This window comes from Dendrobium catenatum, unplaced genomic scaffold, assembly GCF_001605985.2.
Source record: "Dendrobium catenatum unplaced genomic scaffold, ASM160598v2 fragScaff_scaffold_772, whole genome shotgun sequence".
NCBI lineage: Eukaryota > Viridiplantae > Streptophyta > Magnoliopsida > Asparagales > Orchidaceae > Dendrobium > Dendrobium catenatum.
In genome coordinates this window covers 1,485,134-1,629,312 of record NW_021319234.1, presented here as the reverse complement: position 1 = coordinate 1,629,312, position 144,179 = coordinate 1,485,134, and the positions used below count along the sequence as shown (strand labels likewise).

Here is a 144,179-nt window from a genome sequence, read left to right as displayed (position 1 = left end):
GTCCTCGTAGGGTGAGTACTTCTCTAAGTGAAGGCATGGGGAGGCGAGTTCTTTGATTGAACTCACTCAAAACATACACATCCTCAGTTAGCTCTTATAGCATGAGCTTCATCTAGGCGAGAATGCCTTCCTAAACATGACCTTGACCCGATGAACGCTCCTCTAGGGAAAGCACATTTTGTGCAAGTGCACCTCTAGATTGAGCTCATCAAGTGCATGCTTTTGGTAACTACATGTTACTTATATTGGCATGTATGGACATACATTTAATCCCCAATTCAATTGCTCCCACTATGAGTGACTAGTTAAAAGGATATGAATGTTAAGAAGGAAAGCATTGAATATTTCAATCAAAATGATAGAGATACTGTAAATGGAGTTTTACAACCATACTTTTACTATATTATCTAAAGAAGGTGTCGGCACTCCATCATGTCATGCCCACGATCATGGTGGAATTCAAAAAATTTGAAAGTGTCCCTAGCATGAGCGCCTCTGTCTTCATCGGCATTGGGCGCTTAAAGAGTTCCTTATTCTGAATGGCCTCCACCAACTCGGCCATAGATATCAGCAGGGGAGTGCGGTGTGCTTGTTTGTCTTTGTATTGGGAGGCTGCGCATAGTGCTTCTTCCATTCACAGGGCTAGCAGGACAACGATCCTCAGCTGTCTCATAACCAGGGGTGCTCTTTGCTAGCTGGGGTGATGATGTTCCTGTAGCATGTGTTGCGTTCTTTCTACCCTGTGGGCCTTTGGCAGTTCCTATCATGCTCGCGATATTGGGGATTGATCCGATCTTTGGAAGCTCCCTAGGGTAAGCCATCAAAGAAGAATTAACCACACTATTTTATTCTTCAGCGTTCATGTGGCTACTTGTGAGTTCCAATAACTTGGCCAATGTTCGCGACTGCTGCAGGCCGCATGCCTGAATGGCCTTCCTATAGGCCTTGAGTCAAAGTAGCCTGTGCGATTATTAGCTCCAGATCCTTCTAACATCTAACTCAGGAATCTGATGATGAAGCTCCTCATCGATTTTCCTAGCTCTGGCCTCATCCTCAAGACAACGTACAACCTCTTGAGAGTGATCTCTGAGCACTTACAACTTTTGTGAGGAATATCCTCTTAAATTAGAAGACAAATGTAATGACACATAATAGTAGACAGGAAACCGACCAAAGGGCAGTTTCCTTAAAGGCGGTAAGGAACAACCAAAACTTCAGCATGTCATTGGCGTCCATAAGAGAGGTTTTCTACTCAATGCATGCATGCAACCTAGTCGGAGAGGTCAGATCTTCCTTTGTAAGATTCCAACTTGGTGGGCAAGTTTGCCTTTACAATCTCCTTGAAAAAAATTATTACCACAATTATATTTCTAGCTCTCTCCTCACTCGCATAAGTGGAGTATTATTCATCACTAGTATTATTTATCACTCTTGAAGTCAACGCTATAGGCTAGTCGTCTTTAGCAGGATGGCGAGTTAGAGGATCCCTTAGGGCAACCCCTCACTCGAGTGCCTTTTTAATCATTCCCACGAGTCTCTCTTCCATATCCATTAAATCACGATGGATTGAAGTTCTAATTCTCCATATTCACGGACGACTCATGATTTTATTGCTCTTCACATAATGCTTGCCTTCTGATCATTGACATTAATCCACGCTGATCGAACTTTCAATGATGTTGAATCCAAACCTTAATAGCAAGTCCGCCTAGATGGAGATAGTGAATATGAGTGAAAATGAGTATGGAGATTAGCTAGGAAGTCTGATAAACCTTATGAATAATAAAAATGGCATAAAGTCCCAAATATGACTCTTAACTCCTTAATTATAGGATTAAATGGGCTGCAGGGAAACCTACACCTTAAAAAAATAGAGAAATGATACATGATTGCACAAGTACATATTAATACAAATATATGGACTAGATTGAAATGTAAGCACATGGCCACCCAAATTTAATGTGGCTCGGGATGCCTCTAGCAAGTGTCCTATGCAGGTGGTGAATTCTTGTGGACGAGTGCTTTGGGTGAGTTCTTTAAGTTGAGTGCCTTGAAAGAGTCCTTCAAGTTGGGCAAGTCCTTGAAATCGAGTGCCTTGGATGAGTAGCAAGACCCTCTAGGCGAGTGACAAGCCCCCTAAGAGAGTGTGGCTATGAACAAGGGGTGAATACAGTTGACAAAGCCACCATGACTATGGGCTATGTAGTTGTGTACAAAAAATGACCTGAGTATGACTTTCTCTCTCCTCTCTCCTCTCTCCTCTCTCCTCCCTCCTCCCTCCTCCCTCTCTCTTCCTTATCTCCCCCTTCTCTTCTATTCCTAGACCAAATCTTGCAAAATGAGTTGAGGGGTATGAGTTACAGGTAAAAAAATGAGTTAGTGGATTTAGATATTTCAAATATATATTTTCAATGATCTAGCGCCGCAGCTCTCTAGACCCCAATGCCACAACGCTATCCCCATTCACTGTATAATAGAGAGGTTGGCGCTGCTGCATCCAAATCCAACACCTTCATGCTCACCTACCAAAACCCCCTTAAATAGAGAAGATAAACTTACAGCGCTCCAGAACCTAGAACCGCAATGCTCTCAACCATATTTCTATAAATCTAAGGTTTTCTAATCGGTTTCAAATCAGGTAATTAACAGTTCATTAATCAAGTGAAAATTATGTCATTATAGTACATCTCGTAGCTTGAACAGAGATATCAATAGAAGGCAGATCGCCTTGGTGAGGGAGAACTGCTCAAAGAGGCGATTCTTCATAGGGTGAGTGCTTCTCCGTGTGAAGGCATGCGAAGATGAGTTCTTTGCTTGAACTCATTCAAAACATATGCATCCTCAATAGGGAACCTCGGGGGCTAGCTCCTATAATGTGAGCTTTCCCATCCCTGACCTTCCATCGAATGCTTCTTTGGGAAAAGATAACTTTGAGCAAGTGCAACCCTTAATTGAGCACCTATATTGACATGTATGTACATACAGTTAAAGCCACTAATACATCCTGTTCTGCATTGCCAACTTTCTAATCCTTTGTTTCTTGTCGTGCCATTGCTGCTGTCATTGTTTTGCATAGCTGCCAGTGTTCTCCATTTGCTGCCACTGGTTTTTTCTCAACTGCTGCTGCTGCTGCTGCTTATTTCAGAATTTACAAGCAACCAGCTGCTTTCTAGACTTTGCTACAGGGAGAAATCAAATTTTTATTTGCCGTCCTGCACTTGGGAAGGCAAAAACAAAGATTCTTCTAATTGTCCAGTGCAAGGAAACCTAATTTAAAACAACTTAGTTTAATTGCTGTCCGCTGCAAGGAAGAGTACAAATAAAAGAGGCAAAGTCATTTGCAGCATGAAACAACGCCTAGATATATCATTTTTTTTATGCTAGATATATTTTTGATTGATAGATAGATAAATAAAGAACTTCTACAAAAAGTACCTAAAATTTTTCTGGTCATTCCAACTTCTCAATATGTGCTTGCAAAATAATTTTAGAAGGTTGGCTATGGATCAATGATAGCTTTTAAATTTCAACTAATCTCAACGGCTAAGTATTGCGTTGATGTTGCGGCACAAAGACAGAATTCTCAAGAAACCAAAATCATAAAGTGATCACTACTGTGATATTCCATTGGTGTAACAGAATGGATGCTGACATGTTATTTGCATTGCCAAGTCAGTTAAATATATTGAACAACTTATTGATACGATAATGCTCATTTTCAAAGTACATTAGTTAAGTTAATCAAACAATTAGGAAAAAAAGGCACGTTCTAAGCATACCATTATTAATCTAATTGGTCGCGGTCTCGCAGAAGTAGATCCCAATGCTGAAAATTACTAAAAAGTACCATAAACTGAAAAGGCTAATGTCTAATGAGCTTTTTCGAGTGGCAAAAGCAGCAATATAATGAGAGCATGCAATTCTCAAGCAAATTAAGTAGTGCCATGCATTCAGAAACTAATTTTCCATATTATTATGGAAATCAAAAGATTCATCAGATTAAAGAATACTGCATTGCACTTTCTGCTGATTGAATTTACGAACCAATATATTAATCAAACCAAGATTACTAATCCAATGCCAGCCAGCATAAGAACTGTCAAGTTATTAAAATTAAGAATCATGCATTGTTTCATTGTTAAAATTAATACATCTTCATTCTGAGTTGGATCTAATTCCATGGATTGCCACTTTACCTTTATTATATCACATGTTTCCTTGCCTAGTTGACTTGCACTTAATTGCACTGTCATTTACCCAGGATTGAAAGCCCTTTGCTTTTAGTATATAAGATGGCACTCTTAATTAAGCGGTCGTGTTGGTGGTCGGCATGCCGGAATGTCGTCATTTGGTACGGGTTATTGTAAGGGAAAGATGACTTGAGGCAAAAATAGAGAGAAAACATAATTAGCACCCGAGCCAAGGAGCTAACATGTGGGATGCATGGACCATACTTCACCCTATTATTAATATGACAAAAGAACTTTGCAGGCTTTAGATGTATCAAATTCTATATTAAATTTCGTGTAACCTACTCATAGGTCACTCTTCTATGCATTTATTTGTATTTGATTTCAAACAAGGGTAAAGAGGCCTTAGAGCAGAGTTTGGTCTGATGCAAGGCCCTTCTTGAGAGGTAGTGAGATATAATTATGGATTACAGATATTTTCTTTGCAATCATGATTACACTATGTTTTAATGATATATATGGAAAATGATCATGATTCTATAAATATATTATTTTAAATTATAAATAGTGCAATCATGATTCTAATGGTTTAGTGGCCCTCCATGCATTGGACTAGAATTATAATCATTGTCCAAATTGATTATGGCCTTTTGAAGGGAGCATTATTGGAAACTATGAACTTGTCACATTGATAGATTGAATAAATGTTCTCAACATCTCATATAATGCAAAATGTGATGTATTTCATATCATGCAAAATGTTGAGTCCTTGTACCGCAAAATTGATAAAAATTAAACGAGAAGCAAAATAAGCGGCGACAAATGTGATGTAATATCATGAAATCACCTTTCCCAATGCTATGCGAGTATACAGTCGTTGACGCTGATATCTATTTTGAAGGAGCATAGCAATACCTTGCATGATAGCCCATACCAAAAATAGTTGCACCCCTTTCTGTAGAAAGCTTGAAGCATTACATCTTTTCTCACGTATAAAATGGTTAAATTTTAAGCAGTCAATTACCTGCTTATTGGCACAATCAGGTTTCCCTTTTATCTCCCATGTGAGACTAACAAGAGCCATCAAAATGGCACAATAGTGATGATATACCCACCTACATAAGTCAGGACAGCAGAAATGCAGCCAGAAGTAACATCAACAAAAAATCAAATCACAAATTACCAGAGTAAAAACTAAATATAGCCCCTGACCATCCATATGTGGCCAATTCGGTTTCAAAATATCATATTTCTCCAATTTAGTCCCTTGATTATAAAATTGATCTCAAATGACCCCTCATGAGCAAAATTAGGATCTATTTTATATACTTGGGGGACTAAATTTGGATCAATTTTATATCCCAATTTTTAATCAATTTCTACCCAATGGATCACTTAGGATCTATTTTTTATAGTCAAGTGACTAAATTGGATAAATGTGATACTTTGGGACTAATTAGCCACATATGAATATTCGGGGAATTATTTCGATTTTTTTTTCTCTCTTTTACTACTGACAAAAGCTTAATAAGGAATGCATGTGCTAGCGAATGCACAATAAAGTTTATCTTTTTGAGGAATGAGAGAACCGCATCACGAATTTTCAAGAAGTGTGATACCCAACTAATAATATTTTAATAAAGAGAACATGAGCTGGTGACAATAGCAACCATTCTACAAAAAGAATGGTTAACATGTAATAAACATTCTACAACGTCCTCACATTGCCAAACACATATTCACCAATAATTAAGATTATATATATCAGCAAGTAAGAGGACATACCCCTTTAAGTACACCAAGCTATTTTAAGTTTACAATCATTGAATAACTGTTATATCAGCACAGGGCTTTTTGTTTGCAACTTTATTCCATCTATTTTAAATTATCGAAACAAGAATGAGCTCTGCCAAATCTCACAAGGTGCCTGATTGGATTTTACTTTAAGTTTGTTAGCAGATCTAATTTCAGCCTCAATAGCCACTTGATTGGGGGTGCATAACTGGAACAATCTTTTCTCCTGATCACAACCTGACTTTTACAAGATGGATTACATGTATATCAAGTCTAACTTTATCATATGAAATCCCAAATCATTCTATTTATGCATAAATTTAAAACTATTCTTTTCATTTTTGGTTTAACAAAAAACTTTGGACTCCAACATCTCTCCCCTCTTTTGCCACAGATTCCATTATTGTTTTATTATTCATTATTCAACCACTCAACTACCCTCCCAACCACCATCTAACTGTAACCACCTATTTACTTTTTTAGTATGTCTGCCATCACAAAAAATTCCAGAGGTGGTGGAGGGCCTCCCTTGATCACCTACAACCCATCTAACATCTCTCCTCTTCTTCTTGATCGCTTCGACTCTTGATGCTCTATTCTAATCTCTCTACTATACCGAGATCAATCTCCTCCCCACACTTCCAGGGCAATGATCTCATCCCATATGCTCCACTATTGCAACCAACAAAATTCTCATTCGAGATATATAGAATGCACATTTGAAACACTCATAGTGCACCTGCCTCTTCCTTCATGTAGAAAATCAGCCAATAAGGAAAGAATCAAAGAATTTAGATATAACATTATCAAAGTTTTCAAAGCTTCCAGGTCTAAGTTAAAAAAATGTAGGATGCTCTACATTAAATCTTCTGCAATAAGTCTTAAGGTTCTTGTAGGCAAGAACTTTAATGACTAAAAAGACGAGAAAAGAAATGCCAGCACATATGAGCTTAATATATAGAATCACACGTCCTACTGGAGTATGCAAGCATAATGTTCCTTTAAGAAAACACAGAATAAAGGCTACCAAAGGCAGGAAAATAGCTGATCTAGCCAAATATATGAAAAAGAGTAATTTACACTTGCAAAACCTGGTTTTGCTTTGCAAAACCAATTTTTCAAATGCATAATTTTCTGCATGTTGGTCATGACCTAGGTTAACAACCAAAATATCAATCACCAAATTCCAGATCAAGTTTAATGAGGATCAATGACCTTACCAGGGACGAATGTCACTTCCATTAACTCTCAGTATATTTTCCCGCAAAGCCAGACTAGTGTAGAGAAATAAGAGCCAAGCCTGAGGGAAAATGGCGATGAAAATAATCAAATTCAGTAAAATAAATAATTCATTCAAACAAGAAAAGTTCTTGTTTGCAATCTGAAATACCAATTATGGCAATTTTATACCTGATATAGCTGAACAGGCAATGCTGGAAAGCATCCATCCCATATCCAGGACCTTAGGAAAAGCAGCATAGATGGAAACAGAAGAAACAGGAATGCTGTTCTATCCTGCCAAATCAGAAAGTTCAAAAATAATTCAATTCTACAGTTACAAACGAAATCTTGCCTTAGTAACATAGGGCACAATATTTACAAGAGGAATTGAGAAGGAAGACAAAAAAGCTTCTCTTCTGTATGTATTTGGGTATAATCCATGCATGCATGAAAATCACAGCCACCCACCAAACAAGGAAGGCAGATTAAACAGAATCCTTTCACGGTCTGCTCACTTGCCATTCAGAAAATCACCGAACACTCAAATGATTCACCGTCCACAATATAAGTTGAAGATTGATCAAGAGCTCTTACCCTGTAGCTGTTGTACTCCTCTTTAACCTTCAGCCGCACCTCCTTCCGAGTCGCCCGAACATTTATAGGCCCAAGGAACATGTTCAAAAACCGACCTGATAACAAAACTAGCGAAATCAAATCGCCTGAAACAAATCCCAATTCCCATAACCAAAAAGCGTATTCACCAACCATGATCCTTGCTAGGTAAGAGCGACGCCACATCGCCATCGCTAAGCAGGCATTTCGCCCTGTAGATCTCCTCTTCTATCTGCATCGAATCCGAAATGTTGCAATTGATATCTCCATGCATGACAAACATAAAAGGGGGGGGAGAGTTGGAGTAAACGACAAACCTTTTCCGTTAATTTGCTGTCAAATGAAGGCGATTTGGAGGCGGAGCACAGAGAGGATTGGAGGCGCCGGATGTCTGAATCAAGGGCAAGGGCGCGCTGGCGGAGGGATTGCTCCTCCTTCCAGGTACGGGATATGAGGTCAGAAGCCGAATCCTGGAGCTCGCGAGCGACATCTGAAACCCGCGATGCCTCGTAGATAAGAAGTAGCTGATCGGAGTTCTGGGCGTGGTCGGCTCCGCCGCCGCCGTCGGCGTTGTCACTCATCGCCCTCGTGTTCTCTACCGCGCGTGGAGGATGAGACCTGGATATGAGAGATTATTACGTCCGGGTACGGCAACATATGTCACGTGCGATTACACGTGCGGTCTATGAAGATATCCACTTACCATTACTAATTTTGTGATAACCTACTGCGAACACTCCAAATTACCATAAATTTAACACTGAAATTGTGTAATTTATATAATATAACATTATGTTATTTTTTAGTGATATTCTAGATGATAGAAAGGAAGTCATGGGATCATAACAGAGAAGTAGAGAAGATAAAGAAGTTATGACACAATTTCGATAGGAATGCTGATACATGGTACTAGAGTCTAAAAGGAGACTGATTATTCTGTGCGGACACAGGACGGAAAGAATCGTCCAAATTTGCTGCGTTTTTATTGTTCTTTTGCTGCGCTTTTGCAAAAGGACAGCAAAAATGCATTCATAATTGAATATTTGTTGTCTTTTTTACTATCATTTTGCAAAAGCACAACAACTCCAAATGATTCTTTCCGTCTAGCATTCGCATAGAATAATTTCTCCTAAAAGGGAATCTATAAAACCAACTATATATGAAGAGGGAGAATGTGTAAAAAAAATAGACGAAATTATTACATGCGGTCACTGGATGCTATCCGAAGGCCTATCTGGACACACCTCATCAGCAATACGTTGTGTACCTCTACTGTGTACCGCTGTGTATCGGATGACGTGGAACATCCTGATTGGCCCACAGGCGACCCAGTGACTGCACGTAATAACCTCTCAAAAATTGATGATTACACTTCATTGGTAAAGGCGATGGCGTGTAAAAGATGAAGAGTTCTATGACAGAATTTAACAAAGAGGGTGAATATGATGTTAATTTTTTATGCTATTTAAACATTTGAGTATTATGAGAGTAAATACTAAGTTTAAGTGTTAAATATATAAATAAGAATATCATAAAATTATATATTCACTCAAATTTTTCTAAGACCCTCCATAGTAGCAAGTCACTCATTGGGATAAAGGAATTTGGTGACCTTGCTCGTCAGGCCAACTCAATAGACTTGTCCATCAAAACTCTCAGTAAGCCTATTTATTAGGTTCAGTATTAGACCTGCTTGACGAACCTACTCCTAAACCCTAAAGAACATACATCCCACGAGATTTTGATGTATTGGCTAATCGTACCTATAATTTTGATCGTCCATACGATTATAGATCATACGCACATACGACTTGACCTAACTTTACAATTGGGTACCAATTGTTCTATAACTATTGTATTTTTAGGAAAAGAGATTCTTCGTTAATTGTTTATTGTTCATGCAATTATTACGATAATAAATCATTCATGTGCAATTGTAGTTAGTAAGCAGGTGCTTCAAATAACTTATTATGTGAAAAATAATAAATCATGCATATAAATGTTAAAACATTCGCAATAATTCATATCATATGTAGTTATTCGCATCTAAAAATGTCTCGCCAAAATCATTAATGATATAATCAGTCCCCTGAAAAATAGCAGAACAAAAGGAAGATGTTCACCAAACTAATACAGCCCATTGACTTCTCGATATAATCATCTTTCTGTAAGCCCGTAATCCTAACTAACCAATATTACCGTTAAAAAATGTAATTAATATTAATATCGTAGGGGTACATAACTATATCTCCAATGTTCTAATCATTTTTTTATATTTACTTTAAAATTAGTGCAATATAATTTTTTATATATAACACTAATTTTAAAGCAAATATAATATCACATAATTTGTTAATCTTGATTATCTAACAAATAAAGCCGTACGTTTGTATGACAAATTTTAAGGCAAGTGGGTCAACCGGCAACCAACCCTTCATAATTTTTCAGAGCAGTGAAATGTGGCTTGTTGAACAGTGATTTTAGGTGTGGAATTATTGATAAATTAATAGAGATGATGCAATAATTATTTTGATTAATTTTTCAACTTTCGTTATATTTAATGGAAATTATAAATATTAAAAAATATTTTAATATTTTATGTAAATAAATTTGGATTATATTTGATAAATTTATTAAATTAAGTTATATATTATAAGCACAGAATGAATCATTTTAATAAATTTATTTTGAATGAATAGATGTGATGGAGTAATTTAAATTATTATATATTTTATTATTTTGATGACATGCATAATAAAGATGAAGTGATTTAAATATAATTATTTTGAATTCATAAATAAAATGTGAACTTTTATATAATACATATTTTTATTTTTACATTATTTTATTTAAATAGCATAAACTATATCAAAATAGACTTAAAAATTATCAAATTTATTTTAAAATTAATATTATATGTAATTTTTTTGCATTATACTAATCTTTAAATAAAAAAAATATTTAAACCCATCTCACAAGATATTCTAATTCAAAATTTCTCAATAAAAAAAACCTCATCTAATATTATCCATATTAATGATAAAAGAAACCCTAACCTTAAACCCACATCTTCCTATTAGAGTGAGAAAATAAAAAAAAAACAAAAAAAGAGAGAAAATAAGTTTAGGCTGGTCCAATGTAGGGGTGTATGTGAACCAGCTCAAGCTCGACTCAGTAATGAGCTCAGTTGAGCTTGAAGCCACAAGCTCTAGCTCGAACTTAAATTCAAACTCATATATTATACGATCTTGCGCTCGACGTAGGCTCCGCTCATCAACTTTTTTTCTCCCTCTCCATCTAATAACTAATTTCTTAATAAACATCATAAAAGACATGCAGAACAAATCCTTTTTTTTAGGGAATGGGGTATCCACCATTGTCACCCCCGAAAGGGCGCTTGGCGGCATGATTAATCATCAACTGACCTAGAAGAGGCACCCACCCCAAAAACCTCCTGGCCCCCACTTGATTGGACCGAGTCGCTGTCGTTCGAGCGAAATCAAGCACAGGTTGAAGGGTTCCCAATCGTACTCGTCAACCAACCAAACTAAACACCGGTGGGTGCAGAACAAATCATATTACCCATAGCTGATACTCTGAGAATAAATGGGAAGGCATATGACGCACATATCTACATTAAAAAAAATGTATATATACATAGAATACAAAAGCAGTATGGTCTCAGCTGACAGAATAAAGTTTATAGTTACATATTTAGATAATAAAATTGCATAAAAATCAAATTTTGTAGAGCTGAATGAGAAGCTTAGCAATGATACAGATCTATCTGGAATAATGAATGAAAGACAGTTTGTTTGATCCTAACCAGCAGAACTTGATTGAGTGGTAATGGGGAAAAAATCTGCATGAATGAAGAAAACAGACAAAATGTGATGAGTTATGGTTAAGAAAAACATTAAATAATAGAATGATGCAGTTAAATTTATAAGATTAAAAAAAAAACAACAACAAAACGATAAGCTCTCTAAAGACATCATTGCCTCTTCCAGTTTGGGAAATTTGAGTTTTTAATCGCTTTAAGTTTCATTTGGGACGTCTTTTTTGCAGCTTTCTAATTCAAAATTTTCTTGAACTAAAAATGTTTGTACTAAAAAGCTAATTTAGAAAGCAGTCTCAAACAAAGCCTTAATGTGCATTTTTTTTTAAAGGAATAGATAAAATTTAGGCTTCATTTGGGACGGCTTTCTTACTGCTTTTTAAAACGGCATTCTACAAAAAATTTAATTTTTGTGCTAATAAATTGTTTTAAGAAGCAGTAAGAAAACGGTCCCAAACGAGTCTTAATTATATTTGACATTTCAAAATGTTTCAATAATATTATCAAATGTACATGTTTTTATCAAATCATCATTTTGATCAAGTTTTTGAGGTTTAGAACACAAAAATAATGAACCTTTAAAGAGGTAAACTTGCAACGAATGTGAAATCTGCTTTGTCAAAAGAGATCAAAGAAGCATTATATGAGCTCCACTATTGTATCCTATAAACCAATTTGAAATGATCCTTTAAGGAGGTAACCTTGCAACGAATGTGAAATATACTTGGTCAAAATATATAGAATGAGCTACTTTTTTTTAACCAATTTTGTTATGTTAATTATATCAAAGGAGCTACATATATGCACCCCATAAGCCAATTTGAAGAGAGATTATTAGGTGCGAAGTGCGGACGGGGAGAATCATCCGCACAAGCATTGGGTACCGGGTACCTAGCAGTACCCGCACTCGGTACTGCTGGGTATCACTAGATACCCAGTGCTTGTGCGGACGGTGCGTACTCCGCACCTAATAATTTTTCCAATTTGAAAGGCATAGCCTTGAAAACGATATTAGAAAATCAAGATATTAAGCAGCACCCACGCGGTAGTGCCCAAAAATTTCAGATAAAGAAATATAAATTTTCTTCATTCATGAAGAGGTTAATTGAGAGAAACTTCTGTGTGAGAAATGCCACTGTGAGAGATCAGTAGCGTTGAGGAGAATCGTTTTTTGGTGGAGTAAGAAGCAGAACACTTCTGTTGCCGTGAGTGAAGTGTGACAAATTCAGTGAAAAAGAGAAAGGAAGAGAAGGAAATTGAGGAAAGAAGAATCTGAGGTAAAGCAAATTTTGTTGTTTTAAAGTGGCTGATAAATTTGCAAAGGTTAGTATAAGTTTCTAAAGAAGTTTACATAAATTTTATATTAGGATTCATCGAATTTATGCATAAGGGAGGTTATGAGGTAAATAGTTATGTTAGTATGAATTTATTTTATGCAGTTTATTTGATTTAGAAATTGAAGAAATCATAGAATTGAAGAGGTGATTGTAGATAACGTACAAACGAAGAAGAGTACGAGGTGGAGGATTTGAGAAGATAACTCGTCAAAGAGGTAAGTTACACAATTCTAAATTACAAAAGCAAATATTATCAATTATAGATACATACAATGTCACTTGATTCATTTGAAGATATTATTGCATTAAGATGATTTTAAATTAGTAAATATGAGCATACTGATGAGGACATCGAAGATCAACGGCTACGATCTTGAGTTATTTATTTATATGTTTATGTACTAGCTTATTTATATTGTTATTTTTCCCTTTATACCCTTACGGGTGCTATGTAGTATTGTAGCACGAAGGGCATTTTAGTCTTTTATTTCTTTTCTCTTCTTGAGCCTATTTATAGGCTAGTTGTTTTGTATTATAGAATGATGATGAATATGAAATTTTCAACTTGTGCTTATGGATCTCTTTGTGAGTCTCTTTGTGAGTTCTAAGTTTTCTCTCTTGAGATGATCTCTTAGTGAGTTCGTGAGAGGAGAGGCCCAAGTGGGGCAAAAGCAATACCCGTCAATCTTGATGGATTCCAAGGTTTGTGGTTCTCTTATCTTTTTTTTTTTCTCTCTTTTATTGTTCTTCTTGCATCGAATTCCCTCCCCACCCGTCTACTTCCATAGTTTCCACCACCGGCCATCCTCTCCCCCAAATTCTCTCCCAAATTCCACCACCTTAAGCCCCTGTTTCCCCCAACCCGTCGGCTGCCTTGGCCTACCAGCCGTCAGCCACCCCTCCCAAAGCCACCATCTCCACCATGGCCTGTCCCCATCTCCACCCACATGTCGCCAGCCGGCCCAGCCCTCCTCCACTAGATCCCAACCCGCCGGCCTCCCCATCTCCCTCCCCTTAAATTTCTCATAAATACTTTCCTAATTTGGCTCCCCTAATTTAGGAATAGAATTAAGTTCTGAAATTAATTCCATATTTAACTATTCAATCCTCTTAATTACTTGGGCCCACTTCCTTAATACACAACCCCTCTCCCTTCCTCTCTCCTTGGCCAGCCCCCTAACCTTCCCCTTTTAATTAATTACATCCCATGAATTAGGGATTTAATTAACACAATTCATTCCTCAAATTAATCCTCCAATCAATTCCCTAATCCACCTCAGCCCTAGCCGCCCTCTCCCAGCCCCTCTTCTCTCTGATTTTTCTTTCCCTAGAGATTCCTGCAAGCTGTTCACAAAATTCCAACAAAAGGCCTTGCTTTCCAGCACCCTTGGGAGTCACGATTTGCTGTCTTGAAGCTCCTTACACCCTATAGCAGTTGTCCAAGGCTTCTCTAAGCCTTATAATTTGCTGTCCAGATTTCTGGACGGATTCTATAATCTGTCCAGAACTTTTTCATTGTCAACACTGTTACCCAAAACTCCAGAGATTGGGAAAACTGCTGTCCTGAATATTTCCGACGAGACGAGCTGCTGTCCTGCTCTCCAGGAATCCATGTTTGATGTCCTGAAAAGTCACAGCTGTTGTTCCAAGATTCTAGCAGTTTTCTAGTGCTGATTCACAATCCGTAAGGCTCTCATTGGTTGCCCAGAAGATCCCACACGGCTGTCCACGCGCAGGACTTCTTCAAGTTCAGCCACCGGACTCCGGATCTTCTCCCTCACCCTCAAATCAGATCTAAGAATTTGACAACGATGAACTCTTCCCCAAATCTCCTATCTTCCTAGTCACTCTCAATTATGGTTTAGTTGATTCACATAGATAATGTTAATTCTCATCCGCTATAACCTAGTGAATTAGATAATTGAGGGAGTGGATTCTTATAGTAACTAAACTCATTGTTAGTTTAGAGATTATTGTTGAAAATCAATAATGTATGCAACGTTAGATTAACTTGAATGTTTTATGATCTTAACTTTTACGTGCGTGATTCAGCCTAAGTTTGTATTTTACTGCTCTTATTGTTTTCTTTTGTCATTAGAAAATTCATTGTGAAGATATGATTATTGTGGCTTCTAATACTTAAACGTGTAAACTCTTCAAGTAATTCAACTTTGCATGATCATTCCACATCACATACCTCCTAGTATTCATATACAATCAACTACATATCCATATGAATGATTTGAAAGTTGAAATAAGATCAAGCACGGTTGTTTAAAACTTTTATTGGTTGGTAATATTTTGGAAAATAATTATTATTTTTAAATATTGTCTACATATTTCTTATGCAAATAGCATAAGATATGTTATTATGAAAGTATGCAATCATATAAAACAAACATGAACTATAAATATTTGAAATTTGCTGAATATCAAATTAGCAAAAGTTGTGTATGAAATGATATGATACCTACATAACAGGTGGGACAAAAGGGGCCCAAAATGTGATACTTACATAACAGGCAGTGCAAAAGAGACCTCTAAAGAGACAAAAGAAAGCTCTATGTAATTCAATGATGATAATGTTGGGTTTATCTAAGCTCTAATGAATATTATTATCAAAGTTAACTATATTAAAATGATAGTCAAATCCTTAGAAAAATAATTATGATATTATGTTCAGACTTCAAATGAATAAAAGAATGTTTCTAATATGTTTTTAGGTTGTTTTGTAAATAATAGTAAGTTTGATTCAGTTATGATTCCAATATTGTTATTTCGATAATCTTATATTTAAATTGTTATTTAATTTGTATGACTTTATGAGCCTCATAGCTCATCAGTTTTTTTTTATATATTGGCTGTTGTTACAATAAAAGGAAAGGAGAAAGTTGAGACTAATTAGCCAAGTGTTGGAATGTTTAGGTTCTATTTATAAGTGTTTATGATGTCTTCATGTGAGGTATGTACACTATTTAAATGTAATGATGTATTCTGATTTTCTTAATGGCTTTGTAAGTACTTGTGTGATGAAATTTGGACTATTTAGATGCTTCGGTTTGTTCAATAAATGCATTTGTCAGTGAATGTTTTTATATAAGTATGCAAATGATGAGAAATATTAAATGAAAAGGATGAAAATTATGTTCAGTTATGTGGCACTCTACGTTATTAGTAAGGGGTATCATGGGGCATATGCATATATTTACTCCCATTATGTATGTACCATAGCTTCATCGTGGTCGCTTCCACATGCAAATCTGCAGCAAACTGCAAAGGCACACTTCCCTCATGCACTTCAGCACGTGTTGCTACACGCATTTTCATGCTTGTTCGCATGTTTGCCCCATACATACATAACATGTAATCAACTTTAATTTAATACAACTCAAATTAAGTTTAGTTATGGCTTATTTGTCCTATTTTTCCTTGAATAATTAAATAAATCTAATTAGCTTGCATTCTAATAAGGAAACATAACCAAATAGCTAATGCACATATTAATTTTATTCATAAGAAATTTATGAAAAGCTATATTGATGTAGTTCAATCGATATATATATATATATATATACACACACACAAACATTAGATTCCAACTATTAGAGCTGCAATATCACTTTTAGGAACATAAAGAAATTAAAGATCCAAGTTATTGAAAAATAAATCTAAACAAAATTTGTCTCTAAAGAATTGAAAACGATCATCTATAACTTGAAAATTTTCCTTGGAAATTAGATATAACATGCGTTGGCTGGTAAACACTCCATGATTATCAGTACAAGAAAATCATTGAATACTAATATGTAAACCTCACTAAATTGTTGTACAACTGACTATACTAAAAGTGGGATGTTCCCCCTTCCTTTACTCAGATCCTCTCCAAACTTTGTAGCCACACCAGAAATTCTCCTCCCATCTCTTGCATGGCCATTGCCATAATTTTCAATGACACCATGGCTTTGGAGAGCCCGACATCTCCCTTAATCACCATCCTTCTCCCTTCCACCCTCATCTCCATTGCCAGTGTCCCCCAATTCACCTTAGTATCCCCCAAGGTCTGCAATCATCTCATCCCTAGGATGACATTGATACTCCCCACCTCCAATGGGAGAAAATCCTCCCTCACTTGGATCCCTTATATGGTCAAAACCACTCCCCTACACACCCCTTTACATATCTCCATCTTCTCAGTCTCCATCATTACCCTATAGCACCATACATCCACCAATTTTAGCCCCAATTGATCTACAATCTAGTTGGAGATTAAATTGTGGGTAGCCCACTGTCTATTAGCACCACTACCTCCTTGTCTGCTATTTCTCCTCTCACATTCATGGTGTGATTTGGAGTGAATCCCAACACTGAGTTCAAGGACACTCCAGTCATATCTAAATGTAACTTTTCGTCTTTTACCGATGCCTCACTCCCACATCCCTCCCCAGCTTCCTCGTCATCACAGATGGTGAGAACCTGAAGAGTTTGGTCCTTAACCTATGCCACGGCCTGTAGTTCTCATCACATCTAAAACATAATCCTTTTGTCCGATTATCTTGCACCTCCGCTTATGTGCGTCGCTTGAAGTTGCCCCTATAACAAACTCCCCCACTCTTCTCTCTGAAAGGATATTGACTGGGTTCTGGGTGCTAGAGTTGTAGGGGTACTCCGATAGGCCCCTCCCATGATGTTACTTTTGTTGCCCTTCTCTCGCTCTTATATTTTTCCTCCACCCTCTGAGTAAGCTCCATCGTCTCCCTCGGACCCCTAGGCCTCAATACCTTTGCCCATATGTCCTCCCTAAGCTCCTTCATGAAATTTCCCTCAATTCCTTCCTTAGAGATTACCCTAATCTCACCGACAGCAGCTCAAACTTCTCCCGGTACTCCATAAATGTCCCCTCCTAAGTTAGGGCATAGAATTTCTCGTAGAGGTCTCCTTCCTGAATGGCTCGGAAATGTTCCAACAAGCACTCCTTGAATTCTCCCCATGAGTAGATTAGATACCTAGCCTCCCTCCATTGGAACAAGGCTAAGACTTTCCCTTCCAAACATAGATCAGCCGTCATGAGTTTTTCCCCTTCAATCAGCCCATTGATGGCAAAGTAATGTTCTACCCGTTACACCCAACCCTGAGCATCCTCCCCTTCAAAGACCAACATCTTTAGGTTCCTTGCCCTCGCATCCATACCCCAATGGTTTCTTCCCTCATTGGTTCCTCAAGTATAATGGTGACGTGATTTCCTTCCTTCCTCCCTTAGTTGATTTTAACCCAATGGCTCCCCCCAACCAAGACCTTCTCCATTCCACCTCTCCCCATACTCGGGTAGTCACCCAAAGGGGTCAGCTTCCCTCCTCCTCGTTGTCCTCTCTTTGGAATACCCCGATCCGCCCACTAACAGGGCCCCACGTGGCTGTCCTTGATGGAAAACACTCTCCAATTCATCGTCGTCTTCCTGGATCTCCTTTACTTGTGGTTCCACCCTACGAATCGCTGGCGATGCTTTTGATTGTATCTAAAGCAACTTTTTCATTATCTCTTCAAAGTGCCCAAAGCGGTTCTCAATGGCTGAGAGTCTTCCCTCCATCCCAAAATATTTTTCCTTTACTCCGCCTGAGTTGTTCCATTTCTCCCTCCAATGCCTCCATCTTCTTTGTTACCATTAATTGGATCTAGGCTCCGATCGCAAAAACAATGAAGATAACTTGTTGTTCCACCCAAGAAAGCACACTGATAACAATTTGATAAGAAATACTTACTAAAATTGAAAGAATTTTGGCTAAAATTTGGAATTTCAACAAGATAAAATAGAAATCGAGAGAAATTTGGTGGCAAAACACTAGGGGAACATGATAATTGATGAAAGAGATAAGAAAACAAACAAAATACTATGGATCTTCAATTCGAGAGGAAGTTTCGGCTCTCCTATTCCCTAGCCGGCAGCTAGAGCCCAAGCAAATTCTAAGAGAAATACAAATTCAGCCAAACATCACATAACCCTAACCCTATGATGAGAATAACTATTAAAAGCAAACAATACAAAGTAAAAAAGTCCAAACAGCCCCTCCAATTCAATTTTCCCACTCACTTGCCCCTCTCTCTCTCTCTCTTCCTTAATGCGTAGACCCCACCCCAAGGGAGCGGGATAGGCATAGTCGGAACCAGGCTTCCGCCTAGTATAGAGGAGGGACTGGCCGGACCAACCCCTCCTAGACCGGTCTAACATATAGTTACAATATATTATTTAGGTGTAAATAATCAAGAATCTTATGCTAAGTATCAATTACGATTGTGAAAAGAGTTCATTATCTTCTCTAAAGAATCAAAAACAATCATAGATAGGTCAGAGTAGTATAATGCCATCATTTGTTTAGACAATGGTATCCAATAAACTTATTGCTAGTTTTTTTGGAAAATATGAAATATGCATCACATCATGCACGTTTCTACATCAACAATTACATATTCAATAATGTTAGCAACCGCTTTAAGCAGTCCACCAAGCTATCAAAGGTTTCAATTATGGCTTTGTTTAGGATGGATTTCTTAATGCTTTTAAAAGTAGCTTTCTAGTACAAAATTTAAATTTTTGTACTAAAAAACAATTTTAAGAAGTTGTAAGAAAGTCATCCCAAACGAGCCTAAGTCCTCTTTAACCCTACCACGATCCACTTCTAACTTGCTATTTTATGGTCTGAAGGACCATCACTAAGTCCTTCGTTATGCTTCTAATGGAAAAACATGAGATTTCTTTTCATGCTTCAAGAATCTAATAAATGCTATGTTTAGAGATCTTTGGCATACTAAAAAATATTTACTGAAAAAAAAAAAAACCTAATGTTATTCTCGTGCTTGAAGTTTTTTGTGTTGCTTTTATAAATTATTGCAAAATAATCATACGGGTCTAGCATCCAAGAAACTAATTAGTAGGTTTGGCCATGCATCAAGGGTTCATAGTGATGCTCCATGGAGACGTGATGGGAGCCTACCTCTTGGGGCTTCAAGTGGGTTCTTCTACTTTTGTCCGTGTGGACAGGTGGCTCAGGTTTGGACATTTTTAGGCTGATTTGAGGCCTATTCCAAGCTAAAAACTTCATTTTGATAGGTTTTTTGGCCCTTTTAGGCTCAAATAAAGCTTGTTCTATTTCCCATTTGGTCCACACAAGTCTTGTTTTATATTATATATATAAATATATTTGAAATCTATTTATTATTTTAAATTATTGGCCTGGACCCCAAATTCCTTCAAAACAATCAATGAATGTTATACTCTTATAATACAAATGAACAAAAGTAAAAAGCATTGGAAACTTATCGTTGAGTGGACCAAAAAAAAAAGAACAAAAGAAAGAGTATATCTGCAATAATAATGTGCAGTCTAATCATTCTATGACCAAAAGAACTTGTGTTAAGAAGTTTATAGGAAAAGAACAAATAATTTCATAAAACACCCCGTAAATCATTCACATCAAACTGATAGAGCAAAGAGGTTCTGCCCCACATAATGGGAATAATACATCAGTAGCATCCAATGAAAGAAGGCAAAAAAAATGGGAATACAAATTTCAAGAAAAACTGAAGATTCAGAAAAACGGAGGGCCAGTAGGATTTCGCCATCCTTCTCCCAAATACCCTCTTATCATAGGCAAAATAAGAAAGAGGGGCCATGGTCAAAGATTGGAACAAGGCTCACCAGGAACACTAGCAGAAAACTGAATTCATCTTGTAGAATAAGAATGGAGAAATGGAGAATATAGCCAACAGTTTTAAAAGAGCAATTAGCAAAAAAAAAATCTCTTAAAGACGACTATTATAAATAGAGGAAAGGCTTCAACTGTTCACGGTATAGAAATTTGTCAAGAAACATTAACTGAAATTAAGATTGAGCCAAAGTAAACAAAGGACCAAAAAGAAAACTATTTTACCATTTATCCAAATTTGTTTCACCATTTGTACTGTGAAGACTACCATTGACATTTTCTGACGTGGAAACTGAGAGATCCTGGCTTCCATGGTGAATCAGTTGAGAGAAACCTTGTCCTATAGATTTCCACAATCTAGTTGGCAACGAGGATTGCAGATTGGAAGGATTTTCTTCGGAAGGGGGTTCATAAAGAGAAGCTGAATCTGGATTAAGTTCCGAGAACCTGACAGCTCCAAGAATTTTTTCAGGTAGCTCTAACTCAGATTGGCTTTCAATGAGAAATGCTAAGTCAACTGTTAATGTTCTGATGTAGCTGAAAGCTAAGTGAACGATTGCATTGGCAACCACTGAAGCTCCAATGTCCACATCAACTTCAATAAAATTTGGTCCAACAAAGTACTTGCAAGAAACAGCTCGCCCTAGAATGCAAATTGCCTGATCACCAACAGCCGTTTTAACAATCCAAGGTCCCTTGACAACATTTGCAATCAATTTCAGCCTAGAATTTCGAATAGTATCATCACCTTTAACAAATAGGTCCATCAAAGATCCATCTTGGATAGGTTCGGTGGCAACAAAGTATGCAATAGCACTGTAGTTATCCTTGCTTGGGAGTTGCAAATTGAAGGCCCAAACAAAAGGATTACTGCCACTAGCAATTGCCTTGTCGATAGCTTTCCTCACTCTGTGGTGTGAATGATTCAAGACCTCACCAATTTTCTTGGGACCTTTGATCCAATCAAATCCAAGAGGTTTTAAAAGAAATTCACCCCCAGGAATTTTCACTTTGTCTCGGAGATAATCGGGACCTCTTACATTGAATTTATCCCCAGGAGGAGTAGCCCAACCATTTGGGCAGTTTTCTGGCTCTAAAAGAGGAATAGAACCACCAAGTTTAAGTTCATCTATCCAGGCATCTTCCTCACCATTACCCATCTGGACAACAAGACACTATGATGCCTGTATAATGAGAACCAAATAAGTAATCACCATAGTACAACTGTACCCACGAGTTTTTATTTTGAAGTGCCACAAGAAAGGGACTAAGATCTACACAGGCAAACCAATGGGACCAAAACTAAGAACCTTTGCCCCTCAAATTGAAAAGGAAAGAAGATAAATTGGTTTAGACCATAAGCAGATAATATGATAAACAAATAACAGTATACCTTAGAATTAATAAATAGACAGCAATTTGGCAGAGACAGATGTCCCAAAAAGTAAGACGTGGTTAAATTAAAAAAGTAAGAAAGACGCATGGTGCTAAAGCCTTTGCAAGTAAAAAAAATACCAAATTCCTAAAAAACACTCGAGAGAGATTAATAGCACACAACGACATATACCATCTTACTGAAGGCCAGTTGATTGGGATCCGTAAGCTGTATAATATAGGATATTTTTATTTAATTTGTTAAGCTTGTTTTATTTACTTTCTTAGGTGGATTCCTGGGGCTGATTGCCTTTTGGGGATTCTATCCTTGCATCTCCTACAGGTATGTTCTGCTCTCAATCTATATTTACCCACTCATGTCTAAAACACTAGCATAATCCACTCCAGCTTCTTTTTTGCCAGTCTCAGATCCCCTAAGAATTATTATTATCGGTTATCTTGATTCTCTGGCTAACCTATTTTGGCACTGTGCCTTGATTTTTCTGGCCGGGATGCTGTGTTCTTGAATGCCCACTAGCTTTTCACGAGGCTGCTCCCGATTGATACTCAACATTTTATCATTTAAGGAGCTTTTTTCCTTAGCTGATTCATTCATGTTTGGATGAAGTTGTGCCTTCTGGATATATTCTTCAGCTATTGTGTTATGGATATGTGTACCTTATCTTCCTTTTTTTTTTGTTCAATTACCAACGTGCTCTCTTTCTGGTTCACACTCCTGCATGCACTTATCTTTTGGATATTTTGGTGTACACGTATTTTGTTATTTTGGTACTTTCTGTAACAGCCCAAATTCTTAACTATCAAGATACTGTCCGCTTTGACCTAAGAGCCTCATGGTTTTGTCATGTTGGTGTAACTTCCCAGTAGGTTACCCATCCCATAATTGCTCTGGGATGAGCACGCTTAACTGCAGAGTTTCTTACGGAAATTCCATCCATTACACCAAAAATCGCCTCAATGTTTAAGAATTAGCTTTCTTTTACTTAAGGGGTTTCACACTTTCAACACAAGTTATCTTAATGGAATAAATGGACCACTCTGGCTTCAGTTCACCAATATAAAGTTTGGGAACCGATCCAAATGTTTGAGACACTTCCACCCATGCATTTTTAAAGTTTGAGACATAGGATGTTAGTTGCACCTTTCAATTTTACCTGAATTCATTAAAGAATTTCATAAATGTACACATTATTCTCAAAAACCCGAGATACCAAAATGAATGGAACTACAAAAGGTCTAACCAATCCAAATGTTTGACAAAGTATTCCACCACCACTATCAATCCTGCTACAAAAGTAATGAGTTTTGTAGGCCCTGCAGATTCTTACAAGAGGTTTGCTAAAGGGTTTTCTCATATTATTTTGCATTATCAAGATGAACTCAAAAGGCACTGAACTTCAAATGGAATAACCATTATGATGAAATTTTTCATTGACTGAAGACTTGTTTAATGATTGTTTCAATATTAACTATTCCTTCGAGTATAGAAGAATTTCAGATATACATTAAGTCTTCGTTGAAAAGATTAGAAAGTGTATTTGATGTGAAACCAATAGGAATTGCATTAGAGATTATAAAGAAATTGATTTAAGCTTAACAATATAAACTAATGTTTCACAAGATTAGATGCTTAGACTTAAGGCCATCAATAATGTAAAGGCAATCAATTACAAGATAGAATAACAATCACTTGAGCATGATCTCAATCATAAAGATAAACTTAAATATTGTAAACAAGAGATCCCACACTTAACAATTAGAAAAGTCACATTGAGTTTCCCTCACTTAAGCTCGTCTAGTAAGGGTTAGCGGGAAAGAACCTTAGCAAACCAAGCGATGCCACCAAAGTTGAGAAGACACCTAGAGTAGCAGTCCAAAGAAAGTTCGACAAAGAGGGAGAAGACGTGGGTGGGTACCAAATGTTCCGCCAACTTCCGGATCGTAGATGCTCTTCAATTGATGATGCCAACGTGAATAAGGTGTGATTGATGTGATCTTCTACGGAATTGTCCACTTATTGATCGAGGTCGAAGAGGATGGATTGATGAATATTCACTAAACTTTGATTGTCGTAGAGGAATCCACAATCACGATCTGGATCGGCCATGCACTAATCAAGGGGATTGTCGATGGAGAGAGACCTTCTTTCTTGGAGTGGAGCTCATGAGGTAAGAGGGTTTCCAAGAGGTGGGAAGGAAGAAGGGACGGCTAAGGGAAGAGGGGTTTGCTTTTGGTGGACTTAGGGTTTGGTTTTGGAGAGAGGAAATAATACAAAATCTGAAATTAGTTTCAGATTTTAGTAAAATAGGAAAATGGATTTAAGAATTTGAAATTTAAAAATCAAATTCAAGTGGAGGGAGATTAATGAGGAGAGAGGAGGGAGATCCCATGGAGGGGCCGGCGACATGCATGGGGTTGGGAGGGATTTGTAATCTTCAATTTGAAATTCAAATTAATTCCAATAAGGGTGGCTTGATTGGGCGGCAGCCAATGAAGGTTTAATGAGAATTTAATGAGGGTCTAGGTGGCAAAATTGGAGAGAGAAAGGGCTAGAGAGGGGCCGACCACATGAGGGGAAATTTGAGGTGTTTGCATTTAGTATGTGGGCCCGGAAAGGATTTAATTGAGGATTGCCATTAAATCTAAAATTGATTTTAGATTTTAATGGATTTAGGAGTTCTCTTAATATACGTTATTAATAGGAAAAGTTTTAGAATTCAAATTTGAATTTGAATCTAAATGAAGCAACTTTCTAAATTAATGAGGACGCAATTAAGGAAAGTAATTATGGACGATTTTGAAATTTGAAATTCAAAATCCTTGGGATGTGTTGATGGTCGGCGACTTGTAGGGCTTGGGGAGGCCGGTGGTGACAGGTTGGTTGGGGTTGGTGGTGGACGGGTGAGGGGAGGCCGGCGGCACAAGGGTGAGGTGTTGGGTGGGGTTCGATTTTTGGGAGGAGGAAAGAGGATGGGTGGTTTGGAAGGCCGGCGGGTAGGGGCTAGGAGGGGAGATGAAAGTATAATGAAATTAGAAAAGAAAAAAATGGAGCTGCGAACCTTGGAATCCACCGAAGGTTAACGTGTATTGCTCTCACCCACCTAGGGTCTCTCCTCTCATGAACTCACTTAGAGATCAAGCAAAAAAAATAAAATTTCATTCAATATTCACCATCTCCTCTCATACAAGATGAGGATCTTATATATAGGCCACCAAACAATTAGAAAAGGAAGACAAGAATGCCCTCGGGGCTACAACTCAAACACAAACAGATAAATGGTACAATCGTCACAACTAATAAAAGAAACACAAATACAAAATAAAAATAAAGACTTTTGATCAGGTCGTTGCTCTGCGCTGCTTTCGATGATATACATTCCGGAATCTCCTACTGATGTCCTCATCATTATTAATATAAAATGAAAAAGTGGTGGCTTATGTTTCAAAGCAGTTAAAGAATCACAAAAGAAATTACATTACACATGATTTAAAATTAGCTAAAATTATATTTGCACTCAATATATGGAGATATTGCTTATATAGTCATGTGTAAATGTTTATGAATCACAAAAATTTGAAGTGCATATTTAATAAGAAGAAACTCAATTTAAGGAATAGATGATGGCTAGAGCTTATCAAAGATTATAACCTGGATATAGCATCATCATAAAAAAAAAAATTTTATCGTTGATGCGCTGAGTATAAAAATCCATGCAGTGCAGCTGTCAGTCAACATTAAATGATAGAATATATAATTTATTATCTTAAGATACTAATTTTTTGAAAAAAATTAAATAATATAAAAGCAAGTCATTTATGAAATTAAAGAAATGAACTTGTTGAAATATAAAGACAAAATATGTGTTTCAAATACTAACAAATTAAGGAAAAAAATTCTACATGAAGCACATTTTTCTGATTATGCAATCCATCCAAAAAGCAACAAAATGTATCAAGAGTTAAAAGATTGTTTTGATGGACATGAGTGAAAAGAAGTGTTGCAAGTACCATGTATTGATTTAATGGATGATGCTAAGTGTATTACACTACAATCTGCTAGTAGCATTATCCATGGCTAAGTGTACTGCATGTCAAATGATTAAAATCCAAAAGATTGATCTAGAGGAAACTCTATTATTAAATGCCATAACGCTCAAATTGAACTTGATCCTTTGCTAGCGGCCGAACAGAGTTTACAGATTTATGGTGACTCCACTGAGGAGGTTAAGGTGATGGTTTGCAAAGGGCTGGGGGAGGACTATGTGAGTGAGAAGAGCTAGATGAGTGGAGTTTGTGAGAGTGGGAGAGTTGAGTGATTATGTGATATAGGGATGAAGGAAGGGAAGTCGTGTAGAAGATGGGAGTGATGAGTGTGAAGGAGTAAGGGTTGTGTGAGAAATAGGAGAGAGAAGAGAGATGGGGGAGGGATTAGTAATGGGTTTAGGGGGGTTTTTTCCATCTATTGTGTTAAAGGGACAAGGTTGAGGCGTGCACCAAATTGTTGTGCAGAGATAAAGCTAGCTATGGTTAAATAGGATTAGTTAGAATTTTAAATAAAAATATATCTATTAAAATTTTTATTATATATTTTTTAAAAAAATGATGAAAGAGAGATGAGCTGACTCCTCGTATAATTTGTCATTTTATGTGCATTTCGAGAAGCATGCCTCGCCTCACGCTTGTGCTAATTTTGATGCTTGACTAGTGTGCCCCCTTTGATAGTATCTATTTATTTTAAAATATTTTTGGCATTCTGGACGCAACTATGAAGTCTGTTTCGTGAACTGACGTCATTTGGGTGACGTCGCACAATATCATGTCTGTGGCTATCATTTGCGACTACCTTTGCTCTAATTGTGTGCGAGAGGTATCTCCTTAGGTAAATTTGATGTCCCAGATGCAACGGTGCAGTCAATTTTGTGATCATACAATGTTTAGGCAATTTTGAGCCTGTCAACCGTTGTTTTTTCGACGATCCTTGATCGAGTTGCGCACAGGCAAGCCTTTCGATAAACTTGATCCCCTGAGCGCATCAGCGTGATATGTTTCACATTCGGATGACATTTGAGGTGGTTTAGCACACAATCTAGGCGCTTTGATTTCATTCCAAGCAAAGTGTTCGATAGTCATCTTGTTTGGTGCACTCAATTGATCATGACACACATGTGGAGGTCAACACAAGTGTGGACTTAGATCCAATTGCCTTAATTTGTTTCACATCAGTGTCAGCTAGTATAATTCAATTTTTAACCCTTCTTAGTGTTGTTATCGGTGTAAATGGATGTTGTTCTTGTCACAGAAAAACAAACATGTAATTTTTTATAGCAAACAGAGGGACTGTGAGGGTTGGCTGAAATAGAAATTTGAAGAATAAAATTGTAATTTCAAATTTTGATCCAATCCAAAACTAATTGATTGCAAATAGCTAATCCCTAATGTATAGAAGTAGATAAGTAATGTTAAAATTAAATCAAAACTTATTTCAATAATAATGTATATAAATAGCTCTTATGCCTAAATGCAAACCATTAATCCCAAATCGAATACATGAAATATGAAACTACCTTCCATATTTCAACGAAAACTAAATTATATAAAAATGAAAAGCAACAAAGTTTCCTATTTTAAGGGAATGACCATAACTTTTAGGAATTGATAAATATCTCTTAGACATAGGATAAAATTCAAATAATGATTTTTGCACACGATCTCTTAAGCGCTAAAATTTGTGGGTTGTTAGGCTGGTTCCCCATTCAAAAGCCTTTTCTATGCAACAAAATATGTGCCCAAGTCAAAAAGTGTCAGTCGTCCATATCTCTTTTGGCATCCTGGTTCATCTTTTGAGAAGGATGCCTAAAATCTTCTAAAGTATGCTAGAGATTTTCCCAGATGAAAACAGCCATGCACAATCCATGTTGCTATACCATGCAGAAGAAACAAAACTAATAACAGCTCAAAGCACAGCAACAATGTTACAGCCCGATAAGTTATATGGAACGGCCATCACCATTTCATAATGGCTATGCAGAACAAGGTTATTAAAGTTAAAAGAGGCAAACCTCTAACCTTCCGAAGACAACCTTCAAATAATGCAAGCGAATTAAAAACATACCATTCAACAGAATTCCTAACTTCACCCGACACCACAAGTTTCAATATTCCCCTAAATCCTCAAAGTACCAAGATCAACGCCTAACCATTAAAAACATCCATCTCGATGCCATTAAGGACACCAAACCTAACCAAGCAAATCCGATTATACAAGGAAAAGCTTCAGGATAATAAACAAAACAAACAAATTCTTACGGAGACCAATGAAACAACCTTTCTTCTTGTGAACCTGAATCCTTAGCTGGTATCCGTATCTCCGCTAGTTACGTCGCCAAGCAGAACCGGTGAAAGAAACAGATGCCAAGAAGAAGGCTTCCGCGGGAAGACGAAGAAAAGTAGACACGAAAGTTTTCAATCTGCTTCTCTGGGCGACTGAATTGTTCTTCACAATAAGCAGAGGAATTTATGAAGTCCGTCGCCGGCGATCTAAGCCTTCCTAGTGCCGGCGATCGAATACCAAGTAGGTAACGTATCCAGCTGAAAGTTCTGTCGGCCTGAAATTCCTCGTTCCTCGTTTTAAAAAGTTAAAAGTTCAACTACACCGGGCGGGTTTTCCGGGCCGGCGGGATCAGAGTGCTGACCCAACTTTGCTTTGGGCCGATTTGACCTCAAGGCAATAAATAATAAAATTGCAATGACATAAATTGCATATATATTGCTAAAATTGGAAATCAAGTGCTTGATTATTGTGGTTGTCAAGGTTCATTTTATAATAATATATTTTTGATTTTTTTTTATCACCCGCTTTATTAAAGTTATATGACATTCAAATCAGATCTGAATCTAAATTATACGCCCTAAAAACTTTCCTCTTTAATAGATTAAAGATTTTAATATTTTGTCCCACCTCTGCCTCAATAAATATATTTTCTCAGAATTTTAAGAAAAATTTTACTTTTTGTTTTTTACCCGAAAGCTAGCAATTTTTTGTTGAAAACGGGTCGTGTCAGGTTGTTCCGAAGCAGGTCGGGTTCAGTTCAGGAAAATTGACCCATTTTCAAAAACGGGTCAAGTTCAGGTTGACCCGAATAGTGCCAAAACAATTTCGGGTTCAACCCGAACCCGACCCGTGACCTGAAATTGACACCCCTACCTACCATAAAAAGGAAGCTAATTTCGCCGCTATATTCGATTAAAGTTGCTTTGCTTGGCCATATTTGATAGGTTATTTCAATTTAAACTCAGAGTTGTGGAGTCAATCACTAAATTGTAGATGAAATTTATGTATCATATTGACATTAAAGTCATGTGCACTAAATTTAGTGTCACGCCTAAATATCTAAATTGTAATGAATTGTATCTTTTATATTCTATCTATTGATCGAAATATTTGAGTTTAATAAAAAAAAAATCATATACACTAACCACTGAGTCATATAAATAGAACATATTGTCTAGACCGTCCGGTGACATGATTGTATATTTTATAAATTTTGTTTATGTTTATCTATTGGGCATGATTTCTTTCTCCATCTTTATATTTTCTTAAGAGCTGGAAAAAAAAAAGCCTCAAAATTTCATGAAATTATTACGTGCGGTCACCGGACACCGTTCAGACACGAATCAGAATGTGTCACATTACTTTTTGTTATGTACTGGGGTGATATGGCGTATTCATGATTCGCCTCTGGACCGTCCGGGGACAACACATAATAATTTCTCTAAAATTCTTGCATTTCAACAAACATAGTGCTTAATGAACCCAAAATAGTTAAAAATGGCAATAATAAATGAAGCAATAGTGTATTAAAAACATATGAAAATTAAGAAAATTACATCACAGTCAACACAAAATTACTATTTCAGCATCGTCCTTACAAAGATGCCCATGAAATCAGGCCAGAGTCTGCACCAAAAAGCTTCAGAGAAGAGGCCAATGGAGCCTTAGGTTCAAACAAATCAATCTGCTCCAGAAATCTACTAATCATAACTCCAGCTGCATACGAAAGCCCAGAGGCTGTGAGGCCAAGTCCAAGATAGTAAATAAAAGTTCTGAAATAAGATTTTGGTTCAGTTGTATGAGCCTTTCCTATTGAGAGTAGAGAAATGCACAGTAGTGAGGCTGCAGCAACTATGATGAGCTTTTCAGTGCTCTCTCTTGATGAGAAGCTATAGATTAATGGAGGAAGGAGACCAAAGAGGGTGTATGATAGTAAGGAAACTGTTACATGCAGGCTGAAATTTGTTCTTCTACCGAGGAGCTTCCAATAGAGGTCAGATTGTTCGTCATTTTGAGTAGTGGCTTCACTGCTTCTAATTTCGGAGAGCTGCAGGCGTCGATATATAACTATTAAGTATCACAAAATGCAGTATTTGATAAGTTTTAGATTTTCATTATAAAAGGATAGCCGTTCTTAAGGTTTCAATGTGCAAGAGAGATTAAATGGATTAAGAGAGTGTATGAGAAGATGAATTTCTATAGCAAAAATGTCATCATTGTCATCATGGTGCAAATTACAATGGCAGAAATAAAAAATAGTCATCATTAGAGCCATTTTGATTGCTCCAGGTTTCATTATAAATAGAGAGGATTTCAATATATTGTTAGACCGGTCCAACAGGTTCAGTGTGGACCGACTCAGGCAGATAGAGGAGGAACTCTTCAGCCTCCTTGTACGCGCCGACCGAACCGTAAATCCCATGGAGCGATTTAGGAAGGATTTTTGAGGGAGTTGGGAGGGAAATTTGAATGTATGGATTGTTTAGAGATTTCCTTTTGGATTGTATGTATTAAATAGTTTGTTTTATACGGTTAGGGCATCTTGATTTTGGCTGACATTTGAGATGTCTTAGTTTCTTTGGGCTCTAACGCGTCTAGAGATTTGGGAGAGAAAGATCCTCCTCTCGAATAGAGGATCAATTGTATCTTGGTATTTTCCGTTTCCCTTTCATCAAATAATACAAATTATCTACTGTTTCGTGGTTTTGTGTGGATTTTTTGTGGAGAATTTTCTCTGTTTTCCGAAGATTGATAGGAAATATTTGATAATTACACGTGTTTCCTATCACAATATATATATATATATATATATAATACAGATTAAAAGGAAAAAAAAATGTAGACAACGCGTGAGATTGTAGCTGCTCTTGTAAAAACTAAAAACTTAATTATCGCCATCATAGTAGAAACTGCAAGGGTAGAAATAGAAATAGTACTTCACTGGCCAAACTTTTAGAAAAGTACTTGATGTTTTTGTACTTTTTTTTTCTTCCATTTATGTTCTCGGAGTAACTCTCAGCAATACCCAATATTAATCAATTTCTAAGACATCAATTTGGTACAACTTGAGAAGTGAAAGGTGGCGGCTCATGCAAACAAAACAGAAGCTTTTAATGGATGATAGCAACAGACTGATGCCGGAAAAACAGATTAAAAAGGACAATCAAAAGTACTTACATCATGAAACATCACTAAGAAACCACCTATAAGATTTGCCAATCCCAGTGAGACAACATTCACTGCAAAACAAAAAACTTGATCATCTTTACTAAAGAATAAAGTAAAACCGAAGCTCTCGGAACATTAAAAAGCATTGTACCACAACTAATCCTCCTAATCCTCTGAGATTATTCTCAGAGATTCTCTCCACAATAATCTTAATTACTCTCCTTCATCAAATCTCCCCAAGCCCTCCTATGGCATCTCTAGGCAAGAAATATTGGTTACTACAAAAAGAGAATGAAATTTTATTACAGAAAATCATGATTATACTTGACAAAGTTGGGAGGAATCAGTGCCAACTTTGGCACTGATTTTGTGGACAGTTCTTCAAAAGCTACAGCTTACCTTATGACCCACCTCATTCTAGTACTCAATGAGATGTTGATGCAAGGTTCGAAGTCCACAACCATCAAAATAAACACAAACAGTAATGAATCATTATTTAACATATCTACTAATTTGTTTACGTTGAGTTTTATTGGAGAAAATTCAATGAACATTGTTATATAATGAACAACAAAATCCAATGAAAAATGTGGTAAGAACAAATTTATCATAGACTGCAAGATGATAGGCTCAGTCTTCCTTCATCAGGCTTAAACACTCGGTGCACCAAATACAATGTACAGTAAATTCCTGTCAACCGGGGCTCCATTCCACGAATAGCCCTTCTTTCAAAATTATAGAGGTATCCTACGAATTCTTTAGGTCTTAGTTTTATAATATAAGGGCCATCTTCTTTTCTTCAAGTTACCTGGATGATGCGTAAAGAGAACTAGTGGAATTGCGCCTACTGGATTTGATTTTTCTCTTTTTCTCAACCTAATATCTTCGTTGATCTCCTTGTGGTCTTGTTTGATTTATTCTTTGCACAGTCAAGCAATTGTTGATAATCAATGCAACATAAAAAATAGTATAATTTAATCTACAGGCTTAAAAATCTCCTAAAGTCTTAAAGTGAAGGGTTATGCCTTAAACCAAAGCTCAGATAGGGCTCTCCTAATTTATTAGAGCAATCATGCTAGAGAGGGTAAGGACCCAAGTCATAGCTCAAATAAGATTTTCCAAAATCTCTGGACTAATTATGATTAATGAGGGTACGACCCAAAATAATACCTTATCAAAGGATCTACATTTTGTCTCCCTTTTCATGCTAAAAACTTATCCAGAAGTCATTAGTTATGTAATCACACTAAAAAAATTGATACTTACATGTAGAGGTTTTGGCTCCAGTGGCTGATGAAACGACACCAAGACTGACGATTGATTCAATCAAGCCTCCGTAGACAATACTCTTTAGCACTTCCCATTCATTCTCTCTTCTAGTTTCCACAGAGATCCGATTACTGACATGAATTTGCACATCACCCTGGGGTATGATTACAGTAGTTGGTGGAGCTGAAACACCACTAATTTGGCCATTCTGAGAAATTATTTTAGAAGAGGATGGTTCAACTATGACCATAGGATTGTCGAAATGATCATCTGAATGCAGATTTTTTAAATATAAAGTGAGTGAATAAAAGCAAAGAGAAAATATGCCATAAATAAGAATATAATAAGGACATCATGAGAGAAAACAATGTGGCATAACTCCAATAACATGTTGACTGCTTTGTTTGATTCCTCCATATTTTACAAGCTAGTTGATGTCATCAACTTCGGAATAACAAAGTACTTCAACCGAGTGCATAAATAAAAGCATGACACATTCATTATTTGATGTAACTTTCACATAGAATTGATGATTTAATTTATAGAACCATAAATTTGCACTCTCAATTAAACATTTTCAGCTGTGCACAAACAAAATTGTTACTTATTTCGGTTAAACAACAAAATAAACTTTTCGGATGGTATAAAAACATAAACTAATTGGAACAGGATCCAAAACAATAATGCAACAGTAGAACCAAAAAAAATCAGAACATAGGCACGTGAGGAAAACATATAATTTGCATGTTTCGTGTGAAATGTAGTGCAAGGCCTTCATCTTAGATTTAAGTTCAGATTCTCCAAAAGATTCTAGTTCAGAATTAATTAGATTATGCTAGCCAATAATTTTATTTAATTGTATTTTGAGTTTAATAATAATTATAGCCATGAAAAGTAAAACTTAGGGTTATCATTTGTTTATTTAATAGGTAAGAGTTGTCAATTTCATTAAGATGGTCTTTTTTTTATTCTAACCATAAAATTTATAATTTTTTTATGGATTATATTGACAAAATTTAAATTAGTTTGAGTTATTCAAGTAACTTTATTTATGTAACATGAATAGAAAAGTCATGCATTTTATTATATCATGGAATGAAAATTGAAGCTATTTCTCATATTCAACCTAATTTCTCTCTCCTCACGGTACTCTCTCTCACACACACACACACAGTTTCCCCTCGCACAATAATTCATACCCCTATTCTCTTTCTTGCTCGGCCCAAAAGCTTAATTACTCTTCCCTCTATGAAGGTTGAACTCAAAAAGGGAGCACAAGAAATTCAAAGGTAATTTGAGAGAATGCCTAGGAGATCATCAGCAAAACCATCATTAATACATTACTAATTGCTCACAACAATCCACTTCAAACAATAAATATAAAGAGAAGTTTCTAATCAATTTCAAATATAGGAGAAAAAACAGACAATTCTTTCATGATTATAAACCATTTCTTTCTAATTTGCTTCACACATGCCGAACAAAAGCATCAATTTGAATTCCTATTTTAATTGTCAGGCCATTGCCAATCGAACCAATTGCCAGTATTTATTTTCTGATTGAGCTAAGGTAGAAGTGAGAATTAAAATCACATTCAAGTTTATTTAGTTAATTTTTTATTTACTTGAGATGCTTTAAAACCTTTTTGGCCAACACAAATGTATACCTAATTATTCATAAGAATTTCACATAATTCAAAAATTTTTGGGCATTCAAAATATTAATGAAATTATACAGTAAAGTTGAAGAAAATTATATAATGACTTGATTATTATTTTGCACATCATATTTATCTTTTAACTAGTTTAATTGCACATGCACTTAGTACACTTTGTTAGAATTTAAAATTTAAAAAGAGTGCTATAAAATAAAATAAAAATAGAAGTTATTGTAATATCATCACATTAAAAATTATATATTTATTTGTCATTTATTTTCAAAAGGGAATTTGAAGTTGAATTATTAGACATGTATACTTCTATTAATTTTGGACTTGTAAGCATATTAGTTTCTATAATTGTACAATCATGATGTTTTCTTATTTGGAATATAATAAAGATGTTAATTTATTCATTGTCAGTCGTATGCGCGATCCAATCTGCCCTCCCATCGACCCGTTCGTGTCGAGCGTAGAGGCCTACGATCGTTTTGTCCTACGGGATAGTGCGGCCGTACCCTCTGCATTCGAACCCCCGCGAGCGGTGCTCTTTCGGAGGTCCACAGAATATAATAAACATGTTAATTTATTCATTAAGAAATCAGAAACTACTTTTTGAAAGCAATATAGATAGCATATAAGATAAAAATGGGCTGTCGTAAATAACTATATACTCTAATTTTTTTTTCAAAGTTTTATTTTACTTCATCATATATAAAAATTCAAATAACCAATAATTATTGGCATTCTTATGAATTATCATTCCAAAAGAATCTCAAGGGTGTACATAAGAGATTTTTTGGTACTAAAATTCTAAATAAGGTACTATGATTAAAGTAATGAAAGGTTCACAATTTAAAATTGGGATTACCTTATTGGTATTCTCATTATTCTTTATATATTTCATGCATGCATATAACTTTATTGGTAGAATTATAATTTTAAAATTCTAATGTACAAGCAATTGAGGTTATTTTTTAAGAAAGTTTAGGATTTATGTCAAAAGAATCATAAGTCATTTAGATGAACTTCTGTAATTTAGACATAGTATTAATTTTATTAAATTATCTTTAAAATTTTAAAAAATTAGAACTTATTTTTTTACTCACTTTAAATGATCAGTGAAAATAAAATTATTAAATTTTAAACATAAGTTTCACCTATAAGAAATATATAAGAGACAAGATGAATCCTAAGAAAAATATATAATTTCAATTACAATAAATTCAATATTTCAAGCTACCCTAACATGAAATTAATCATAAGTCATGACCCATGCTTTTACGTTTATTTTAAAGAAAAATATATTCAAATACTAATTTTAGTTAGATAAAAGATATCTAAAGAAAATAAATTTATAGTAGAAAAAACATAGTGCAAGTAATTGCAAGAACTAAACAAGAATTTAGATAAACATATACATAACCTCATATATAAAAATAATTAGAAAAACAAAAAGATAAAAATTAGAAGCAATAGAATGACTAAAAATAAATAAATATTTCAGCTTAGTTTTTATGCTCGAATAGCTTGACCTATCATTTCAAAATGATCTCAAGTGTATATAAAAGTTCTATGAAAATTAGTAGACAAAATAAAACTCTAAATGAGGAATTATGATAAAATTATCCAAAAAAAAAAATTTGAAAATCATAATTAACTATTGATATTCTCATGATTCTTTATATATTTCTAGTCTTCCTTGACGATTATTTCAATATCTGCACCAAGCTCTAGAAATGGCAAAAAGACGCAAGGAAAATTCTAAATGGAAAGGCCCTGTTGATTTTTGCTGCAAACTGATAGGTTCATCATCACCAGCCACACCTTACGATGAGGTATAACCAACAGGAACTTTGCCAAAGACCACACATTAGTCTAGAAACAAAATGTTCTATTTCTTTTGATCTAAGTGCAGTATAATCAGAACTAATAAATTAAGTACCTGCGGAGTTGCAGCAGTAATCATCATTTAGCATAAGCTTCAACCTTGCAAATTTCATTCTCTAAATAAAGTAAGTCCCTCTTTTAAAAAAAATAAAATAAAGTTAAGTCCCTGTTATTGACGGCTATATACTTTATGGGGGATTTTCCTTATTGAACAGTAGGTTTACAAGTTGTTAATAAAAACTCAACAGTAAAATAGATAAACCAGAACAAAAAAAATAGATGATTTTGTAACCCAAAAATTGATTAAGCTTTCTAGAATAAATATTGCCTAACCTTCAAGCACTAGAAACAATAATGAAAGAATGACTTAGTAAATAACTAAATTATATGTGAATTATTTACCTAACTGTAAATTTTCTAATATATTCAATAATCTCATAATTGTTACAAACTAATTCCAAAGTTACAAGAATTGGACGGCCAAAATAAACTACGTTATTTTGGCAAAATGAATAACTGACCTTGACTTTGTGTTATTGTTCTGGATTCCATCGCCACTTGACAACTGGTTTGGTGTTTCTTATGAGGTTCTATGCCGGAGCCAAGTAATTGGTAGGTCCAGGAACAATGCCGACACTTCCATAATCCTTCAAGTAAATAAAATAAAATAAAATGAAAACAACGTATTTTTTTACCAGAAAAAAAATCCAAAATTGGAAAAAATTCAAACGTAAAATATAATTCCTATGAAGATTCAGATACTAATTCTTTAAAATAAATACTAAGAGGATAAACAATTTCAACGATTATAACTAGCTCCGTGTACTTCTTTAGAAAAAGGAGGGTATCTTTGGAAAATATGTGCCTCAAACCAAACTCCTTGCAAGTTCACCAACTTTGCATGAATTTATTGTGTTGTGTTGTATTGTGCAGTATTATGCTGCTGTCTACTGTGTCATTCAGTAAAGCAGGTTCTTTTCTGACAAAATTATATTAAAAATGCTTTCTAGAATGCTGAAAGAGCTGTGGCTACTTAGCAACAAATGATGCGGCGTAGCTGCGAGTTAATTGAATAACCGACATGGACATTATTATGAACTTCATACTATGATAATATCAAATTCAAATCGTAATTAGTATATAATTAAATAAACATGTAATTTACTAATTTACTAAATTAAGCGGCGATAATCAGCATAAGCACTTCTTGGGAAGCTGCATCCTTATTGTTCTAAGAATCTGTTTTTTAACTTTCATGTAACCAGACTTGTCCTCACAGGTATTGGGCCAAACACCTAAAAACACTTAAAACATTAGTACGCAATGCCAAACAGAGTGTAAACCAAGTATTTAACTAGTAAACTATGCCAAACAGAACCTTCACCAAACCTACATGAAACGCCAATCAAACACTAGGATGCTCTACTGTGAGCCCAAAACATTATTAGTTGGGTTGTAATTAGGTGTTCACCTTGTATTCTATAAATACCCCCATTTATAAAGGGTGAAGATGTGAAATGAATAATTTAATTTCCCCTTCTTGTGTTACTTTTTTTCCTAATTTATGAAGTTTTGAACAGCTTGAAATGCCCCATTAGGATTAAGGATCCTATTCATAATGCTTTCATTGCATCATTCAACGGTAGACTCTCTCCTTGTTGAGACATTATTTACATGCTTCTTCAAGAGATTAGTAACACTGTCCAAGCCCTCTGTTGGCACCAAGTAATGTCGGATCCCACACCTTTCACACTGCCATCCAAATTGCAGATTTCTCTGACGCAAACCACATCATCCTCTCAATCATGTCTACAGTTCTAAGGTCATCCACCAAGGATTTGTTGATCTACTGTAATCTAACAATGTAATTTGATCGCTCGCAGCTCTATGACGCAATTTCACGGCGAGCTCCCTCACCTACCATAGTTTTCTACCCTAATCCAAAACCTCAAATTCATTCCTTTAGTAGCACTCTAGTGATTCCTAACAATGCCTATAATATGATGTGAATCTCGTCAACAATTTCCCTATTCCATCTATTATTTACTGCAGCGCCAATATCCAACGATTTTGTGTCTTCCCTTCAGCTCAAAAATGGTTCTCCTCTCACATTCAAAAACTACCAGGTGCTCCAAACCCACATCGCACTTGTAAATACCTACAGGCTCCTTTACTAGAAGTTGAGGACTTATCAAAGGCTATCTTACCTCAACCACAGCCACTAAAATTTGCAGAAACTAATTGCATTAAAACCCTCTTATCTTTCTGCTTCTCAGAGAAAATAAAGATTTATTCCCGACATCATCATATTTTGACTCAACCACTCATCCAAGATCAACAAATTCAATTTTGCCATAGCCAAGGAGCAGCTGACATTGTGTTCTTGTATTTGTATACAAATACTTCTTCTTTTTTATAGAAGGTATAGATGTTTCGATAAAACATCAATCATGGAAGAAGTGATGAAAACTGCATCAAGAACAATAAATGATTGTATGAGGCAATTATCTAAAATAGATGAGCAAACATAATCTATCACAATGATTTTGAATGATATCTCACAACTAAAGGGATTAATTCAAGTTAGCGGGTCCAATTTGAGTCTAACCCAAAGTTGACCAAACATGAATATGCTTGACCTGAACCAAACTCATTTATTATACAAGTAAAAATGTTTGGCCCAAATCAAACTCAACCCGAACCCACCTAACCTAAACTCACCCATTTGACCTATTTGTTGTATGTATTTTGTATTTTTTTTAGATCATCACAACTCAATTATCTCAAATGCAAACCATTTAACATGAACATAACCCTTTTAAATCAAACATAATCTTTTAACCATAAATTGAATGATAATCAAGTCAATTTTCAGTCAATTTTGAATTTTTTAGTCAAAGTCAGTCTTGTTAGATTATTGAGTAGAGCAATTTATTGATACCCTACTCACAACATTTGATACAAATGAAGAGCAAACTATTCATTACAAATTAACATTTAATTCAAGCACTTTAGTTGATCATATTTCTTCTTTACTATTACCTCACTCTCATTCAAGAATTATTAAAATGGCCATTTCACATTTCAATGGGGTTAATCCACAAGAAAGGTTTTTAAAGGTTGTTCAATTATTTGCATATCATAATTTGTCAGATGAGCAATATTTTATAATTAAATTAGTACATATAGATGGTCATGCATTATATTACAGTAACAACTAAATGTATTTGAACAAATAATTAATTTCTTGGAATTATTTGAACAAATAATTGAGTTCTCATAAATGGTTTGGTCATATTGAAATCATCAAACCCACTCTTGGAAATCAACCTTTACATTCTGCGGGCCACAACAACGCAGGTTCATTTGCTAAATAGACTATAGATGAGTTAAATGTGCAAACGATTATTGCAATACAACCGGTGTATAATACTAATCAACTAGATTTATGGCTTGATAAATGGTAGCCACTTTCAAAATCATCAAGAGATGAACTTGAGGAGTTCCACAAGTGCCCATTAGGGGTGTCAATATTTGACACGACACGAAAACCAGGCACAAAAATTTCGGTTTGGATGCGACCCGTTTGAAAAACGGGTCGGGTTCGAGTTGACCCGACGGGTTGCCGGGTCAACTTGCCAAACTGTTTAAAATGAGATGCCCGCACTGCACCTGCTACCCACTAACCTGCCCGCGCACCGCCCGCAGCTGCCTGAGCCCTGCATGCTCAGCTGCCCGCGTGACAGCACCTGCCAGCCCGCCGCCCCCGAGCCCGCCAAGGCCGCCAGCGCCCACGCCTGAAGATGTGAACTAATTAATTTAATTTCCCCTTCTTGTGTCACCTTTTTTTCCTAATTTATGAAGTTTTGAACAGCTTGAAATGCCCCATTAGGATTAACCGTCTCTCCTTGTTGCGAGATTATTTACATGCTTCTTCAAGAGATTAGTAACACTGTCCAAGCCTCTGTTGGCAACAAGTAATGTCGGATCCCATGCCTTTCACACTGCCATCCAAATTGCAGATTTCTATGATGCAAACCTCATCATTCTCTCAATCATGTCTACAGTTCTAAGGTCATCATCCATCGAGGATTTGTTGATCTACTATAATCTAACAATGTAATTTGATCGCTCGCAGCTCTATGACGCAATTTCACGGCGAGTTCCATCACTTACCATAGTTTTGTTCCCTGATCCAAAGCCTCAAATTTATTCCCTTTAGTAGCACTCTAGTGATTCCTAACAATACCTATAAAATGCTGTGAATCTCGTCAACAATTTCCCTATTCCATCTATTATTGACTGCATCGCCAATATCCAACAATTTTGTGTCTTCCCTTCAACTCAAAAATGCTTCTCCTCTCACATTCAAAAACTACGCTCCAAACCCACATCTCACTCGTAAATACCTACAGGCTCCTTTACTAGAAGTTGAGTACTTATCAAAGGCTATCTTACCTCAACCATAGCCACTAAAATTTGCAAAAACTCATTGCATCAAAACCCTCTTATCTTTCTGCTTCTCAGAGGAAATGAAGATTTCTTCACGACATCAACATATTTTGATCCAACCACTCATCCAAGATCAAAAATTCAATTTTGCCACAACCAAGGGGCAGCTGACATTGTCTTCTTGTTTTTGTATACAAATACTTCTTCGTTTTTTATAGAAGGCATAGATGTTTCGATAAAACATAAATCATGGAAGAAGTGATGAAAACTGCATCAAGAACAATAAATGATAGTATGAGGCAATTATCTAAAATAGATGAGCAAACATCATCTATCACAATGATTTTGAATGACATCTCACAACTAAAGGTATTAATTCAAGTTGTTGGGTCCAATTTGAGTCTAACCCAAAGTTGACCAAACATGATAAGCTTGACTTGAATCAAACCCATTTATTATACAAGTCAAAATATTTGGCCCAAATCAGGCTCAACCCGAACCTACCTAACCTAAACTCACCCATTTGACCTATTTGTTGTACGGATCTTGCATTTTTTTTAGATCATCACAACTCAATTATCTCAAATTCAACCTGTTTAACATGACATGACCCTTTTAACTCAACCATAATTCTTTTAACCCGAAATTGAATGATAATTGAGTCAATTTTAAATCAATTTCGAATTTTTAAATCAACCTAAATTTGACCTAAAAATTAATCAGGGCAAAAATTTCAAACCCTAATAATAATAATAATATCAACTGAAACCCATATTTTTTGAGTCAGAGTAGAGTTTGGTTGGATTGTTAAGTCAAGCAATTTATTGATACCCTAGCAATTTATTGATGCAAATGAAGAGCAAATTGGATCAACAAATTCATTACAAATTAACATGTAATTCAAGCACTTTAGTTGATCATATTTCTTCTTTGCTATTACCTCACGCTCATTCAAGAATCATTAAAATGACAATTTCACATTTCAATGGGGTTAATCCAAAAGAAAGGTTTTTAAAGGTTGTTCAATTCTTTTCACATCATAATTTGTCTGATGAGCAATATTTTATAATTACATCAGTACATATAGATGGCATGCATTTTGTTACAGTAACAACAAAATGTATTTGAACAAATAATTGATTTCTTGAAATTATTTGAACAAATAATTGAGTTCTTGGAAATATTTTGGCCATCTTGAGATCACCGAACCCACTCTTGGAAATCAACCTTTACATTCACAACAACGCAGGTCCATTTGCTAAATAGACTATAGATGAGTTAAATGTGCAAATGATTATTGCAATACAATATAGAATTATGGCTTGATAAACAGTCAACACTTTCAAAATCATCAAGAGATGAACTTGAGGAGTTCCACAAGTGCCCATTAGCCAAAGTTTTAATTCCTAAACATAATTGTTCAAGAAATTTGTCACTTCTACCATCCCAGCAGTTGGCCAGGACAAGAAAAAGAACACTAGACCATCTCAACCAACCCAGCTCAGTGGATGCACAAGGTGCCAAACATACATATTAGAAATCCATAATTGTCAGGGGAAAGAGAAAGCAAAACAAGTAAAGGAATCAATAACATATTGGAAAGGAAAATGACTTTAAGATAAGTCACGCTCCAGGAGGATCTCCAACATCTAATTCAATCCAATTGAGCAGGCTCAACCATGCTAATTGATATTTCTCTAGCATGAGCATCAAGTTTAGCTATGAAAACTCAAATTAGGAAAGAAAGCCGTCTCAAATTAAAAGCTACAATGTTTGATTTATTTCAAATTAAAGGAATTATTTGCTGGAAATTAGGTGAAACTATAAGAGAAATTCTAAATAATTCGAGTATATCATCAAAAGGTACATAAGATTATATGATATTTAGTTGATTCAACGGTGATTTATTTTTTGGAGTTATTGCAGTAATTAAATTTTATCTACATTTTAGAGGGCAAATCCATAGGTGCTAACGTATTTAGAGGCTCTAATAGCGGAAAATATTATTGAAATCACATTTATAATTATTCAAATCAATTTCAAATTAATTCCAAATGAATGAACGAAAATTAACAATAGCAAGTTTTGCGGTGACCTCCCACGACAAAACAGTAACAAATAGAAGAGAATGGATCAAAATGAAAAGGAAAAAAAAAAAATCTAACATATGTCATTTTTATCTTCCCCTTTCACTGTCCAACTCAAGAGGAGGGGCCTCCAAGTAGTCAGCGAGCATTCGTACGCCCAACACGGGCCCAGCAAACGAGAAATTGCAAATCCGACGTTGCAATCCGCCTGTCAAATCCTCCCTTGCTTAATAATGGAACTAGATGTGGGAATAATGGAAGGGTTTCTTAAAGTTTTGGGTCCTGCAGTCCCGTCTACATCGAATAATTAGTGCGTTGGCACTAAACTTTCCCAAAAAGTTAAAAAATTACGGAAGGGTAAGAGGAGTCCCTACCTTGATCTTCTTCGAGGTAAACGATCCGGCTCCCTTCTCCTGCTCCGGCGATGGCAATGGAAGCGGCGGCGTCCTCAACCCCCATCGCAGGAGTCACTTTGCTAAGTTTGAAACCTCTCCAACCCTTCCTCTGTAGCCCGCAGGCGCCGTTGACATCCTCCGCATCATCCTTATCCTTCTCCTTCCACTTTCTCTCGGTGAACAAAACCGCCTCCATTGTATTCCGTCACCGTCTCCCTTGCTTCTCCCTACACTCCATGGATTTTTCTAGTTTTTTAAAGTCGCTGGCCATTCTCTCGTGAGCAGGATTTAATACTATTACGATTTGGCTGTAAATGGGCCAAGCTGGCTTATAAAAAGATGCGTCGATTTGCTAGCTCTTACGTAGTTATGTGGGCTTGTTAAAAAAATGTATTATAAAATATATTAAAAATATATTAGAATTCAATCGTTTAAATATAAGGACATTATAAATGTTTAAAAAATTATCTCATTTTTTATATCAAATTATTGTTATTATTATATATTTTTTTTAATTTAGCTTATTGACATGTCTTGTTATTGATAATTATCCTCTCGCACTTGTCAATATGCATAAGAGATATCGGAATTTTTATGTAAAAGAACGAAAAACTGCAAGAGCTTGCCAAGTTAAAAGCTGGTGTTTATCATTAATTACAAATGATGTCTTTCCTAGGGGATAGAATTGGCAAAATGTAGCAAATATACATTATATAAAGCACATTACATAGTTGAAGTTAAAAGAATCTAATGATAGGAGAGTTGATCTTAAGATATTGATTGCTTATTTCTTTGGTCAGCAGGATCATGGTTAAGCTACAGTGGTCAAAGAACCATACTCATGTGACTGAGGTTAGAGGGATTGAAGTCGGGCAATGATGGTGGAGGGTCTTAGTTGGGTAATGGAGGTATGAGGATAATAATAGGGAAACTACGGTCCGAGGACTATGGTCAGCAAGAGATTGAAATTAGAATGACCGTAGTCAGGCGACGAAGGTGATCGAGGTTTGGATGACCATAGTTGAGCGATGGGGTCAGAGGGTCCACAATCGAGCGAGAGAGGTCGGAGTGATCATATTTGAGTGATAGAGATTGAAAGGATCATAGTTGGAGGGATCGTAGCTAGGCAAGCGACGTCGCAGGGCCCACTTTCCATGCGACAGTGGGTCGAGGGACCGTAGTTGGCAGGTGACTATAATTAGTGGGATCATAGTCAGGCGACTAAGGTCAAAGGGTGATTGAGATTGAAAGGATCGTGATGGGGCAGCTATGGTCCAAGGACTGTGGTCGGAGTGCAACGGAGGTTGGCAACCAGGCAGAGGTTTGGCTGTAATAAAGCCCCAACAGTGGTTGGTTGTTGCAGGTCCAGCAACGGTGGCGAGGCGGATGTCCATCAATCAACAACTAGGCAAAGGTTAGGAAAAAGTCTAGCATCGATTATGGGACGAAGGTCTGACATCGTTCAGCCGGCGAGCAGAGATCCAACTAATGTTGGCAACTCGTTAGAGGTCCGATGGTTGTTGAGCGACCAAATGAAATATTGTCAGCGGTGGTGCTAGTTGGAGCCACGAGACTCTTCAAGCCTTTGAGCTCTTTTGATCTCTAGCCCAAGATCCAAGGCCCCCTTCATGCGAAGAGTGAGGACCTATTTATAGATTTTTCTCGTAAATTGGAGAAGATCTAGAGCAATTTCGGAGTGCTCCGTCATATGGCCCGTATTGATTACCCAATAATAGAGTGTCTCTTTAAGCATTTAAGTGCCTTAATGATATCAAAATTAAGTGATATTAGGCTCGTTGGATTTGTTTTGTCAAGTCACTCGGTTTAATTATAACTTATAAGCATTCTATATTTGAATAACATTTGATTATTTTCTATATACACTTCAAGCCCTTACTTTAGGCTAATTTCTGCTCAGATTGTACACGTTTTAGTATCGTTGGGTTCATCTCATCAGGACGTACAATTTGACCATAAGTTTGCTGAAATTGGAATTTGGATTTTCTCAAATTTAATTTCAAAAGTTTTCAAATCAAACATGACTCAAGATTCATGCTCCTTCAAAGGCATTTTTTGACGACACGTCAGTGTAATTTATTACTCTATGATATATATAGAATAAGAAATGAAATATAAGACTCGACCTAAAATGATGTAATTCTATAGGAAGCAAATACATCTCAAGTCCATTTGAGATCAGCAGATGTCCAATATAAGTTAATTAATTATTATTTATATTTAATTAATACAAATTTCAATTTTACCTAACCAACCCTGAGGCTTAAAATCATAACTAAGGCTTCGTTTTGGACAATTTTCTTACTACTTTAGGAAGCAACTTTCTAGTACAAATAGTTTAAATTAAAAAAAAAATGTATTAAGAAACTTCTTCCTAAAGCAGAAAGAAATCTGTCATAGATGAAGCCTAAGTTAAATATAAGATTTCATTTGAGACAACTTTCTTATTACTTTCTAATACAAAAATTTACAAGCCTGTTTTTATTTTACTACAAATCTGCTTTAAAAAACAGTACAAAAGTTATCCCAAACGAGTTTTCTTTAGTCAACTTTGAGGCTGAATGCCCTCATTTTAATGGCTTTTTTGAGTTTATCCTGACCACTTCAACTTGATGATTCCAAATGAAGCATTCTTAAAGCAATTTTTTAGAATAAAAATTAAAATTTTTATACCATAAAACTACTTTGAGAAGCAACAAAAGGCTTCGTTTGGGACAATTTTTTATTGCTTATTAAAGCGGCTTTTTAGTAAAAAACTAAATTTTTTATACTAAAAAGCTGCTTTAATAAGCAGTAAAAAAACTGTCCTTTGGGGCGGCTTTCTTACTGCTTCTTAAAGCAGCTTTTTAGGACAAAAATTAATTATTTTCTACCAAAAAACTGCTTTAAGAAGCAGAAAGAAAACCGTCCCAAACGAAGCCTTTAGTCTCACCTATCAGATAATTGTGGAATCAATATTTTGCGCTTTCAATAAGAATTCTGATAAGCAAGAGGTGGAGATAATAGTAATTGTTGGAAAACTATTAAGGCAAAAATAATAGTCATATTTTCAAGATCTCATATCAAATCATCGAGAAAATTGATCAAAATCATACCGTAATCAATTGAATCACACAGTTAGGATATTTGGCCTTCCACTTCTAAAGTGATGTCCTAATAGAGAGTTTTTTTTTTATTTAATATGAGATGTGAACAAAATAAGTATTTTCGGGTCAGGCTAAGCGGGTTGCATCACTTCGAGCCTTTGGCGGACACGACAAACTCACAAGCTGACGTCCGATCCGAGTTCCGACGACAAATGCAGATTTGGCAGACACGATGACAGACGCGACAATTGACGCTGCTAGATGTGATGGCTGATGCGACATCACTTCAGCAAACACAACGAGACGGACAAAGAGCGGGAAACGGTTGGTCCGAGTCAAATCAGGTTGATTTCGGGTTTCCAGGTCAACCCGATTCCAACCCATTTTTGCAAACATGTCAAAATTTCTAACCCGAACCCGACCCGATTCAGGCTCGGGTTTACCCGAACCCAAAGTTTTCTTGTTGGGAGTCAGATTTTCGAGTCGTGTTCAATATTGACACCCCTATAATAGGTTAACAAATATTTTAACTAATATTAAAATAATTATTTAACTTAGTCTCCCCACCAGCTCTCCTCTCTCTCTCTCTCTCTCTCTCTCTCTCTCTCTCTCTCTCCTCTGTCAGGTTTCTCCTTCTTTCTCTCTTCCCGCCGGCTCTCTCCTCTCGAACTTTTATCTTATCCAGTGAACGTACGCTCCTCTACGTTTGGTTTAGGAAAAAAAAAGCGCCTGTACCGAGTACCGAGTACCAAGTTGTACCGAGTTTTTTTGAAAAAATTCGGTACATGCGCTTTTTTGCCTAAACCGAACGTAGAGGAGCGTACGTTCACTGGATGTAATAAAAGTTCCTCTCGAACTAGTGGCCTCCTCTCCTCTCCCTCTCACTTTTTCTCTCTTTAGGCCAACACGTAAAATAATTTATTTGATGGCATATTCAAAATATGCCTCCACCAAATAATTTAGCGAATTTATTATTTTTAAAAATTTTTTAATAATCATATTTCTTTTATTTTATTAGATTTTTAACATTCTCCTTGACCTTCTCTAAATATATAACATATTGTCGCAAAAGTTTTAAATGATTTTATATTATAATATTTGATAAAAATTTGATAATTTGCTTTCCGAAATCATTAAAATATATTTGTAAGATTTATTTATATGGCGGATATTGAGAATACTGAAGCCAGCGAAAATGGAGATTGGTCTGCTCTTCCTTCTCTGGGTCTCGCTATGCGGAGCTATCTTCGTCTTCCTCTTCTCTTCCTTCACTACCCGAAAGCTCCCTCCCGGCCCGCCGGCAGCTCCTATTATCGGGAACCTATTATGGCTCCGCCGATCTTTGAAGATCCAAAATCTAGAATCCGTCCTCCACAATCTCCGAGCCCAGTACGGCCCCATCGTCACGCTTCGCATCGGCTCTGTTCCGGCGATCTTCATCACCGACGGTTCTCTCGCCCATAAGGCTCTCATCGAGCACGGTGCCACTTTCTCCGACCGTCCTCTTCCTTTCTCAGCCGCCCGCCACCTCTCAAGCAACCAACACATCATTTCCGCCGCTGCCTACGGTCCAATTTGGCGGCTTCTTCGCCGGAACCTTATTTCCGAGACCCTACATCCTTCCCGTGTCCGCCTCTTCGCCGATGGCCGCCGCTGGGCCTTCGATATCCTCGCCGATCGCCTTCGTGCCCAATCGGAAACTGACGACGGAATCGTTGTCCCTAGAGATATCTTCCAGTTCGCGATGTTCGGTCTTCTCGTGCTGATGTGCTTCGGGGAGAAGCTCGACGAGAAGGTTATCCGAGAAATTGAGATCGCCCAGAGAAATTTCCTTCTCCATGCCAGTAAGCTCACTTTTCTACCTTACCTCCCGGCGATCGCCGGCTATTTCTTTCGTAAAAAGCTAAGAACTGCTACAGAATTACGTCGGAAGCAGAAAGAAGTATTTTGCCCCTTGATTAAATCTCGTAAGGAGCGCAAGAAAGAAATTAATCCGGGGAGTGAGATGCCAATCTGTTCATACCTCGACTCTCTGCTGGAGATCCAATTACCGGAAGATGGTGGAAGGCTTCTAAACGAAGACGAATTGGTAGCGCTCTGCTCAGAGTTTCTGAACGCCGGAACCGATACAACATCCACTTCTCTACAGTGGATCATGGCGGAGTTAGTGAAGAATCAAGCAATTCAGTTTAAACTCTGGGAAGAGATCAAAAACCGGAAAGCAAATTCTGAGGATTTTGAGAAGATGTCTTACCTGAGAGCAGTGATCATGGAAGGGCTACGTCTTCATCCTCCAAGCCATTTTGTTCTTCCCCATTCTGTAACAGAAGATATCAAATTCGAAGGGTACTTGCTACCCAAGAACGCACCGATCAATTTCAGCGTTACGGAAATGGCTCTGGATGAGAAGATTTGGGAAGAAGCCGCGGAATTCAAGCCTGAGAGGTTTATGGAGGGAGGATCAGCAGAAAAAATGGATATAACTGGAAGCAGAGAGATCAAAATGATGCCTTTTGGAGCAGGGAGGAGGATCTGCCCCGGGCTCGGACTGGCCATTTTTCATCTGGAATACTTCGTGGCTAATCTTGTAAAGGAATTCGAATGGAAAAACGTGGAAGGAGAGGAGATTGATCTTTCTGAGAAGCTTGAATTCACTGTCGTCATGAAGAATTCTCTGCGAGCTCGATTGGCTCCTCGAAAGGAAATCAATAGTTTCAGAGCTGGAGAGGTATGAAGACTGAAGTGTTACAGAGAGTGGAAATTAGTTCCTGGTGCAAGCTTCTTCTTGATCGCTAAGGCGCTTTTTGGTTGGAATTTAAAGTGATTTAAATTATCTTAAATATGGGGGTTTTAAAAATTTTAGTATATTGTTGGAATATGAAGTTGTAAATATAGAATCATTTTAATTTTAGTTATTTTTTGGAGAAAATTTTTTAATTTTGTATTAAAACTCTGTTTTAGAATGTAATAAAAAAGCCGTCCCAATGGAAGCCTAAAACTCTGATTTAAAAAGCAATAAGAAAGTCATCTCAAATGAAGCCTTAGTAGAATAAACATTGAAACTATTTTATTTCACCTCCTCAATAATTATATTTGACGAACATTCTACATAATATAAATACATAAATAAATAATATTTAACCCTAAGTTTATGAACTCTTAAATCATATTTGTTCATTCTCAAAAGAGATGCTAGTCCTGCCTTTGTTTGATACCATAGTAGATTCTTATTTCATTTGCCTAACTTTTCATTATTTATATCACGAGCTCTTATAAATATTATGATTGATACATCGTTAAAAAAATTATTTTGATCGGGCACGAATCTCGATGCAGAATCAAGTTGGAAATTTCAAAAATTAATTCAGAGACCATCTGAACTCCGATTTTAGCAAACTTATAGTCGAACTAAGCGTCTCGGAAATACGAATCCAACGACTCCAAATTCGACTCAATCCGAGCCCAAATGAGTCCAAATCAATCACCCGAAGCGCTATTGGAAGCTTCGTAGCACTGTTTAAGTTATCAAACGGTGTCCGATTTTAATGAGCTTATACTCGAATCGAACGGCTCGATGAGACGAATCCAACAAGCCCAAGATCACCGAATTCCGACATCACTAAGGCCTCCGAATGCCTAACGAACGGCCCATGATCAAGGGGTTCAATATCGGCCTCCATCCAACCACTCCCCATTTACCCTTTATATCTCACCTATTTACGGGGCATGTGTGAGACCTCGTTCCTTTGCTGTTGTTGTAGCTGCTGAATGATCGATCAGATGAATCCTTTCACTACACGGATCTTGGGTCGTTATAGCATGCCACTCCAGAAAATTTATAAATAGACCCCTTATTTCTCTTGAGAGGGGACCCAAGCAAGAAGAGAAGAAGATAAGAGAAGGAAGAAGCTCCTCTTTGACCACCGCCGGAACATTGCCGGACCACCGCCGCTATATCGCCGGACCACCGCAGGAACCTCGCCGGACCACCTTAGGAACCTCACCAGACCACCGCCGAAGCCTCGCCGGACCACTGCCGGAGTTTCGTAGCACCACCACCTCAAGTCCCGAGTTCAGGCCCGACGTCTTGCTGAAGCCCCGACATTCAGGCCCGACGTTCTGCTGAAGGCCTGACGCTCTGCTCAAGGCCCGGTGTTCTGCTTAAGGCCAGACTACAAACTAACACCAAACTTCTATCAAATAGTTGTTGTTGAATCAGCCCTTTGTAATCGACTCAAATTCTAGTGGAATCATTTTCAACTGGGCTAGGCCTCATGGTTTTTCCCTTTCAAGGGTTTTCCACGTAAAAAAATCATGTTTTCTCTGTGTGTGTGCTGGATATCCGTGTAAAGCTAAGACGCATAGTTAGAACTCTATCGTCGCGTATATTCAAGCCCACAACAATGATAAAACTCTCTTTTTAATATAATAGTTTTAAGTCATTATAGTTATTATTCCTAAATATTCATTATTAGACTTTCTCATTTTTTAATTACACTCAAGGTGAATTGTTGGCCCTTTTGAAATTTTTTTTTTTAACAAAACAAATTAATGTCTCTTAAATAAAATGTTGATACACCTATAGAGTGATCAATGCTATAAACTAAGGCACTTAAAATATGATATATTATTGAAATGAATTATTTAAATTTTTTGTACTATTGATAAGGGATAATTTAATGAAACTAAAAAAAAAACATGTATTATTTTGTTGTGCTATTTATGAAATTATTATAAGAGATAATAGGGGTGTTTAATTAATGAATATATATTATTTATGTGCTAGTATGGTAGTGCAAATTAATTTAGAAAAAAAATAATAAAAGCTTGTGTAAAGTCCTTGAATACTTCAGGAGGATTGGTTTGGTTGATTTGAAGTAAAATAGGTATAAAAAATAAAATATTTCAAAGGCAAGTGCTTAATTTATTAAAGTAAAAGAAGTGCATAATAAATTTTTTGATGTATGTGGAATGAACTCTATAGTATAATTTTGATGTATTTAGAATTAGTAAACTTTGTATGATTTATAAATAAAATGTAAATTCTTTGTCATCGTTGTTGGTCGTCACCTACCACCACTTGTGGCTGTTACTGTAGACCATCATAACTGACGCTAGCTTCCACTCACCCCTACCGCATGTTATAATCTCACTACCACTAATTGCAGCTGTCAACCGCTAGCCGCCGCCATTCACTCTTGCCCACTGTTGACCATCACCATATTTTGATTTTTACATTGCATTCATTTTATTTCAAGTCAAAAAAAAAAAAAAAAAAAAAAAAAAAAAAAAAAAAAAAAAAAAAAAAAAAAAACAATCACGTGCATTTACTTTATACTCATCCAAACATCTCTAAATATTTCAAATATGTTGCCTTTCATTTTACTATACATTCTATTTTGCAGACAATGTGGACCGCACTCCGCCTCCTCAAGCTCTTCATATGCAAGCAAATGCGCAAAGCTCTCAAACTCTTTGTCTGCCTCGAGGCCATCGTCCCTTTTTTATTTAAATTATAGGTGGAATTTGAGTTGGCTCGTGAGCCGAGCATTGTCAAGCTCGAACTTGAGCTGGTTTTATATATGAGCTAGAGTTCTCCGACTCGTGAGCTCGATAAATTTGACTAGCCAGCTTATAAATGAGTCGAGCTCGAGCCAATTAGGTTCACTTACACCCTTAGTGTTAGATGATTTAACTTGAAAAAAAGTTCATGTGACTAAGGTAAAAAATAAAAAGGGCGGGGATTGTATTCTGAGCCTCGCCTAGCCGGCGGGTGGCAACCTCCGACACAGGAAGGCTTGTTAGAAATGGCTGTTGGATTTCGAAGGAAGGGGCAGTCGAAGCGGGCAAACTCGAAGCTTTCCTCTTCCATGGTTTCTCCTTCTTCTACTCGCTCAAAACCCATCACTTTTTCCCGGCTTAGAGGTTTCACAGGTAGCAGCGGGTCCCTTCGCAGTGTGCTGGTAGTTCTCTTCGTCATCTTCTTTGTATTCGTCACGTGGAAGCTCGCCTCTTCTCAAGGGCCGATCCCTCACTTTTATTCTTTTGATGTTGTCAATGAGTTTCCCCACGATCCAGAAGCATTCACCCAGGTTAATATCATTCTTGCTCGAGTTTTCCCCTCCGGAGTTGTCGACACTGGAAAATAGATATTGATTTGTCTGATTTTTGCGATGATTTCCTCCCTGATTCACTTTCTTAAGTGGAAATTCCATGCGAGAGGTCCTCAATGAAGCGTTATTATGTTCAGGTTTGAAGATTAAAGTCGTGCGGCTAAAATATTCTTCAGGGAGCTATTCCTATTTTTGCTTTCTGTGATGATGGAATTATTTTCCATGAATTTGTCCTGATTTCACAAAAAAAGTGAACTAAAATCGGTGAAGGCTTAGAACGAGGAAATCCTAATTAGTTTAAAGGACTGTTTGACAACTACTATCAATGAATGCAACTAGGAATTTGCGAATCCTGTGAATTTTGATTTTAAAAGACTCAAGAAGGTTAAATTCTAAAAAAATATTTAGGATGTCAACTGTTAATTTCTGCTAAGTTTCGATAAACTTGTTTAACCATTTGTTTCAGAATTTTTAGGATGTATCTGAGAATGAGGCTTAACCCACGGTTTCTTTTCCTCAATTGGGGATGGATTGGATAGTGGCTACAATGCTTCTGCATTTTGCAATCCTCAATTGACAATGGGTTGGGTAGTGGCTGCAATTGCAATGCATCCCAAGTTTGGGATGGGGAATGGGTGTTAAGACACAACACAGGGTAATATTTGTTGGCACTCCCCCATTGACTCGAGATTTTGGTTAAGAATATATTTGATCATTAGTGTATCCAGCCCAACCTTAACCCCTATTTGGTTCACACAACTATAGAAAGTGTTATTTGAGTTCGATTGTGATCAGGTAATTCATGTGAATTTTTGCTCCTATGTGTCATTGATTTGTTTAACCATGTCATGACAAGGTTCAAGTGTCCATCACCCTTAGAGAGGCTTTATTTGATTTAGTGGGCTCTTGATGCATGATAATCGATGATGTTGAAAAGATTTCATTTAAGGGTGAGTGACAGTTGATGTAGAGAGTTCATACAAAGGGGAGAGCGGGCTTCAAAAGAGCATTTATAAGGAATGAATATATTATTTCGAAAGATAAAAAAGAACTCCTAATTGGTTCAATGGACGTTATATAGGGTAAACATTTAAATAATTTCTCAGATATTTCCCTAGATTAAATAAGAAACTAAACAAGTTTATTTTATTGTGATTTTTGATCCCCATAAATTTATTCTAGTTAATTAAAATCCAAGTGTCATTTTTCTAAGAACACTCTCAATTAAGGTAATGACTAGTATTGATTTCAACGTTTGATTTCAAGGACTTGATATAGGATTTCAATTGGTGATTGACTCAACTTGATAACAAAATATTTGGATTCGAAGGGAAGAAATGTTTGGAGTATTCAACTTTGGTTAGTCAAGATGCCCAAAACCTTATTACTTTGTGTTATGCAAAGATAATTAATGTCTTATGTAAAATATTTATGTTCAATTTGGTTCAATTTTTAAAATGGGGGACTTACTCTTCCACAATAAAAATGAAATATTTTTGAGGGAATTACTTAAGTTGTTGGCCTACAACATCACAATTAATGATATTTTCCTTAAGTCTAATTCTATCTAGGCACTTATATCTCTATAATAACATGAGAGGTGCCTGAGGTAAGGACTTAAGGTAAGGACTTATGATATCTCTAGGATATAACTCTTCCAGAATCTAATACAATAATAAGGGTTATGTAAGTCTATTCTTATGTCCACATGGATAATGCTTAAGATATTACTTATACTTCTTAATCATTATGGGTTATTATGACATTTAAATATAATAAAAATAAAATTTTATACTAATTTCTAATTAAGTTTTTTTAGGCCTGCTTCTATCTTTCTTAACACAGGCCAAATCTAATACGTCTACTCTCCTAATTGGGTCATCAGAAGGCTTACTTTTTATGGAAACTCTCTTTAATCTTGTCTACCACTTGAGCTACTCCAACCTTTCCACTTATATAGCATAGTAATATTCATCATAAAATAATAATATCCATCACGACACATCATAGATTAAGGGATGCCTAAGGATGATTTTGATTGATAATCTAGTGTGAGTGCTAGTGTGAGTCCCATTTTAAGGGCCTATAAATATCTTATAGCCCTGTGACTCATCACATTATATTTTTATGTAATTTATGCCGTTTATTAAATTTTTGGGGAATTTCCATACGCACCACAAAATTCTTGTATTTATATATGTAACACCTAAACTTTGTTTTTTACTTATCTAGCACTTTAATGCTCTATTTTCATCAAAATATATTCATAAAGGTGTATTCCACTTCAGAAGAGTTCATATATTCATATTTTTGATGCGTTTTAAAGAATTGGTTGTTATGTAAATATCACAGTTTAAGTGTTAGGTATATAAATACATAGGAGTTGTGTGGTATGCATGAAAATTTTTTAAAAAGGTATTTATGTATTTAACAAATCTTATGTTTAAAAGAAATTTTGAGCTAATTCAAGATTTGATCCAATGTGAATTGTTTGAATTTAATAAAATTAATCACAAATTGGGTGGTCCTAATTTCCATTTTATATTAAAAAAATCAGTAAAATATCCTAATTTTGAAAAATTATTATGTAAGTTATTTTCTATGCAAGTTGCAATGCGTATGATATAAGGTGGTCAATTGAACCAAGGCTTGATGATTTAAGCTAAATTAAGATTCAATTTATAAGTTTTTTGAATTTTGCAAAATTTGTTATTGTTATCATTATTATTGGTAATTTGCGAAATAGGTGGCTTAACATAAAAAAATAATGCAAATGGGTTTAAACATGTAAATAAATTTAAAAAAATGTGGATGTTTAAAATTACATGTAAATTTTTTTTTATAGGGATTGGTACCGATTTCTTGGATCATTTTAAGCAAGGATTATAGGTCCAAGGCTTGATTAGAGGCCATTCTAGCCTAATCAAAAGGTGAAGGGGATTCAAGAGAGGTCCATGGTCATTTATCGAAGGTGTCTTGATCCATTGAAATGGCTTTGGTGAGATAATTGGATGAGGCTAGAGGTGTAAGTGAGCCGGCTCGAGCTCGAGAGCCGAGCTTATCGAGCCACGAGCTCAAACTCAAGAAACGAGCTTGAGCAGGCTTGGCTCGCGAGCTCACATGCTCGAAATTATTGAATTTTAATATTAAAAAAATAAAAATAATAATACCAGCCTTTAAATTCTTGCCCTCCCATGCCTGCATTTCAAAACTCAATCGCCTCTCTCTCTCTCTCTCTCTCTCTCTCTCTTCTTGAGTCACGGAATAATAAATGCTAACAGTTAAACCAAAAAATATGCTCAATACTCTCTCTCTCTCTCCCCCCTCTTAAAGGCCCGGACAACAAAACCAAAAAAATATTCTCAATACTCTCTCTCTGTTCCTCCCGCTAACATCAAACCCAAAAAGACCCGAATATATTTTTGAGGATCGCGCCGGAGGCTCAACAAGCGGCTCGAACTCGTTTAAGATGGAATAAGCCGAGCTCGATTTTTGAGCTCAACTCGAGTTTGAGCTCGAGCTCGATATTTGACAGTTGTGCTCGACTCGAACACCCCCAGACTCGAGCTCGACTAGACTCGTTTGCACCCCTAGATGTGGCTGTGGATCCTTGGTGCTAGCTGGGTCTAGACTCAAGAACTTTTTAAGTTAGGTGGACCAAGGGATGTGATGAGTCTTGAAGGCTGCCAAGGTGTCCTGCAGGAGAGCTCGGGTTAGGGTCCTAGTTTCTTGATTATTAGGATTAGGCTTGGATTAGACTAGTCATGGGTCTTGAGCTGGTCCATCAGATTAGACCAGCCATCTACTAAGATACATTAGGTGTACTTTGTGAATTGACTAGTCATTATAGTTGGCTAATGAAAACTATGTATGCTTAGCAACCTTTTCCATTCAATCAAATTTATCAGGTTTAATTTACCCCCGAAGCAGTGATTTTTTTGCCTTGTTTTTTCAATTTCCCCAGGTTGATTCATATTTGGGTCCAAACCCCTAATGATTATTATAGAACACTTAGTAATCTCTTTCCACGCATGCGTATTTTTGTTCACAATCAGTGCATTTTCACAATATTAATTGTAACTTTTTCTGTCTTTCTCTCATCACCAGGGCCTCCTATACGATGGAAATGGTACATTACTTGAGTCGACTGGTTTTTATGGGAAGGTAGGAAACTCGTATATGTCATGAGGTTTTCAGTTATTCAACACTTCTACTTCCAAATGCAACTGTAATACTCAAATCATGCACTCAGGTTATTCTCTGGAGGAGTTTTAACTACAATATCCGTTTCTTTTTTATTTGCTTTCCTCTTTACTAGGTTGGGCTTCTTAGACTACTGGATATGACACTGATGCAATAAAATCATTTATTTGTTTCAGGTTTTTGTTTTTTTTCTAATTTGCCTGAATAACATTTATTCATGCCAGTTCATTAGGAACGGACAACCCAAAGAATATAAGAATAGATACCTTTCTTCAGTGCATATATATTAGGGAGATCTAGAGTGGGAACTTAAGTAAAAAAATCATTTTATAATTCGATATATTGTTCACTTGCTTACATATTGCAGTACCATTCATGCTATATCACCCTCCTATGTTTTAGTTTTAGTACTTTATAAACCTTCAACCGTTCAAAGTAAGCATATTTTTTTAACGGCATCACCATTTTGACTCTCAGCAAAGTAGTTAATTTGATTGTAACCTGTTTAATTTAATACCCATTTTTTGCTTTTAAATATTTTCCAAATCACTTGTAATTTTTATATTACGTGATGGATTTCAAGAATTTTATTTTCTTTACATTTATGCTCCATGAGGAAAACACTGCTATTGCCAGGTCCCATACCCTGGATGAGAAAAGTGGAGGGTTGTGTTAGGTAGTCAACAACCAATGTAAAATTTATCGAATAATTATGACATGAATTATTTAATGCATTGTGGTAATGCAAGGGCATACCTTAGAATCGACATGTTGTATAGCTTGAATACAGAGTGGAAGTGTGCAAGGGCCGCTGTACCGACGCCTGATTGCAATGTTAAATAAGCAAGGGTTTCCACATCATGGATGTATGTGGGCAAATAAGTTAGTCCATGAAGTTATAATTAGGATATAAACTTGATATATATGTTCTCTTATAGAAAAATTAATATATATTATGATTCATAGGAAAATCAATATTCTATGTATTCGGGAAACTAAATGGGTTGGAGGGAAAGCTAAGGAGATTAATAGTTTATGACTTTATGATTTAAACTATGATATTCAGGTTGAAGTCATATTTGAAATGATGTATGTATGATTATTTATAAGTGTTTTAAGTATAATGTTGTAGAAATTAATAGAATTAGAGATAAAATTATAGCTTTAAAGATTGTTGTTGATGCTATGATTATTAATATTTTCAGTATTTATGCTTTTCAAGTAGATTTGAATATGTGTTCATAATTGAAATTTTGGAATGACTTAGAAGAATTAATATAAAAGATACTTCTTGAAGGAGCTATTTTTATTTGAGGAGATTTAAATTGACATGTTGATAAAGTGGTAGAAGATTTTAAAAATATTCATGATAGCTATGAATTTGGAGTGACTAATGAAGGTGATATGACCATATTAGATTTTATTTTAGCTTATGATTTTATAATTGCTACGGAAGCTATATTGCATTAATCTAATATTGTTGCTCAACACAATTGACTTGTTTGATTTCCACACTTTACATCCAGAGGGGCGGGGATCTGGTTTCCCCATAGCACTTTTGGTTTGTCCTGCCTAGGACGATTCCTAAGAATTCTTTTTAAAATATTTGTTCTTGCTCAACAGAACACTCTAATTTTATTTCTTTTTGAATCTAGATAATGCAGGATTAATCAACGAGAACTCATTCATAAAACTTTTATTCTAATCAACCATACCCAAGAAATTGAGATCCTTAGAAAATTTGATTGGAATAGGTCAATCAAAAATTGCTTTTACCTTTTTGAGAATCAACTTATATGCCCTTTCTATAAAAAATCTGCCCCAAAAATGCCTCATTCCTCAGCTAAAATTCAAAATTAGTAAATTAAAAAAAATGTTCTCTTACGTGTATCCAATACAATGCTAAAATGTTTAGCATGTTCTTCTTCACTCCTTAAATGCATCAATATGCCATTAATAAACATATTATGAATTGATCTGGATTCTGTTTATTAAATCAATGGAGGCTTCTAATGCATTTGTTTATTAATCAAAATGACACCAACAATAATTTATAGTGGCCATACCTGGTGCATATTACAATCTTTGCTATTATCTTCTCAATTGATGATACTTTGATCTCAAATAAATTTTGAAAGAATTAAAGCCTTTTTTAAGTGATAAAATATATCATCAATCTCTGATAAATGATATTTATTATTGATATTCACCTTGTTCAATTCTCAATAATCAATACATAATCTCATACTTCCATCTTTATTTTTCACAAATAGTTTTAGTTCTACTCAAGATAATAAACTTGGATTTTTTAAGCACTATGTATCAATTCTTGTAATTGTACTTTTCAGTTTTTGTGATTCCTTAATGACCATTTTGTGTAGCGTTCTTGATTTTGGCACATTTTCCATCAATATATCGGTAGATTCTATCGAGCTCTTGGGTGGCAACTTTGATAGATTATATGGAGCCTATTTATATGATAACTGACCACATAGACATCTTTTATCCTCTATACTTGTTTACTTTCATCCTTCATCTTAATAATACATGGTTACTACTTACTAGTCGTCATCTATTTTACCGTTCGCAGATAAGCGAATACTCCTTGACCAACTGGAAAATAAATATTCTTTTCACCAAATATGTCAAATTTAATCCTCGTCTTCATTTTATGTATAACTTGACCACATATGACGCATTGCCCAGTGTCCATCTAACATTTCTCAAAATATTTTCTTCTACGGGGGTACTCACCGCTACTTTTCCAGAATTTCTCCCCTTTTACTTAAAAGAGCTGAATCTTGATTTCTTGCCAATTCACCCTTTGAAGTCTCTATCACTCTTCTCTTTCCGAAAACCCATTGCTGTTAGACAATAATAAAATCATTCTCAGTTAATCTGGCCCTTTTAATTAACATTGTAAAATTCATATGAATTCTCTGATGCCACCCACACACAAGAATTTTAGGTTCCTAATTTTGTGATGAAAAGATCTCTTGTTAAACCCAGGTGTCAATAATGCTAATCTATATCGTGCAAATCAGATTTCTTTTAATTTCAAAATGTTTTTCACCCTTTGCATGATCTTCTCGAACATGTACTTTTACAACGTAATTCTTTTTTCTTTGACCGTTCAACTCTTTGTTTATTTTTCTCTTTTTAATTTCCTTCAATTAGATGGTCATGTGATATTTTATTTCTAATGTCAAATGCAGTCAACAGTAAGAAAGGTTGATCTCCAGTCTGGAAAGGTATATACACTCAAAACTTCAAATTTTCAATAATTTAGGTTCATTCTCTTATCCGCAAAATTTATTATCTTAGAAACAACAAAATTATTTCTTTGCTTTTGCAAATTTAATGGCATTTAGTGTAGTATTAATAAGTTTAAAATTCTGAATAAATGTTTTTGATGTAGGACTACAATGCTTGCAAAGGTTTTTTTAAGAGCTTGCACAACTTATAGATTAGAGAAATAACAAATAGAACTATTAGCGAATAAAACGATGAATCAAAACATAAGAGCGGTCACTTTCGTTTAGGGTAAGTTGCATATCAAGAGATTTGAAACATCAACATATCATAGGAAAACAATATCATGCAAAGTAGTAGCTTTCAACAAAAATCCCTAATCTACCAATAAGATTTAGAAAACAGTGAAGTGCACTCAATTCCCTACGTTTACTAAGCTTGACAGAATCGGACAAACGTGTCCTTCATGAGTACAATGAAATCACAAGAAAGGATTAGACGTTAAGAAATACGAGAAAGGAAATTAGAAAACCTTCGTTAAGGATCGATTGTAATCCTCCACTCGACGGTTCCAAGTTGTTCTTCTATAGCCTTGACCAAGGTATCCAGGATGCGCTCCACGTATTCTTCTATGGTGTGGTCGATGCGCGGGTTGACGTCGAAGAAGGTTGAATGCAAGATGCACACGAACCTTTGCTCGTCGTAGGAGAGGTCATAGTCAAGATCTAGATCAGCCATGCATTGGCTTTGTGTATGTGGTGGTATTGACGGCGCCTTCAAAGCTCCTAGATGTCTTGAGAGAAGAGGGATCCTCTCAAGAGTAAGAGCTAAGGAGAGGAGAGGGTTCGGCCAAAGCGGGGGAGCCACACGTGGAGTTAGGATTAGGTTGAATGGGATATTTAAATTCAAAAAAATCTGACATAAATTTCAGATTTTGAAATTAAGATAGGAGAAATTTAGGAGGAATTAACTCCCCTAAATTGGGGAGGGGAATTAAGGAGAGAGACAGGGAGTGGCGAGAGAGAGAGGGGGCGGTAGCATAATGAGGGATGGGGATGGGGATTTATTTCCTAATTCAATTATTTGGTTTTGGAAATAAATTAAGGATTGTGGGCTTTGGAAAATTCGGCCAAGGAGTAGTGGGGAGATTTGGAAATCTTTCCAAGAGAGAAAGGGGAGCTTTAGGAAACAAATCCCCAATTCTCTCTAATAGGGGCCGACGGCTATGGGGCTTAATTGTGGGAGGAATTAAGACTTCTTAATTTGAGTTTAGGAATTAGGAAAGGTTTTAATTAAATCCAATTTAAATTTAAAATTCAAATTGATTTAATTAAGAACTTTCTTAAAATAGAATAGTTAAATTATGAAATAATTTGAATTCAAATTTAATTGATTTGAATTTCAAATTGATCCCAAATTAACCCCAACCAAATTAGGAAATCCAAGGAAGAAGGGAGAGAGGATAGGGGCGGCAGCTAAGGGGCTAGGGCCAGCGGTTTAAGGTGGAAATTGTGGGTGTGGATGTGGGGGGAAGGGGTTGGGTGGGCAAGTGGGCCAAGGGGTTGAGTTTAGCCAATGAAGAGGAGTTTATGTGGTGGTGGTAGAAGGGATTTAAGTGACTGGCGGCAAGGTTTGGGAGAAGGGGTTAATGAAAAGACAAGAATAAGGAACCACGAACTCGGCTGTCTCCTAAGTTGGTGGGTGATACGATCTCTCTCTCTTAGAGATTTCTCTCTCAAATGCTCATACGATCTCACAAAGAAATCACAAGAGAAGAAAATTTATCATTCATTCATTAACTTCAAAAGAAGAACAAATGAGGCTATAAATAGCCTCTTACAATGACTTTAAATATAACAGGATGACAATACCCTTAGGGCTTACATACGACATCCCTTAATAAAAGGGTACGACGGAAAACTAATAAAGCAAACACAATATGACAACATAAATAAGAAAATACGTAAATAAGAAAAAAACATAAAACAAATCAAAAATACAATGACTCAATCGTGGTCATCGATTGACGGCCACGTCTCTGATAGATCTTCCACGATCCGATGTCCCCATCATTCTCCCGGGGTGGGAGAAAGCTCGACTCCGCTGAGTAAGTGTCTCTGGTGCTCTCGTAGATCTCTAATGCATCAGGGTTAATGTGCTGCAACTCCTCGCGATCCAACCAAGTATCCTCTGACTCGGGCTTTTCTTTCCACCTGATCAAGTACCTTCTTCGTCTAGCTTCCTTTGTGGATATTATATCATCACTTAGGACCGAGTCCACCTTTTCTGCCATGGGTGATTTGGAAATATTTGGTAGTTGAGGTAGGTTTGGGTTCTCACACGGTGGGGTCACACAAGGCTGCTGTATGATTGGATTTGGTGTTGAAGTCAGGACCTTCATACGCAACTAGATCTTCTATGTTAAAAGAGGGATTGATGTTGAATTATGCAGGCATATATATTACATAAGCATTATCATTGATTTTCTTAAGTATTTTGAATGGTCCAACACTCTTAGCATGCATCTTCTTTACTGTTCCCTCCGGGAACCGTTCCGGATGAATCTGCACCATCACGGAGTCATCAATCTCAAAAGTTTTAAATATTCATTTTAAATCCGCATATATTTTGTAATCATTATTGCTCTTTTCAATTTGTTGTGCAATTTATTTATGAAGTTCATGCAAATGATGATGCAGACTCAGAAATTCTATACCTAGAAGTAGAACACATGGGTATAAGGTCTAACGGCTGTCTAGGTTTGAACCCGTATACAATTTCAGAAGGACTTAGGCCAGTGGTTCGGTTAATAAAATTATTATAAGCAAACTCAGCTGTAGGCAAAATGGAATCCAATCCTTAATGTGCTCGTCAACCAAATACCGCAACAGATTACCCAAACTCCTATTAACTACCTCAGTCTGACCATCCGTCTGTGGGTGAAAGGCAGTGGAAAATTGTAATTTAGTACTCATTTTCATCCACAGGGTTTTCCAAAAATAGCTAGTAAACTTCACATCCCGATCTGATACAATGGTTTTGGGCAAACAATGTAAACAGACGACCTCATTGAAATATAGCTCAGCAATGTGAGAGGCGTCGGACGTTTTGGAGAAAGGATGAAAATGCGCCATTTTGGAAAACCGATCAACTACAACACAGATGGCGTCGTTCCTACGAATTGTCTTGGGTAGGCCTAAGATAAAATCCATGCTAACATCCTTCCAAAGGCAACTAGGGATAGGCAGAGGAGTGTACAGACCCGTGTTTTGTTTGCATTGTTTGGCCAGTTGGCATGTGTGACACCGACTGTCCATCCTACCTACATCTCTCTTCAGGCTGTGCCAATAGTAACAATAATCTTCTGCTTCGATAGTTTTGTCCCGACCGAAGTGCCCAGCGAGGCCTTCGGCGTGGAGTTCCCAGACAAGAAATTCCCTAAGGGAGGTGCTAGGGATACAAAGCCTTTGAGCTTTGAAAAGATAACCATCCTCCAATAGGAAATCGTCCACAAGGCGCGTGCTGCCTGTGGACAAGAAAGAGTAGGCCTCCTTGAAGTCGGGGCATTCCAAATAGTCCCTCTTCATTTGGTCAAATCCCACGACTTCTGCTCTCATCTTAGTAGTAGTCATCATACGACAACTGAGAGCATCGACAGCTTTATTTTCAACTATCGAATTATCGTTGCTCAACTGTAGTTTCCTAGCTTTTGTTGCTTGGCTAAAGTAACCCCCTCCCCCAACAACCTAACTACAATCCTCGAATTATCGTTGCTCAACTGCGGTTTCATAGCTTTCATTGCTTGGCTAAAGTACCACCCTCCCCCCTCACCCACCATCGCCTAACTACAATCCTCCAATTATCGTTGCTCAACTACAGTTTCCTAGCTTTCGTTGCCTGGCTAAAGTACCCCCCGGCAACTATCATCGTCCAATTGTAGTCTCATGTCCAGTATCACCCGATGACCCCAATGCCTTCCGTCATCAATTGTGTTGATGCATGTCATCGCTTATAAGACCGATGCAAGTCGTTAAAACCAACTACGACTCCCAATATTAGCATTAAGATTTATATCGACTTTCTTGATCTACATTCTCCCCTTCTCAAAGGTGAGTAATCAAATAAACTATAAGCAATTTCCTAAAGATAGCTCCCTTGCCATGGATTTTATAACTTCATAGAATATGTTATATACATTTTATGTCTACTATATTGTATAAATACAATATCTTCCCCAATCATGAGGAATGACATCATTTGTAATTGATAATGTATATTAGTGGAATCATTTCAACTGGGCCCAACCCCTTGGTTTTCCTTTTCTAAAAATTTTATGTAAAAGCTCTAGTGTCTCTTATAGCTCTTATGTTATCTATGTTTGTGTGGATTTATGTACAATTTTAAGATATTAAATACAATCACTCTACAACCACTAATGTGTGTGTGCGCGCGCACGCATTGTGTGATGTCCATATGTGTTGTGTGCCAAATTGGTATATAATTTGACTATAAGGGGCATGGAATACCAAAAGTTTATAACATTGCAACCATGTGTAGGTCTGTTGTGAGCTTGTATATGATATGACTATACAGTGCATGAAATACTAAAAAATTACAACATTGTAACTATATATATGCTTTTGCGTAAGCCTCAAAGGAATTTTAAGAAAAAAATTGTTTGAGTGTATAAGTTATGGTGAACAACAACTAAGGTCTCTTGATGGTGGTTAATTATTTTCACAATACATGTACCCTACATGGCAGATTTTCTTATCGCAACAACTCAACATGAAAAATCATCATTGCTATTTTATCAGATGCTTAATTTCGTATTCATCAGTGTCATCCTTCATATCCCAACAATTTTACTGTCAGATTTTTGAATCCCCATTTTTCATTTGTTCTTTCAAATTTTGCATATCGTCTTTAATATTATTTTGTGCAAATCTTTTTTGCACAAACCACTCAGTAACGCTATTTACTTCAACTAATATAAAATTGAAGGTTCTGAAAGTTGATTATAGATTACATACAAAATGATGAAGCTAACTACATTCATCATATTATATTTTCTTCCTAAGGATGACTTGTATTTGAATTTAGTGTGGCAAATGGAACCAACGTTTCGTTCCTTTCAGGTAGAACTTTCTTATGCTATGGGCAAATCTTTTTTTGGAGAAGGCCTCACCCTTTTTGGTGAAAGGTATGTGGATCTTCTTGTAGCTTAAATTTTTTTTCACGCACATCTATAAGCGATTAACCAGTTATTTCAAGTCAGCCTGAGAAAGTTAATCTTTTGAAAAATCTGTTTGTTGTATTATTTTGTTTACTTCGAAAATATTTCATGTATATGTTAAATTTATTCCTCTGATGTTATATATATATATAACATCAACATATATATATATATATAATGGAAATGATCCAGATGATTTTAAATACCATTTTTTTTATTTAAGTAACAAAAAAAAAAGTGCAAACTTATGTGGCATGTTGAGGTTGTTCCCCTGCATAACAATGTGGTGAAATTACATCCTTACATTTTGATGAAAACATTATTTTTCTTTCTACAATGTCCTATGAACTTGGCCTTTATGATTTCCAAAAATGATAATTCTCTTTTGTTAAATGTTGCATTGTAGAAATATGCATTTCTTTTTCTTTGTCTACGTTCTATTCCATTGAGGCATCTAACTGATGCTTTCACGTGCAGGTTGCTCCAAGTGACCTGGTTAACAAAAACTGGGTTCATATATGATCGGTATAATCTAAGCAAGGTTTTTTCTTTTCCATATCCATATCTTACATTCTTATTCGACTTCATGAAATATTTTTGAGGTTTTCCTTGAATCGTGGGAGTGAAGTTTGGTAGCTCCTAGGTACTAGGTCAACAGAAAATGGGAAGTTCAGTAGCATTTTCTTTTTTAACCTATTTTTTATCTTGGTATGTCCTACCCCTTCATTTTTGCTTCCTCACTCTTTTTGAATTTACTATTATTGAATCTCATTTAATTAAATATTGATACAATATTGAGGCTGCTTGCAATTTTTTATATTCCTGATTCATGCTTGGAAGTTTCATGTGGTTATTCATATTCAAGGTGCATTCATGAAGTTTAGGTTCATCCCTCCTTGAAGAAGAAGGTTCAGTCTTCTTGCCAAGGATCATCCACATTGAAGATTTGCTTTTCCTTTTGAATTCACATTCAACACTTTAATTGATGGTTTTATACCCCTTGTTTTAAATGCTATATTATATGTTGAAATTATGTTCACTACTAATAGTGGATATCAATATATCTTATGTTTTGGGATGACAAACCTTCTTGTGATGATTCAATGATTGCTTTGTAGGTTGTAGATCAATTATGCTTTGTTTGACAATATTAAATACTTGTTTCATCGGAGATGGATTTTTCAAGCTGAGCAAAATGATCCAAATCTAAAAAATCTATTCTCGTTAGATATGCATATTGTGTGCATTGATTTTGCTTTAGTTGTTTTACCTATTATAAATTTACCTATAATGATGCCGTCTATTAGAAGGTGTGTTCTCTAATATTTTGATTTCTTTAGTGGGTTCGGTTTAGTATTGCAAATTGTGACTATTTTTGATTCCTTATTTGGGCATATGGTTGGTTTCTATGTTTTTGTTGTCTAGCTATTATATTGGAAGAATCTACTGTTGATTTTGTTGTCAAAATTGTTCCTGGATTATGTACCTTTTTGCTTTTATTTGAAGTTTGCTACTTCCCTGCCTCTCTTTGGAAACTGACACTACTTGTTGTCGTTGATGCCCAATGCTGTTGATATGGTAACTAACTTTGTTATCTGTGTTTTTTGTGGGCGCTGATTGTTGCCTGTTACCTTATCGGCTGTTTTCTTCTCTGCATGCTCTCAAATTTTCTACTGTAGTAGGGGAGAACTATCAATTTCCTTCTGTTCTCCAGTTTTCACTATAACAGGGACTAAAGCTTGTTGTTTTTGTTCCGGCTGAATCCAAAATTATTATTTTAGCTATAATTATGATTGTTGAAATCGAGACATACAATTTTAGGTCAGATTTTGAGATTTTTTCAAAACTACTTATTTTGTGTCTTTTGATTATAAATACGACCTCTTAGGTATGCAAAATTTATTTAATGGTTCAGCAAAATTCTTGATTTTCTCTCAAACATGTGCGTGTTGGAGGAAATTTCTTTGGGTGTGATGAAAGTCTTGGTGATAACTTCTGAGGGATGCTTTCTTTCTTACCAGTGTGAGGCTTGAATAAAACTGAGTACTTATTATTATTATTATTATTATTTATTTTTTAATTGTTGGTTTGCATTTGTGATTGAGTTATGTTGAGTTTGCTATAACTTTGCAATTTGGTTTTACTTTTGGTTTGCTCCTAATCATTATGTGATTTTATTTCATTACCATATAATATGTTTTGCATAATTTTATGTTTTAGATGAGTTTTAAAGTATCATTTGTAGTGTATTTTATGTATTTTATTATTGACATCAAAAGAGGCTAAGCTTTTACTAAACCAATAATTAGTGGATTGTTGTTCATTTTTGTGCTAATTTTTGCATCTTATCCTAGGTTTACATTTGTAAATTCTATAATCCAAGATGCCCTGCATTAATTTGAGAGTACAAACATAGCAGTGAACTGACATTCTCCAAAAAAAAAAAGAAATACAAATGAACACACATTACTACCTACAAAATAATATCAATAAGGAGTACATCAACAATAAGCCTTTGTCTCACTATGTGGTGTCGGCTACATTAATCTTTTTTCTTTATTGTGTCATATTAGGAGTCAAATTCTCATTTAAATTTAATGAAAAAGTCATTTTTAATACTTTTTAACCATGTCTTTTTAGGTCTACCTCTACCTTTCTTAATATAGGCCGGATCTAATACATCTACTCTCTTAACATGGTCCAACATATGTGATTGAACCATCTCAGGTGATGCTCTGTAATCTTATCTGCCACTGGGCTACTCCAACCCTTTCATGTATATACTCGTTTTGTATTCTGTCTCTAAGTGTAAAATCACTCTTTCACCTGAGCATTCTCATCTATGTAACACTTAATTTAATTTTATGCTTTTTTTTTAAAGGCCAACATTTTGTGCCATTAAGTATTGCTGGTGATGTGGACATCCGACGATAGACGATATTCACTGGAAGAGTTGAAGATCGACGACCGAGATCATTCTGTTTTATCTTAGTTTTAAACGAGAATTTGACTTTTAATAGGACACAATGGAGAAAAAAGATTCATGTAGCCGACCCCACGTAGTGGGATAAAGGCTTGATGTTATTGTTGTTGTATTAATTGTATTTTGATTTAATTTTGTAATTTTCCCTTTTTACCCTTTTATTTAAGAGTCTTGTTTTATGTAAGTCAAATGGACAAATATGTCTTTTAGTTTCTTTTGAGCCTATATATAGAGGCCTCTTCTCTTGTATTAGGTATAATGAAATTATAATAAAATTTGTGTTATGCACTTATGATCTTTTGGGAGGACGTTAGTGAGATTCATATGGGAAGGAATCTGAGTTTTCACCAGCCGCAGGATGGGTCAGGGTTGGTGGCTTGAAGTCCCTTGGAGAAGGGAAACGTATCACCCGTTAGTCTTCAAAAGAGTCTAAGGCTCGCGGTTTTGTCTTCTTTTCTTTTTATTATTCTCCTTATTTTCCTAACCGCCACTTCCCCATCTCTCTTTATCCTATTGGCCGAAAACTCCACCCAAACCCTAGGTTAAAAGACACCCAACCGCCTGCCCAATCCTCTTCCCAAAGCCGCCGGCCATTATCCATCCCTTGGCTCAAAGATTCAAAATTTAGCATTCAAATCATTTCCTATCCATTTAATTTTGGAAACTATTTAAATTCATATTCAATTGAATTTGAATTTGAATTTTATGTTTGAATATGAATTTTACTTCCTAAATGAGGAAAACTATTTTAGGGAAGTCCCTCAAATCATGCAATTTTGAATTTTAAATAGGAGTTGATTTAAATCCACTTTCTTATTTTAAGATTATAAATATAGCTGCCTTTAACCCTCATATCAATCACCCATAATCATGCTACCCGCCAGCTCTACCCCTCCCCTTTCCATATCCTCCTCTCCTTTTAATTCCCATCCATTAATTAATTCGCTAATTGAATATCACATTATGGGAATTAAGTAATTCAAATTCCAAATCTCCCCCACCCCCATACCCGTTCTACATCAGCTGGTCTTACCGCCATCTTGTAAAAATTTCCCTTAAGTTTGGGGGGTACTTTTCTATCACACATGCCCGATGCATCCCTCCACATTAACCATCCAACTTGAATTCTAGTAATAATGTCCCCATTTATTTCACCATCATTTTAAACAATAGACACGGATATCTAAAATATTCAATTTTTTTAATGACTTGATCATCAAATGTTACAAGCCTACCACTAGATCTATTGCTACCAAAATTATTCTCCATATATTCGATTTTTGATCTACAACTAATCCTTATATAATCCAACTAAAATGAGAAAATACTTTGTCAAATCATGTTGTGTTTGAACATAAATAATATATATATATATCATTAACAAGTTGAATATAAACATTAGTAACTCCTTTCTTTTCTAAAACTCTCTATAACACTTCTCTTGGAACTTTATCATATGTTTTCTCTAGATCAATAAATATCATATGTAGATACTGCTTTCTCTCTTTATACTTATCTATCAAATCTCTCAATAAATGTATAGCTTCTATAGTAGATGTAGATCTACTCGGCATTAATCCAAACTAATTTTGAGATACATTAGTATCACATCGTAGCCTATTCTTACTTACTTTCTCCTATCATTTTTATTTATGACACATTAACTTAATTCCTCTATAATTCACACTCTTGTGCATCCTCTCTATTCTTAAAAATAGGAACCAACACCCTCAGACAATTTTTGCAATCTAAACGTTCTTTTTTTCTTATAAAAAATAAGAAATTAGAGTTTTATTATTTCTATTCTGGTAAGTGATGAAACACTCCTTTTTTTTCTAAATAAACTATTAGTAATTACAAAATCATAAGGTAGAGTAAAATCTAATATGATCCTATCACCTTTATTAGTCGCTCAAGCCGATAGCCACTACGAATGATTTTTAAATTTTATACTACTCTGACAACATGTTCATTAAAATCTCTTCCAATGCAAACTCTTTCTTCAAGTGTCTTAATTCTTCCTACTCATTCTAAAATTTTATGTTTGAACACATATTAAAATCTACTTGAGGAGAATAAACACTTATTTAGCATTAACAATAATATTTAAAGCTATAATTATATCTCCAATTTTATTAATTTCTACAACATCATCATTCAAACTCTTATTTGTAGTCACACTTAAACCATATCTAGTGCAACTCCTACTTGTGTAATTTAAATTCTAAAATATCAACCCTAATTTATTAGTATGGAGTAAAGAGAAATGTATATTCTAACACATTTAATTTTCACTCAAGAAATACGTGGTGAATGAAAGTCTTCTATAATGTGGAAATATAAAAGAATGGCTATGAATAATGAGGCTGAAGAATATGCAAAGCATAGCTATAAGTGGAGGATCTATGGAGAGAAAAAAAAAAAAGAAAATAAGGAAAAATATAGAAACTAGCAATTCTATTGAAAAATTGAAGCATGCGGTTGGAGCAGATTGTGCTTGAAAGGAAGCGCATGCTTGTCTACTTCTGGGTTCACTTTGATTAAGCTAACACTTATGAACAAAATTAAAGTACATTGGAAAGCGCATGCTTTACTGTGATTTTTTAACACTATTTGAGCACAAATCATCCAAGAAATAAATTTATATATTGGGTGGCTTAAACATGCAATTCACAATCCATGCTTGCACAAACTCCGTTGCATATTTTTTTAAATTCTAAAAGAAAGATAATCAACAAGATATTTGATCCTATATGATATTATCCTACTTGCAATGTATGTTTTACTCCCTTAAACCTTTATTGGCTGCTCCTCCTATGTTCCATTATCCTACCTAAAGTTTCATTAAAAAAAAAAAAAACTTGTCATAGCCCTTTTGTCAAAGAAATTGCAATCATCTATTGTTGAAAAATTTCTTTTTATTTAAAGCTATGGAAATGAAGGAAAATCGACAACTAATGCTACATGGGTCTGCATACCTTCATCATGCTATTTTTCTTTCTTTCGGTGAGATGCATATTTTTGCAGATCGGTAGATTTGCTCATCCAATGAACGATGGTTGGGGACTTGCAACAGATGGGAAAGTTATATTTGGTAGTGATGGTAGCTCAACACTTTACCTGCTTGACCCTGTTACTTGGAAAGGTTTCTACTTTGAACCGATTGATATCATTTTATTTTACTCATACTTGTCGTTTTGATTGCTTTGTTAATGATGCAGCTATGAAAAAAACAACGGTTAAATACAATGATCATGAAATTTCTCTTCTAAATGAATTGGAATATGTGAATGGTGAAGTATTGGCAAATGTTTGGCAGGTGTGTGAATCCTTGCTCCAATATTTAAATATAATAGCTGATGTAAAATGTACGTGCACGGATGATTAGATTAAGGAAATTTGCACGCTTAATTTTAGAAGCCACAGTAATTATCTTTTATATTTGATTTTAAACGACAAAATTAAACACAGAGCGGTAAGATAAGCTTAGGCTAAACCACATGCATAGGAGTTAAGATTGCAAACTAGTCAATTAATGTGACGTTGCATACATGATTGGTTTTCAACCATAAATCCCAATGCTAACAATAAGACTAGTCACTACGAGGAGATCCCTCACTCAACTCTTCTAATTACTAGACTTTAACGAGGAAGAATTAGCAAGATTGTCGTGAATCAACATATAACCACAAGTAGTAAGTGCACTAGGAAGATAAGAGAGAAAATTTCCTGGGCAGCAGCTACGAACTTTTAGGACAGCAAGCAGGAGATTTTTGGCGAGTAGGACAGCAGTTTGGCCTGCCGAAGCCTCCTGGACAGCACCTAGGAATTTCAAGAATTGGGGGGAAAACTGTGTGGGAGGGTTTGGGGTTGAGGCGGCTAGGGTTGAGGGGAAAATGAGGGAAATCATGACTCTGAATTTTAATTCAGATTTTTGATTGGTTTTGGGAAGGAATTAATTTGAAAATTCAAATTTATTCCTTAATGGAGGGAGGGCGGTAATTAGGAGAGGATTAGGGCTGATTTAGTGGGGGATTTGGGGGCTTCATTTGGGGAGAAATTAAGGGGAAGGGGGCCGGCCATATGGGGATGGGAGAGAGGGGAAGTTATATTAAGTATGTGGGCCCCAACGAAATCAATTAGTGATTTAATCAAATTTGAATTATATTTCAGATTTAATTCAATTAGGAAAATTTCCTAATTTAAGTTTGAGCATGAGGAAAGAATTTGAATTCCAATATTTGATTTGAGATCCAATTTGGAAACTTTCCTAATTAACTAGAACTCATTTTAGGCAGGGAAATAATCACCTTGGGAATTTTGAATTTCAAAATTTGTTGGAGCCAAGAGGGGGCGGCGACTAGATTAGTGGAGAGAATAGGTAAGAGGTGGAGGCTGGTGGCTGCTGGGGTGGTGGTCGGCGGTTGGAGAGGCTATTGAGGCCGGCAGTTAGGGGTTTTGGGGAAATACCTTGGAGAAGGCCGGCAACTCAAGGTGGTGGCGATGACCCAAGGAGAGGAAGGGGGCGGGTGGCTTTGACCAGCGGCTAGGAGGCTTGAAGTGGCCGGCGGGTGGGGAATTTGGGGAGGTGGAACTGGCCGGGTGTAGGGAGATGGGGAAGAAGAAAAGACTACGAATACTAACCACTAGTCCCGGAATCTACCGGCGGCTGACGGGTGATGCGTGGCCCTCCTAGGGTTTCTCCTCTCAAGAACTCACAAAGAGATCCATATGAAAACTGAAATTTATTTCATAATCATCATCCCCTCTCCAAGAGGAGGGAGAAGACTTAAATAGCCAAATACATGAAGGAAAATAAAAAGACACAATTGCCCATAGGGCAAACATAAGACAAAGCCCTTAAGTGAGGGTAGAAAGGGAAAAAGAACAATAACAAATCAAATACATAAAATATATCAAAATAAATAGACACGATCGTAGCCGTTGATCTTCGATGTCCTCATCATTCTCCCCGGGTAAGAGAAAACTCGACTCCGTCGAGTGGGTGTCTCAAGAATTCTCGGGCATCTGGGTCGATCTGCCATAGTTCCTTGCGCTCAGATCATGTATCCTCTGACTCTGGTTTACCTCTCCACCTTATCAGATATCTTCTTCGTCCATCCTCTTTTGTGGGAATAATGTCATCACTCAGAATCATGTCATCCTTCTCCGCTATAGGTATTTTGGGAATATTTTGGGAGTGGAGATATGCTTGGGGTTCTCACAAGGTGGGGTACACAAGGCTTAATTTGAAGTGTATGTGGGGTTTAAACTCTGGACCTTCATAAGCTACTACATCTTCTATGTTAGAAAAGGAGTGAATATTGAACTCTGCAAGCAGATCCACCATGTAAGCGTTGTCATTGATTTCTTCGACTATATTACATGATCCCGCACTTCTAGCATGCAATTCCCAGACAAGTCTGCACCATCACTGAATTACCAACCTCAAAAGTTTTACATTGTCGTTTAAATTCAGCATGAAGCCTATAATTATTATTGTTCGGTTCAATTAGGTGTGCAATTTCCTTAAGTAGTTCATGCATATGCAATGTAAATGCGGTATGTTTTATTTGAAATCATGTGTCCAAAATTCAAAACTCAACAAGATAAATGATATAGGAAAAATGTGATGCAAGATATTTGATATGTAGGATGAATGAATTGTGGATCCACACACAAATTTAAAACAGAGGAAAATTTCGGAAGACAACAGACTACAAAAACACACATAAGCACACTAACTCACAAGCACACATAGATAGGAACAAAGATGGATCCGTCACAAAATGAGAGGACATAAAATTTTTGTATTTAAGGGAACTGGTGTAGGAGGAGCAATGAAGACATCCTTAGCTAAAAGGGCATCTCCATTGGGAGTCTCAGCTAGGATCACAGACAGTCTCCTAGCGACGGTAGGGTAATCTAACAAAGTCATCCAACTAGGAGAGAGATGGTCCTTAATAGGGAAGGACAAGGATATCGAGGTCATAATGTAGGAATCAAGAATATCATAAGACGATGGGTCATGACTCACTACCATAGTAGGATAGCCCAAAGAGTCACACTAGCGGGTATGGGACTCAAGAAATGGGGTAGGGTATCCATAACAGAATTGGGCACAAGCCGCACAACAATTAGAAATGTGACATTAAAGTATGGGCTAAGACTCTCTCTAACACTAAGGTCGGTGAGATAAGTCCAATTAAGAGAGGTACACTCTGTCAAATGTAAATCTAAAGGAGCAACTCCTAAAATAGACTCCAATAAGACAAGAGGATGTTTATTGTTCAAATTAGGCTCAGAATCTTTTAGATTCAAATTACTATCTTCCAAACTCATATTACTATCTTCAATAGGATCAGGTTTTGTTATAACCCTAAGATCAATGGATTCGGGGTCACTTAAATCAGGGTTTAATTCAGTTAGTAACTTCAATTGACTTACTTCCAATTTGAAATTATCCACATTGCCATCAGAATTATTCAAAATTAAATCAGAGTCATCTCATTAATTAAATCAGAATCTTCCGATTTTAATTTCAATGTGTTCAAGGTCAGATCAGTTTCTTTCGAGATCAAATTAATATTGTCCAGGCAGACCTTATCCAAAGGGATATAATTAATGAAATTAGACTCCAGATGGGCTAAGGTATCAAGGTTAAAAGGTTCTAGACCTCCTAAATCAGGATTTAAGTCAATCAGGGAGTCTAATTCAATCACTTCAGTTTCATCCTCAAAGAAGTCCTGGTTATCATTAATATCATTAGCATCCACGAAATGGATGCACTCAGTTTTAGGTTCAGAGGACTTTTTCTTGTTAATGCATTCTTTATTAAAATCACGCTTGCAGGGTCAAGGATTAGGGAGGCTAAAGGTTGACTGGGATGACTAGAAGTCGGTCCAAGTGGGGAGTCATATGAGATTGATCCAGCAGAAGACCCAATAATGGGCCGGGCATCAAGGCTAAGAGAAAACCTATGGGGTGTGGTAGCATTATGTTACTAAAGGAAGGGTGGTCTCGACCACAGTAATGTTCAGGTTTGTTCCAACAAAAGAGGTAGGGTGGTGCTCTAGATGGCGATCACTGGTAGAGGGTTGGTATTTTAAATTAAGTTCTTGCCTCATGTCTTTCCAAGTAGGGTACTCACCTCGAGATTCTTTATGATCTTCCAATCTCATCCAAAATTGTAGAGCACTACCGCTCAGATGTGACCTAGCAATGCTAAACTGGCGGGACTTAGAGATATCATGCGATTCAAAATAGTCCTATAATTGTCTAACCCATTCCCTAAAGTAGTAAGGGTCCAAGGAACCATCAAAGGTGGGTAGACGGTCTTGTGATTCTAGTCGTTGTGGCTTAAACTCAGGTCTAGGTTGATAAGCAGAGTGGGGCACGTACTTAGAGTGGGGATAGTGGTTGCTCCGTCATAATTCTAGTCATAGTGCCAACTAGATTAACGATGTCATCTAACCTCTTTTGAAGTCTTATCGGGTTCATTGGGAAAGCGCTTGGAAACACTTAGGGATGAATCTAGATAGGGGACAACACCTAAAGCGAAGCTAGACTCTCCAAATTGTTTCTAGAAGGTGCACTAAAGATGTGGACAGCAAACCCCATTAGTGGATAAAATAGTCTAGGTGACTAGGAAGGGTACTGGGTCAAGGGCAGCACCTAAATGCTAAGGAAATATGCTCCTAAAGTTTCTAAATGATGCTGAAATGAACAAGACAGCAAAGTACAACAAAGATCTAAGTTGTCTAAGTGTTTTGGAGGGCTTCTAGAGCGTGGACAGCACTTAAACACAAGCTTAGACTCACCTAAATGCCACTAATTGGTGCTGGAAAGGCTGGGACAGCAAGCTAAAATGTTTGTCTAAGCAACCTAAGCAATTAGGGATGTTGTTGTGACAAGGACAACACTTAGTCAATGAAGTAGAGAAATTGTATCTTTGCTTGTTTTCTTGATTCTACTAGGGAAATACAATTGCTCTATTGGTTTTTCTATAAGATCTCTCTCAGTTTTCCTTGTGTTTTCACTGTTTTTGGCTGAATTGCTGCTGTGAACAGCAGTTTCCCTGTTGTAGTGCTCATTTTTGGGTAGATTTACTTGTGCAAACAAGTATATCCTATCAAATTGGTATCAGAGCATCGTTTTTGGGACCATCGGCGGCTGAAATCCTGAAATTTCAGCGGGTTTTTTGGCATTCGGAGGAAGATTTCTTGTGACTCGTAGAAAGAAAAATGGTCGGAAAGAAGATCGAAGTCCTAGAAGGCGAATTTGGCCATTTAAAATCAGATTTGAAGGAAAAATTCCTTGAAATCACCGCCAACAATGAAAGGTTGGATGGGAAGTTCACGGCTATGGAAGAGATGATGAAGAAATTACTTGAGATGAAGACTAATTCGACGGCGTCGGAAGCAAGAGAGACTATCGGCGACCATGGCGTAGGAGGGAATCCGAACCCGCTTCGGGGGAGGAGGAATCCGGAAGTTGAGATCCTTGAGGGAGAGGATGACATGCCACCTCTAGAGCCACTTTCTAGAGAGGAGATGAGCATGGGAAATGATCGAAGAGGTGCTGATTTTGGCGAAAGAAGAGAGGAATTTCAGCGTCGAGGTGCTGAATTTCAGCGTCGACGTGCTGAATTTGAAGGTAGGAGAGGGAAATATGACGAGAGTGCAGATTTTGGCGGAAGAAGAGAGGAATTTCAGCGTCGAGGTGCTGAATTTTAGCATCGAGGTGCTGATTTTGAAAGGGGCAAAGAGGAATATGACGACGGATTCGGATACCATCGCCGGAGAGATGACCGGGACACTTGGGGAGCACTTCCTCTTCGAGGAATGGGAGGTTATGAAGGGTACCGGGGTAACTGAGGGGATTCGAAAGTGAGGAAGTTAAAGATGCCCATCTTTGTGGGCGAAGATGGCCATGGTTGGATCTATATGGTGGAGTGTTACTTCGCTGTCAACGGGTTGACAGATGATGAGAAGCTGACGGCGGTAGGATTGTGTCTGGAAGGGAAGGTGTTGGCATAGTATCAGTGGCGAGACAGGAGGGAGCCTATCATGAACTGGAGAGAGTTCAAGGATTGTTTATTAGAGCGTTTCCGAGCCGATGGGGGAGGAGACTTCTATGAGCAGTTCTTTGCTCTGACTCAGGAAGGGACCGTGGCTGACTATCGAGACAGATTCGAGTACTTGGCTAGCTGTTTGGATCACATCTCAGAATCGGCCTTGGAGGGGAATTTCATGAAGGGGCTCAAACCAGAGATTCGAACAGCTGTCAGAGTGCTGGAGCCAAGGAACCTAGGGAAGGCTATGGAGCTGACACAACTGGTGGAAGATCAGAAGAGATCTGAAAGGGGAGCTCGAGGAAACTATTCTGGAGGGTCACATAGGATGACTATTACCTTTTTGCCTTCGAAGGCGGCAGCACCTGTGAGTCAGAAAGAATGGCCAAAGGAGAGAACTGGAGGAGGGGGAAATGGGGGACAGTTCAAACGGCTGACCGAGAAGGAGATGCAGGAGAAGAGGTCAAAGGGATTATGTTTTCGTTGTGATGAGAAGTACATGCCCGGACACCGGTGCAAGGACCAAACTCTTCAGGTTCTCCTCGTGTGCGAAGACGAGGAAGACAAGGAGGGAGGTTAGAGCGGGTCAGAAGGGGAGGAGAAGCTGCATCTAGATGTGGCAGAAGTCTCTTTGAACTCAGTAGTGGGATTCACCCGAGTCACACTATGAAAGTAAGAGGAGAGATAGCTGATCGTGAAGTGTTGGTGCTGATCGATAGTGGGGCAACCCACAATTTCATTTCCACCCAGATCGTTGACCAGTTGGGGTTGGAACTAGTCGATATCGGAAGCTATGGGGTGATGATGGGCACGGGGAAGGTGGAGATGGGAAGAGGAGTTTGCAGGGGTATGGTCTTGACCATCCAAGGGCTACAAGTGAGGGAGGATTTTCTCCCTTTGGAACTGGGAATTACCGATGTCATCCTGGGGATGAAATGGCTACAGACTTTGGGGGAGACCAAGGTCAACTGAGGTGCTCTGAGGATGGAACTGAAGGTAGAAGGGTAGAGGAGGGTGATCCAGGGGGATGCAGGGCTGTCAAGGGCAGTCGTATCTCTAAAATCCATGATCAGAACCATACAGGAGGGAGGGGGATTTCTGGTGGAGCTTCAACGTTTGGAGAGGATCAGTGTGGGGGAAGAAGGAGACATTCCTCCGATGGTGCAACCGCTCATACAGCAATACAGGGAGGTTTTCCAGCCACCCTAAGGATTGCCACCGCCTAGAGAGAAGAAGCATGCCATCCTTCTGAAAGAGGGAGTCACCGATCAGTGTTCGACCATATCGCTACCCCCAGATTCAAAATGATGAAATCGAGAAGCTGCTCAAGGAGATGCTGGAAGCAGGGATCGTCAGACCCAGTATGAGCCCTTTCTCCAGTCCAGTCTTACTGGTCAAAAAGAAGGATAAGAGCTGGAGGTTTTGCGTGGACTACAGAGCCCTGAACAAGGAGACAGTACCAGACAAATTTCCCATTCCTGTGATCGATGAGTTACTATATGAGCTGCTTGGAGCAGTTGTGTTTTCAAAGATGGACCTGAAGTCGAGCTACCACCAAATCAGAATGAAGGATGGTGACATTCAGAAGACGGCATTCAGGACTCACGAGGGGCACTATGAGTTCCTAGTGATGTCATTTGGGCTTACCAACGCCCCCGCTACCTTCCAGTCTTTAATGAACAGGGTATTCAGGCAGTACTTGAGGAAGTTTGTGCTAGTTTTCTTTGACGATATCCTGGTGTACAGCCAAAATGAGGAGGAGCATTTGAAGCATCTAGAGGAGGTTTTGAGGATCCTACAGACACATCAGCTGAAAGCTAACCTAAAGAAATGTAGTTTTGCCCAGTCTAGAGTGGAATATCTGGGACATGTGGTGTCTCAAGTGGGAGTGGCAGCTGGCCAGTCAAAGATTGAAGCGATGCAAAGATGGCCCATGCCCAAAACATCAAGGAGTTGAGGGGGTTCTTGGGATTGACAGGATACTATCGGAGGTTTGTGAAGGGGTACAGTTCCATCGCTTGGCCGTTGACGGAGCAGCTGAAGAAAGACAATTTTGCATGGGGTGATGCAGCGACCCATGCCTTCGAAAGGTTGAAGAAGGCCATGACCACTATTCCAGTTCTAGCCCTTCCAGATTTCAGCCAGGCCTTTGTGGTAGAGATCGATGCGTCGGGATATGGGATGGGAGTAGTGTTTATGCAGAGTCACAGGCCTGTAGCCTACTTCAGTCAGGTGCTATCAACTAGGGCAAGATTGAAGTCAGTATACGAGAGAGAGCTGATGGCGATTGTCTTAGCCATTCAGAATGGCGTCCCTACCTGTTGGGGCGTCATTTCATTGTCCGGACTGATCAGAAGAGTTTGAAGTATCTCTTAGAGCAAAGAATGGTGACTGAGGAGCATCAACGGTGGCTATCCAAACTATTGGGCTACGACTTCGAGATCCAGTACAAGCCGGGGTTGGAAAATAAAGCAGCTGACGCCTTATCCAGATGTGTGTTGGAGCTCCAGGAGCTAGCCCTGTCAGTACCATTAATGGTCGATTGGGGGGCCATCAAGGAAGAAAGCATGCGAGATGCGGAATTGGGAAAGATCAGGGAGGATCTGAGGAAAGACGAGAACAGTCAGCCTGGTTACAGCATTGAGGGGGAGAGATTATTATACCAAGGAAGGTTCGTGATGCCACGAACCTCTATACATATTCCACACTTGCTGCAGGAGTTTCATGGCAGTGCAGTTGGGGGCCATTCTGGAGTACAGAAGACATACAGAGGTTAGCAACTGAGCTCTACTGGAAAGGGATGCATAAGGATGTCGAGGAGTTGGTGGCAAGGTGTGAGGTGTGCCATAGAAATAAATACATGGCAATGGCACCAGGAGGGTTACTCCAACCATTGGCACTTCCAAACAAAGTTTGGGAGGAAGTGTCTATGGATTTCATCGACGGCCTACCCCGTTCAGAGGGTTACACAGTTATTTTGGTAGTGGTGGACTGCCTCAGTAAGTATGCACATTTCATCCTTCTACGACACCCGTACACCGCGGTATCAGTGGCAACAGCTTTTATCAGGGAAGTGGTGAGATTACACGGGCTACCAGAATCAATTGTGTCCGATAGAGACAAAGTGTTCCTTAGTCAGTTTTGGAAGGAACTGTTTCGAATGCAGGGCATTGTTCTCAAGAGAAGTACCGCTTATCATCCTCAGACAGATGGCCAGACAGAGGTAGTAAATCGGAGCTTGGAAACATACTTGAGGTGTTTTGCTTTAGAAACACCACGAAAGTGGGCAAAATGGTTACCTTGGGCAGAATATTGGTACAACACTTCGTACCATTCTGTAGCTCAAATGACCCCTTTCAAAGTGCTCTACGGGAGAGACCCCCCACACTTAGTGCATTATGAGAGGGGAAACACACCAATATCTTCAGTGGAGCAGTACCTAGAGGAGAGGGATCATGTGCTAGAAAAGTTAAAAAAACATCTTGGAAGGGCACAACAAATCATGAAGGAGCGAGCCGACGCACACAGGAGAGATATACAGTATGAAGTAAGGGAGAAGGTCTACTTGAAGATAAGGCCCTACAGGCAGAAATCAGTGGCTTACAGGAAGAATGAGAAATTAGCCCCGAGGTACTTTGGCCCATATGAGATCTTGGGAAAGATTGGAGCGGTGGCTTATCGTCTGAAATTACCCCCCTCCGCTACCATTCACCCTGTGTTCCACGTGTCCCAGCTGAGGAGAGCACTCGGGGAGCATGCAAATAGTGTGGAATTACCAGCATCTTTGACAGAAAATTGGGAGGTGGTCATGGAACCCGTGGAGTTGGAAGGAGTAAGGGTAGACAAGAAAGGAAATAAAGAGGTGTTGATCAAATGGAAGGTTCCAGACTACGAGGATACTTGGGAGCCCTATGAGATTGTGAGGCAACAGTTCCCTGACTTTCACCTTGAGGACAAGGTGAGTTTTTGGGAGGGGAGTAATGTTAGGCTGGCACTTGAGCCGGCTGGACCGGTCCTGGTCTACACCCGGCGGAAGCCAGGCGAGCAGGGGGAGGGGGCGGAAGTGCTGGGGGCCCACTTGGAGTTAATTCAAATTTTGGGAGGGAGAATTTGAATTAGAAGGGGTAATTAGGTATTTTGTAATCCTCCTTTCATGTTTAATTAGGGAGATGAGGGGGGAATGAGGGTTATCTTGAATTTGAATATTTTTGAGATCTAGGGTTTGTATGCTTGGGCTCTAGGCTACGGCTAGAGATTTGGAAAGTCTTTCCTTCCTCTCGGATTGAAGGAAATTGTATCTTTGCTTGTTTTCTTGATTCTACTAGGGAAATACAAGTGCTTTATTGGTTTTCCTACAAGATCTCTCTCAGTTTTCCTTGTGTTTTCACTGTTTTTGGCTGAATTGCTGCTGTGAATAGCAGTTTCCCTGCTGTAATGCTCATTTTTGGGTAGATTTACTTGTGCAAACAAGTATATCCTATCATATGCATGCAAACAAGCTTAAGAAAAGGTTAATCTATACTCCTAGGAACATCTAGCACATGTGACACATGCTAGCCATGCTCTGATACCAAGATGATGTAAAACGTACATGCACGGATGATTAGATTAAGGAAGTTTGCACGCTTAATTTTAGAAGCCACAATAATTATATCTTTTATATATGATTTTAAACGACAAAATAAAACACACAGAGCAGTAAGACAATCTTAGGCTAAACCACATGCATAGGAGTTAAGATTGCAATCAATTAATGTGACGTTGCATACATGATTGGTTTTCAACCATAAATCCCAATGCTAACAATAAGACTAGTCATTGCGAGGAGATCCCTCACTCAACTCTTCTAATTACTAGGCTTTAACGGGGAAGAATTAGCAAGATTGTCGTGAATCAACATATAACCACAAGTAGCAAGTGCACTAGGAAGATAAGAGAGTTTGGAGGGAGAGTTTACCCACAAGACGCATAGGGCACGAAGCTTTGATGTCGATGATGGCTGTTTTTTTTTGCAGTGGGACAGAAATCGGGGCCTTTTCACAAGCCCGAACAGCTCCTAGGAGGGACTGGGAGTTCTCGACTTCTCGGACGGCAGTTCGGCTGGATAGACAGCATCAGAGAGGTTCAGGATCCTCTGGACAGCGATCTTGGCACTTTGGAAAACTCTGGACAGCAACCCCGCAGTTTCCAGAAAATCTGGACATCAAATAGAGGCCTTCCGGATGGCGACACAGCATTAGGAACTTGCTGGAACCTTTGGACAGCAGCTGTGGATCTTCAGGACAGAAAACCTGAGGTTCTAGGGGAGCAGGACAGCAGCTCGTCTTACCGAAAATTTCCTGGGCAGCAGCTACGAACTTTCAGGACAGCAAGCAGGAGATTTTTGGCGAGCAGGACAGCTGTTTGGCCTGCCGAAGCCTCCTGGACAGCACCTAGGAATTTCAAGAATTGGGGGGATAACTGTGTGGGAGGGTTTGGGGTTGAGGCGGCTAGGGTTGAGGGGAAAAGGAGGGAAATCAGGACTCTGAATTTTAATTCAGATTTTTGATTGGTTTTGGGAAGGAATTAATTTGAGAATTCAAATTTATTCCTTAATGGAGGGAGGGCGGTAATTAGGAGAGGATTAGGGCTGATTTAGTAGGGGATTTGGGGGCTTCATTTGGGGAGAAATTAAGGGGAAGGGGGCCGGCCATATGGGGATGGGAGAGAGGAGAAATTATGTTAAGTATGTGGGCCCCAACTAAATCAATTAGTGATTTAATCAAATCTGAATTATATTTCAGATTTAATTCAATTAGGAAAATTTCCTAATTTAAGTATGAGCATGAGGAAAGTATTTGAATTCCAATATTTGATTGAGATCCAATTTAGAAACTTTCCTAATTAACTAGAACTCATTTTAGGCAGGGAAATAACCACCTTGGGAATTTCGAATTTCAAAATTTGTTGGAGCTAAGAGAGGGCGGCAGCTAGACTAGTAGAGAGAATAGGTAAGAGGTGGAGGCCGGCGGCTGCTGGGGTGGTAGCCGGCAGTTGTAGAGGCTAAGGAGGCTGGCGGTTAGGGGTTTTGGGGGAATACCTTTTGAATTTCGAATTTCAAAATTTGTTGGAGCCAAGAGGGGGCGGCAGCTAGACTAGTAGAGAGAATAGGTAAGAGGTGGAGGCCGGCGGCTGCTGGGGTGGTGGCCGGCGGTTGTAGAGGTGAAGGAGGCTGGCGGTTAGTGGTTTTGGGGGAATACCTTGGAGAAGGCCGGTGGCTCAAGGTGGTGGCGATGATCCAAGGAGAGGAAGGGGGCGGGTGGCTTTGACCGGCGGCTAGGAGGCTTGAAGTGGCCGACGGGTGGGGAATTTGGGGAGGTGGAGCCGGCGGGTGTAGGGAGATGGGGAAGAAGAAAATACTACGAATACTAACCGCAAGTCCCGGAATCCACCGGCGGCTAACGGGTGATGCGTGGCCCTCTCCTAGGATTTCTCCTCTCAAGAACTCACAAAGATATCCATAAGAAAACTGAAATTTATTTCATAATCTTCATCCCCTCTCCAAGAGGAGGGAGAAGGCTTAAATAGCCAAATATATTAAGGAAAATAAAAATACACAATTACCCCTAGGGCAAACATAAGACAAAGCCCTCAAGTGAGGGTAGAAAGGGAAAAAGAACAATAACAAATCAAATACATAAAATATATCAAAATAAATAGACACGATCGTAGCCGTTGATCTTCGATGTCCTCATCAATAGCTATATTGAACTCATATTTTCTTGTCCAATGCAAATTTTTCTACTAGAGTTCTGGAAAATATGTTTAATATTATTTCTCATTTCTGGATGATAATGTATGGTATTTTTTAGGTGTCTTCCTGCTTGTGTTGGATTTAACTGACCGATGCTTTGTGTAATTAGTCGTTCTGTTGGATTACTATATAGCATGAATGCAATTACTGATAGTCATGTAGCATATACTACTGTTTACTCATCTCCCACACCGTACATCCCAAGCCTAAAAAAGGAATTCAAAACAGGCAAATTATTCTGCATACGAATATATGAATATATTGAATAATTTCTTACAATTTATCAGATGTAGGGGAGCCATGTTAAATATGATATCCTTGCTAAACAGTTTGCATCATACGTTGTGCTGGATGAGTGGCTTCACTCTTAGAAACATAATGTGAAATGAGTTTATGTGCGAAAAGGTTGGAGTAGCCTTAGATGGTTTGGTTACATAAAATGTTGGTCTTCTGATGATCTAATTAGGAGAGTAGATGTATTAGATTTGACCTATGTTAAGAAAAGTTGAGGTAGACCAAAAAAGTCTTGGTTAGAAGATATTAGAAACGATTTTTTTTATCATATTTAAATGAGAATTTGACTCCTAGCATGACACAATGGATGTACTAAGACACAATGGAGGCAAAGTACCCATGTAGTTGACCCCACGTAGTGGGATAAATGATTGATGTTGTTGTTGTAGCCTCATCTTTTATTTCATTCATATAACCCAATACTATGTGATTTACTTTGTAGGATATTAAAAATAGTGAAGGTTTATCCAATGGATAAATCAGGAAGAGTTGGTGAGCCACTAAAAAATGTTGAATCAAATTCTGTGTTTTTAGTTTCAGATTTAGATTTAATTTTAAACTCAAATTCATGTATAAGGGTGTATGATAGACCAAATAGGATATTAATTCGTTGCTCAATTTTTGTGTTCAAATCATCATCATAAAAAGTCTTATTATGCTTATAAGTTTCAATATTTTGATTATTAGAATTTGGAAGCAGATTAGATTCTTACACAAGAGTCTTGATATTATTAAGTCATCATGTGGCTATATGTACTTTTCCTTAACACTTAAGACACACAACCTCAATTGTTTCTATACTAGTAGATTTAGAGAAAAGGATCAAATTAGTCTCTTGACTCTTTCTAAAAGACGAAATTAATCCTCAACTATATTAAATGATCATTTTGATCCGTTAACTCCTTAAAGAGGAATTAAAATAGTCTCACCATTAGACTATTTTGATTCATTTTTAAAGACTTCAAGGACCAAAATGATCATTTAATATAGTTGAAGATTATTTTGATCTTTCATAAAGAATTGATAGACCCCCATTTTGGTCTTTTTCTTAGTATATTTATATCTCTTAGTATTAGGATTCTTTGAGAGTATAATTGTAAATTGAATTGGGGGAAAGATAATAGTTGTCTTAATCAACCAAGATCAACTTAGTTGTTGTAGACTGATTGGCATTTCTTTAAGAAAAAGATGCAATAAAGCTTTATGACGAGCTTAATCTTATTTGTTGGGTGAAGACCAATTATAAACCTATATGTCACCTTACATTTTTCCTTCTTCCAAACCACAACTAGAATTATATTCTTCATATTGCTTTGAGTACTCATTAACAGTTCAATTGTCTTGCTATAGGTTTATCAATTGTTTAACTATTCGAAACTTATGTCAAGTAACTATATGCGTCCCAGCCTGATTTCATACAAGCCCAAGTTCTACTAGGTTAACTCCTAGCCAAAATCTGTTATCAACACCTACCTATTTAATGTTGACATATTTAACATACTCTTGATCACTTACAGAATACCAATTAGAGAGTTCTTAAGTTCAGCCACTCAATTATGGAAAATTTTTGATCTTATCTGCCATCGAAAGTGTGGAAACAATTTTTACTTTTTAATAGTTTCAGATTTAACAGGATGTCGTTCATGAAAAATCTTGTGATCTCTTTTGTGATATTTATAGCTTTGCTCATCATAATCATTAATGAAATAATAATATTTAGCCAGATCTCAATGGTTTCTCCAGTCTCTATATTCCCTCTGGCCTATGATTCTCGTGATATCTAGGATTCCAATGGTCTTTATGGTTCCTAGTGTGCTCAGATCTGGGATGGTGGACATGTGGATCTATCCTAAAAATATTTTTGTCAACCTGACGAGGTTGCGAAGGCAAATTGTAATTTTTACAGTGGTATGCCCCAAGAGGTATAACATTGTGGGCTCCGAAAATTCGGCCCCGGCCTCCCCGCCGCGCTCTTCTTTTTATCCGGCGAGGGAGTTTTAATCGAATAAGTTCCGAGGTAAATTTTGGAAGGCAGATGGGTTTGTAGATAAGACACTACTCAGAGATTTCGCCCTCACTTGGTGAGGACTTTATGATCTGAGTTCTGGTTTCCTATAGGCGCAAGCCCCTATAGTTAATTACCCCTCCCGATCACGAGAGAGAACTTTCGATTAAGGCTAGTCGTGAATCAGATACGTAGAGAATACGTGTTATCTGGCATATAGTAGCAGCATAGGTATTGAGATTTTGGAAATGTTTGAAGGTTTGATTTGAAAGGTTTAAAGATTTGGAATTTGAAGGTTTGGAAGGTTTTGTTATTTAAAATAGAAATTGCACCATCTTGTACTTAAAGCGGATGGTGGGGGAATGGATGATGGACCCGATCAAGATCCCATGATTCCATCGTCCCGGGCCATCTGGTCCCGGTCTACTTAGTCAGAGGAGTAGTCGACCCAACCTGACAGAAGGATCCTTGTCGGCAACCATGGTTGCTGTCGTCAAGGGACCTTTAGACCGGAGTTTGAATTTTTGTCCTAAGGGACAAATTTGAATCCACCTTAGCTTATGAGGGCTTTGTGCGCCTATCGATCTATCCTATTGTTCATATCTCAAAGGATTTAACGCTCATTAGGAGCGTATGGCTCTGGCCATAACGCTATCGTGGTGTCATTGGCGGCAAATCACTCGATCAGAGGGCCCCGGGTCATTAACCGTTTACCTGCAGTGCCATTTGGCGGCGAAATTGTCGGTAGGGCAGTACCACGTCTTTACTGGCAAGAGATTATTTGAGATGGATCTAGTGATATTTTCGACTAGGCATTGACTCTTTGTGAGCTAAGTTTATTTGAATTTGTCACTCTAGCAGACTGTTGCGGAGGGTGGATGGGCTTTGCTTTAAAGTGTTGATGGATTTGATATCATTTAATATTTTTTTTGGGATTTGGGTTTGTTGGAGTTTTGGTTTTGGATTTTTCTGGTTTTGGGTGTAGCTTTAGTAGACATTTGAAATTATTGGGATCCCTCGTTGAGATCTGTATTTCAACACGGCATCGTCGGGGTGTTTGGTCATTTTTCTTGTAGCTTGACCTTGTCAACTCAGTCGAGTTATTGACTGAGGATCGGGTTCGTATCGTGGCTTCTGGATTTATTAGTGAATCATATTGGTGTAAGCTTTGAAGGCCTAATATGAATGTATTAAGACAAATATAACGGTCGCACAACGTATATTTGCTTGTTGGTCGAACCATGTCGGCTCTATTGAACCGTATAAAGGATCGGGGTGAACTTGATTCACTTGTTGACCGCGCAGCATTCCCTAGACGTCACGTGTGTACCAATAACACGCTCGCCGGGGCCATGCGGTATTTGGGATTGTATTTTCCCCCTTAGTGTATCTATGTGTAATACAAATTACAGTGCACGTGTGGGGATATTTGAAATAATTGTAGACGCCTTGGTCCGCTTGTATAGAGTTGCGGATCCGGTGGCGTGGCGTAACAGCTTTGAATAGAATTGTTCGCTGCTTCGTACAAGTTGATTGTCGTGCACTATTTGTGATTTTTTGTAGGCGGGTTATATGCACTAACTAATCTTCCTCCTTTAGTTTGCATAGGATAGTTGTATTTGTTGTCAGTATCATCAATTCTTTGCTGTAATGGCCTCAATGTACTTTACATTGACATATGATTGCATTAAAGGTAGTTGTGATATTGTTCGCCTTCTTGTTACATGACTTCTTTGGTGTTGTGGGTTATATGTATGTTTATAAAGATCTCTCACCTTTGTTGCATAACTGATTACTACTACTTGTAGAAGTGACTACGATGTCATTTCTCCTACGTTTGTTACTTGTAAGGCCTCGGGCCATCAATCAATCAGATGATATAGCGAATGCTTGTATATGATGACTATTAGTTGTTGGTGCTTGTGTTTCTAATCAACATGATGATTCCTCCACATCCACATAGTACTCTAACTTATTTGTTAAGAACAAGCCGTCGCATTCTTCTATTGCTTGTGAATTTTCTTTGTCCTGAAGATCGTGGCGATTGTATATCTCTTGTTACCAACTCCAAGCAATCATTGGCGTGCAATACATCATCATTGGACCCATGATGCAAGTAATAACATTAGTTATATGGCGATTAGAAAATTGAACTTCCACATTTTTGCCATCTCTATGATTGTTGCTTGAGGGACATCGCTTTCCAATTTTGTAAATGAGCCATTACGATCCAATGGCCTCCTCCCAAAAATATGATCTTGATATAAAATCATTCTTCATGCTCTTCTTGCTACTTGTAATCAAATTGTACTTACAAGTTGTTTGTGATAAATTTGAGATCAAGCTCATCACCCCTTCTTTCCAATTGAAATGATTAATATAGATTGATTTCTATTGCTCACACAGATTTCAGGTTCACACTTGAAATGAATTTGCATATCAGCATTTGTATTCCAATTGGAATGATAACTCTATTGGGAAGTTGATTATCTTTCAAATCAAATTCCTTATAGTTCATCTATTGGTGTTCATATGATATTTTGTTCTTGTTTCATAAATCACTTGCATGTTAAAAGTCAAAGTTCACTTTGTTCATGCTTGAGTTCCTTTGTTAGTCATTTGAGTTCAAGATCTCAAGCTAAGCTTAAGTCTTCTGGCTTGAGTTCAGTTCAAATGCATGTCCCCTGTTGTCCTTTGAGTTCGTGTCCGAGCTCAAAATGAATTCAATCAAGTTCTAATGAGAATCCAGGTTCATGTTCATACTCGTTTCAATTAGAATTGAATTCATTTGGGTTCAAGTTCAATTAAGTCATTTGTTGCAATCTCAAGTTCTCCACATTCATTTGAATTCGAACAAGTCCAAGTTCATCATTTTTTGTTCAAGTCCTTAGATTTTCAATCCAAATTTCGGCAGCCTCCTGGCGTCTCCCTCGTTTAGGAAAAACCAAGAGGCAACCTTCCCCTCGACCGCTACGTGAGCGCTCAGGTAGGTGTAAAAAATGACACGCAGTGTCGCATTTTGTATTTTTATCTCCGCGCCCGCTACGTGAGCGTTTAAAGGGTGTTTGTTTTTATAAGAAGGAAACAATGTTAAAAATACACAAATTTCCCCCTCTGCACCACGTGGGCGTCGGGGTACTTATATGAAAATAAATAACACATTTTTTTATCCTTTCGCCGCAAGCGTCGCACCGGTTCCCACCCTAAACGCTACTTGAGCGCCTCGGGGTTTGCCGGCTCGTTGCAAGCTTTGAAGGGATTCTTTAAATCGTCGCGAGCATCGCACCGGTTTCCACCCTAAACGTTACGTGAGCGCCTCGGGGTTTGCCGGCTCGTTGCAAGCATGAGAAAGAACCTTTTTTATTTTTATTATTTAGATTAATTATAATAAGAATTAATTATTATTAATGATAATAATTACAATTAATAAAGATTTAATTATATACCATTATATTAATAATTATAAATACCTTATAATAATAATTATAATTGAAATTAATTAATTATGATTAAAATTATTAATTAACATAATTATAGTTAATTAACATAAGTATATTAGAATTAATATAACTAATATAAAAATCTAACTATTTAAAACTAATTATAATTATTTTATTAAATTTAAATTAAAAATAATAATTATAGTAATAAATAAAATAAACATAAAATATTACTAGAACTCAAATCGGGTAGGGGTGAGTGAGTGAGTTGGCTGATTGAGCTGGTGGATGAGTCAGTGAGTGAGCTGAAGCTAGTGGTAGTCTTAGGTTTAAGTGGGCTGAGTTGCTGAGTTGACTGAGTCGGGGCGAGTTGAACTGAGTTAGGGCTGAGTGGCTTATTTGAGTGAGGATAAGAGGGCTCGGTAGGTTGGATCGGCAAGCAGAGGATCGGGCAAGGAGGCTTCGGCATGGAGGCGGAGGAGCTAGGTGGAGGTAAGTTCGGGCCTCTCTCTCTCTCTCTCTCTCTCTCTCTTTCTCTCTCTCTCTCTCTCTCTCTCTCTCTCACGGCTTGGGATCGGCACAGAGGGTCGGTGAGGAGAAGAGGCCGACGGTGGGGCTTCGCAGTTACGACTTGGAGTCGAGAGGAGGCGTCGGCTCTGGAGAGATCGGGAGAAGTAGCTTGGCTGCGGCTTGGGGAAGGAGGAGAGAGATGCTCTGTGCGTGGGGAGTGTCGTGGGAGGAGAATACGGGAGAAGAGCAATCCCGAAGGCTTCCACGGGCTTGGTATTTAACGACGCGCATGAGGTCCGATCGAGGCGACGTCGCAGGATTCCTGGGAATCGATGTGAGCGGCGCCGAAGGAGCAGTACCTCGGCGGGATTTCGGGCAGCATATCGGGCAGATTTCGTGGATCCCATGGACAATGTAAGACTTTGAGTCTCTTCTTTTTATTTGGTATGACATGGAGGTCAACAATCATTGAGCACTTCTACCAAATCATTCAAGCTGTTTGGAGGAGGTGAGGTTTTCGAAGTGGATTCTCCATGGGGTCAAATAGGAAATGAATTAATATAATGAGAGGTTGCTTCAAGATTCAAGATAGGTTCAAATGAAATTTTAGGTCATCAATTCGGGCATAAATTTCATCTAATTTACCCATTACTCGGTTAAATTTAGCTCAAGATTTTTATTTTTAATTTTACTCCTGGCCATCTAATTTTTACATTGACTATCCTATGCTCATTTTGTTCCATGCATTTAGATGATCTTTGATATTCTTAGCTTAATGAGCACTAAGTGATATTATGAAACAAAAGTGGGCACAGTTGTCATGTACATTGAATAATTAATTTATTTGTTATTTGTTTTAAACTTATTTGTATACAATGCTTTATATATAAAGAAATAAATTCAACATATAGTAGATAAAGAAATTGTTCAATTAGGCCAAGAATAGTTCATCCATTAATTATATATAATCAAGAAGTTTGATCTATTCTTGAAAATAAATATGCTCACTAATTCACACACTCGATTTGATATCAAGTTATTCTAAGATGAAGTCTTTTAAGAAAATGAATGATGAGTGATACTAGACTTATAATGATGGCTTATTGTAGAGCAACAATTAAAATTGGAACTTGTTGTAGCATCTTTAGTAAAGAGTATGTATTATCACAAAATATGGTAAAAAAATTATTTTTGATGCATTGTCTTTAGGAAAAGGTACAATAGATCTTCAAAGGAATATTAGCAATATGAATGAAAGACTTTATCTTTATATTTGTTCTTTTTTTTCTCATTTTGTTTTTCACAAATTGGAGTCTCAGTAATACCGGGTTAAGACGTGATAATAATGTTTATCAAAATCAATTTGGATTCATGCCAGGTAGGTCTACATATGATATTTATTGATTTAGAGAAAACATATGATAAGCTTCAAGAGAAGTGCTATGGAGAGTTCTTGAAAAGAAAGAGGTTAATAATGCTTATATTCAAGTCATTAAGGATATGTATGCAGGAGCTGTTACTTGTGTTCAAACACAAGGTGGTTTGACAAGTATTTTTCTTTTTTTCAGTTGGGTTACATCAATGATCAGCCTTAAGCACATATCTTTTTGCTTTAGTCATGGATGTTTGATAGGAAACACTTAAAGATTTCAAGTAAATCCTATCAAGAGAGCAAAAACAGCGAGAAAATCTGATGGAACTTCAAGAAAACACAAAATTTATTGCAAGAATAGAACTCACGGAATAAGGAAAACATGATACAAGTGATTCTCAATTCGAGAGGAGGATCGATCTCTCCTAAATCTCTTGACGTCGCTAGAGACCAAAGAAAACCTAAGGGATCTCAAATTTTAGTCAAATTCAAGATGCCCTAACACTAGGAAAACAAACTATTTAATGCATACAAATCAAAATGAAACCCCTAAACAATCCCTCCATTCAAATTTCCCACCTACTTCTCTCAAAAACCTTCCTAATATGCTCTAGGGGAGAAGGGCGTGCGTTCGATGAGTACAGGAGAAGCGGAAGTTCCGCCTCTATTCTGGCTTGGCCGGTCCCGTAAGGATCGGATTCACCGGTCCATTGGATTGGTCTAACAATGCTCTTACTAGACTTTTGTGAGAGGACGTACCTTGGTGTATGCTTTTTGCTGATGATATTCTTCTTGTTGATGAGACTAGAGAGGGAGTTGAAGGTAAATTTGAATTATGGAGGACAACCTTAAAGTCTTTAGATTTTATTTGAGCAGATCTAAAACCAAATACATGGAGTGTAATTTTAGCAGTAATAGATCTAGTAGGGGATTGTGATTTTGGGCGATCAATTCATTTATAGGAGTACACATTTTAGATATCTTGGGTCTATTGTTCAGATTGATGGTGAAATAGACGGGGATATTATTAGTAGAAATCAAGTTGGATGGTTGATATGGAGGAATGCTTCGGGTTTGTTGTGTAATAGAGAAGTACCCCTCAAACTTAAGGGAAAATTCTATAAGATGGTGGTGAGACCTACAATGCTTTATGACGCAGAATGTTGGCCATTAAAAGAGAAGCATAATATTAAGTTAAGTGTTGCATAGATGAGGATGCTCTGGTGGATGAGTGGCTTTACTCTTAGAGACGTGATACAAAAGGAGCATATACGTGAAAAGGTTAGTGTAGCTCCAGTAGTAGATAAGATTAGAGAGTCACCTTAGATGATTTAGTCATATGAAACAGAGGCCTTTCGATGACCCGGTTAGGAGAGTAGATGTATTAGATTTGGCTCATGTTAATGAAGGTAGTGTAGGCCTAAAAAGACTTGGTTAGAAAATATTAAAAGTGATATTTCTTTATTAAATTTAAATGTGAATTTGACTCTTAATAAGACGCAATGGAGAAAAATGATTTATGTAGTCAACCCGGCGTAGTGGGGTAAGGGCTTGTTTTTGTTGTTGTTGAGTCTCAGTAATACTGCAATTTCCATGGGAAATAAGAAAGGCTCAATATGCACATGTTTAGCAACGAAATTATTTAGTGTTTTTAATCTCTCTGTTAGAGAAAATGAATTAGTTTGGAAGAGGGAGCCCTTGCTCTTGGAATTTCTCTCAATTCCTGTCTTGGCTTAGTGTCTTCGATTGCAAATATTGGTTTGTTGGATGTCTATATTCCCCATTCGTCCATCTGTGGTATCTTTAGATATGGCTGTTGGGTGTAATAATACTATGGGAAAAGTTGTATGTCAGCCTCTCTCAGTTGCTCCTGACTCTCCTCCCTGTGATGTTACAATTATGTTTCCCAATACTTGTGTTTGTTCTAATGTGGAGATTTTGATGGTTAAAGCTCGGCCAATTCGTAAGATAGTATCATAACTTTATCTAGTTTAGTGGATAAAATGTTACTACTTGTGTTTCTCGATAATGCACAAATCTAAAAAAACTTTCTTCGTTCACCCAGATTTACTAAATTTCATGCTAGATGTAATAACTCTTCTGATTACTTTGACATTCTGGACTTACAAGTGGCTAAATGTGAGCCTGCTTCTCTCCTTTGGATGGCTATTACCTGCTCAGCTTTAAAGTTATTTTGATTCATTATATTTTATTTCTGAGCATTTTTTTGTTTGTAGTTCTTTGTAACTTTTAGTTTCATGTAACACTTTCATTTACTAGTAATAAAAATTTATTGCTTTTATAAAAAAATCGTATTATATTTAAAGTAGTTAAAAATTAGTTCAAGTTGGCCATAAATGGTAATGGAACTAGAAAAAAACATTAAAAGCAGTTAGATTTAGCTCATTTATTGTATAGTTTGACTCATTGTGGTTTGCACATCGTGATTTGTCCCTGTATGAGCTGAATTGGCTGAATAATCAAATGATACTGAAAGTATTGCATCTCTTTCACGTATACGTGTGTTTAGAATCATAATTAATTCCTTTCTCTTGCTGCACTTTGTAAATCTTTCTTTTGGTTAGATGCTTTGCAAATATAAAGTGCAAGGTCCAAATTTAATTTTCTGTTTTTATATAACATTTTTATCATTTATACAGACAGACTGCATTGCTAGAATTTCACCTGACAGTGGTTCAGTTCTTAGTTGGATTCTTCTCCATGAATTGAGGTATGCCATAAAAGTATATATTTTTTCGTTCCTATCCTTGATTAAAGCACAACATCTTAAACTTAGGGCTCTTAGTGAAAAAGCTAATACTTTTTTCAAAATTTTCACAGGCAAAACTTATTAAAATTGGGGCACACGGTGAGCTAATTTTCATGTGCTCGCAATTTTTGACTTACTATCAACACTCCTACTTTTTTTGTTACATAAAACTAGATCTTTTGCTTCGAAAGGTATTAGTTCATATATTGTGACTTATTATTGTGATAGTCCATTGAAGAATATCTTGCTTCTTCATTATGCTCTTCGTTTTCTTTTGTTGAACTTTTCACTTCATTTCTAGGACTAACCTAAATTTCAAAAGGTAAATGTGCTAACTGTATTGTCTATGGTTTCTGTTAATGACATGAAAGCTTTCCAAAGAGGCATTTCTTGTGATGAAGGGGAAAAAAAAAAGAATAACCATTGAAAAGGAAGGATAATGAAGGTTATTATCATATCAAGACAGCGGAATTGATTCATTTTAATATAGAAGCAATCTTTTGAGCTTGTTCTCCTAACCAAAATCACTAAGATCTCATACGTAATTTTATTGCATCAATCTGCATTGTGCATTGACCTCATAACCTTTTTTTTGTTTCCAATCATAGTCCTTCAGTTATGACTTATGTGATAGGAAGCGCTCATAGAAATCCGCTATTCCTTGGCTGAAATTTAATTTCAGCAGCCCAAACATAATCCCCAAAAAGAATTCCTAAAACTTTTTTAATTGATGATATAAGGAGGAAAATAAATAAGATACAATAGATCTTCAATTGGAGAGAAAGATCCGGCTCTCTGAAATCTCTGGCTGCCGGCCAATCTAATTTCAACAAATAACACATACCAACAAACCCCAGGTTTAACAAAACTACCTAAAGCATACAATATTCAACAAATACTCCCAATTTGAAATTCCCTCCTCGTTGTCCCCTCTCCCCAGTTGAAATTGACCCTGGGCCCCACCCTAAGGGACATGCGATCGGTTTCGTGCAAAAGCCTTTCGCATCTCGAAGCTCATTCTGCCTTCTGCCTCATGTACTCTAGCCGGTCCAAGAGGGATCATGGTTCACACACCTTGCTTAGCTTCGAGTCTTCTGGTTTGTTCGTCGTTCTACCCACACACCCAACGATTTGAATTTGTACATCTCAATTATGACCACTTCCTAATCGGTCACATTACCATCGCTTTGCTTAGTTGCGTGTCACTTTGTGATCACAATCTTCGCTTGATCGTGTGGGCCTCATCATGATCATGATCTTCACTTGATTGTGTGTGTCTTGTAGCTATCACGATCTTCGTTCGATTGTGTGTCTTGATGCCCAACATGTCATTCCGTTTGTGAGCCTATATATAGTTTATGATATATACACTTTAGGATAGATAACCTAGATATAGATTCTACTCATACATAGGCATATTCTTCATTTACTCAGTTTAGGATGTGTCCCTCTACTCTTAATTTGGAATGGTGCAATTTACACCTTCACACACGATTAGGTTGCTGTCGTTTCTACGATATTGAGAAGATGGTTGGGTTTTTTTGGTCACACGCAACCAAGTTGTAAGTCTCATTTTTAACATCTTTTTTACCACGCTGAGAAGTTGTCTAGCTTTCTTGATGCTACATAATCAAGCTATGACTCCGATTATTCCCATTCTCTTTATCTTTTTCCATTATTCTGTGTTGTTTCCTATCCTTAGCATCTCCTCAATCACAATGGGGGATCACGGTTTCCAACACATCTTTGATGTCCTATCTACCATATTGAAAAGACATATAGGCTTTCTCGTGTGGACTAGATTTTAAGTCCCATTTCAACATCTACTCTACTCATCTTCAATCATTGCTCTCTACATATTATGTTCTTTAGGAAATAGGTAGGCAGACATGGGAGATCTAAGTTGTTTTTATTAGTTGACCATTCCTAGAAGAAAATATGATTTACTATCATTACATCAATCATATAGATTGCAAAATCCTCCGAGAAAAAGAAAGAAGACGACCTTATTGAGAACCAACGCATCATTAGTGACAGATTGACGTCTCCTCAAATAGTTTCTCTGATTCTCAGAGAATTTGGTGCATTCACAATCTCTCTATGCTTCAATTCTTTATTTATCAATTGCTATAAATCTGATGATTCTTAGTCATGAAATAATGAGGCGAAGGAGTTGTGGGTGTCTCATTTGATCCGGAATTAGATGCGGATCCCAGTCAGTGGGTGCACGTGCTCCCATGCGTTTAGAGACCGAAAGAGCCGCTAAAACCTCAAAGCTACTGCTGGCATTTATGACATTCTTTTTATCACCTAATTGCATTCACATTGAACCTCACTTCATCTTTATAAATTTATTTGAAACGTCCATAAACTTGAATGTTGATTTTCTTACTGATCATTGATTGGAATTTCTGTTGATTCCAGGGCATTGATGTTCTCAATGGAATTGCTTGGGATGAGAAAAATAAGCGCCTCTTTGGTTAGTTCCACTATAATGTATACAGTGTAAAGCGTTTCTTCTTTTCCTATAAAAGCTGCTGTTGATTGTTTTATATAAATATTCAGTGACAGGGAAGTTGTGGCCAAAGCTCTATGAGATCCGGCTGCGCCCTGTAACTCCACCATTTAATGGTAATATAAAAAAAATCTGTCCGATTAGGGGCTCAGGTGAAGAAGATTCAACTTAACAGGTGCGGATTCCCTTCACTTTTGAGTAATTACTTCAAAACATGATATGTATTGATTTCTATTTTTGTGTAATAAACGATCAAAGCTTAAATAGAAAAAATCTTTTTAAAAGCCCTATAATTCACTAAATTTTATGATTGATTGAATTAAAGTAGATATTATATTACGGAAATTTTACTTTATATGCCTTATGATACACACATAAATGGAAAAATATCTCGATTTCTTGTTTTCCTTAGGAATATGCTTGAAAGTCCATTTTGGATAGAGCCACTCTTCTTGTATTTGTGGACTACTTATTTAAGTCCGTCACTAAAAAAAGAAAAAGGTTTGAACTAGTTCAAATTTGAACCTTAGTTTAAAACTTAATTTTAATTTTGTTTGAATGTGATTCAAATTTGTCAAACTCTGTTGTTGATCTTGCTTTTCACTAAACTCGGGTCAAGGGGGGTTGACTTGGTCAAATTGACCAAGCCAGACCCTAAGACCCCTCCCATTGGGTTCAGTGGGTCAAACCAAGTTTGTTGAGCCTAGACCCAAGTCCTGAGTCAACTTGATTGACCAAGTCAACCTATGTTGACTAAACTAGCCCAAATCATCCTTATTTGAATTTCAATCAATTTCAAATCCCCTTTAACTCAATTCTTAATCAATTTGGATTTGATTGACCATGTTGACCTAGTCAACACTTGGTTTGGTCAACCCAACCTTGATTTGGTCAAATTTGACCTATTTAGGTCAAATACATGACCTATATGGCATTTAAAGCCCCCCCCAAGCCTCCCCTTTACCCAAAGCACGACCAAGGAGGCTTAGATCCCTCCTAATTATCCCTAGAAGCCATCCTAGCCATCCATCCTAGGGCTAAGACTATAAATAGGGGTCTAAGGCTTCATAAGGGGGGGGGGGGGGGGGGGGGGGGGGGGGGGGGGTGGGACTTCTTTTTGGATCTTGTTTTTATTTTTGCCATAGTCCTCCTGAAGCCCGAGCCTTGGTTCCATTGAGCTCCCCTAGTTTACCTCCACCTCTCCCAAGCCAAACTCGTCGTCAAAGCCTCGCCGGTGGCAAGATCTTCGGCGAACCGAGCCCTAACTCCTTCCAAGTGGATTTGTTGTCGATCTAGATTTTTTAAGATCGCAGTTTCTTCTAAAAATAGGAGCGTTGACAGTCTACAAGTGCAACAACCCCAAGATCTCCCGAATCCAACGTTTGGATTAGGAATCTCAACCCTAGTCTATGACACATAGGGTTAAATAGTTTTTCATAAAGTGCGTTTTAGACCGTGATAATCGTCCCCCATGAATGCTCTTCATGTATAGAACGTATGTTTAAAGTTTCGTTTGATTTGATCGAGCCGATCGAGAGAACGAGATGTTTTCTTAGATTAGGGTTCGGTTTACATAGCCTTAGCGTTACGTAAGATCGGGACCGTTGATCGCACGATCAACGGTTCGGATTTTTCTGTTCCGCGACATTTGTTTGACTGCGGATCTGATCCAGCGGTTAGTTGTTATGTTCGGCTCGATCCGAGCTGTTGCTTCGTCTTTGCGGAAGATTAGACGGTAAAGGATTCTCGCTGACGTGTTTAAGTGAGTCCACCGCCGTTGCAATCATTGCCGGGCGGCACAATCATTGCCAATGATTGGCCGAGGTTTGAAACGACCAATAAGAGGCCGCCACGTGCTTTTCCCAACGCCGAAGCCGATAAAATTTTTTTAAAATTATTTTTAATATTTTTTTTAAATATAGATTTCTTTAAATAATTATTTTAAATACAAAATATATAATATAACAAAATTTTTAGAATTTAATAACCTTTAATTTAAAATTAAAATGACTTTAAAATATATTATATATTTTAAATTATTTTTAAAACCTTATTTTTTAATATGTTAATTTAATATGTAATTAAAATATTCCAAAAATTGAAAATTCGTATTAAATATTTTAAAATAATAAATAACTATTTTTAAAATATATTAATTAAAAAATAAATTTAATTTAAGATATTTTTATAGTTTAAATTACTTTTTTAATAATTATATTTTTAAATATTAATTAATATTTAAATTAAATTCAAATTAATTTTTTTAAGTAAAAATTATTTTTAAATATTTAAAATTTCAGAAACCTTTTATGATTTAATTTAATAATTATTTAAATACGTTTTTAATTACCTTAAGCTTAAAAAATTCATATTAAATTTCAATTAATCATAAAATTAATATTAATACCTTAAATTTTAAGAAAATTAATTAAAACTTAATTATCTTTATTATTCTTTATTTTATTTACTTTAATATTAATTAAATATTTTAAAATAAAAAAATTATATTTAAATATTTAAATTAATCAGAGGATCTCTTAAAAATATTTTAAATATTTTTGATGATATATTAAAATATTTATTTGAAAACTTAATTATATATAATTATATATATATATAATATATATATATATATATATATATATATATTTTAAAATTATATGTATATTTAAACCTCTAAATATTTAGAGATCCTTTTGAAATTTTAAACATAGATTGAACTCATGAAAATAATTAATGGGGAAGGATTAGTGAATAATTGGACTTCAATTATTCAATAATCAAGTCATTAGTCCTTTTAATTATTGTTTAGTCTTTTGCATGTTTAGGATGTACGAGCATTTAGCCTAGGTTCTCTTATTTCTAAGAATATGACTTGTAACTGTGTGTTGCATTTTCGTTAGGCTACCCAATGGTTAGTCATGACATCTAATTTAAACCCCATTCAACCTAGTGACATCTTAAGGAAAATAACTAAGGACCCGTTTAAAAAACTTAGAGAAATTTCAGGGTTATGATACACCTCCAAATGACTTGAAACTCAAACCATTTAAACTTAGTGATATTTTAGACCCCCAATAATTTTCTAAAAATTTTTAGGACCCTTTAAGTCACTTGATTAATTAACCATATTCTACCATTTTAATTAAACCCTGAAAACTTCAGAAAATTCTAATAAATTCAAAAACCCAAAAATTACGAATAATATATCAAATTCTCATAATTAAACTCTTAACCCAAGAAAATTAAAAGCCTTTAATTGGACCTTGATTTGAAAACTAATTGAATTTCGACTAAAAATCACCTTTTAATTAAATTAATCAATTAAAAATTATTAAAAATTTTAAAAAATTTCTAAACATTTGGAAATACTTCATTTGGTCATTCCTGACCTTTGGAGGTGATCCTAAGAAGTTTGGACTTCATTTAAATGAAAATCCCTAAAATACCCTTGATTAAGCTATTTTAATAATTTATTAAATTCTAAAACTTCTAAAAATCATAACTTTGTTTAGATAACTCCAAATCCAGCAAACTCAAAGTCTAATTACTCCCCAAAGGGTTTAATTTTTAATAAAAATACTAGGACTCCAGAACTTAGCTTATTTCTAAAAGTCAACTTTGGATCCCTTTGATCTAGCATATAAGATAACCCCGAGCATTCCAAAATTCATTAATTCAACTTAAATTTTTGAGAATATTATCCTAAGCTTTAAAATTGACCAACCAACTAAATTAATTAAAATTGACCTCAAGACATTAATATTTAAACTTCAATTAAAATTCTCCTAAAAGAAAAAAAAAACCTTGAAGCTCATTAAAGAGGAAGTTAACCCTCCAACCTTAGAAGTAAAGCCTCTAGCCAAGAATCACAATAAGAGGCCTCCTCCAAGTTTAATTTTAGCGAAAAGATCATATCGTAGAAAATTAAAATATTTAAATATGATACATCATTAGAAAAATCGTATAATTTGTGAAGTTGGTTCCTTAATATGTTGAAATTATGATCTTTTGCATAAGAATTGCAATCTTTGGACATTTTTTGAAGAACATCCAGTATTGATGTATAGCTCCACACAAGGATTGTAGCATATCAATCATGAAGGAGAGCTACATTTGGCATGGAGGCTTAGGCTTTATTTGAGACGGTTTTCTTACTGCTTTTTAAAATAACTTTTTAGTACAAAATTAAACTTTTTGTAATAAAAAGTTGAACTAAAAAGTTGTTTTAAGAAACAATAAAAAAATCGTCCCAAACGAAGCCTAAAGCATGATTACTTATACACGACTTACACAATAACAACTAGCTTAACTATTTTTTTTCTAGTATTTTATGATTTTTGTGATCCGGGTAGCAACTTCTTGAACTAATTTGTGCCCATCATCTCTCTTAAAAATACATGAATTTATGGCTGTTCAAATAACTCTCTCAATGCTCTTAGTGTTCATTAATCGAAGATCTCTTAAATTAAAAGATTTCAAAGCTTGAAAATCTTCATTCCTTACATGTTTGATTGCAATACAAAGCTGTATAATAAATTTCATTTTGGAAAAAAAATTGTGTGCAAATTATGCTGATGAATTTGGAAATTGTTAGATTTATTCAGAAATTAGTGCTATACATAATGAGTTTGTATTGCATTAATATCAAAGTAAATTTTATAATTTCCAAACTCATCATGATATAATTTATATTATGATATCTTGATTTTTTTTTACCTAAAGTTATACTCTTTAATCTCGTTGTAGCTTTGCCAAATCTTGGTTGGGAGAAGATTTGAAGAGGGAGCCAACATCAAAGAATGCGTTCTCTACTAATGAGGATTACTCATCTTTGTCATTGTTATTCGATAAATTTTACGCTAGTTGTCGATAACAAATTTGGTGTAAGAATTTCTCCATCGATTGAGGTAGTGAAGAAGGTCTATAGTTGCAGAATCCTACACAAGAAGATCTTGGTGTGGACATCAATGGTGTTTTCTTTGTGCTGTAAATTTACTCTATTCTCTAAGCACTTTTGCCCATCAATGCACCCTTGAGCAATTTACTAAAAGAGTTGTTCTTCCCTAAACAAATTAAATTGTGTAGTTAGCAACTTCTATTATTAGAGTGGTAGCTAAGCTATTATTTGATGCATATCATACTCATTTTTGGGGCATATAGATAAGCTTTATTCCTTATTGCATATGTTCAAGCTTGAAGCTTGGTCACATGATAAGTCAAGGAAGCTTATTGCCATAGCTTATCCATGAAGATTTGACTTCATAATGTTTCAAGCTAAGTTCTTTAGGCTATAATAAAAGAAAAAATCATGTTATGTGAAGATATCATATGCGAATGAAAGGTGTATGTAACACAAATTCATGATATGATAAGATTGATAATGGATAAGTTTATTATTGTGATATATTATTCGAAGAATAAATAAGTCTCGATGTAGGAGGGTCAGTTGCTGAGTATGGGGTTTTACAATATCTATATAAGGAGAAATTATTTTGTGCGAACACTGGATTGTTCGGAGGCAAATCAGAGTACGTCATGTCACCTGATACACAACGGATACATAATTGCAGTACATAGCAAAGAGGTGACATGACGTACTCTGATTCGCCTTCACATGACATCTTATATTAGCACAAAATAATCTTCCCTACATAAGTGATGATGAGTGTTAATCATGCTTTTATATGATAGATAAGAAATCATCTTATGAGAAATATCTTAATATTTTATATATTTATTTCTCATGAATGATAATAAAAAGATAAAAAAAGTAATGTTACTAATCATTTTAAAATTTATCTTATATGTTATGCAACATTATAGTTTGTGTTTTTTGCATGTTGCGTTAAAAAGTATTATAAGAATAATTTTATTGAATTTGTTGCTTTTTGCAATGTTTTTTTTTTTTCTATATTAATAGAAGTATAAAACCAAGTTTTTATTAACAATAATAAAATATTCTCCCCCTTGAAAATTTAATATTTGGATAATATAATAAATAAAGTCATATATTTCTGTACTTTATACATTTATTTTATTTTATTTTTATTATTTAGATTCAAATAGTTGAGTTTTAAATATATAGATAGTATAAAATAAAATGGTATGAATGTAAATATTCTTTAAATATATAAAGAGTTTATGGTCTATATATATCCCTCGAAAACAAATCGAAGGAAGCTAAGGCAGCGAGAAACCCTAATTCTTTCACGTGTAGCACGGAACAAAGAAAGGCTCGAGCTCTTTGGAGGCTGACGTTTTAGATCGAGGAAGAGAAACGCGATGGCGGACGCTTACTGGAGGTACGCTGATCCACGCCAGCAGGCACCGATGGCTCCTCCGCAGCCGGCTCCGTTGAAGCGTCCTCGCCCAGATTATGGTGGTATGTGTCTGTTTCATTAAATTTGAGTTTATCTTTTCTCATATCGCAAATTTGGTTTATAGGTTTTGTTTTGATGTCGTTTCTTAAACATATGTCGGAAGGTATTATGATTAATGCTTTCGTAATTGAGATGACACAATTGAGGGGTTTCCGTGAAATGATCTGTGATGTTTATGTTTACGGTTTAGTTGTGAGGTAATTTTGGGAAGAAGAGATCTTATGCGTTCATTCCTTGGGTGATATTTGATTTATCTTTTTTTTTTGTTATTTTCAATTGTTTCTGACGGCTTAATCTAGATTTTGTTTCATGAAAAACTATAATACACTTAACATTTAATTTGGTTGTTGTTTCTATCTTCTTTTCACCTTGCAGTCCTCATACTAGCTATGTTTTGCTTCTTATACTGTTGTGTGAGCTATTAATATGGGAAGATTTGTGTGGATCCCTTTCTGGGCATGATAATTATAGTGAATTTCTATTGGATTCTATGGGATACGTTTTTTTTTGGCAAAGTACACTGGATTTTGAACTTGAATTATGTGATGTGCTGGTTCCTAGAGTGATTCTCAACTCCTTTGTAGATCTGACCTCCTCGCATGAAACCAGCTGGTGCGCTGGTCTTACTTATATTCCCATGCCAAATAAGAATACGTACTTGTACTGGTGGTACACACTATATCAAGCTAGTAATGAGCGAGGATCTAATGGATCTTGGCTTCTATTATTCTTTATGTGGAAGGGGCTTCTTCAGATCTTGAACTTATTTTCACCTTTTGCATCCCTTCCTAATTTAGGAGGCTTTTCACTAAGTAAGTTTTAAAATTGCGCAATTGGGTATTGAGGCGTTTTCTATTTGTGAGGCGAGGCATAAATCTCAAGGCATTCGGAGACATAAGTCCCACAATAAAAAAATTCTGTAAAGGTAGAATGAAGGTTAGAAGTGATATAGTAGCATCATAACTAAATAAAATATTATAAAATGACATACTAACATTCAAATGTGTTAAGAAGTAATAAATTGTTGTATATAGCAATTAATAAATTGCACAAGCTGCAAAGTAATAAGTAACTAATTGCATGTAATAGGATTGTAATGCAAACATTAATATTGTAAAGTAACATAATATTTCAAGTTGAATTTAGACGTTAACAAAGTTTATCACAAAAATACTCCATTCCTCGTTTCTTATTGTTCAATGTTGAACTAAGATTAAATTAGCAGTATAACAATAAATAAAAAATTCTCAGCTCTATCATCACTCAGGGATTCTTCATTGGAGCCATTATCAAAGTGAATAGCTTTCTCTATCCTCATACTCAATGGAGTCCAATGTATCGTAGTTAGTGGCGGATTCAGCATGTGGGCCCTGGGGGCACGGGCCCCCACTAGCCAGTTAATTAATGTCTAATTAAGACTAGTTACTTTTAAAAAAAAAGCATCTTATGATAATCATTCATTAAATAGAAAAAGCTACTGCACTTCTTACGCCCACCTGTACTTCTCCTCAAACCTCACTTTTTTAGTTTTTCAATCAGGTCTCACTCTCTCTCTCTCTCTCTCCCCCCAAAAGAAGAAGATTGTGCTATTTTTCTGGAAAAAAAAAAATCATTCTGTTTTCCCTGTCGTGTACCTATTTCCAAAAAAAAAAAACTACATATTATTTGCGCATCTTCAATTTTTAATTTACATGTTTAATTTTTATCTATAAAAAATTATTACACAGGTTGACTAATATTAAATGAAATTAAAGAGTTGTTGGGGACAGGTTGGAAAGGATATGCAATAGCATTAGAAGGCATATTTTTTGTTGGATACAATATAGTGAATCGTTAGTTCAAAAAAGTTTAGATAGTTTTCATATGTGATCTAATCTTGATATATCTAAGATAAAAATTTAAACTTAAGATTTTTTTAACTGTTTACTAATATTAAAAGAAATTAAATAATTATTTTTTATTTAATTTGTAGTTAAAGGTGCTTGTTAACATAACTTTTTCATTATTTAAAAATTTAGATTAAATAATTTCTATTTTTTGTTAATATTTGTAAATTATTTTGTCAGATTATCACGGTGTCTTTACTTCAATAAATTAGAGTCATATAAATTCCTGATAAGATTTGAAAGTTTTGAGACAAGAAAGTTAAGATCAATAGTGGAGTTAAGATTTTATTCAATACAAGTTAAGACTTTATGTTATTTTTGACACTTTATTATGCCTTTCAATATTATAAATTTGATAATTATATTTTCATTTGATTTAAATGAAGACTCGGCATGAGAAATTATAGATAATATGTAACAAGAATAATAGATATCAACGTACAAATTTTGTTATAAATCAAATGGTGTAACCTCATTTACAAATTATTTGCCATCCAATGACATGTCATCACATAGCAGTGGTTCCACGTCATCCTTCAAAACTTTATTTTTCAAGTTTTAATCCTTAACTTTTTTGTTATACATGATGCACCCCATTAGTACATCCTTAAGATCATTATATAGTTTCTTCCTTTTGTGCGAACTTGATTCTATGTATTCGAGTTGCATTCACAATTAGTTTATGAGCATGTAAGTCCCACACTTGTAATAACAAAACGTTGAAGCTTAAGCGTGTCATCACCAAATTGAATCCAACGCTCAATTAGAGTTAAAAAAAGTAATCATAAGTTTACAATATGGTGGGTACATTCCTATCTCCCTTACGACATTAGAAATAAATAAATAAATAAATAGAGAATGTGTTGCAAATGTATCAATCACCTGTTGAAGTACAAGGAAACCTTTTTTTTTTACTAGAAAGTACAATTTGCATATTAGAGTTTTCCATTTTAGATTGATTAGCAATAATCCTACCCATGCACCACTAGTATAGACCTTATTTTATCTCAAGATTTTTTTTTTGAATTGTTTGCATATTGAAACTAAGAATTAAGGTAGTAGCATGCAACATGCAAATGCCGATGGAACTGGAGCTCGCACTTATCATCGATGATATACCATATTTCCCTATAGTTTGCCTCTTTTCCTCTTAAGTTATGGGAAATCAGCTCATTTTCTTCATCCATTGCATTGTGTATAAATTCCATAGCATGCGTCTTCTCTAAATCAGCCATTCTCAACACTTGAACTAGCGGCCTAGTTATTGTTGTTGCATATGATAAACTTATCCAGAATATTTCATTCAGAATAAATTTTCCTCTAGCATGCTCTTAGCTGGGTAAGTTGTAGCAAATCTGATTGCAGTTGGATTGTAGGAGTTCTTGATTTGAAAACTTCCTCATCAATGCCAAAATCCAAGTATGATGTATATGAATTTGCTTATCTTTTTTTGCTTTACTCAGTGTATTCTTGTTTTGTGTTAGCTCTCCTAGTTTCTCAAGAATGTGATTTATACAGTGTGAGGCACAGGGTGTTTAATATATGTTCTTTCTCTTTTCCTTCAATTTGGCCATGGTTGTCCTGTAAGCATTGATGTTATTTGTCACAATTTGTGCTACGAAGTGCTCTCCTATAACCTAAACTGCTCCATCTAGCAATCCAAAAATGTACTCCACATTCATCACCTAATTAAATTCTTCTATAGACTTCAAGAAAATAGTTCCATAGGGACTATTTATCAATGTGTTAATAAACTCTTATTTCTTTTGTCAAACCTCCCATTTATAAGTATGTTAATGAATTATTAGGAAGTTTCTCGTTAATGCTCTTCACAAATTTAAGATCCAAGTTTATTGTTAATGTTCTTCAGCAATTACTTGTGAATTTTGCCGGATTAATAAGCACTTGTTGCTTTATGTAAAAGCAACCACTGATTTATGGTTGTTAGATCGCTTATTAAACTAGGATTATTAAATCTTCTGATAAAATTCCGGAAAATATTCTGCGAATTTCTGTTTCATACTGAATCACTGATTTCTTCCCTAATTCTTTAATAAATAAACTAATAAGACCTTCAGATGTTTTGTCTACATAATTTGCTCAATGTACAGAAGGCCTTAACACTTCTCTATTGCTTTTAAGGCTGTCCTATCCTATTTCTTTGCTTCATTTCTCTCTAAAATAGTTGAACTTATATCATCTATTTATTATTTTTGATATGACAGGTGCTCCTGAGACGCTTGGCTACTATCCCAGGGAAGATGAAAGGACAGTCCATCTTTCCATCAAGGATACTGAGGCCATCAATGCATCCTATGATCGTTATTTGCAAAATGGAGTATTTATACTGTGTTCTCTATCCACTCAAACTTGTCTTTTTGTCCATTAAATAGTATTGCTTGATTATGTCGACCTGCTCTTCTAGATTCCGTCCTATTCTACTGCGGAACTTGTTCGCCCCGTTGGTGGAGGATTGAATGGTCGCCCGGTTGAAGATCCACGTCTTCCAGGCATTGGAGGCATGGATAACCGGATTATTGGCTATAGCGGTGGCAGAACTGAAGCTCCTCTTCCACCGGATGCGTCAAATACTTTGTTCGTGGAAGGCCTTCCTGCAAATTGCACACGCAGAGAAGTGTCTCGTATCCTTGGCATAGTTCTGCTACATTACGCTAATTTTCATACTTAACTGTTTGGTTCCTTGACCTGTCTGCAGATATTTTTCGTCCTTTTATAGGTTTCCAGGAAGTGAGGCTTGTGAACAAGGATTCTAGACATGTGAGTTAATCATTCATTCTTCTGTACTGATTTGGTTTATTGTGTTACTATTTTTCTTCCCTTTTTTGTCAGCATGGAGATCCACTAGTGCTGTGCTTTGTTGATTTTGCCACTGCCAATCAAGCTGCAACTGCCATGGATGCTTTGCAAGGTGAAAATAATGAACTTCAAATGTTATATATGAATATTTGCCTGCTAGTTTTCTTCTAATTTCTATTTCTTCTCCAACATGTCATTGCAGTATTAGCTTTGTGTTTTCAGGAAAGTTGTGTGATTTAGAAATGCTTGTTACATAATGGCTCTTTTTGGTTTCTTTTTATCTATCTGTAGCTTGCTTAGGTTTTTTGTTTATTTCGTGTTTTAATTACTTCTGGTGGCCAATCAATACTATGGATCTATACGCCGTGATTATGTTAAACAATCGTTTAACAAAGAGATGCTAAACGAAATCTTATTCTCCTTCATGTGAGCAGTTTTTTAGCAGCTTCACTTTCAACGCAAAGTTGGGAAATAGATTACGGAAAATATAACTTCTTACTCCCAGCCTCTAAGAGATTGCTGTAAAATGGTTAGCAAGTGTGGGGTCTATTGTATAATATAGGTTGTGAATTTGTATTTTAAGATGCAATTAATCTGTGGTAGAACTTGTTGTGATCGGTAGGAAAGTCACGATTCCATTTTGCAGGTTATCAATTTGATGAACATGACCGAGATTCAGCCTATTTAAGGCTGCAGTTTGCTCGCTTTCCTGGTCCAAGGCCATCTGGCGGACCTCGTAATAGGCGTTGATTTTATGAGGTTTCTATTTCACGCGAAGAGCGACGATCTTGGTACGTTAGACTTACACATGCGGAACTATAACTCGTTCGTTATCGGCGTATGAGTCGCGTGAACGGTTACACCGAAATTAATATCGAACCGGCGTTATCCTGTAGTCGTCGATATGTATAATGCGAGTGATGGCATTAGCTTCGTCATGGTGTGTTTTATCTAATATTTTTCCGTTAGAATACTGTTAATGTTATGGCATGCATTTAGACATCATGTTCCTACTGTAAAACTTTTATGGCATTTGGTATATTGTTTTGTTGATGACAGCTTAACTTTTGAGCGTGTAGGAGCGCCATATTACTTTGTTGCGGTTCGCTACTAGTATATTATCTGTTGGACTGTTAGAAGCTAGCAGTGGTAGTTTTTGCGATAATATCAGTAATTTCTTTTTATCCTTTGCTTCTTCTAAAGTTTTAAAAAAACTGTTTACATTGTGAGGCTATGTTAATATTGGGTTTCAGGATTGAACGTAGTTGTACTCCTATGTTTCTGGCTGATTTGAACTCATGGTTCTCATGTCATAATGAAAGTTGTCGGCGTGGCGTACTGATAGAAAATACTTGACTTCGCAAGTAATCCAAGAGGAAATATTTGAGTTCGCGAGCAAGCTTAACAATAATTGGTCAAAACAGCGAGAAAAAGAAGAAAATTTGGAGGAAATCAATCTAAAAATGATAGATTGCAATAGTAGAATCAAAGCAAAACAAACTCCAAGCAATATACAATTGATCCTCAATTTGAGAGGAGGATAGGCAAGACACCAAGAAGACTCCAAGAGAATAACTCCAAATCATGCATAACCCTAACCGTAATTTTCCCCTCCTACTTAAAGCATACACTAATTAATCAAGACCAATTTAATAAACAGCCCTAAGCCCTTGCCGCCCCCTCCTTTACCTCCAAGGAATTTGAATTTGATTCTTAGTGGACCCCACTTCCCTCTCTCTTTGCCGCCTCCCTCTCCTGGTGTAAACCAAGACCGGCCCACTAGGGGCCGGTTGTAGGGGGACCGGTCCATTACGGACCGGTCTAACACGTACCCTAAACGATGAACCTTCAATGCTCATTGGGAGGTACAGATAAAGTGCCAAATATGAAAGAAAGTGAAGGAAAGCATTTCAAAAAAGTGCTTCGACCGAGATTACAATGCATTCATCAAAAGACTTAAGTCACATAATTGAGTCGCGAAAGTTCCTTTACTTTGAGCATTAAGACCCCTATGGAGGGCTTTATAGTGCCTGATCTTAATGAATAATCATTAGGTGAGGTGTCCAGTTATTTAAACAATAGCTCTAGGCTTGCGCTAGTCTTTTGTCTTGCATGAACCCCTTTAGGAATTTGGTTCAATCTGCTTTTAGGTTATTCAAAACTTGCAAGAAGTAGAGCAATGCGATTATTGGTGGTCTTAACGACATAAATTTCATATATCTACAATACAATTTCAAGTCATACCAATATCAACACATAAAGTACGAAGCAGTTACAGGCTATGAGAAATAAAATAAAAAAACTAACCGCTGATAATTCTAAAAGCACATATTATTAACTCAATAAATAAAACTCAAGCGAAGAAGTATTTAGATGAAGGCGTGTGGCCATCAACAATAGTTGAAGTAATTGCGGGTTGTGGATCTTGCGAATATTATGGGGATATTGGCATAGATTCTTCGTATACCTTAGAGCATCTCTAGCGGAACTCCAAATGCTTGAATGCTGTCGCCCCGGAGCTCCAGCTGAACGGTAAAACTTCCGCTATTTCCTTGGAGACGGTCTTAGTTCATCCTTGTATGATTCACGTTAAAGAGAAAGATCGTAACCTTCGCAAAATGGAGTTCGATTGGAGATGAATCGCAACATTTTTAAGTTTCACGACATTTTGGAGTGAAAAATGTGATTTTTCGTTGGAGAGGGTCTTAGTTCATCCTTGTATGATTCGCTTCTTATCAAACACCACCACAGAATGTGCAGAATATCCCGTAAAATAACTGGCTGAGTCCATTAGCTAATTAATAAGTGGCTGTGAGTTTTTTAGGATGGTCTTGACTAGTACTGTCATAGTGAAATCCATTCAGTTCAATTTTATGTTATTAATGCCTATGGCTATGATTGCAGCTTTATCATATTTTCTCTCTAGCTGTAGAGAGGACTCTGTATATAAGATTTGGCTTGAAATTCTATGATATATGCTTTTGGGTTCTTCGTTTCCTGTTTCTTTTCGCCCTTTTGAAAATTTAGTCCCATCTTTCTCTGAAATTATGTTATTTTGCGTACATTTTGGTATGTTTGTTAGTTTTTATATTTCAAATTGTATGCTGGTTGATCTACAATTATATTATTGTCAATATTATAAAGTCGTACTATATACGTGCTGGCTTTATTTTCTGCTGATTATGTAATCAGTATGTAAAGTTAGGAGAACAGTGTTACTATTAACTGTTTATTATATATTAATGATCTGATATATGTGCAAAATAGTTGAAAGCAGCTTAAACGGAAGTTTTTTTTTTACTCTTTTCTATGACATATGTGCAAATGTTTATAAACAATATAAATTTGCTTTGATCAAAGTAGATTATTAAGAGCGCGGTTAACATCTTACCTAATGATATTCATTTAGGAAAGTTAAACATTTAAGAACAGTAAGCAACAAATAAGAAAAGTATAAAAGAAGGGGCAAATGCAACGACATTAAATTAAATTTATTCTAATACCTTAATTCAAATGAGACTTCCATAGCTCCTAAATTTATAAGGAACGAAGCATGCGTGAGTGATATTGGTTCGGCTCACCTTTTCCTCAATCCACTGAGCAGGCGAGCCTAGCCAATATCATCATGTATGCTTCTTCCGCTCCGTATTTCATTTCATAACATAAGCAGGCGTATTTATACAACGCGGATACCGTAACAGAAGTAATCTCAGGTGAAAGCATAAAATAATTCATAATAAATTATTCTCTGTACATTTTCTTCATGCATACAGCTAATGATTGTTGAATGCCCGACCTTATTGTTGTAGTTAGCTAAGAGGTTAATGGTGATTTCCAGCTGTGCTATTTTCCAGTTGCACAAACAGCTTCATAAAATAAAATAAAGTGAACAGAAAACAAATGCTTGGATTTGCATAATTTCAAATTAGGTTTATTTACTATTTACATATATAATATAAAATTTGTTTATGTATTTTTTTAAATGGTAGAGATAATATTAATATTTTATGCATAAATTTTGATGTGATTAGATACAAAGTATTATATAAAGATTTAATTTGTAGATATGTAAATACTTGAATTTTGGTGGTATGGATGTAAATCCCCTATTAGCTGATCAATTATAATATTACTCGTTTACTTTATATAATTTATTAATCAACTAACATTTTTATATTTTTAGAGGTGTTTTAAAATAAATATAGTGATCATAAAATATATTATCATAAGTAAATTTAAATCAGAATATTTTAAAAATTATTTATTTTTTGAATATTTATTGCCAAATATTTTATACATATTCATGAGATAGGGTGGAGAATAAGTAGATAGGCATTGACACCATTTGGAACTCCGTCAATGCAAAGATCTCATGGTGGAATAATAATTAATAATGCTCAGAAGCAGACTTGGGCACAGCAGAAGACAGCACAAGAAAACAGATTCACCAAGCCCATTAAAAATCAATTTTATGAAGATTTAACATATAAGAATCTAGTCAAAATGAATAGAAAAAAAATAATATAAAAATTAGTTTCCTGCTCTTTCAAACTTTCATATACAATTATAAAAGGCAGTACACAATGAACTATTATTATGTATTAATATGTGCTTTATATCTTAGCTTAGTACAAAAATTCAATATGTATAGGTTCGGAGAGCACTTTTTTTTATATATAGATAATCAAGAATGAGAACAATCACTGGGCTTATTTGGGCTAAAAGTGAATTCAGAATATCTACATAAAGCCTACACAAAGCCCAAAATTGGGCTCGAACCAGCTTGGGCCGGGCCAGCTGGCCACTGCCGGCGTCATATAGATATACCCAAAAATTATGCTCAATGCACTTGGGAACTCACAAACAAATCAGGATCAGGTAAACACGATCCCACACACTTTGGTGAAAGAGAGGGATCTAGAGGTGTAAACGAGTCGAGTCAAGTCGAGTGTTTGTCTTATCAAGCCTGACTCGTTTAATCCATAATGAGCTCAAGCTCGAGTTCGAGCTCGATAAGTGGGCTCAAGCTCGACTCGTTCAGGAAATATGAAGCTCGAGCTCGTTTGAAAAACTGTAGCTGCGGTCAAATTTTTTTATAAAATAAGCTTTCAAATATATATTATATCGAGTAGCTTGATAAGCTTTCGAGTCGAGTCGGGTTGAGCTCGAACTCGATCTCATTTATCATACGAGCTCGAGCTCGATAAATTCGGCTCGTGAGCTCGTTAACGAGTCGAATTCGAGCCGGCGCAAGGCTCACTTACACCCCTAGAGGGATCCTAAGGTAAAAACTATTTCTCAAACAAACGATTTAAATTATTATAATATCTATCATCCATACAGCCCTCCGATACAAGGTTCAAATCTGATTCGAACCTTGTTTATAGTCACATTTATGAATGATTAGCTAATTAAATCACACCTAAAAGTTAGTTTAAGTATGAATTTAGAAGCTGCAATGCAACTGTGGCCACTATATTTTGATCTGGAAACTAAAAGAACAATAAAAAGATTCTCTAGATTAGAACAGGAAAACAATAGCTAAAGTCCATTAGACAAGAAGGTATATTGTGATAGAAATTCTATATGCCAGTATCTAAATAGTTGTATCATCATAAGTTCTTTTTACCAATCACTGAGTTTCAGGCTTCTGACGCTTCAGGTTCTGAAGAATAGGCTCTTTGATCTGTGAAAATCTTCTCATTAAATCTCCAATTAATAGGATTTTATATGCTTCATGCTTAAAGGGAACATACCATGCTTGTTTTACGAGATCTTTTATCTTGTGTTGAACGGCTACCTTCAGCTCCAGAAGGGCGGAAGATCTTGCTTCCTAAAACTCCACTCTCTAAAGAAGAAATCGGCTGAAAAAACACATAAGTAGGACTGAGTTCACAAGAATTGGTGAAGATTAGATTGATAAAAAAGAGCCTCATATTTGTTAATCAGGGTGTTGACCGGCTCTTGTGCTTTCCCACTATATGTCTGCCCACTGTGAACTGATTCACTTTTATGTGGTTCAGATTGTCCTCGGGTGCGAGTGAGATCTGATCCAATGGAGTGGAGGCCGCCATAGGTGGAGCCATCCTTCATGTTGTGATCTAAGATATTAAATCATCATCAGAATTTGAGGATAAATGAAATCAGAATAGCAGTAAAAATAAAAAAAACAACATAAGAAACCATTGTGCTGTAGATCTTTGGCGTTGAATTCAAAAGCTTGGTTGGGGATTTCAATTTCCTGAATCAAATGGGGTTTTGTGAGCTAAGACGGGAAACATATGCAACAACTTGTTAACCCAGCAGCAAATTGTAACTGCAGTAACTGAGCTTTACCATCGATTTTCCATCTAGTAATTCTTTGACCTCAGCAAGCTTCTTGTTGCTGGCTTCAGATTGAACTACAAGCTTGCCTGCAAAAAATTGTACTTAGCAGTTGCTGTAGAGGAATAAATTCTCATATTTCCTTTAGAATTTACTATAGGATAATGGTTCGATAACTAATGCAATTGAAAACATTCTTGAACACGTTCACGGCGTTATGAACTTCTGGCTTATATTTTATAATTACCATATATGCATATATGTATTGGAAAATATTACTTCACTTACCAAGCCTCTTCTTTCCGGTGTTCTTAATATAGCCGTCCTTAACCATTCTATCGAGCAATTTTTTTACTGTATTCTGATTGGCTTCTCCAGACAGCTTGTGTTGAAGCTTCACTGCTGTCACATATTTCATTGGAAGAGCATGATATAGAGCCTGCAGAAAACTTGGCCGTATTTAGTCTTAAGAATGTAAGCCTCTATAAACTGGAATTAAACAACAAAATACTATTGAATAATTACCTTCATGTACATGTAGTCCTCATCAACGTTGGTATTCATTCTTTGTTGGATGTCATGCATTTCCACAAACTCTTCTTTCACTTCGTCGTTTTCTGTATGCATTTCCTGATAGCACAAATTTGTTAGAAAAAGTAGTAGAGTGAGAAAATAAACAGATATATATAAAAAAACCTTTTCCCTTCTGATGATGTAACTATCCTTGCCAGCTTTACATAGTACTCCTTGTTTTAGCAACTTCTCCACAATATCTGAAGAATTTCCAATGTGTGAATCAAGAAGAAAATATCAAGCAATAGTTGTTGTATTCTTTGCCTACTACCTTCAGTTAGGGCCTGCAGATCATCAAAAACACCATCAGACTAAAGCATCAGAATATATGAGACTTTAACTGAAGCTCATATTACAATTTACAAGTACGATTTATTTTTAAAATATATAGGTTTTTTAGAAGGCAGACAAAATCAGCCCTAAGAGAAATATACGAAATAAAAAGCTGATGCAAATCATAGAATTACCATTGATATGTCCGGAAAATTGGAAAGAATGTCAGCATGATCAAAAGTGTTGATATGCCTAGAAAAAATCCAGTCCTTCACTTGAGTTATCAATTCATCTTCATGTGAAGCATCTTGAGTTTCAGCTATAACCATAAAGAATTCATGAGAAAATACATACATATATATGTAGAATGCAGGCTATGTGGAAGAAATGATATGAAGAAGCAAGAAATTGGAATATTGATTTGATTAATTCAACTAATTGTATTTATGACAAAGAATGTTTCAAAAACTGGCTTACCATCAGAGTTGTTTCCATTATCTTCAACTGGAAATTTCTCACCTGTTGAGAAATTTTTTATTTTAGTAGTATTACTGTAGCTAAAACTTGAATGCATTATACGGTTTATACCAAACTAGGTCAATGAATTACCAGCAGGAGCTACATAGTAATGGTCAGCAAGGGAAGGGCGGATCTGAAATGCATTAATGGTAAGTTTAAAATCTCACAGGAATATCTACCGAAAACAGCCTTTTTTTATAAAATGAACATAAACATGCCCCCCCCAAAAAAATCTGAATAAATATAATAAAAAATATAAAATTCTAGTATGGTTTAAGTTGTATGAATGTACATCACTGTCAGAAGAGGAATCATGATCTTGATCAGAATCGACTCCTAAGTTTTCCCCCTCTTCCTCTTGATGGTTATCATTGTCATCTTCACAGGGATCAAGGATGCTCTTCACCTGCAAAAGTAAATTCATTTGTTGGGCAAGCTCGAAAAAATAATTTTAGTTTTGTTGAACTACTTTTTCCTTGCAAACCTTGAGGGCTAATACCAAATGCCTGCTATTGACATTTCCAACCGCCATTTTTAATGGATTTTTGGTCCATATGTTCCTGGCTTCATTTTCACTGCAACTTCTAAAAAAGGGAGGTTCGTAGTCCGTTGGCTGCAGATGCCCATAAATATATTTCATGTATTAATTCGAAGAATGAAAACGATGATTGCTTAAGTGGCGCCTTAATTACTAAAGAGAAAAAAATATATCACAAATGACCATACTGGTTGCTTGAACGAGTATCACATAATACATTATTAAAACAATGAGCACTGCTACAACAGAGGAAAATACATAAGGCTTATGTTGCAATGTACGAAAATTAAATATGATATTTACCGTAATGTCATCATAATAGAGAAGCTTCATCAGAATGGTTCGCTGAGCAACAAGCAGAGATTTCTTTAGTTTTTGAAAAGAAACAATCAATTCGTACTGCAACAATAGTTCATAACAATCAGGCATTAAGTTGTACCTCAGATGGCATGTGATCCAGAGTCCTCATCAGTTGAACCAGAGTACGAATCATCTTACAAGCAGAGCTCCTAAAACACCCATATCCTGAAAACCTAACTCATGTAAATTGCTTGACAAAATTAGGATGGCCATGCGAAGTACCTCATCTGATCAGGAGTGATGTCCATGCTATTAGTCCTGAAGGTGGCCCCATTCTTTTTGTTTCCATTGCGACTTATGTTCATTGACACCTCTTCCTTGCAAGAATCCATATAATTGAAGGAAACTGCAAGCATTGATCCATGAAGAGTGAGTTCATTATGTATAAGATGATTAAATTCCAAGAATACAATCAAGGAACACCAAGAACCTAGATCTCATCATCATTCAAAAAGGGGAATGCCATTATCTATTCTAATAGGAAAGCAAGGACAAAGTCATATCCATAATAAATAAGCAAGGACAAAACCATAAGAAAACTATAAGACATCTTGGAGATGATGATCCACTCATAACAAGCAGTCATCTAATTAAGATCTCACATGTAGTCAAGGAAAAAAAAACAGAAGTAGGCATTGAGCACGTTCTAACTAGCAAAGTATCTCATCAAAGAAAAAACTAGTAGCTCACAAGAATATTCCTCTATCATGGGGCCTTCTACATCCTCACAGATACAGAATAATAGTGTCTTGAGGTATTTTTTCTGTAATGCATCGTAGACACCTGAAAAAATCATCCAAACGACGAATAATGCTTTACAAATAATATAACCAAGTAAACCAAAAAATTGCCATTGCGAATGGAAACAAGCAAGAAGCTCATTGATGAACACTTTTTATTTGTCCATACCTTTCTCCATCCAGTCGATTAGCCTCCTGGATTCGGCGTCCAAGGGCATCAGCTTCTTAATCTTCATCTCTGAAGACACGAAAAACAAGACGTATCAAATTTTATAGGCGTTCGGTAAAATCAAAGTGAGCAAAAAATACGCGAGATGTAAAACAAACCTAGGGCGGGAACCGACTTGTCATTGAAGTATTTCTCAGGAAAAAGCCCTCGTATGTAGCTGATGTTGAATATCGCAATGCGGAGTAGATTTCTAGTCTAGTTGTCAACAGAGCATCGATAAGATCGACAGATTCAGATAAAAAATTTAAATACAGCGACCAACCAAGTTCATCGATGAGGTTTTAACTATATCCGACAGACACCGAACAAAGTGGAGGATGGATGAACAAAACTGCCACATATAACCATGGATTGTAATTAAATGACCCCATGTCTACTCGTATGGCCTAATTAAAACTATCAAATCGTATAAAACAAAGCTTCTGGCCAAAGAAAGCGACAAAATCCACCCGATCCTGAAATCCACAAGCTCGGACATCAGAAAGTATTAAGGCCGCGCGCTCGGCTCAAATCCAAATAACAAATGAATAGATAAACGAAAATACACTAAACCTTCTCGCGAAAAAAATCGACAAAATGCAACCGATCTCTCACATCAGAAAGTATTAAGGGTGCGCGCTCGGCGCAAATCCAAATAACAAATGTATAGATAAACGAAACTACACTAAATCTTCTCGCGAAAGAAAGCAATAAAATCCACCCGATCGCTCATGAAATCCACAAGCTCGGACATCAGAAAGTATTAAGGGCGCGCGCTCGGCTCAAATCCAAATAAAAAAATGAATAGACAAACGAAGATACACTAAATCTTCTCACGAGAGAAAGCGACAAAATCCACCCGATCGCCCATGAAATCCACAAGTTCGGACATCATAAAGTATTAAGGGCGCGCTCAGCTCAAATCCAAATAACAAATGAATAGATAAACGAAAATGCACTATAAATCTCGAAGCAATGTGCAGAAAATAAGCCAGAAAATAGATGAGAACTTACCAGCAGCAATGATTCCTGCTCCGTAATCTCAGCCGCCTTCACTTGCTGAGCAACAACCTGAAGCATAGAACAATCTATCAAGTAGAGAGAGAGAGAGAGAGAGAGAGAGAGAGAGAGAGATCACCATTTTGTCGCCTTCCGGGAGAAGAAAGTGCCAGTGATCCTAGTGTCGCTGGAGGAGGATGAGTGGGAGTTTTGCAGGCGCGTGTAGTCGTCTGGCAGTTGTGGGAGGCTATATATAGGCTGTCGAGGTCAGGGGAGGCGGGGAGGTGGCCCCACATTGTTGTGCTCCGCATGTGCATTATTATTATTTATTCATTTATTTGAACGGATATATTGGGATTAAATTTGTTTAATTTTTAAAAAATGTAAATTAATTTAAAATTGAAGTATACTTTTTATAAACCATTTTTTCGCGATCTATCTATCAATATTAAATTCAAACCTCCTTTCCATCTTAACTTTATATGTTATGCACACCGGGGTGTCAATTTTGATAAGACCCAAAATTCGACCCGAAAAAATTCTAGTTAGGGTCAACCCGTACCTGAAATCGGTCGGGTTTGGGTTCAACAAATCAACCCGTTTTAAAAATCGGGTTGGGTTTGGGTTGACCCAGCAACCCAAAAATGACCCGAAATTGACACGAAAACTCCTAGAGATTGACCCGTTTTTTACCAGATTTTGACTCCAAAATCGAAGATTGACTCAATTTTTTACCCGAAAACTAGCAATTTTAGGTCAACTTCGGGTCATTCGTGTCGGGTCGTGTTGAAATGGACCCGAATCGGGACGGGTTCGAGTCTGAAAACCTGACCCATTTTTCTCTTCTTCTCCTTTGTCGTCATAATTTAATTGTAATCTTTTAAGTCTTAAAAAAGATTCTACTTGTTGCGTCCTGAAACATTCGCGACGGTAGAGAGATATATTGCGTCCAAGCTTTATATGAAGATCCAACACACAAATAGAAGAGAGCGAGGGGTATAAGAGTCATAAGAGGCACACAAATTTATACATTTGAAAATGAGAAAAATCACAATGCCTGGCCTAATTAAATTATTATATTGGGCTTTTTGTTGATACAAATTAGGCTCTTCCTTGGGGCAAGACCTTGGCTTGATGTAGTAAAAATATATCATATAGAGCATATGACATGGTGGAAGTTGGAGGGAACGTTGTCGACGATCTAAGGGAATGTAGTCGACGAGCGATGGAGGTCGGAGGGACTGCAATTAAAGGGCTATGGTGGTCAGTGGGATGATAGTAGGGAGGGCGACGATGTTTGGAGAAATTGTAGTTGGCGAGCAATGGTGGTCAGAGCTACTATAGTCGAAGTGAGCGATGGAGGTCAGAGGGACTGGAATTAAAGGGCGACGGTGGTCAGTGAGATGATAGTCGGGAGGGTGACGATGGTTAGAGGAATTGTAGTCGGCGAGCAACGGTGGTCAGTGCGACCGTAGTCGACGAGCTACAAAGGTCAGAAGGACCCTAATGGGGCGACGCTATTCGGTGGGACCGTAGTCGGCATGCAACGGATGTTAGAGGGATAGTATTCAACAGATGTTAGATATCAGAGGGACAATCTTTAGCAGGCGATGAAGGTTGGAGGGACCGTGTGTGTGTAGAGAGAGAGAGAAGGGGGGGTAGAGAGAGAGAGAGAGAGAGAGAGAGAGAGAGAGAGCTAGGCTCCTTGATCGTAGATTATTTACTGGGCATTTAAATGTCTTAATGATATCAGAATTTGATGATCTTTGGCTCATTGGATTCTTCTCGTTGAACCGCTCGATTCGACTACAAGCATGTCACATTTGGAAACAGTTTGGTCATCCAATTTATAGTTTAAACCTTTCAAATACAGTTCGGGTCTTCGATTTGGTCTCATTTGGGCTCAAATTGAGTCAAATTTGGCATCGTTGAGTTAGTCTTTTTAAGATGTTCAATTTGACTATAAGTTTGATGAAATCAGAGCTCGGATGATCCCAGATTTAATTTCGAAAACTTCCTAACTCAATTTTTTCTCAAGATTCGGGCATGATCAAGATTCATTTTTGATGATATATCAATAATATATCTCCAAATATTGATCCTACGAAGGCATATCCCCTACAACTGTACTTTTTAGATCTAAAACTATATAAAAGAATTCTTGGCAAATTGACAAAGTCTTTGATATGGTTAACTAAATTACATAATTTTATTAATTAAAAACTTTATTATTAATTAGGTAGTTATTACTAATTTGTGATTACTTATAAGCACATAACAGTCAAATTAAATGATAAGTTCTGAACCTAATCTAGGCTTATTTTCACTGTTATAGGCTTACAAGTAATGACAAACTTACTAATAACCACTAGATATGGAATTCCTTACACCAATTTACTCCAAATTAAATATCTCCATAAAGAATTAAATAATTATAAACACAATTAATATATAAAAGGCTTAGGCTTCCAATATTAATATCTCATACTCATGTATAAGGCTTTTGATATGGAGAAATGATTCTGTGCTGTCACCGGATCGTTCGGAGGCAAATCAGAGTGCGCCACATCACTCGGTGCATAGCACTGGTACATAGCAAAATAGTGACGTAGCACGCTCTAATTTGTCTCCAAACGACGTCCGGTCTGACCAACCGAGAAGAAGTGGAGGAGGCCTCAACTTGACCAATAGCTTTTCTTCCTACTCTTTAGCCTTCATCATCGATAGTCTTGGTGTTTTCTCCTTCTTCCCTCCTCTCCTCTCCTCTCTCTCTCTCTCTCTCTCTCTCTCTCTCTCTCTCTCTCTCTTCCTTTTCTTCGAAATCAAATTCAATGATTTGTATCATGATATCTTGGTATCTTCTTCTTCTTTTCCTCCTACTTATGAATGTTTTTATTTCTGAATAATAAATCTTATGTTGGATAAACTATATGACATCTAATTGTTCAACTAAAGGGCCTTAAAATAAATAAATAAAATTTATTCATGAATATATAAAAGTCTTTTACCTAAATAAAATATCTTAAATTTAATTTTTTTTATGCCGAGTTAAAATTTAAAATTTATCCAAAAAAAGGCTGAGAGAGATCACAATTTTTTTTATTAATTAATCAATAATAATAAATGTGGCCTTTAAATATGAATTTATTGGATTTGGACCCTCTTCAAATATCCTCATAGTTATTAGCCCATGCAATAAGCTAATTTATATGAAATAAAAGCACAAGAAAACTAAGAGATTTAGAGTTTGTTTGGTACAACTTTCTTTCTGCTTCTTAAAACATTTTTAGTAAAAAATTAAAAATTTTGTACTGAAAAATTGCTTTAAGAAGCAGTAAGAAAGCCGCCCCAAATGAAGCCTTAGTAGCCACTTCATATTTTCTTGAGATTTTTGTAAATGGCTAAAACAGATTTCAATTCTCTTAATCATCTCTTTCATTTTGTTCTGGTTCTTTTAAAGAACAATAAAGAAAACATCAACATAAAGCTAGTTCATAGCATAAAATGAGTCTTTCTTTATTTCAAACTCTGCAAATTCTAAGGTTAAAGCATAAAAAAAAGAAGAAGACTACTTCAGAGCTCCTTAAAAAAACAAATGTGAAACATTGCAGTAGTATGTGAGTACATTTAGAAGCAGAACAGTTTTCTTCCTGCTTTCTAAAAAGTTATTTTAAAAAGCAACAAAAAAACAGTTTCAAACGAAGCCGAAATCTAAAGTTATGTATTATAGCATTATACATATGTGAGAATAGATCACTACTTTTCACATCTTTCTCCAAAGCAGTGTTCCACTTCCACTGATCTCAACTTTTTAATCATACTGTATCTGAAGGAAGTCTCAGCACAGAGTGGCCTTCAATCACACTGTTCCAGAAAACATCACAGCAATTTTCATTAGTTTGTTTAACAGAATGATGGGTGGTTTGAACAACAATATATTTCATAGAAACTTAGGTCTCGTTTGGGACAGCTTTCTTAATGCTTCTTAAGATAGTTTTTTAGCACAAAAATTAAAAATTTTATACTAAAAAATTGCTTTAAGAAGCAACAAGAAAGCAGCACCAAACAAAACCTTAAATGAGATACCTTTTAATGTAATAATAACAAAATTCAGCCAAGATGGAAGTCTGAACAATCTCTGAAAGGAGGACCATTCCAGGCCACAGTCCATATCCAAGCGCAAGCAATATGGTTCCACGACTGTTGACAACCTGCAGAGCAGAATAATTTTTTTTTTTTTTTTTGGGAAAATTAAGGGAAGAGCAGAATAATTTAGAAGAAGGTTCTGCATTCTAAGGAATTTCTTGTTCAGAACATTCAAACTCAATTTCTTGCACTGGAGCTGTTAGAAAATTGGGAGAAAATGAAATACAATGGAGAAGGAGAAGTATAACAAAAGGGAAAATGATCAAAATAGTACATTGACTATTTATGAAGGATCAAAATAGTCCACAAACTATATTAAAGAATAATTTTGATCTTTTATAAAAAGTCAATGGACCATTTTGAGCATTTTCTGTATAACAAAACAACTCATGAATATGTATGTATTATATTAAATTAATATGGATGGTAGATAGCATCACTACATTGAACCAATGATATTGTCAACTCTGATAGTAATCAACACATGCTTATCATATCTAAATCAAAATTTGTTAGAAGGGTAGATGAGTTCATCTTTTAACAACAACAACATCAAGCCTTTGTCCCACTACATGGGGTCGGCTACATGAATCCTTTTTCTATATTGTGTCATGTTAAAAGTCAAATTCTCATTTAAATCTAATAAAGAAAGATTTTTACTAATATTTTCTAACCAAGCCTTTTTAGATCTACCGCTACCTTTCTTAATATAATTCAAATCTAATACCTCTACTTTCCTAACTGGGTCATCGGAAGGGGAAATTATTGGTTCCGGAGCACTTATGCGGTCCAGAGCCCAATGAAAATGCGCCACATCACCCCCTATTCGGTATTTAGCTCGGTACTGAGCAGTACTGATTAGTACCAAGAGTACCGAGCTCAGTACTGCTCGGTATTGTTCAATACCGAGCTTAGTACCGCGCAATACCGAGCTTAGTACTACTCGGTACTGAATAACGTGGGTGCATCTTATTGGTCTATGGACGGTAAATTGTGTACGCTGTAACTGAAAATAAAATATTGTTGGTGAGCACTGTTGAACATATTTCCAGAAAAAGCGTGAGAAGGTAGTTCTAGAGTAGCATGGAACATTGCACCACCTAAAACAATACATTTGCCATATAGTAGCCAGTAAAAATTAATATCATAGCTGGTCAAAAATGAAATTGTAGTATTTTTCACCTGAAGTATCCAATGTGCACAGCTTAAGAAACGAGCAACCCCCAACGCAAAAACATAATGAGCTGTCAATGACTCAACAACCTGCAAAAGAAATAAATAAAAATGCATTGCATTTTATAGGTTAAACCGACATATATGAACAAGTAAAAAGAATATAATGGACCTTGGCATTCTTCATCAAGCGAAGCTGTGGCATAATTGCAACTGTTTCTAAATTGCAGCCAAAAGCCAATATGAGTCGATTAATCAGAGCTTTAGATGATGAGGTTGGATGGACAAGAAGTGCCATAACAGCGCATGCTATCACCTGAAACAAATTCCTCCATTGAGACCAGCATGATAAAACTATAATTCCAACGCTACAAGGCTTAGGCTTTGTTTGGGATGACTTTCTACTTGCTTCTTAAAACGGATTTCTAGTATAAAAATTAAAAATTTAAACAAAAACTTAGTGTGTGCAGGATTTGGAGCAACATGAAGCATAAATTAATATTAGATGGAAAATGTGAGGCTGTCAAAATCCAAAAGGAAAAAAAAGAAGTTATCATGCTAGCAAGATTCATTTGAAGATCAATGATTTGATCCTGCAAAATAGAAATTCTTTTTCTTTGGATACAAGAAGAGATGACTCAAACAATTTATATATAGATCATGATATATATAGTAACTCGAGCATCTATTTGAAATGAATATATTAACAGAGGGCTCCAGGATTGGCACAAGCATCTCAATTAGCTCATGTATTCCCTCCTACACTAGAGAAACATTGTAAAATTTGCTCCTACATTGGGCAAATGCTCATTGGTGCTTTGAATTAAGTTCATCAAGAGCTTAGAGCTTACACCAAGCCGGTACCAACTTAGCTAGACCATTTTGGCCCTAAGGGCTATGCTCCATTGGGCACTTGCTTATCGTAAATAATAAAAAAAAACCTTAATTCATAGCATACAATAGGACTGAACAATTGATTGTTTTGTAAATAATTACAGTATGCATAGTTTAAAAGAGCATTCAATTTGTCGTGTTATAATATAAATATAAATTATATAAGAATATACTATTCACATAGATAGGACATGAGTGAGAGTGTCTCAAAAAGGAGAAATTTTTACGTGTGGAGTCCGGTTACATTCGTACTCCAATAAAAATGTGACATGTCTTTGTACACAGTGTGTACAACTGTACAGTACACACTATATACAAATTACAAAATTATGTACATAATGTATACAAACTTATATACATAATACACACATTATGAATAGATTTATACATATTGTGTACAAGGATACATGTCACATTTTTATTGGAGTAATAATTTCTCCTTAAAAAAGAAGCATTTTATTGATCGAAAACATGAATAGCTGAAGCTATCTAGTGTAAATTTTATTGTGTACCAAATACACATAAAAATTCTGAAATTTTAAAAAATATAACATATTGTAGAATGTCAAGGCTACCAGATACTGCACTGAAAAGTTGTCCTCATCCTCCATGTAACTTGACTTCAAGATAACACGTATCATATAGACAACCCACAAAGTTGTTATCAATGTGGACATGTCAAGTATTGCATGTATGTCGAATGTCGTATAACTACAATAAATTTTGATTCCCAAAAATAAAGCCGTCAACTCCTGAGATTTTAGAGAAAGTCCTGTCATGTAATGAGAAGAAAAAAAAATTAGCACAAAGCGAAAACCCCATTTTCCACTCTAAAATATCGTAAAACTTCAAAATGCGATAGTTAATCTTCAATGGAACTCCATTTTTCTTTTGTGAAGGTAACCATCTCTCTTGTTTGGTGTGCTTCCCGCGAAGCTAATGGCTTTTTTTGGCATGGGTGAACAGTCCGAAGCCAATATTCACGTCGCACTGTTCACCTACCGATTTTTTGACATGAGATTTGGAGTTCGAATGCAGGAATTCGCGGACGGCATATAATGATATGATATGCAGTTCGGTTGGAGATGATCTTAGAGCAAGAACAAAAAGATAACTTTTCTCATTGCGATCTGTTCCAGATCAATCAACATATAAATAGTGCAAGTTCTCACCGGCACAAGTGCGGCCCTTAATGAGCTTGTAGATGAGAAGCGAGATGCCTGTGACATGAGAAAGCTCGGCTGTGAAGAAGATGAACCCGGGATCAATGACGCAGATCCACAGAAGCAAGAATACAACAGTGCCGATCAATGCCTTTGTTTTCGGAGGCTGCCTAACTACCCAAGCCCTTGGCACCATCGTCGTTCTAACCAGATTCATCCACGGGCTTGCCCCCATTGTTGCCCTTCAGATTTCCAAATAGAACAAAGGAAACCACGCTGTTGAAATCCTATGACCATCTCAGTTTCCTCCATAATAACAATTTGTATCTAACTCTAAGCAGCATACGAGGAACATTTTTGAGAGTAAAAGCTTAAATTTTAATGCTTTCACGCCGGCAAGCACCGATGACTCCTCCGCCGCCGGCTCAGCTTATCGGTTTTGCTTTTAGCTAGTTTTAATGCAGATGTACAAGGCGCATAATTAAAATTAAAAAATATATATTTTTTTTAAGAAGATTAAATTGTTGTATTAAAAAAAAAGTAAAATATGAATTTGCCTAATTGACAGTGACAAAAAATATATAAAAAAAAATTATATTAAATTTATTAATTCAAATAATGAGATAGATTTCACAACTACATTCCATGATTTTAGAGTAAGGATTAATAATGATTAATAATAAAATAAACCAAATTTTTTTAACATAAAAAATATATTTGATAGCACATTACTATCATAGAGATCATATTAAATTTATATTATGTTAGATAGAAATATATTTCGTTTGTACAAAATTTCCTAGAAATTATGATAATAAATATGAATAAGAATTATTTATGACTTAGAAGTTTGTACAAAATAATTTTTTTATTGTTGTATGGCATCTAAAAATTTATCAGTAAAATAAAAAAATCTATAGAATAAAATATGTGTAATAAGTAAATGTGGATAAAATATAAAGATTTGAGAATACTTTTATAAAATATTAAAATTTACCAAATTATTTGTTTTTTTAATGAGATCAATATAAAACTTATAATTAAAAAAATTAAAATAATAATAATATTCAAATAAATAGCAAATATAAAAAAATAAATGAATATTGATAATTATACCTAAATTTAATGTTAAAAGAATTAATACAATTTATATGTGGTACATTTAATATGAAATATATGATATTCATCCCATAAAGATTACATAAATTACAATAATATAAAATCAAATAAATTAAAGAACATGATACTCAAAAGTTAGGCGAAAAAGCTAGAAATTTATCTTAAATTGAAGTATTAGTAGTTTGATAAAAAAAAATTTTTGAATCCATTTAAAATATTTTGTTTTAATTAGAATTTTTTTGTACTAGAACGATATTTTAAAAATAAAACTCATAAGAAAATAAATTGAGAGAAAACTAAGAGAAATAATGCAGAATAACGCTAGATTTTACAACCCTAACTTCAATCCCAAACTTAGATTATTATTATTATTATTACAAAGCAAATTAGCAACCTCATACCCATCTCATGCATAGGAGAAATTATTATGTGCGGAGTTCGAACATATCTGTGTTCGAACTCCAACGAAATCAAATCATGTGACTGGTACATAGGGCCTGTATAATATGGCAAATTATTGCGTCCGATGTCCAGATTCGTCCGGACACCAATCCACACGCGACACATCAGCAAAATACACCGGGCCCCAATGTATTTGGGTGATGTGGCGCATCCGGATTGGTTGTCCGGATGTCAGGTGACCGGATGCAATAATTCGCCGTATAATACACACCGTATGTACAAGCTACGTGTGTTAATTTTATTGGAGTCCATAGACTCCGCACTTAAGCATAGGGCCAACATAACCCTAATTAAAATTAAAAGTTCTTAAAACGAAAAAAAAAAAGAGTATGAGGATATCTAAAATCTAAAAAATGCTGTTAACATATTTTTAAATATTTAGTTTATAATTTAAAATATTAAATTTGGAATGAATCTTACCTTTGGCTTGTAATCCTTTGCCCTGCTCGCTTGCTCATTCGGTCTCACTCCCCTTTCCTTCTTCGCGATTTATAGGGTCGAAGACCATCTCTGGCGTCCGTCGTGAAATCAATTCGACGACGAAACTGACGCATCTTCTTCGTCTCTTTGATTCCTCCGTTTTCCGTTTCGTCTGCTTCAGGCGAACGTTCGGCGGTTGCGAATCTGCTCGTAATTGAGACGATACAATTGAGGGGTTTCCGTGCAATGATCTGTAATGTATACGTTTAGGGTTTAGTTAGGAGGTAATTTTGGGAAGAAGAGATCGTATGCGTTCATTCCTTCGGTGATATTTGATTTATCTTTTTTTTTTTTTATTGTTATTATTTTCAATTGTTTCTGACAGTTTAATCTACATTTTTTTTTACATTTAATTTGATTGTTGTTTCTATTTTGTTTTCGCCTTGCAGTCCTCAAACTAGCTTTGTTTTGCTTCTTATAGAGAGGAATTTTTATTACCTCCGGTGTCATGACGTAGCTCTACGTTCAGACATCAATAACATGTCACCACGTGCTCCCACTCTTTACCGCGCGGCCTGACGACCTGACCTGGACCGGAACCCGGTATTGCTATGTTCGTGTATTGCTAGGTATTGCTTAGTATTGCTTGACAATAACGAGAAAAAACCGCTCTAGCAAGACCAATACCTAGCAATACCGAGCAATACCTAGCAAAACTGGGTTATTGCTCGGTATTGCTCGATATTGCTAGATATTGGTTTTGATAGAATGGTATTTCTCGTTACCGAGCAATATCGGGCAATACCGAGCAATATCTCGGTCTGCACAAATCAGCCAATACATAGCAATACCGGGTCCGTTTCCGGGTAGGGTCGTCGGGCCGCGTGGTAAAGAGTAAGAGCACGTGGCACCATTTTACTGACGTCCGAACGTAGAGCTACGTCAGGACACCAGACGTAATAAAAATTCTATAGATAAGGGGTCAATATTTTACATGACCCGAAAATCTAACTCGAATGAGATCCAATAATTCAAAATTAGGGTCAGCATGTTCGGCAAATGGATCAGGTTCAAGTTCCAAAATTTGCTCGTTCGAAAATTTGGTCAGATCCGGGTCAACCCGCTAACTCGAAGTTAACTCAGATTGACCTGATTCTTTGGGTCGAGTCAACTAGTATTCGGTCAATCCTAGATTGGATCCGAACCTAACCCATGATCCAATTTTGACTGCCCTACTTGTGCAATTTATGAGCTATTAATAAGGGAAGGAATGCCTAGATCCCTTTGTAGGGCTGGTAATTTTTACTAAGTTTTAGAATTGAGCAATTGGATGTTGAGGAGTTTTCTATTTGTAAGGCAAAGTATAAATCTCAAGGTGTTTGGAGACCTAAGCCTCACAGTAAAAAAATTGTGTAAAATTAGAATGAAGGTAAAAATTGCGTGAAATTTGATGTTTAAATTTAATATGATACTTTTTTTATCAATAATTGAATCATATTTATCACTTATTAAGATAATATGTATAATTATTAAATAAATCTATTTTAAATAAACTATTTTAGAATATTTTTCTGAATTTATAAAATTTTAACAACGTGCACCCTACTAAAAGTATTCTTATATATTAAACTAACTTTAAAATGAGCATGATAAATAAAATTTAATTAAAATTTTTAATTTTTTATAATACCTATCTATATATAAAAAAAAAATCTCAACAATTTTCAAATCCATTGCATTACCAAAGGAAAATTTTTTAAGTATCTTCACAATTTTTTTATTATTATATAGATAATATGTATTATATAAATTTCAATTAAATTATATGTATTATGCTCATCTTAAAGTAATTAAGTTTAATATATGAGCTGAGCTGGCACTCACCAGCGACTTATTACAGAAATAGCTGGCTGAGCTGGCACTCACTGTGCTGAGTCAGCACAATTCGCCCATTAAATGACACGTTTTTTTTTTCTTTTTTTCGGCTTTGGAAGTTAGTTAATTACTTAATTGATTATTAATTTGTTGCTGCAGATATACAGTGCATCGATAATGTTGATATTGATGGTTGGCTTTGTTCTTTGTTATAGTTCTCTGCACTTTCCTCCTCTATAAGGACTTGAAAGGCCTCAAAGTTTTTGGTTGGATCTATTGGAGCAGTAAGAAAGTCGTCCCAAACGAAACCTTACTAATTTTTTTCGCTGCACCACTAAGCATAATTGCAAGAATATAAAAAAATCATATACTTGACCCTCACAATTCTGATGAATTATTCTGTATGGATATCGGACGGAATGAATCGTTCGGTTTGTCTCTCAAAACTGCACTTTTACTGTTCATGCTACACTTACTGTTCACAGAGACAAAACTAGACGGTTCTCACAAGAACAAATCGTGCTCTCATAATACCAAATAAACTATAACTAAAGATAGAAAACAGCTGATGAAGTGAGAAAAGACTAAAAAAAAAAAACAAATATATTGAAGGGATGTTTACAACACAACAAGAGACATCTTCATCCTAGTGAAAAATCAACTCACCACAACCCAAACAACCCAAATAGAGTAAGAAATGGAGACATATAAGAGCTGGTAGATCAAATGGGGACATGGCAACTCATTTTTGTAGTTCATCATGTACTAAGAAAACACCTACAAAAGAAACCCAAGCTCCTATATATAATAAGAATGATAATAACAAGCATTTCTCCCACTACGTGTGGTCAGCAACATGAATATTTTTTCTACATTAATTCTAATTACGAGTCAAAATTTTATTTAATCTAATAAAAAAAATCATTTCTAATAATTTTTAACTGAAAATGTTTAGGTTCACATATGCCTTTCTTGACATAAACTGAATCTAATACATCAACTCTCATAACAGAGTCATTAGAAGGCCGATATTTTATGTGACAAAACCATCTAAGGCAATTCTCTCTAATCTTATCTGCCACGGGAGCTACTCCAACATTTTCATGCATGTACTAGTTTTGCATTTTTTCTCTCATTGTACAATCACTCATCCACTTGTGTATCCTCATCTCTGTAACTTAAATTTATGCTTCTCTTTTAATTGCCAACATTTTGCGCTATAAAATATTGCAAGTCTTATCACCATCTTATAAAATTTTCCCCCAAGTTTGAGGGAAACTTTTCTATAGCATAGCATGCCAAATGCATCCGTTCACTTTAACCATCCAACTTGAATACCACTAATAATATCCCCATCTATTTCACTGTCATTTTGAATAATATACTCCATATATATATATATATAATATATATATATATAACGTATACTTTTTTTAATGACTTGATCATCCAATGTTACAACTTACAATCCCACGACTAGATTTATTACTACCAAAATTATTCCCCATATATCCGATTTTAAATCAACTCAAACGAAAATCTTTTGACTCTAAAGTTGACCTCCATAATTCAAATTTCTCATCAATAAGAAGAATATCATCAACAAAAAATATACAATAATAACATCCTCTTGCAAATGTCTAGAGAGAACATCCACGACTAAAGCAAAAAAGATATGGGTTTAAAGCTAATTCTTGATGCAAATCAATTGACAAAAAATATGAACATAAAGATAAAAGGACTAAAATTAACAAAAAAAGAAATAAGAAACATATACCAACACTATTACACCATTAATGGATTGCATAAAGTCGCAAAACACAATTGTATCTTGGCAATCTAAATTCATAAAACATAACAATAAGAACATAATAAAAACATTAATTTATGCCCAATCGCATCTTCATGCTGTCTTCACTTGTAGGCCATCTTATACTACACCGTTTATATAATAAAAAGTAGACACACTAATATGATGCATCATACATGCTCGAGAATAATGAAGGCATAGGGGTCGAGCATTAGAAACATGTGAGAAAATTGTATAAAAAATCTGCACGACATAAGTTTAACATCTAGGGGCTGTTTGGTAGCACCCAGGATTTGATTTAAGTAGGATTTCGTATAACGCTAAATCCAAATTTTGAAAATTCTGAGGGGCCTAAATCTTGAAAACTGTTTGGTAGCATTCATGATAAATCCTATTAAATCAAATATGAACCTTTGGCTATAGAGTAGATTTAACGAACGGACTCTTCCTCGCAAGCCATTGGATTTCGTAAATCCGGCAAAAAACAGGATTTCAAGAATCCGGGATTTAGTGCGAAAATGCGGAATTTTTCGTTGAAGGCGGCTTTCATTTGCCGTGAGATTTGGTTTTGCATTTTAGGTTGTTTAGCTGGATTTCGCTCAAATCCGCCCAAAATCCGGCCTAAATCCTGCTACCAAACAGCCCTCTAAAGTGAAAGGATCTATGGAGTCGCATACTTTGCAACTTATTGCTCACAATTAAAAAAAAATTAACATCTAAAAGTTGGGATAAATCTAAGATGATGATGATTGTAACCTTAGTAAAATACAAGTGAAAAATAATCTTTTTCATTTTTTTGGGAACATTTAGGTCCATTAAGACAGATTTACACACACATAGATAGACAAAACTCAAATTCAATATACTTAGTCGGCAGCCTAAGCTCTCAACAGACTAAAGTGAGCTGTGTCATTTTCACTTTTTAAATAAATATTATATAAAAACTAATCGAGAATCACACTGCAAACCTTGGAGATCTCCGCCGGAAGAAATGCTTCATATTCACCTGAACAGCTCCAGAGGCCCGCCGCACCTCTCCCGCGACCTTCGCCAGCTGCTCGATCCCCATCTTTCTCTCCGATGCCACCACGACATCCACCTCCTCCACTGCCGGCAGAGTCATCTCCCTCCAAATTCTCCCAAATTCCTCCAATACATCCGCGACCCCCTCCACCCCCATGTTCTTGGCAACCAACATCCTAACCAGCGCCACCAACCGCCGGTCGAATCCCCCGCTCTCCAGGGCAGCCCGCACCGCCGCCGCCCGCTCTTCATCGACCTTGGAAGAATCGGCGATGATTGAAGCGATGGATGTCGCGAGACGATGGACGTCGTCAGCAATGGCGGCTAGGGATTTTGCTCCGCCGCGCCTGGAGAAATCGATGAGGGCGGCCGCATAGCCGGTGGCAGCGCGGTGGTGAGTCCGTGCGGCGAGGGTGGAGGGAGGCGGAGGTGGAGTTGAGGAGGCGCAGAGGAAGACCAGGGGTTTTGAGGACGAGGAGGAGAGGGAGAAGCGAGGGTTAGGTTTGGAGGAAGAGAGGTTGGAATATGAAGAAGAAAGAGGGGATTTGAGGAGGTGAAGTGTTTCGCGATGGTTAGAGGGAAGGAGGAGGGAGGAGACGGGAGATGCGAGAACGTCCATTGAGAGGATTCTTGGCGTTTAGATGGATCGATAGATAGAGAGGCCATTGTTCTATACCTTCGAAGGAGGGAGCGAGATTCCGTGGCTGTTAAATTTTGATGCTGTTAAATTTTGATGAGGATAGATTTTTCTGGTTTTTTTTTAATTTATTTTGAAATCAATGTAATATCAAAATTAAAAATAAATTATTTATTTGTATATTATATTAATTTAAAATAGCTTACATTTTTTTAATTAATAATAAAATCTTTTTTCTCGGGTGGAAGATAAATTTTGAATAAGTGTGAAACCGAGTTGGGAAATAGCTCCTTGGCTTAAGAGATTATTTTATGTGGAATCTGAAAACATTCGTCAGAAATCAATTTGGACGCGCTACTTCATTTAATGCACAATACATTAGAAGACGTATCACAATAAAATTGATTTCTGAACTCATCCGGATACTGCACATAATAATTTTTCCTACGCCTGAGAGAGACTAAGATTTCATTTACGATAACTTTTAATCACTATATTTTTATACTTTCAAAAAAATTTGTACTCGAAAACCATTTTAAAAAATAGTAATAAAGCTTGCTCAAATGAAATCTAAAAATTTGTTTGGTGCATTTGTTATTGATGTAATGTTAATCAAATCCATTCATTTTGAAATTTGCTTGTTTTAGTGCATTTCATATGCAACTTAATTCATTGGTTAATTCCACCCTAATTCATTTTCGTGCATTAAAAAATAAGCCTTAATCGCTTCTTGCCACCACCGCTTGCTGTTGTCGCTATCGTCAACCACCACTAACACTATATAGCAGGTTAATGCAACTACCTGCCATCATCGGCCACTATAAGCTACCACTGTAGGTCACCACCGATGGCAACACCATTTTCCGAAGGCGACTTTTGATATCCAAGCTATCTAAGATGACTCTCTAATCTTATTTGTCACTGGAGCTACTCCAACATTTTCAACTATAATTTTCTTTCAATAAAGCATTTAAAACAAATAATAGCCTTGAGAGAAAAACTGGTGGAGCTCAAAAAAAAAAAGTTCTTGAAAGATAACTGAAACTCTACAGTAAAACACAATTTAATTTGGAACAAAATAGCTAATTGGAATTTTACAAAACTGCCAATACATCTAATAAATAGTTCAGATAAAACATGGAAGCTTCTAAGAAGGGAGAACCTGAACCATAAAGCCACCAAAACTTTCATAATTTCAATGCCCCATTCCTGCAAAATGCAGAGAGTAAGCAGCATCTAAACCAAAACTAAAGTTTCGTTTGCGACAACTTTTTTACTGCTTCTTGAAACAACTTTTTAGCACAAAAGTTAAAATTTTTATACTAAAAAAACTGCTTTACGAAGTAACAAAAAAGTCATCCCAAACGAAGCCTAAGAGCCTGTAATTCCTGTGAGTAAAATATCAACAATGTTTAGGTTCGATAAAACGACAGAGCTAAGGATTGAGAGCTTCAGAGTGGCGGTTCATTATATGAGACATTAGCTCTGAGATTTCGGAGATAGCATTCTGGACCTGATCATTTTCTGGATCTGTTGGACGGACCCATGGAGGAGCTTGATAGGTAGGTTGATATCCGGCAGGTGATTTTCTTGATTTTCTGAAGGATGATAGAACTTTCTCTAAGTCCGACTGCTTCAATGGTCTTGGACCCTGTATAAAAGCTGAAGTAATAAGGCATGGAAAATAATAAAGATTGAATTTTGTTCAATGGGATTGGTTCTGTCAACAGCTAGAACAGTGGAAATCTCTACCAATGCACCATATAAGTATATAATAGTTTCTATTAAAATAGTTGGGAATTATGAAATGTGCAACAGCAGCCCGCACCGCCGCCGCCCGCTCTTCATCGACCTTGGAAGAATCGGCGATGATTGAAGCGATGGATGTCGCGAGACGATGGACGTCGTCAGCAATGGCGGCTAGGGATTTTGCTCCGCCGCGCCTGGAGAAATCGATGAGGGCGGCCGCATAGCCGGTGGCAGCGCGGTGGTGAGTCCGTGCGGCGAGGGTGGATGGAGGCGGAGGTGGAGTTGAGGAGGCGCAGAGGAAGAGCAGGGGTTTTGAGGAGGAGGAGGAGAGGGAGAAGCGAGGGTTAGGTTTGGAGGAAGAGAGGTTGGAATATGAAGAAGAAAGAGGGGATTTGAGGAGGTGAAGTGTTTCGCGATGGTTAGAGGGAAGAAGGAGGGAGGAGATGGGAGATGCGAGAACGTCCATTGCGAGGATTCTTGGCGTTTAGAGGGATGGATAGATAGAGAGGCCATTGTTCTATAGCTTCGGAGGGAGCGAGATTCCGTGGCTGTTAAATTTTGATGAGGATAGATTTTTCTATTTTTTTTTTTAATTTATTTATTTTGAAATCAATGTAATATAAAAATTAAAAATAAATTATTTGTTTATATATTAATCTAAAATAGCTTACATTTTTTAATAAATAATAAAATCTTTTTTTCTTGTGAAAGATAAATTTTGAATAAATGCGAACACGAGTTGGGCAATAGCTCCATGGCTTTAATGATTATTTTGTGCAGAGTCCGAACACATCTGAAGGTCAATTCAGGCACGTTACTTCATTTAGTGCACTGTACATTAGACATGGCACAATCAGATTGGCCTTCAGACTCATCCGAACACCGCACATAATAACTTTTCCTACGCCTGAGAGAGACTAAGATTTCATTTGCAATAACTTTTAATCAATATATTTTTATACTTTCAAAAAAATTTGTACTCGAAAACTATTTTAAAAAACAGTAAGAAATCTAAAAATCTGTTTGGTGTATGTGTTATTGATGTAATGTTAATCAAATCCATTCATTTTGAAATTTGCTTGTATTAGTGCATTTCATATGCAACTTAATTCAGTGGTTAATTCCACTCTAATTCATTTTTTTCTGCATTTAAAAATAAGCCTTAACCAATTGTTGCCATCGATTGCCACTATCGCTATCGTCAACCACCACTAACACTATACAGCAGGTTAATGCTGTTACCTGCCATCGTCGACCACTATAAGCTACCACTGTAGGTCACCACCGATGGCAACACCATTTTCAGAAGAAGGCCGACGTTTTATGTCCAAACTATCTAAGACGACTCTCTAATCCTATCTGTGATTGGAGCTACTCCAACCTTTTCACGTATAATTTTCTTTCAGTAAAGCATTTCAAACAAATAATAGCCTTGGGAGAAAAACTGGTAGAGCTCCAAAAAAAAGTTCTTGAAAGATAACTGAAACTCTACAGTAAAACACAATTTAATTTGGAACAAAATAGCTAATAGGAATTTTACAAAACTGCCAATACATCTAATAAATAGTTCAGATAAAACATGGGAGCTTTTAAGAAGGGAGAACCTGAAACCATAAAGCCACCAAAACTTTCATAATTTCAATGCCCCATTCCTGCAAAATGCAGAGAGTAAGCAGCATCGAAACCAAAACTAAAGTTTCGTTTGCGACAACTTTTTTACTGCTTCTTGAAACAACTTTTTAGTACAATAGTTAAAATTTTTATACTAAAAAACTGCTTTACGATGTAACAAAAAAGTCATCCCAAACGAAGCCTAAGAGCCTGTAATTCCTGTGAGTAAAATATCAACAATGTTTAGGTTCGATAAAACGACAGAGCTAAGGATTGAGAGCTTCAGAGTGGCGGTTCATTATATGAGACATTAGCTCTGAGATTTCCGAAATAGCATTCTGGACCTGATCGTTTTCTGGATCTGTTGGACGGACCCATGGAGGAGCTTGATAGGTAGGTTGATATCCGGCAGGTGATTTTCGTGATTTTCTGAAGGATGATAGAGCTTTCTCTAAGTCTGACTGCTTCAACGGTCTTGGACCCTGTATAAAAGCAGAAATATAAGGCATGGAAACTGATAAAGAGTGAACTTTTTTCAATGGGATTGGTTCTGTCAACAGCTAGAACAGTGGAAATCTCTAACAATGCACCATATAAGTATATAATGGTTTCTATTAAAATAGTTGGGAATTATGAAATGTGCAACACCCCTCCCGTTGCGGTGGACCTTGCCTCCCTCACCACATCATTCTGAAGTTCAGGATAAATTATTCTATGCGGATACGGAGGCTGTTTGGAGGCGAATCAAAATACGCCACATCAATATCTTGTTATGTACCGGGTGATGTGACGCATTCTGATTCGCCTCAGGACAGTCCGATGACCGCACAAAATAATTTATCGAAGTTTAGAGGCACCACTCGGTAGCCAACCATGCATCAACCGCCATGATTCTTTTTCTCCCAAAAAAAATGAGAAATTTTCCCATGGATGGCACCAAAAATATGAACAGCATAAGCTCATCTACTCCAGAAGACAATAGGAAGAATACATAATTCACGGTTTAAACAGTACTGAAACTGCAAAACTAATATTCTTTTCCCTTGCAACGTGAAGAGGTGAAGATAAATTAGAGAAAATACACACAAAAAGTACACTATTTTATAGTAGTTCACTTGTACAACCTACATCGACTTCAGTGTTGGCTGAAGAGTTCTAGAGGAAAGGGATTCCCACAAGGTCTAGTTCACGAGAAATTATTCTGTGCGGACGCCAAACGTCGTACGGAGACCCATCAAAATAAGCCACGTAGGTACCGCGGATCGGTACCGCTCGTTGTACCGCGGCTCAGTACTGCTCGATATTGTTGATGTGGCTCATTCTGGTTGGTCTCCAGATGTAGAGTTGCGATCAGCATCCGCACAAAATAATTTCTCCTAGTTCGCACACCCATTTGCATGAGCTCCCTTTTTTCTCTCACACATATCCAAAGGAAAGAATGATGATGTGATTTATGATTGAAACCGGAAATTTTACCTATAAGTTCATGTCCATAACAATATAGGAAAAAACAATATTAAATGTGTAAATAAATATAAAGTCATCATTATTATGATATCCCAAGTCCCAACTAATTTGATCAGCTTTAACAAAAATGAAATAAGAACCAAACAATCCTGTAATACAGATCTCTTCAAATGGAAATAATTAAGAAGTAATCCACATCTAAAGAAATGGAAGGTAATCATTCTTACGTTGGGGTATTCTCCACTCTTCTCAGCTTGCAAAAACTCTCTAACTGGAATATAGGCCGCTTTTTTACAAAGCTCAAAAATATCTGACCCTGTAAATCCTTCACAGTGGTACGCTATATAATCGTATTCAATGTTTTCTTCAATATTTTCACCCTTCAAAATCACCTTCAGAATCTTGGATCTCTCACTTTGATCTGGCATGCCAATTTCAAAGGCCTGGGGAAATCGCCTTAGTATTGCCTCATCAAGCTCATTTGGCCTGTTTGTGGCTGCTAGAACCATCACACGTGCATTCTCTGTTACAGAGACATCAAGATTAATTCTTATGTTCAAAAGGTTCCATAATAATATAGAAGATTATCAAAATGAAAATGGATATAATTTTTGGGCATATAAGAATCGAAATGAGCATCTTATACTAACTTAAAATCCATAAATTCATCACACATCCCTAAATTAAAAGCACTTTACCCCTTAGATTAATGATGCAAGATTTTGAATTGTAATCTTATTATCAATAATCATTTATATCTTTGCATCATTTTTGTTGTAATTACCGGAATTCAATGCAGTACTTCTATGGCGCCGAATCATTAAAAAGGAAAAAAAATTCATGGATGTGGAGTAAAAAACTTAATTGAAATGCTTATCGACTTATTTTTGGCAAGTCAAGTTACAGTCTTTCTACTCTATAATAACTTCAAGAACATATTTCTCCATAGTGTACTTTGCAAATCATATCATTGTGGCCTTTGAAAATTTGTGTCTAATTATTCTTGGAGAGTTTGATTATGAGAAATTTTTTTAGAAGAAAATTAAATTATAGTAAGACACTGCCTAGGGATTTCACCCACATTTTTATGAGGACCTTATAATTTGGTTTAAGGTTTTCTATAGGCAGCAACCCCTATGATCAACTATCCCTCCCAATGATGAAAGAGAAATTTCAATTAAGACCAGTCATTCGATATTAAGTTCTTAGTATATAATAGTAGTACATAATAGCTTTATGCTTGAGGAAATTTATTACCATTAACTCAAAGTGGGTGATAAGGGAAATGATGAACCCAATTGATAAGCTTGACTTGTGAGCTCGTTAATGAGTCGAGCTCAAGATGGCTTGGTTCACTTACACCCCATCAAGATTCATATTGCAATCGCAAATCTTCTCACTCGTAATTGACACTTGCAGACAATCACATCCCTACCCGCTCACAAACCTCACCCCTCCCTGCTACACTTATTGCCGCTCACAAACTCACTACACATTTACTACTTGCAAAATTGTAACCCCATCTCTCTTTATCACTTGACACTCACAATTTAGACCTAAAAATTTAAACCACGATGTAAATTATATTAGGTATATCATATAACAAAAGATTTTTTTATTAGGTATTAATTTGAGGTGTCGCCTCAAAAGAGGCATGAAGTCTCAACTGATGCAAGCCTAGAAAGAAATAATGATAATAACTCAAGCCCCACTCATACCCCAAAGGTACAAGCCTCGAGGCATTTTTTGAATGCTTAATGGTGAGGCATGCGCCTCGAACACCTTTTTAAACCAAGATATGAAATCATCATTAAAAGTATTATATAAAGATTTAAAAAACATCACCAATATCACAAATATAAGCTTATATAAATTTGCACTCCCAGAAGTAATGATAAATAGAGATAGATGAAATGACAGAATGGAAAAGCAATGCTTTAGTACTCACGGTCTGTGGTGAAACCATCCCACAAAGACATAAATTCAGTTTTCATGTTAGTCATAGCTTCATGATCTGTATTTCGACGTTGTCCCAAGAAGCTGTCTACTTCATCAATGAAAATAATGGCAGGCTGGAGCTTATAGGCTAGAGAGAATACTGCAGCCACTGCAACAATTCCAGAGAAGGCATTTGAGCACGAAATATTGTAACAGATATCAATATCATAAGACAAATAGAACCGCATGAATGCATGATTTAACAAAAGCATAAAAAATGGTATCCCTATCCTTAACAAAGCAGTTGATATAAGATCAATAGAAAAATCAAGCATATTAAGTAAACTGCCTTCAGATTACTATAGTATAACTTCTCTATATTTGATGACTAGTAGGAGAAACATATCCAGCTTGTAACAACAAAATCAAACATATTCAGTATAGTTTCCTTGCAAAGCACCTCCAGGATTAATTTCCAAACAAATAAAAGAAAGGCAATGTTCTGATCATTAGTTGAGAGAAATCCAGTTTATAGAAGTCTAGAAAACATTTAAAAAAACAGGTCATCTGCAAAGCACTGTAAGGTCAATGTCACATTCTGTGGGTTGGTAGGGATTTGCTATTCCCAAACGCTTGCTCTCGCATACTTAATCATACACCTTGAAAGTTTTGATGTGTTATATGCATAATCCCCTTCTAAAACCCTAATTTATGCAAAGACCCTCCATCAACCTTCAATTTGACAATCTCTACAGAATCCAGTGTTATCAGCAGTATTCACACCTAAATAGTGGGATCCAACACATATATATGAGGGCCTTTTGTGTTTATGGTTGGAAATATGATTTGGGAATGATTGCCGCAAGGTCTAATGTGCGATTACCCTGCCAATCATGGGGCTAAAGGTATAATTATCTTTAATTTTGTGTATAGAACTATAGATTTTGTTTCTTTGAACCTTAATGACTCTGATACTTATTTGCAAATGATTGGGCCCATGAATTAATGTGTAGCATGTGAATTTACTTAAACATTTATCATGATGTGGACCTTCTCAACTCTACCCTCACGTGTAGAGGATCAAGTCTATAGATTTATGTGTATGGATTTTAAAATCAATTGAACATTTATCATATTGTACATCTTCTGAATTGTACCTCCAATAGAAAGAGGATTGGAAGAAAATGTTATGAGATTTTAGGGTGGCATCGAGAGTTCTCTTTTAAATTAATTTTTCCATAAGGGAGTAACCTTGAAATTCAAATGCAAATGTAAATCAAATTAGCATAGAGATATTTAAGATCAAGTATTTTGATTATAAGCTTGTAATGAAGCGAAGTTTTACAGGATGGAGGTGAGAATTATGAATATTCTTTTGTCACATTAATAGTTATTGGGGATGAGAACCTATCAACTTCGTTCTTTGAAACATGGAAGAATAAACCTAAAATTTGAAACTCTCAACTATTGGAGTAGCCCAACTCAATTTCTTTTAAAAATTTAATAATTTTGAAAAATATTGGGATATAAGCCCTGTCAAAACATGGAACATTGAATCCAAGGATTTGGGACTTATGGCCCTAAACTAGAAGCACAGTAGCCCTCTCCAGCCTTCTTTTAAAAATTTTGTGAGTTATTGAGACGTAGTCCCTATTATCTCTGCTCCAAATTAAGGGAGGATCATATCTAAGAACAGGTCACACAGCCCAATAGGAAAAGTACCCATTTGAGTTTTCTTTTAAAATTTTTATAATTCCACAAGTTATCAACATGAAGATTTTGTCAACTCCACTCTAGACATATGGAGGATCGCAACAATAAATTGGTTTATTGGGGCTTACTATCTTCCTCTATAAGCAAGAAGCAGAAAGTTTTCTTTCCTTTTTTTTTTATAATTTGAACCACCAACAAGACACAAGTATCGTCAACTATATCTTTGTTTCGCGTATGATTGGGCTTGAATGATCCCTAATTTCACAAAGATTGCGTCAAATTTCATCATTTGAAGAGTTTTAACAAGTATTTATATCTTTTAGACATAAATGATGATCATGCACTTCAATAGGAGTGAAAAAATTCGAGGATGCACAAAATTATTTATGTGGAATTTCCATTGATATGTCTTCTAATTACTATTTTCTTTACTTTTTCATTCTTCTCTATTTCGTCTATTATTTTTCTTCTAATTTTCTCTTTTTTATTCAAAAATATATTAGAATGTCAATAGTATTACTCATTTTCTCACATCACTCAAGCAAGTGCTTAGCATGATGATGAGTTAGTGCTAGAGAGTAAATTGGCAAGCTTTTTCAAATTATCGACACACTTCACATAGCAATTTAATTCAATTTGTATTTGTTTTTTAAACAATTTAATTCAATTTGTATTTGTTTTTTGAGGATTAGGTTTGGAGCTTTGAAGTTGTACAAATCTTAATTTTGACATTGCAATATTTGTTGAACACACATGAGAGTTTACCTTTTAGCAAGTTGTCGTGCATTTAGAGTATGTGAATGCTTTTCAATAAGTTTGTGCAACTTTCAATGTGCATCAACTTGAGTTGAATTTTGTCAGGTGACGATCATAAATCATTTAAAATTGTTCAAGTTCTATTATTCCTGGCATTATAGGGGGATGTGCCATAATTGTAATATGCGTATTATTTTTTAACATGATAATTTGACTGCATTTTGTCCACTTATGAGACTTTTTAGAGCATATTTGCAAGTTTATTTTGCTTGTATAAGCAGGTGTGGCTGCATGAGTTGCAACTTAAAGTTTTATCACGCATTTAATATATATATTTAATTCACATTGATGTCCAAGTAGATCCCATAAGGTATAATTTGTTCCTATAAATAAAGATTCTTGCATGTTATTTTCATATTTAGCTCTTGAGTTCACAATATTTAGAGATGTCAATAAGAGATTATGTTTATAACTTTGTGCTCATTGGTGAGCTACCAGGTTCATTGTGAGCCCAGTTCATGTTCATGTTCAATTTTATCTTTTTAAATGACATATCACATATTTTGAGCATATCTTTTGTCGTATTTTGTAAATTTTCCCCTTATTCACTCTAGTTTTGTCATGTTTTTGTCCTGAAAATCTCTTTTGATTTATCATTTAAACAAATTTCAAGAAAATTTTGATAGACGCATTAGGCTTTGTTGCCATGGCTAAAGTTGTATGCATGGGTAGGGTACAAGAGACCATAGCTTACCCGCCATGTCAATAATAATGTACATGAGTACCCTCTATCATGCCAAAACAGACGGACATAAGCTTTGCTTTGCACTTTCAATCTTTATTATGAGGGAAGTTTACACAAAATGCAAGTGACTGTGAGAACCCTACTTCAGTTGAGCTATAGGAATCATAAAATTGCATGATTCTATAAAGGCCATATGCTGATGTTATATACAGCTAATGTTGTGTGCTACTGATGTTTCATTAATCAAATAATTTTCACTCCAAACTATAGTAGCTCAAGGAGCTCTTCCATGGTCGGGGTATTTTAATTGCAAGGATAACAAACTCCCCTCCAGCAAAGTGTCCTAATATTTATATGAGGGCTCTGTATTCCTATTTGCTTCTAAAAATAGTTAGTACTAAAAAGAGGAACATCGGAAAAAAGGGATTTGTGATTGCTTTCAAAATGTTTGATCAACTTAAATCATTGATGGTCCATACTAATATTTGATAAGAAAAACTTACAATTAAGATGATAATAGATCATAAGGTTTCATGTAAATTATTGCATGACATCAAACTTGCAAGGATCGTTACACATTAAGTATCTGCATCCATGTAGCTTGAGCATGTACAAATAGATATGAAAATGTAAAATGTAAAATAGCATATGAAATATACAATAAATTGACAATCGAAATTCAGCAAAATACTTGTAAAATAACATAAGCATGTTGGTTAATAATGAATAGCATGTCACCACTCGCAAAATGCCAGAGTCCTCGTGCTTACCAAGTTTTTGAGCATCACCAAACCATTTGCTCATTAAATTGGATACCCTCACATTAATGAAAACAGCTCCAGATTCCTTGGCGAGAGCTTTA

The 144,179-nt window shown here is 36.2% G+C and overlaps 10 protein-coding genes across 19 annotated transcripts in view; 3 read left to right on the top strand and 7 right to left on the bottom strand.

The window, feature by feature from the left end:
* LOC110101709 (transmembrane protein 120 homolog) overlaps nt 1-8,445 on the bottom strand; it is a 19,701-nt gene extending 11,256 nt beyond the window's left edge. The window contains exons 1-7 of one of the 2 annotated variants that reach the window (XM_020829712.2): nt 8,135-8,441; nt 7,971-8,049; nt 7,800-7,894; nt 7,395-7,499; nt 7,205-7,284; nt 5,215-5,305; nt 5,038-5,145 (exon numbers count right to left, since the gene is read on the bottom strand). In XM_020829712.2, the coding sequence (XP_020685371.1) occupies nt 5,038-5,145; nt 5,215-5,305; nt 7,205-7,284; nt 7,395-7,499; nt 7,800-7,894; nt 7,971-8,049; nt 8,135-8,398 (822 nt within the window). In that variant the 5' untranslated portion in view covers nt 8,399-8,441. Of the gene's footprint in view, nt 1-5,037; nt 5,306-7,204; nt 7,285-7,394; nt 7,500-7,799; nt 7,895-7,970; nt 8,050-8,134 lie in introns of both variants that reach the window. The other variant, XM_028696593.1, reaches the window with a different exon arrangement.
* A 2,981-nt stretch (nt 8,446-11,426) lies between these two features.
* Nucleotides 11,427-28,702, bottom strand: LOC110101741 (protein ENHANCED DISEASE RESISTANCE 2). Of its 3 annotated transcripts, XM_028696592.1 has the most exons (4): nt 28,409-28,702; nt 28,197-28,322; nt 20,915-21,873; nt 11,427-11,679 (listed from the first exon to the last, which is right to left on the bottom strand). In XM_028696592.1, coding segments are annotated over exons 3-4 (936 nt in total). In that variant the 5' UTR covers nt 21,850-21,873; nt 28,197-28,322; nt 28,409-28,702; the 3' UTR covers nt 11,427-11,678. The 3 variants fall into 3 exon arrangements, with proteins under 3 accessions (XP_028552425.1, XP_020685438.1, XP_020685436.1); XM_020829779.2 differs by lacking the exon at nt 28,197-28,322 and having other exon boundaries at nt 28,391-28,702; XM_020829777.2 differs by lacking the exon at nt 28,197-28,322 and having other exon boundaries at nt 28,409-28,701.
* Nucleotides 28,703-29,922: 1,220 nt separating this feature from the next.
* Nucleotides 29,923-43,645, bottom strand: LOC110101740 (membrane protein of ER body-like protein). 2 transcript variants are annotated; one of them, XM_028696591.1, is made up of 6 exons: nt 43,313-43,645; nt 36,921-37,046; nt 32,850-33,122; nt 31,593-31,654; nt 30,225-30,462; nt 29,923-30,131 (listed from the first exon to the last, which is right to left on the bottom strand). In XM_028696591.1, the coding sequence occupies exons 1-6, from the start codon at nt 43,527-43,529 to the stop codon at nt 30,010-30,012; spliced, it is 1,038 nt and encodes a 345-aa protein (XP_028552424.1). In that variant the 5' UTR covers nt 43,530-43,645; the 3' UTR covers nt 29,923-30,009. The 2 variants fall into 2 exon arrangements, with proteins under 2 accessions (XP_028552424.1, XP_020685435.1); XM_020829776.2 differs by having other exon boundaries at nt 29,923-30,462; nt 43,313-43,644.
* A 3,938-nt stretch (nt 43,646-47,583) lies between these two features.
* LOC110101738 (cytochrome P450 89A2-like) lies at nt 47,584-49,362 on the top strand. 2 transcript variants are annotated; one of them, XM_020829775.2, is made up of 2 exons: nt 47,584-48,281; nt 48,357-49,362. In XM_020829775.2, exons 1-2 carry the CDS (start codon nt 47,633-47,635, stop codon nt 49,169-49,171), a joined length of 1,464 nt encoding a protein of 487 aa, XP_020685434.1. In that variant the 5' UTR covers nt 47,584-47,632; the 3' UTR covers nt 49,172-49,362. The 2 variants fall into 2 exon arrangements, with proteins under 2 accessions (XP_020685434.1, XP_020685433.1); XM_020829774.2 differs by having other exon boundaries at nt 47,585-49,362.
* A 2,782-nt stretch (nt 49,363-52,144) lies between these two features.
* LOC110101688 (glutaminyl-peptide cyclotransferase) lies at nt 52,145-102,132 on the top strand. Of its 3 annotated transcripts, XM_020829682.2 has the most exons (12): nt 52,146-52,529; nt 56,658-56,714; nt 59,969-60,004; nt 65,144-65,208; nt 65,719-65,782; nt 71,252-71,369; nt 71,446-71,543; nt 94,372-94,442; nt 94,553-94,580; nt 96,906-96,960; nt 97,047-97,171; nt 101,746-102,132. In XM_020829682.2, the coding sequence occupies exons 1-11, from the start codon at nt 52,245-52,247 to the stop codon at nt 97,166-97,168; spliced, it is 999 nt and encodes a 332-aa protein (XP_020685341.1). In that variant the 5' UTR covers nt 52,146-52,244; the 3' UTR covers nt 97,169-97,171; nt 101,746-102,132. The 3 variants fall into 3 exon arrangements, 2 of the variants coding, with proteins under 2 accessions (XP_020685341.1, XP_020685343.1); XR_003701398.1 differs by lacking the exon at nt 94,553-94,580 and having other exon boundaries at nt 52,145-52,529; XM_020829684.2 differs by lacking the exons at nt 71,252-71,369; nt 71,446-71,543.
* A 1,029-nt stretch (nt 102,133-103,161) lies between these two features.
* On the top strand, nt 103,162-114,813 carry LOC110101686 (RNA-binding protein 1). Of its 2 annotated transcripts, none has more exons than XM_028696590.1 (6): nt 103,162-103,381; nt 107,491-107,603; nt 107,691-107,907; nt 107,982-108,043; nt 108,116-108,194; nt 114,785-114,813. In XM_028696590.1, exons 1-6 carry the CDS (start codon nt 103,282-103,284, stop codon nt 114,796-114,798), a joined length of 585 nt encoding a protein of 194 aa, XP_028552423.1. In that variant the 5' UTR covers nt 103,162-103,281; the 3' UTR covers nt 114,799-114,813. The 2 variants fall into 2 exon arrangements, with proteins under 2 accessions (XP_028552423.1, XP_020685340.1); XM_020829681.2 differs by lacking the exon at nt 114,785-114,813 and adding an exon at nt 108,729-109,195.
* Nucleotides 113,562-118,683, bottom strand: LOC110101704 (meiosis-specific protein PAIR2). Of its 2 annotated transcripts, XM_020829703.2 has the most exons (21): nt 118,632-118,662; nt 117,737-117,833; nt 117,579-117,647; nt 117,360-117,452; nt 116,892-117,015; nt 116,749-116,818; nt 116,613-116,654; nt 116,256-116,384; nt 116,064-116,177; nt 115,862-115,904; nt 115,730-115,771; nt 115,447-115,571; nt 115,251-115,263; nt 115,103-115,179; nt 114,932-115,036; nt 114,695-114,845; nt 114,419-114,495; nt 114,266-114,323; nt 114,041-114,183; nt 113,839-113,946; nt 113,562-113,768 (listed from the first exon to the last, which is right to left on the bottom strand). In XM_020829703.2, the coding sequence occupies exons 3-21, from the start codon at nt 117,643-117,645 to the stop codon at nt 113,715-113,717; spliced, it is 1,635 nt and encodes a 544-aa protein (XP_020685362.2). In that variant the 5' UTR covers nt 117,646-117,647; nt 117,737-117,833; nt 118,632-118,662; the 3' UTR covers nt 113,562-113,714. The 2 variants fall into 2 exon arrangements, with proteins under 2 accessions (XP_020685362.2, XP_028552421.1); XM_028696588.1 differs by having other exon boundaries at nt 114,932-115,179; nt 118,632-118,683.
* A 3,486-nt stretch (nt 118,684-122,169) lies between these two features.
* On the bottom strand, nt 122,170-128,244 carry LOC110101737 (ER lumen protein-retaining receptor-like). The gene is made up of 7 exons (XM_020829770.2): nt 127,994-128,244; nt 126,002-126,270; nt 125,405-125,601; nt 124,108-124,251; nt 123,945-124,025; nt 122,703-122,827; nt 122,170-122,480 (listed from the first exon to the last, which is right to left on the bottom strand). Exons 2-7 carry the CDS (start codon nt 126,225-126,227, stop codon nt 122,432-122,434), a joined length of 822 nt encoding a protein of 273 aa, XP_020685429.1. The 5' UTR covers nt 126,228-126,270; nt 127,994-128,244; the 3' UTR covers nt 122,170-122,431.
* Nucleotides 128,245-132,633: 4,389 nt separating this feature from the next.
* LOC114578354 lies at nt 132,634-133,320 on the bottom strand. Its single transcript, XM_028696561.1, has one exon. It carries the CDS (start codon nt 133,318-133,320, stop codon nt 132,634-132,636), a length of 687 nt encoding a protein of 228 aa, XP_028552394.1.
* Nucleotides 133,321-136,564: 3,244 nt separating this feature from the next.
* Nucleotides 136,565-144,179, bottom strand: part of LOC110101730 (ATPase family AAA domain-containing protein 1-B) — a gene marked incomplete at its 5' end in the record, with an annotated part of 8,947 nt that continues 1,332 nt past the window's right edge. Inside the window, 4 exon segments of the mRNA XM_020829758.2 lie at nt 136,565-137,180; nt 138,393-138,688; nt 140,114-140,272; nt 144,088-144,179. The exon segment at nt 144,088-144,179 is cut by the window's right edge and continues 209 nt beyond it. Coding sequence (XP_020685417.1) covers nt 136,965-137,180; nt 138,393-138,688; nt 140,114-140,272; nt 144,088-144,179 — 763 coding nt within the window.

What these genes read in the sequence shown, in the direction of transcription:
- LOC110101686 (XM_020829681.2), top strand. Translation starts at nt 103,282, where the DNA reads ATGGCGGACGCTTACTGGAGGTACGCTGATCCACGCCAGCAGGCACCG. An exon ending in CACACGCAGAGAAGTGTCTC is followed by an intron (nt 107,908 to 107,981) that starts GTATCCTTGGCA and finishes ACCTGTCTGCAG; the next exon opens with ATATTTTTCGTCCTTTTATA. An exon ending in TGAACAAGGATTCTAGACAT is followed by an intron (nt 108,044 to 108,115) that starts GTGAGTTAATCA and finishes CTTTTTTGTCAG; the next exon opens with CATGGAGATCCACTAGTGCT.
- LOC114578354 (XM_028696561.1), bottom strand. Translation starts at nt 133,320, where the DNA reads ATGGACGTTCTCGCATCTCCCGTCTCCTCCCTCCTCCTTCCCTCTAAC.
- LOC110101741 (XM_020829779.2), bottom strand. Translation starts at nt 21,849, where the DNA reads ATGGGTAATGGTGAGGAAGATGCCTGGATAGATGAACTTAAACTTGGT.
- LOC110101688 (XM_020829682.2), top strand. Translation starts at nt 52,245, where the DNA reads ATGGCTGTTGGATTTCGAAGGAAGGGGCAGTCGAAGCGGGCAAACTCG. An exon ending in ATTCTTCTCCATGAATTGAG is followed by an intron (nt 94,443 to 94,552) that starts GTATGCCATAAA and finishes AAATTTTCACAG; the next exon opens with GCAAAACTTATTAAAATTGG. An exon ending in GAAAAATAAGCGCCTCTTTG is followed by an intron (nt 96,961 to 97,046) that starts GTTAGTTCCACT and finishes ATAAATATTCAG; the next exon opens with TGACAGGGAAGTTGTGGCCA.
- LOC110101737 (XM_020829770.2), bottom strand. Translation starts at nt 126,227, where the DNA reads ATGGGGGCAAGCCCGTGGATGAATCTGGTTAGAACGACGATGGTGCCA. An exon ending in TAAGGGCCGCACTTGTGCCG is followed by an intron (nt 125,602 to 126,001) that starts GTGAGAACTTGC and finishes ATTACATGACAG; the next exon opens with GACTTTCTCTAAAATCTCAG. An exon ending in GCTTGATGAAGAATGCCAAG is followed by an intron (nt 124,026 to 124,107) that starts GTCCATTATATT and finishes TTTCTTTTGCAG; the next exon opens with GTTGTTGAGTCATTGACAGC.
- LOC110101704 (XM_028696588.1), bottom strand. Translation starts at nt 117,645, where the DNA reads ATGAAGATTAAGAAGCTGATGCCCTTGGACGCCGAATCCAGGAGGCTA. An exon ending in ATCACTCCTGATCAGATGAG is followed by an intron (nt 116,819 to 116,891) that starts GTACTTCGCATG and finishes TGGGTGTTTTAG; the next exon opens with GAGCTCTGCTTGTAAGATGA. An exon ending in TAATGGAAACAACTCTGATG is followed by an intron (nt 115,572 to 115,729) that starts GTAAGCCAGTTT and finishes TTATGGTTATAG; the next exon opens with CTGAAACTCAAGATGCTTCA.
- LOC110101738 (XM_020829774.2), top strand. Translation starts at nt 47,633, where the DNA reads ATGGAGATTGGTCTGCTCTTCCTTCTCTGGGTCTCGCTATGCGGAGCT.
- LOC110101740 (XM_020829776.2), bottom strand. Translation starts at nt 43,529, where the DNA reads ATGGAGGCGGTTTTGTTCACCGAGAGAAAGTGGAAGGAGAAGGATAAG. An exon ending in TTACCTCGAAGAAGATCAAG is followed by an intron (nt 37,047 to 43,312) that starts GTAGGGACTCCT and finishes ATTTACTTGAAG; the next exon opens with GATTATGGAAGTGTCGGCAT. An exon ending in TCTTAGTGATGTTTCATGAT is followed by an intron (nt 30,463 to 31,592) that starts GTAAGTACTTTT and finishes CGACGCCTGCAG; the next exon opens with CTCTCCGAAATTAGAAGCAG.